This window comes from Myotis myotis, unplaced genomic scaffold (assembly GCF_014108235.1).
Source record: "Myotis myotis isolate mMyoMyo1 unplaced genomic scaffold, mMyoMyo1.p scaffold_m19_p_12, whole genome shotgun sequence".
NCBI classification, from domain to species: Eukaryota; Metazoa; Chordata; class Mammalia; order Chiroptera; family Vespertilionidae; genus Myotis; species Myotis myotis.
Genome location: NW_023416316.1, coordinates 73,631,073 through 73,747,456, shown reverse-complemented (window position 1 = coordinate 73,747,456; position 116,384 = coordinate 73,631,073). Strand labels below are relative to the sequence as shown.

Below are 116,384 nucleotides of genomic sequence, written 5' to 3'. Positions count from 1 at the left end.
TAACAGGGGCCTCTGCTGCTACCATGGGAGAAGTCTACCCCTAACCTCACAAATAGGCTTTCCGTTTAGTTGGGGGAGAGGGGCGGCATGTACATAAATAATGTGCTCATTTAACTAGCAATGCAATCATTTCCAAAATGTGCTCCAAATACTAATGCAATGTTTAACACAGTTGGCTGACTCAGGCTGTATCCCGGCATGTTAGTTTATATCAAGCAGTGTGTGGAGCAATAGACCCCATTTAGCAGGCACTTACCTGTTAGAGACCATCCCTCTGCATATATGTGTCCTATTGGGCCTTATTCTTTTGTTCACATGGCTTTTAAAACATTTTTATATAATATGTGAATATTTCCACTGGGAAAAATGAAATATAGAAATGTACCAAGAAAAAGAATAACCTCTCTTTTCATACCATCACATATTATATTAGCTTTCTCTTAAAACACACAATAAATTAATATCAACAAGGGGGAGATAGCCACTGGGGCAAGAAAAACTTTAAAACCATATGAGACCACTTTGCAGACTTCTATGCAGATAATATCCTAGGGAAGTTTAGATGAGCAACTCGAGCCCATTAGAGTTAGCGTAAAGAAACTAAGTGCCATAGGAGAAACAGAGAAACCTGTGAGTAACCACATCAAGAAAAGCACTGGGCCCGTATGATTTCACCGGGCATCTCACCAAACCATCCACCTAGTGCACTAAAAAGGCAGGAAACTTTCTCGTTTCTTTTAGGAAGCAAATATAACACTGATATCTAAATTAGATATAGTCCAAAGAAAGAAAACTATTGGCCAACCATTCATGAATATTGATTTAAAAATTCTAAACAAAATATTTGCAAAAAGAAGTTAATACCACATTAAGAGTAATACACCATGACCAAGTGGGATTTATTCCAGAAGTGCAGATCTGGTTTAGCATTTGGAAATCAATTAATATCATACACCATATTAATAAATCTAATAAAAAGTTCGTAATCTCCACAGAAGCTGAAAAATGAATAAGTCAACATTTACTCATCATAAAAACACTCAAGAAGATAGTAATTAAAGAAAATTTCTTAACATGGTAGAAAAAATGTATATATACATACATTACTCCTAAAGCTAGTTTCTTATTTAATGGAAAAACACTGCAGGCAATTCTTCTAGGATTGGAAACAAGACAAGGATGTGCCCTGTACACCACTATTCAACATTGTGTGAGAGGTATTAACCCATGCAATTAGACAAGATAAAGCAATTAGAGGTATCAGGATGGGTAAAGAAGTAAAAATATCTCTATTTGCAGATGATATGATAGTATACTGTACTTGGAAACTTCCAGAAAAATCAATGATATAATTAAACAATAAAAGAATTCAGTGAAGTGGCAGGATATAACATTAACATACAAGAATCAATAGCTTCCATATACACAAACAATAAACAGAAGGCATAATGTTAGAGACAACCTCATTTACCATAGAAACTAACAAGATTAAGTATTTAGGATTAAATTTAACAAAAAAAAAATGAAGAAATGCTACAACACTACTGAAACCTATGAAAATAGACTTGAAAAAATAAAAAGGCATCCTCTGTTATAGGGTAGAATCACTGAACACTATAAGGATGTAAGTTCTTTCAAAGTTAATTTGTAAATGTAATGCAATCCCAATAAAAATACTAACAAGCCATTTTATAGAGTCAGAAAAGTTGATGCTAAAGTTTATATAGAAAAACAAACATGCAAGAATAACCAAGAAAACCCTGGAAAAGAAAAACTATGTGGGGACTAATTTACTACCTATTAATACATATAAGTCACTATAATTAAAACATATAAGTCACTATAATTAACACAGGGTAGTACTGGTAAGTTAATAGGCAAGTGGATCAGTGGAATAGAACATAAACTTAAAATTAGACCCAAGGCCCTGGCCTGGTTGGAGTGTCATCCCGTACACCAAAATATTGCAGGTTTGATTCTAGGTCAGGGTGCATACCTAGGTTTCCGGTTTGATCCCCAGTTGGGGTATATACGGGAGGCAACCTATAGATGTTTCTCTCTCACACATCTATGTTTCTTTTTCTCTCTCTCTCCCTTCCTCTCTCTTTAAAAAAATTAATAAAGCCCTAGCTGGTTTAGTTCAGTGTCTAGAGTGTCAGCCTGCGGACTGAAGGGTCCCAGGTTCGATTCCAGTCAAGGGCATGTACCTTAGTTGCGGGCACATCCCCAGTAAGGGGTGTGCAGGAGGCAGCTGATCAATGTTTCTCTCTCATCGATGTTTCTAGCTCTCTATCCCTCTCCCTTCCTCTCTGTAAAAAAATCAATAAAATATATTTAAAAATCAATAAAAACATATCCTCAAATGAGGATTTAAAAATCCTATCTAATAAAAGGATAATATGCAAATTAACCATCACTCCATCACAAAGATGGAGGTGCACATAGCCACAAGATGGCAGCGCCCAGTCCCCTCAGCCCGCTGGAATCCCCCAGTCCTGGGGGGGGGGGGGGATGGCTGCTGAGAGCAGGCAGTGTGAGTGGCCTGGCAGAATGCTTGCTTCATCGCTGTGGCGACAAGGCAAGCCTTCCGCTCTGGCCCCGGAGGGCCTCTGGGCAACACGCGTGTGTGGCCTTCTACATGGAAGCTCGGCAAGCACGTCCCTCCCGGGCGTCCCTTAGGCTTGCTGCTTAGGTTCTCCTTCCTCCTGTGTCTGGAGGGAGGCTGAGGACCCGCCGTTGCTGGGTGTTGCTGTCCCTGGGACCACAGCACCACAGGCTGCAGGGCGCTGGCACCTTCCTGAGCTGGATGCTGCTGTGGGGAGCAGTGCTCTGGGATCCACCTGCACCCGGCATGTTCGGGGGAGGCAGCTGGGAGCAGACAGATCCTGGGCTCGGGGAGTAGGGGGAGGGGGAGGGAGCAAGCGGGAGGAGAGGTCAGGGTGATTCATTCCAATGGATCTCACTCTAAGGCTTCATTCAAATGCAGAAAGCTCTCCGGTGACATCAGGGCCTCCATCTCACCTCGGGCTTCTCTGACTCCCCCACCCTTAGGCCACAGCTCACCAACTTCAGGGAGGGAGGATGTTTGAGAAACTGGCCTGTCTGGGTGGAAAAGAGTGCGGAAGCATCCCTCTGTTTGCTTCTGTTTTCTCTTTGTAAATCCCATTTCTGGCTTTCTACACTCTTTCTAAGGGTGACCTGGCTTTTGACAGAAAAAACAGATTCCTCTACAGTTTCACAGCAGACCTCACAGACTGATTCTGTTTCCTCACCCTCAGAAACCAGCAGGTGTATACGTCGTGTTCATGTAAAAACATTCAAACCTGTAGAGAACTTTTATGAGTTTACTTGAGCCAAAATGTCCACACTTTCCAAGAAGCAGAATCTCAAGGGGTTGGGACAATGATCTGGAGAATGGCTGTTTTTTGCCTTGTTTTATTCATTCTTCTTCTTCTTTTTTTAAATTTAATACCTTTTCATTGATTTCTGAGAGGAAAGGAGCGGGAGAGACACAGAAACATCATCAGTGAGAGAGAATCACCAGTCAGCTGCCTCCTGCACGCCCCCAACTGGGGATTAAGCCCACAACAAGGCAAGCATCCTGCCCCATCCACAGAGAGCCTCTGGGCAGCAGGTGTGGAGTGGCCAGGCCCCGCAGACAGCAGAGAACCATAGGGAGTGGGCCTAAGCCATCAGGGCTCCGGATTGGAGAGGGTGCAGGTCAGGCTGAGAAACCCACCCCCCCGTGCACAAATTTCATGCACCGGGCCTCTAGTTTATATATATAAAAGGGTAAGCGACTGTCTGACTGTCCAACCTGTCATTATGATGTGCAATGACCATCAGGGGGCAGACGCTCTGACTGGTAGCTATGATGTGCACTGACCACCCGGGGGCAGACACTCAACGCAGGAGCTGCAGAGCTGTGGTGACTTGGCAGCTATGCTTCTTGGGTGACACACCCCGGGATTAGAGAGGAGGGACCCTGATTCTGGGGTGTGTCACCCGAGAACCGCCCTCTTGCAATCCAGGACCTCTCAGGGGATGTTGGAGAGCTGGTTTCGGCCCAATCTCTGCAGGCCAGGCTGAGGGACCCCACCTGCTGGAGGGACCCTGCTCACTCCACAGACACCCTTCTGAGCTGTGGGGCCACCCCAGGTGCAGCCAGCCAGGGAGGGACTGCGGGAGGTTGGCTCTAGGGTGTGTCTGGCCCGTCTCGAGCAGTCCTGTCCCACCGGCCACTTTCTAATTAATTTCCTTTCAGTGTGCACAAATCCATGTACCAGGGCACTAGTAAATAAAATAAAATAAAATTAAATTAAACCCAAATACATTTAGAAACAGTATATGACAGAGGTGGCATCTTAAGTCACTAAGGTAAAGATGAAATTTCTAATAAATTTGTGCGACAAAAAAATTTTAAATCAAGTCAGAATACAACTGACAACCTGGAAGAAAGTATTTAGAGCATATACGCTATAGACAAAAGACAATCTATATATATAAAAGGCTAATATGCAAATTGTCTGCTCGGGAGTTCGACCAGGAGAGTAGGAGTTTGATCGCTCGCTATGATGTGCGCTGACCACCAGGGGGCAGTGCGGAACATGGCGGGCGATCAGCGGGGGGATGCTGAGAGAGCGAGGAAGGAGGAGGGGGGGAGGCGGGGAGGCCAGGCCTAGGGACCCTACCCTGCAAGAATTTCGTGCACCAGGCCTCTAGTAAAAAACAAAAAGGCCACTTCACATCTCTCAGGCCCGAGCTCTATTGAGCAGATCTTTTCAGATGCTGTCTCTCCTCCTAACAGAAGGGGGTTGGTAATTCCGTGGAAACGCAGGTGCAGTCTTCCCAGTGTAGCACCAAGTCCTGAAGATGTGGGTGTGACAGGATGGTCACCCCAATGAACACACTTGGGCTTCACACTATCACCTCCCTGTTTCTAGTATTATTTATATACTAGAGGCCCAGTGCACGAAATTCATGCACGGGGGTGGGGGTCCCTTAGCCCAGCCTGCACCCTCTCCAATCCAGGACCCCTCAGGGGATGTCTGACTGCCTCTCGCAATCCGGGACAGCTGGCTCCTAACTTCGCCTGCCTGCCTGCCTGATTGCCCCTAACCCCTCTGCCTGCCTGCCTGATCACCCCTAACCACCTCTGCCTGCCTGCCTGATCACCCCTAACTGCTCCCCTGCTGGCCTGATCACCCCTAACCACCTCTGCCTCACCCCGCACCTGGGACCCAGGCTTCCCTCTCTCTGGCCAGCTGCAGGCACCCAGGACCCAGTCTGGCTTCACCTGGGCTGGCCGCAACTGCAGAGGACCATGGGTGGACAGCTTTGCCCAGGCTGCAGCTGCAGGTGCCCGGGACCACGGGGCCGGTGGCTTGTCCCTTTCCCAGGCCGCAGCCTGGCTGGTCCCCATTCCTCTCTTCCAAGCTCATTTGTTCCTGTCTGGTCCCCATTCCTCTTTTGAGCTCATTTGTGCCTTGCTGGTCCCCATCCTCTCTCCCCAGTGTTGAGTGTCTGAGCTGTTATGGCATGATGGCGTGAGGGTGTGATGACTATTGCATATTAGCTCTTTATTATATAGGATATAAAAGGCTAATATGCAAAGTGCCCCCACAGGAGTTCGATTGGAAGACTGGGAGTTCTATTGCTTACTATGACATGCGCTGACCACCAGGGGGCGGCACGGAATGAAGGAAGGCCCCGGCTGGTTGCTGGCAGCCACTAGGGACCCTACCTGTGCACAAAATTTGTGCACTGGGCTTCTCGTCTATACTAATAATAGCCTAGGTGGTCATCATGCCCTCATGCCATGATGCCCTCATGCAGTCACAAGGAGGCTGCGTTTGCAGTGGGTGCGTGCCGGTGGGCGGGGCTGTGTGTGTGAGGAGGTATGCATGGGTCGGCAGGGACTTGACGTTGTGTGTGCGGTGCAGAGGCGGGGCCTGGCGACCGCTCCGCATGGCGAGGCCTGGGGGTCCCGTGGCTCTGTGTGCCGGGGAGGTGCAGGACCCCCAGCTCCGGCCTACCTTTTTGGGGCAATCCATTGAGAAGCCCCGGGGTCCCAGGTCTCGCGTGATTTCACGCGTAGGGTCACTATATAAAGAACTCTTAAAAATTAAGGGGTTTCACACCCACAAGAATGGCTGCTATAAAAAAGACAGATAACAGCAAGTGCGGGAGAGGATGTGAAATCAGAACCCTCATACACTGCTAGTGGGAATGTAAAGTGGTGTGGTTGCTTTGGAAAACAATTGGACAGTTCTTCAGAAAGGTAAACATACAGTTGCCATATGACCCAGCAATTCCACTCCTGGGTATTACTCAAGAGAAATAAAAATATACATTCACATAAAAGCTTGTATGTTAATGTTCTTACTGCCACTCTTCATCACAGACAAAAAGCGGAAACAACCCATTGTCCATGAACTGATAAATGGATAAACAACATGTGCTCTTTATCCCTGCAGTGAAATATTTTCCAGCCATAAAGAGGAGTTAAGTACTTATGTGTACTTCAACATGGATAAGCCTTTAAAACATGCTAAGCGAAAGAAACCAGTCACAAAAATTCACAGTGAGGGATGTTCAACAATGTAACGGATCAATTCTCTTCGAAGGTGTCAGGATCATGAAAGACAAAGAACCACTGCAAAACTGTTACTGACTGCAGGGACAGAAGGCCAAGCGAAAACCTGTTCTCTTCTCTGTGAGATTCTAGCTAGGTCGTGGAAAGAAAAAGTGGAAAACTGATGAAGTTTGAATAAGGACTGTAGTTTAGTTAATAGTATTGTCCTAATGTTAATTTTCTGGTTTTGAGCATTGGCTATGGTGATAACAGTAGGGAAAAGTGAGGGAGGGATATTTGGGAACTCTCTCTACTATTTTTCAGCTCTTCTGTAAGTCCAAAATCAGGTATGAATAAAAAGTTATATATATATGTATAGTGTGTGTGTGTGTGTGTGTGTGTGTGTGTGTGTGTATCAGTGATAACTACACTGACACCATTCTCCAAAGTTAATCAGTGACACAAAGAAGTGAAGAAGAATAGAACTTAAAATGGATTTGTCCTTATTTACCTTCATTAAATGACAATAATTAAGCTGAAATGCCACAGCAGAAAGTTCCCATAGGTACAAATGTTCTGACTACCTTTGGCGGAAGCTTACAACTAGTGCACCCAAGAGCTCCTTAAATGGATTTTACTCTAGCATGCCAAATTAGTGTTACTTAGTGTATAACCACAAGTCATTTTAAACTTGATTCCAAGTCCAGCTGATAATTCATTACTGTGGGCCTAAAATATAAGCAAACCCTCGATTTAACAGACTTTGGATTTAATGGACAGAATTTCCAGTCTGTATGTCATCTGTGAAAATTAATAGCCTGTTAATTTTAAAAAACATTTGCCTATAATTAAATTAACAGGGTTTTTTGGTTATTAATTCACTGCTATTTTTAACCAAGTTTAGTGAACAGGCCCTTTGTTGGGGAAAAAAAAAAACACAACACTGGTTATTTCGCCAACATCAATAAATATCTACAACTATAGTTTGTATTTAAATCCAAGAGTCAGCGTTCGTAAACAATGTTCAGAGAGTGATTAGCCTGTGATCATATCGCATCCTCAGCGACTATTGGCTATGGTGTCACGTGATGGGACTTTCTGCAGCAGTTTTCACCAGTGGGGCTGCTGCTCCCACACGCGCTCAGCCCCGGCCCAGCCGTGGGCACTCATTTACTCGAGGTGAGTGGTGAATGCACCCATTTCCTAGCCCCATTCAGTATGAATTTAAAATGACTGTAATACATACAGAAAACTTTTCTGTGAAATTAAGCTTTTCTTACATACTTTTTATTACACAAATGTGTCTACATAAGTAACAACAGGTAAACTAATTTGTCAATTTTTTTAACATACGCATTTGAGAAACCTACTTTATATAATGGACTCTTGGCTTTCATGGACACCCCCTTGCCCAAATTAGTCCATTATATGGAGGTGTTACTGTAATGAAGATTATGTCTTTGGTGGAGCATAAGAGAATCAATATTAGTTCCTCTCAGCCACTGGTCGCAGTCAAGGCAGTGTGGAAGGGTAAAACTGCCCCATCTCCTAATGCTGCTGAGGTGGGGTTGTTGAGGAATGCTGAAAGATGGGCTAGCCTCCTAAATCACCACCTGTGTCAACAAAAGCAATTCTGGAGGTAACGATAGTAAAATCCATTTGTATGAATAGTTGAAACTGCCTCAACCTTGTGTAAATTTTACTAAAGTGTTTGCTGTTTTGTATTGACCTGTAACATACACTCTAAGTAAAAACATCATGTTTGCTATGAAAGATAGTGGAAGGCAAGTCCCCTGGCACGGCCTTCCCACCAGAACTGTCACTCCTAAACACTCTCATGTGAGAATTCTGGTCCCTTGTGTCCCTACTTTACTATGAGTTCTGCAGTCACAAGCTGAGGAGGGTTATCGGGTCATCCCCAGTGTTATTCCACTGTTACCAGGGATTTGTATCTGGTTAGCGAAGTTACACAGTCAGCCAAGAAGAAATTTACTATGCTTCCATGAGGGTAGGAAGGGGCAGGATGTATTATCTATGTGGTTTACATGAGCCCCAAATTTACATTTGTATGGTATGAAATTGTAGTCCTCTCGTTACAAAGTGTCTTTTGTAGGTTTGAGTCACATATCATGGCCTATGTAGGTGTAAAGTTGCAACCGTGCAGTTTTCATCAGCGTCTTCTCAACATGTGGTACTGGAGTCGAGAGCCTGGACAACACAGAGGGAAACTTACTCAGCCAGACTTCAATGGTAGTAGAGGCTGATTCTTCACCCTTTTGTGTGTCCACATCCACAGACTCTTCATCCACTGGGGAGGGGTTTGAGCCTATAAAGTTGGGGGCCCAGGGCAGAGACCCTGATTCCCAGGTCTACAGGTGGTACTAAATCCAACAAAATGAAAATTAAATTCCAATTAAAAAAATAGGACATGATAAACAAACAAGGAATAGACAACTATTTCATGGAATAGAATAGACCCACGCTTAATGGGACCCAGCATATAATAATGTAACAACACTGAGAACTTTATTGAGAGCTCACTGCATACCATATTCTCTTTGACCCCACTTTACTTCTGGGGAAACTGAGTCTTAGAGAGGTACGTATAAGGCCCATGTTGTCAAAACAGTGCCATGGCTCTGCTCTTTTTTTCTTTTATTGATTTCAAAGAAGAAGGGAGGGTAGAGAGATGGAAATACCAATGATCAGAGAGAATCATTAATCAGCTGCTTCCTGCACACCCCACACTGGGGATTGAGCCCACAACCGGGCATGTGCCCTGACCAGGAATCCAACCGTGACTTCCTGGTTCATAGGTGGATGCTCAACCACTGAGCCACACCGCCCAGGCTATGGCTCTTCTCTTAACGACTTAAATATTTATGATAAAGGTAAAAGGATCTCAGTTCAGTGGGGAAGGGATGAACCTTTCAATAAATAGTGTTGGGGAAATTGGGGTAATACTACCTGCTATAACTCCAGTGGTTTAACAATCCTATCTAATAAAAGACAAAAAGGGTAATTAACCATACCTCTGCTACGCTTCCCATTGGCTAATCAGCGAGATATGCAAATTAACTGCCAACCAAGATGGCGGCCGGCAGCCACGCAGCTGAAGCAAGCAGGAGGCTTGCTTGCTCCAGTGATGGAGGAAGCCAAGGTTCCCTGCCTGCCGTGGCCCGGCTCTGAGCTCCGAAAGCAGCAATGTTTCAATTATAGAAGCCAAACAAACCCCAGATACCTGCTTTCAGCCAGCCTCAGCCTCAGAGCTGGGAGCGCCAGTGACGGCAACAGAGTTTCAATTCTAGAAGGTAAATAAACAAATCCCAGAATTAAAAAAAAAAAGAAAAGAAAGAAGAGGCTGGGAGCTTCAGTTGCAGGCCAGCCTGAAAACGGCCCTCAGCCCCTCACCCAGACTGGCCAGCACCCCAGTGGGACCCCCATCCTGATCCGGGACATCCTTCAGGGCAAACCAGCCGGCCCCCATCCATGCACCAGGCCTCTATCCTATATAGTAAAAGGGTAATATGCAAACAGCAGAAAGACTGGGAATGACTGGTCACTATGACACACACTGACTACCAGGGGGCAGACGCTCAATGCAGGAGCTGCCCTCTGGTGGTCATTGCGCTCAGCCACAAGCCAGGCTGATGGCTGCCAGTACAGTGGTGGTGGTGGGAGCCTCTCCTGCCTCCTCAGCAGCGCTAAGGATGTCTGACTGCAGCTTAGGCCTGCTCTCTGCTGGCAAGTGGACATCCCCCGAGGGCTGCTGGGCTGCCAGAGGGATGTCTGATTGCCAGCTTAGGCCCAATCCCCCCAGGGAGCAAGCATAAGCCAGCAGGTGGTCATCCCAAGAGGGGTCCCAGACTGTGAGAGGGCACAGGCCGGGCTGAGGAACCCCCCCCACCCCCAGTACACAAATTTTTGTGCACTGGGCCTCTAGCATAAAATATTACTTCTTTCTCACTTACAGTCCAACATGGGTGTTCCTGACTGGTGGGGGCTTCTCCTACAAATAATACTGTAGGGATGAAGATTTCTTCAATATTAGGATATTTCCACTTTCAAAATATGGTTTGCAAGGGTGTGTGCTCAATTGCATCACCCAGAAGGGGAACGAGTGTGGAGGATGGGAATGGGAGTATTTATGGGGCAGGCCTAAATGGGGTCCATAATTTCTACCCACATTACGTCACTAGAGCTTAGTCACATGGTCACACTCCACTGCAAACAAGGCTGAGAAAGGGAGGTTGCCATGTGCCCAGGAAGAGGAAGACCTGTGTGGGTGAGCATCTAGCCATCTCTGCCACAGTCACCCACTGAGGTTTCAAAAATAAGCTAGATTTGGACTTCATATCCTATCCATGATAAATTTAAGGTGGGTTAATAAGCTAACACCAAAGTCAACTATGAAAGAGGCAGAACAAAATATTTTTAATAATCTTGGGGTTGGAAAGGTCCTTAACAAATCACAGAACCCAGAAGCTATCAAGGAAAAGATTGTCAGAGTTAACCGCATGAAAACTAAAAATACCTGAACAACAAAAGATACTGTAAACAACGTAAAGGAAGTAATAATTTCCTTTTCTTTTTTCTTTCTTTATTTTTAAAAAATATATTTCTTTATTGATTTCAGAGAGAAAGGGAGAAGGAGAGAGATAGAAACATCAATGATGAGAGAGAATCATTGATCGGCTGCCTCCTGCACACCCCCCATTGGGGATGGAGCCCGCAACCCAGGCATGTTGCCCCTGGCTGGAATCGAACCCAGGACCCTTCAGTCCGCAGGCTGACGCTCTATCCACTGAGCCAAGCCGGATAGGGCTACTTCCTTTTCTTAATACAGTTCACATACATCACTATATTTATACTCAACAATAGATAAATATATATAATATACAGATATTTAGAAATCTTTGAGAAAAAGACAACTCAATGGAAAAATACATCAATGACATGGACAGGGAATTTTCTGAAGAAAAAATCGAATAGCTGCCCTACCCAATTTGGCTCAGTGGATAGAGGGTCGGCCTGCACACTGAAGGGTCCCAGGTTCGATTCTGGTCAAGGGCATGTACCTTGGTTGCGGGCACATCCCCAGTAGGGGGTGTGCAGGAGGCAGGTGAATTGATGTTTCTCTCTCATCAGTGTTTCTAGCTCTCTATCCCTCTCCCTTCCTCTCTGTAAAAAATAAATAAAATATATTAAAAAAAAAGAAATAACTCTTTAAAAAAATCGAATAACTAGCAATACAACATAATCAAAGAAGTGCAAATTTAAATAATAAATTATTTTTTCCCATCAGTTTTGCAACAATAAAAAATATTTATATACTCAGGATTAAAGTGAATGTGAGAAAATAGGAACTGATTTACACTATTGGCAGAAATATAAATATAAAATAACAGCATTTTAGAAAGGCAATTTGGCTATACCTATCAGTTAAAAAGTTCTATAGCATTCAACCCAGTAATTTTCCAACCCAGCAACATTTTGCACATGCACCTAAGATGGTATACCTAAGAATGTTCATGGCATCAATCTTTCAAATATTAGAAAAATTGAAGCATTTAAATGTCACAAATACCCAAATATCTCTTAATGAGCAATGATGGTATTGCTACTTTTCTTACAAATAGCTCTTTTGGTTTCAAGTAGATCTAACTTGGGTTGCAAGCCTGTCAGACCAGGTTAGAAAACAAAGACAGAATTACTAAAAGGAAACAGGGGTGTCTAATAAATTCAAAGCCAAGATTAGAACCTGGAACTGGTCATTGAACCCTCTAGGGACTCGCTACACATAATGTGCTTCATCCCACCAATTCGAATCAGGTCTGCATTGAAAGACCTACTTAAGCCAAACTTCAAATTCTCAGTAAGTTTTTTTTATTACAGTTTACATACACCACTATATTCATTTCTTCTGTAGCAACCAACTTGTACTTTTTTTGTTTTGTCTTTTTGTCCTTTTGTTCTCCTTTGTTGTTCTTATAAACCCTTGTGTCGAGTGTACTTCTTTTTTTAAAATACATTTTTATTGATTTCAGAAAGGAAGGAAGAGGGAGAGAGAGAAACATCAATGATGAGAATCATTGATTGGCTGCCTCCTGCACGCCCCCTAATGGGGATCCGAGCCCACAACCTGGGCATGTGCCCTTAGCCGGAACTGAATCTGAGATCCTTCAGTCCGCAGGCCAATGCTCTATCCACTGAGTCGAGGCGGCCAGGGCAACCGATATGTACTTCTTAATCCCTTCACCTTTTTTGCTACTCCCCCAACCCCCCCTCCCATCTGGCAACCAACAAAAAGGTCTCTGTGTGTCTATGAGTCTGTTTCTGTTCTGCTTATTTATTTTGTTTTTAGATTAAATTTTTGGTAGATATGCATTTATTGCCATTTTATTGTTCATATTTGCCAAACAGAACATTGAGAAAATTATTTTGGAGAATTTTAATGGTAAAATATCTTCCTGTGAATCTCAAAACAACTGATCAGACATTTTTATCCTATTTCACCTATGTGTATTTGTAAAGTTGTCTTATCTGCACTTGTAGCTGTGGAGACAAATTATTGAAAAGGATTTATGTTATGCTCAGACTCCTACGCTAACTAGGATAAAAGCAACCAGGCAGCTTCAAATGCTCTTATTGACAGTGTATTTCCAAAGTGAAAAAATAATTTTGTTTTGTTTCAAGATTTTATTTTGAAACTTTGAAGTACATTTAAAAAAGAGGGTTTGAGGTATATAGCTTTCCCAGAAGAGGCCTACATTTTAACAATAGGAAAAACTATTGTAACAATGTAGTAAGTGCTCTGAGATGGGTCTTAGTATTCTTCAGAGTCGTATATACTACGGGCTGGTGGCCAGGTCTGGGGCGGAACAGACACCAGGAATATGATGATCCACACACACTTCAGACAGCTTTCTAGTTGCAATAAAATGGAGCCAAGCGAGCTGCATGGCCTCAGCTTCGCTCCTGCGATCACCCTCTGCCCGCTTCACAGGCTCCTGGCGTGCCTTTTATTCTCTGGTGGCAGAGGGCACGTGGAGTTGCCAGGTTACGGTTGGTGAAGAGTCATTTTTAGAAACAGAAAGTCAGTGTTCTGTTCTGAATGATTCATCTTGCACTCGGGGCATGTGAATGTTAACAGTTAACTATCAGTTGGTGCTTAATCTGTTAGATCTTGCTCAACCCATAATTTGAGTGCTCACTTTTTCTTTTTTTACTTTAAGTATGAAAGAGATGGATTATATTTTCCTTCCAGCTGATTCAGAAGTAAACGGCGCAATCATTTGGTATTAAATAGTGAAAACAAAATGAATGTTTACTAAGTTAAGTGGAATGAGAGGTGAACTTTCAGCTTTCCACATCAACTATTAAAGTATCAAATTGGATTTAAGCCCTAAAACCTGAAAGTTTTGGAATATGAGGAATGTGACTAAGAAATGTAGGGACCCCATTTTTTAGCCTCTTCTTTTTGTTCAGCAGATGTGAGGTATAATCCGTCGGCAGTTTTCAGAGGCATCCTTCCAAAGGATTTATCAGGTTACGTGATTTGGGTTAGTCTCAAGTTTTCTCATATGTAAAATGGGAATAATAACATCTGCCTCACAGAACAGTTGATATTAGAATGTAAGTGAAGCATCCATTTTATTATTGTAGGCCTCCAGGAAATGTTAGCTACATACTATTTTATTTATTGAAAGATACTTTTACTTGGTTCAAAGTTCAAAAGATACAGAGTTATATGCTGTATCTTTTGAAATCTTTTCCAGCCACATAATTCTCCTCGGAGTCAACAGATGTATCATTTTCTTGTGTATCTTGCTATTCTGCTTAACTAAAAGCAAAAATGTATATTCTTTCCCTATTTTTTAAAACACACGAATGAAATCTTACTAATTCACATTTTTCCTTTTTATCACTTAAACTGTATCTTAGAGGTTGTTCATATCAGTAACATTTTCTAATAATTGTGACGAAATTAGACATAGCTGTGTATCAGCGTGTGTGTGTGTGTGTGTGTGTGCGTGTGTGTGTGAGAGAGAGAGAGAAAGTGCGCGAGCGAGAGAGCTAACGTGCTCTAATTTAATTGCCAATTCTAACCCTTGACTACTGGATATTCATTCATACATTCATTTTATTAATTCATTCAACAGATGTTTTTTGAAGGCTTATCACGAGTCAGGCTAGGCTCTGGCAATACAGCCAAGAGCAAATGACACAGTCACTTTTCCCCGTTCTAGTGACTATGAGCAGGACATTCCACTCTGTGCGGTGCCTCAGCCTACCCTGGCCCTGGGGGCCGACTGTCAGGCTCGGACCTGCGTGGTTGTCCCGCATCCCTCTGGCTCGGGGTGTGGTCCAGAGGCGAGGGCGGGTGGACAGAGAGTCTGGACAGCGGGAACCCTGTGGGGAGCCCGGAGTCCGCGTGGATCCAGACGCAGGGATGTGCCAGAGGCCTGGAGACTGGGGGGGACCGCCGCGGGGGTCCTCAGGCGACTTTGGGGCCTCGGTCCCAGACGCGAGAGGACACGCCCGAGTTCGTGTCCCTCCGCCCGCAAGCAGCGCACGGGGACCTGGGAGCCCACTTCCTAAAATCCCACCAAGATGGGCCCCAAGGCCCCGCTCACGAGGTCGGGACGGATGCCCAGCTAAGCCTGGGGGGAGTCAGGGGCGAGGACAGGGTCCGTTCGCAGCGAGCTCACCGCTGGGCAGCCGGACACCGGTTAAGAGACGCAGCACCCCTGGGCGTGTGGCGAAAGCTCGTGCAGCGGGAAGGCTTCCGACCCGCAGAGCCAGCGGCGGGAGCCGAGCGCCGGGAGGACGCGCCGGTCATGGGGCCCCAGACCTTTAAACTCCGGGCGCGCGGGAACCACAGCCCAACAGCCACAGGGGGGTCGCCAGCCAACCACCGCCCCCGGCCCGCCTCTCGCCCAACGCTTGTCCAATCAGCAACTCTCTTGCCTCCCGCCCCCGCCCGTCCCTGTCCCCGCGCGCCTCCGCCCCTACGATCCTCCCCGGGCCCGGCGGAGGCGGGGCCCCCGGCGGGGTGCCGGGGCGAGCGCTGACGTCCACGCTCCCCGGGAGTTTCGAACGCAGTTGGCCTCCGGGCCAGAAAAAACACCAGCGGCGGCCAATGGCCGGCCAGGAAGAACCCGCGCGCGGCGCCGGCCCCGCCTCGCTCGGCTGGAAAGAAATGCCGATCCGGCCATTGGTTCGCGGGACCTGTCACTCCTCGCTGCGGCCAGTGGGCAGGCGCCTCGCTGTGATTGGTCCCGCCCAGGCGCGAAATGTAACGCGGGAAAAGTCCGAGTGGGGACCGCAGCAGCAGGTTGTTATTTTGGGGGTTCGGCGGCGTGAGTTTTGCTTTCCTGTCCCCGCCGGCCGGGCCGCCCGCTCTTCCCGCCTCTGCCGCCTGCGTGTGAAGAGAGGAGGGCGGGCTGGCCCCGGGGCTGGGGTCCGCCCTGACCCCGGTGCCCGCCGAGCTGCCCGGCTCCATCGCTGGCCGCCGCACAGGAGGATTCCGGGAAACGTCCGCGGCCATGAGCCCGCGGGACTGAGAGCCAGCGACTCGGAGCAGCGCGGGCAACGGGAGCGAAGGGCCAGCGGCCGGCGGAGCTGCGAATCGGGGAAGGGCGATGATCCGGGGTGTGGAAGTGCCGATGGCGGACCACCCGCCGCCGCCGCCGCCCGTCATCTTCTGCCACGACTCCCCGAAGCGGGTGCTGGTGTCGGTCATCAGGACGACCCCGATCAAGGCCACGTGCGGCGGCGGAGGGGAGCCGGAGCCGCCGCCGCCGCTCATCCCCACCAGCCCCGGCTTCAGCGACTTCATGGTGTACCCGTGGCGCTGGGGCGAGAACGCGCACAACGTGACGCTCAGCCCGGGTGCTGCGGGGGGCGCCGCCTCGGCCGCCCAGCCCGCCGCCGCCGCCCAGCGCCCGGGGCTCCGCGGCCGGGGCGCGCCCCAGCCCGCCGCCTCGGGGGGCGAGGAAGAGGAGGAAGCGAGCAGCCCGGACAGCGGCCACCTCAAGGTGAGCGGGGCGGGCGGGGCGCGGGGCCGCGGGGCGGTTAACGGCGCGGCCGGGAGCTGGCAGCGCCCGCGGACGCGGCGGGTGGGGCGGGGCCGAGTTTAAAACGCGAAGTTGCTGGGGCCGCGGCGGGGGCGGGGGCGGGGGACCGGACACTGACGTCACTGCCGCGCGCCAAAAAACGGGCCCCTGCGGGGGGTGGCGGGGCGGCGGCGCGGACGCGGGGGGAGGCCGGGCGGCCGCCAGCAGGTGCAGGGGCCGGCGCGCAGCCCGGGTCGCGGAAGCCGACCGCAGAGTCCGCTGGCCTGGGAGGGAGGGAAGGAGCTGCCGCCTGGAGCTTCTCGGGGTGCGGGCGGGAAGGGGCTGCGCAGCCTCTGCTCCATCACCGCAGATCCCGGCCCCGGCCCCGACCCCGCCACCGCCACAGAGGCCTGCGGAGGCAGCCGACGAGTGAGAAGGCGCGTCGGGGAATCTTCGGCCGCGGAAGTCGGGCCCTCGCCGCCCTCCGTGCATCCAGCGACCTGCTCTGCTAGGCGCTGAAGCACAGTGGCCTGCGACGCTGTAGTCGCTGACCTCGAATTGATCGACTCCGGGACTGTTTAGCGCTGGGAAGGGTGTGACTGCCTGGTGCAGACCTACAGTTTACGGATTGGGCAGTTGAGGCTGAGCTGGAGCCTGGCGAAGGGACCTCCCCACGGGCGCTCAGCTGGGCAGTGGAGAGCTGGAGCTGCGCCTGGGGCTGGGTCTCTGGCCCCTGGTCCTGAAGCCTGTGTTCGGGCTGCCTCTCTGCATACCTGTACTCAGCTCCGTAGACTGTCAACTCCAGGGCGGCTGCATATTTCTCTCCGGCAGACCGAGTGCCGTACACACTGTAAATGCGGAGTAAAGGTGCTCAGGAAGTAGTTATGGAATGAGTGAGTGGTGCTACTATAAGTCACGATTCAGATTCTGTGTGCTAACTGACTATAGAAGATAAGCATCTTGCCAAAGATAAAACAAGTAAGTCACCTAGTGGATAGCTACATCTGTATTGGCAAATACTGTATAAACTGAAACAAGTTTGATCATTTTACACTCAGTAGCAAAGATGTGAAACTCCGTGTTGTTTGAGCCCCAAGGAAATTGATACACTTTGTGTTTCTAATGTCATTGTTATTAAAGAGCTATAAAGTTACAGAACTAGGAGCTTTGACACACTTCAGCGCTTGAAGCTGCACTTCAGTAAAAGTTTGAACAAGCAGTAAAAATGTGCACAATAGTGCTGAGTGAGTTTGTGAAGGAACCAATCACTCTTGGCTATCTCTAGGTACCCCTTCGTAAGATATATATATATATATATATATATATATATATATATTTTTTTTTTTTTCTTCTGGTGTTTAGACCTTTTTAAAAAACATGTTAGGTTATATAGTTGAGCAACATAAAGGCATACATGCACAAATACTTGTGGAAGGTTTTGGAATTATTTCATTAATTATAATCTAATTTGGGATTACCCAAGAAGATTAATGTTATCCTAGGCAAATGAAATCTGTATATATATGTTTCTTTTGGCCTAAAACAGACTTATTTTCACACAAACCTTTTATAAAAGTTGCTCACACAGGTTTGGGTTTTATTTCCACTTTGTCCACCTCTTTTCAGAGCTAAAATATACTGGAAGTTATGAAGAATGTGTAAAAGTGAAAAGGCTGTTTTATATTTCCTCAATCTTTCATATTGTAACTGTTTGATAAATTATTAGATGAATTGATTCTAACTTGCCCTTTCATCAATGAACAATCCAAATACAACTCCAAAACTTCACTCATTTAAGCTTCCTCACCGTGCAGGGTTGGGGCAGTTGGGGCAGGGTGGGGGAGTCTGGAATATGCCTTTATTTAAGGAAGTCACCTAGTATGATTTGTGATCGTATCCTCTAAAAACAGGGTGGCCGTCCCCCTTGTTTTCCTTCACTGAAAGTACTTACATGGTAGTTCTTCATCTCCACATGCTCACGGTGAAGCATACTGATTGGATCTGCTTACTTTGGGGAAGATGGGACACAAGTTTGCCATAAAGCTGGTGCTAGTAGCACACTCCTGCTACCTCCTTCTCAGTATGCAGGTTAGAGGCAGCAGCAGCTGTGGGTATGAGAACAACATTTGTGCTCATTGGTTGTCTGTTGCTGCTGCTCCCAAGGGAGGTGCCTGAGTCCTGCACTCCTGGTATAGCTTCTACTTGTTCTGTTTGTTCTTCCCCTGCCTGTGGGAAGAAATTCATCGTCTAGCCCAGTGGTTCTCAACCTTCCTAATGCCGAGACCCTTTAATACAATTCCTCATGTTGTGGTGACCCCCAACCATAAAGTTATTTTCGTTGCTACTTCCTAACTGTAATTTTGCTACTGTTATGAATCGTAATGTAAATATCTGATATGCAGGATGTATTTTCATTGTTACAAATTGAACATAATTAAAGCATAGTGATTAATCACAAAAACAATATGTAATTATATATGTGTTTTCCGATGGTCTTAGGCGACCCCTGTGAAAGGGTCGTTGGACTCCCCAAAGGAGTCGCGACCCACAGGTTGAGAACCACTGGTCTAGCCACTTATTTTGGCCCCTAAACACAAGATTGCTTAGCACTTTTGTGGGTGTAATTACATATTAGCATTATCTTCTATAGAATTTTGGGAGGGAAGGGCAGGTCTGATTTCCCTTTGCCATAAAGGTATTCCAAGCCTCCCCACCTTGTGCCCTTGTACCCTCTCCCCAACCGCATTAATGAGGTTACTTCACTGGCTTCTCCGTGCTTAGCCTCAGATACCATTCACCCTTCAGGACCTGTCAGCTGCCTATCCTGCTTCCCCTTTCATCCCCTGAACTCTTCAACCATCTGATAGCTGATTAGTACAGAGCAATTACTTCCATATTAACACAACATGTTAACACATTGCGCACCGCATAGAAATTTCTAAGACATACGCCAGGGACTGCACTTTACTTAAATCATCATAATGCACTTTGGGTGTTGTTTTTCAATAATTATAACATTTTTATTTACAAAAACAATTAAAGTTCCTAGTACTTTTTTTTTTTTTTTTTTTAATATATTTTATTGATTTTTTTACAGAGAGGAAGGGAGAGGAATAGAGAGCCAGAAACATCGATGAGAGAGAAACATCCATCAGCTGCCTCCTGCACATCTCCTACCGGGGATATGCCCGCAACCCAGGCACATGCCCCTGACCGGAATCGAACCCGGGACCCCTCAGTCCGCAGGCCGACGCTCTATCCACTGAGCCAAACCGGTTTCGGCCCTAGTACTTTTTTAACGTATGGTACTGCGTAAAACATTTTCCTCTATGAAGAGGGACCGAACAAAATTTACATAAGTATCTAGATTCGCTCCTTTTTCCATGGGCGTGAAAAACGAGAACACTCATGAGCGGTCCTTAACAGATGGCGCGCGAAACATGAGAAAACTCCTGAGCGGTACGAAATGTGTTAAAAAGTTAAAAATGGAACTCCCATTTGACCCAGTGATCCCACTTCTAGGAATATATCCCAAGAAAACAGAAACACCAATCAGAAAGGATATATGCACCCCTATGTTCATAGCAGCACAATTCACCATAGCTAAGATCTGGAAACAGCCTAAGTGCCCATCAGCAGATGAATGGATTAGAAAACTGTGGTACATCTACACGATGGAATACTATGCTGCTTTAAAAAAGAAGGAACTCTTACCATTTGCAACAGCATTGATGGAACTGGAGAGCATTATGCTAAGTGAAATAAGCCAGGCAATGAAAGAAAAATAACACATGACCTCACTCATTTATGGATAATTAAGACCATTATAAACTGATGAACAAAAATAGATACAGAGGCAGAGCAACATCGAACAGACTCAAACTACAGCGGGAAGGCTGGGGAGGGTTGGGTGGGGGGGGGGGGGTAAGAGATCAACCTAAAGACTTGTATGCATGCATACGAGCATAGCCAATGGACATAAGACATTGGGGGTAGGGGAGGCCAGGGGAAGGTCAAGGGGAGAAAAAAAATGGAGACATATATAATACTCTTTGTAATACTTTAAGCAATAAAACAAAATTAACAGAAAAGAAAAAGAAAAAGCTAATAGACACACACACACACACACACACACACACACACACAGTATGGTGATTACCAGAGGGAAAGGAAGATTAGGGAGGTAGAAGAGGGTACAGGGAGGGTAAATGGTGTTGGAAGGAAACTTGACTTGGGATAGTGAACACACAATACAATATACAGATGATGCTGTTTTATTAACGAGTATCACCCCAATGCATTCAATATTTAAAAACACACAAAACACACAACATGTTAACGTGGTAGCTAGGCTCTGTGTTGAATGTTTTGAATTCCTTTCCCAATTTACCTTGTTTACCTGATGAAGGAGGAATTAGAGAAAAGAGTCCCCAAGGTTAAGATTAAGTTAATAGCATATAGTAAGTGGCAGAACTGATTGGGACCCTCCACAGCCCTTGCACTTAATCCCTACATGATAATGCTCCCATGTATAACATGTATGAATTGACTTTAGGGGTTTATTATATTTCTAATATTAAGCTAATGCAAAGAGACTTTACACATACTATCGATACCTGTCTATATCTTAATGGAGATGCTTTATGAGGGTACAGACAATATAATAGACACATTCAAATTAAGACTTGGAAAGTTTTGCAGATAGGTCAAGGTGGGGGATAGAGTTAGGATGCAGGTATGGGAGCCATAGGAAATTTGTATCTAAATCTGATTTCGAAAGGGGAAATATGATAAATTTTACATTTTCTCTTTCTTGTCAATGTACATACGCCTCTCTCTGAGACTTATTTTCCTTTTCCTTCTATGTTACTTGAGTACTTGATTTGAATTTTATTTTGTATAAAAATGCGTCAAAGACTTTTAGTTCTTTAGTAATTACATGAATACCAAGTTTTAATACAACTTTATCTTTTAAAAATATTTTTATTGATTTCAGAAAGGAAGGGAGAGGGAGAGAGATAAAAACATCAATGATGAAAGAGAATCATTGATCAGCTGCCTCCTGCATGCCCCCCACTGGGGATTGAACCTACAACCCAGGCATGTGCTCTTGACCGGAATTGAACCTCGAACCCTTCAGTCCTCAGGCTGACGCTCTATCCACTGAGCCAAACCAGCTAGGGCTTAATATAACATTTTCAGCCTAAGTAAATGTGTACATTATGTTAAGTGGGTTGAGAAATGACCCAAATTTTATTAAATAATTTTAAAGTTAGTTTTTGACATTGAGAACTCAAAACATTTATCATGAAATAGTTTAGAAAACACTTTGAAAAGTCATTAATCTACCTCTGGAGGTATTGAGATTCTATTTAAAAAATTTACTGAAGTACGAAACATTTTTGGCAATTTAATCATCTTGCTTCTTTCTTGTAGCTTCTTTTGCTGCACTTGCTACATAATAACAATGGGGTGTTTTGGAATTTGTTAACCTTTCCTTGCAAATCAAGCAGTCGCAACAAGATTTCTCTCTTAGGCTACAGGTATGTTTGGTTGCTGATGAGACTATTATTGTCAAAATGTACCTGGAAACGTTTTCTTATTGCTAAGGCCAAAATGAAAGTGGTCCTTTTTAAGTAGCACTGTTTATTTTTTATTTTTATTTTTTTTAGCACTGCTTATTTTTATATGTATTTACAAGATGCTCTTTAGCTATTGATTTTAGGGCATTAGATCATTACTTACTTGCCTGGCCTAATTTTCTTAGTTCAAAGAATGCACTTGGTGGAGTCTTACTTGTATATGGCTAAGATGTTGTATTTTTTTAGCTCTCTATTTCTCATCTGGAAAATATACATGCATGGTTTGTAGGTGAAACAAGATCTTAAAGAGTTGCTGAAAGCAGCCAAATGATTAACTTTTAAAAGTATATCTCCTTACTAAACATGCTTGTTTACTTATTTTTCTTACCAGAAACATTGAAAATAGAAATGGGTAATTTAAAATTTTTATATTGATGAACTGATGAGTTATTTGAAATTGTAATAACCGGCTGCACATCCCAGCCAGCCCTGTGGTCCTGCCGTGCCTTTGGCCAGGGCCTTACCAAAATGCCATTTCAAATAGAACATTCCATGGGAACCATGATGTTTGCCTCTCACAAATTTGCTGGGGATAAAGGCTCTTTAACAAAGAAGGATCAGAGAGTACTCGTGAGAAAGGAGTTCCCTGGGTTTTTGGAAAATCAAAAAGGCCATGAGGCTGTGGACAAAATAATGAAGGACTGGACCAGTGCCGAGTCGGCAGAGTGGGCTTCCAGAGCCCCTCTTCACTTAACTGCTAGGCTGCCATTGTTGCAGGGACAGTTTGTAGAATACAAGAAGCAGAAGAGAAAGAAGCAGGCAGCACTGAGCAGTTCTCCGCCCTGATAAGACTTCTCCCAGTGGGTTGCTTAAGGAATCTCTGCTCCACAGCTTCCCCCTGTGTAAGGCTTTGATGAGCAGATTGGGATCCTTAGGAAATCTACATATATAAAAGGCTAATATGCTAAGTGTCTGACCATTTGACCATCCGACCGGTAGCTATGCTGCACACTGACCACCAGGGGGTAGATACTCAAAGCACAGGCATGGAAACATGTAACAGACTGATGAATCTCAGAGGGAAGGGAGAGGTGGGGGGGTGGGAGGAGATTAACCAAACATTTTATATGCACACTAGAGGCCTGGTGCACAGATTCATGCACCGGTGGAGTCCCTCGGCCTGGCCTGTGGGGATTGGGCCAAAACTGGCAGTCCAACATCCCCCGAGGGGTCCCGGATTGCGAGAGGGTTCAGGCCAGATGGAGGGACCCCACTGCTGCACGAATCCGTGCACCGGGCCTCTAGTGTACAAATAAAATCCCACCCCCATTTGACAGGAGAAGGAAATGCCAATTAAAGCTAGAGAAGCTTTTGATTTTAATATTGCTTGTATCCTCTTGCCTCAATAAACACATTTGTTTTTTAGTTCCTAAAATGAAAAAATAAAATAATTATAATAGTCAACAATATATTTTTTTGGTATTTAAACAATATTAGGAACCCTGCCTGGATAGCTCAATTGATTAGGGCATCTTCCAATTCACCAAGGTTATGAGCTCAATCCCGATTCAGCACAATGTACGAATCAATCAATGAATGCATATATAAGTGGAACAACAAATTGAAGTTTCCCTCCCTCCCTACCCCTGTCTCTCAATAAATACATACATTAGGAAAAGGATTCTTTCAAGCAGAGGAGTTGTATCGCTAAGGGTTTTAATTAACCTGATTTGATGTTCAATTTCTTAACAGAATCACCTTTTTTATGCATCATATATGTTACATTTATTTGTTTAGCATTTTTAAAACAATATTTAAAACAATTATTCATGATTTGACCATAACCAGCAACAATCTTACAATTATTGCTGCTCAATAAATGGTGGCAACAGATTCTCTAATTTTATTCCGATCTCCCTTTGCTGATTCTGGATGAACAATTTTATCAAGAAAGACTAGTGCTGCATGTAGCTATAGTGAGGATTATAGCCAAGGAGTAAAGAAGATGAAGATGAAAATATTTGATAATCAGCAATAATTGTCAAATTGATTTGCTAATTTGGACTTAAACATAAGTAAGTCAAGTTCCATTTAGGACGTTGCCAATTCTGAGTTTCATTATAAATGGAAACCATGTGGTGGCTTTTGGAAGCTTGTGCTCAGAGGTCACACAAGTAATTTGCCCTCTCATGTTATTAGCCAAAGCGAGTTATGTGGCCAGGTTGGCCTTATTGGGGCCCACAGCAAGAGAGGGCAGTGAATCTATAATAATAAAAGGGTAATATGCTAATTAGACCAGACGTCCTTCCTTACAAAGTCGGGCCCAAGGGAAGCCAGCCTGGGTCCCAGGCACCTATGGGTGGCTGGAGGAGGGAAGCAGAGCGGGTCCCAGGTGCCTGTGGGCAGCCGGAGGAAGGAAGCAGCCCGGTCCCGGGTGCCTGTGGGCGGTCAGAGGAGGGATGCCGGTGCTGGCAATCGGGGAAAGGGAGGCCTACTCTTGCACGAATTTGTGTTCATTGGGCCTCTAGTATTTTTATAATATAATCTGCCACTGTGCCTTTGCACATTCCTTTTTTTAAAAATTGTGGCAAAAAATACAACATAAAATGTATCATCTTAACCATTTTTCAGTGTTAACTATACATATTGTTGCGTACTAGATCTCTAAAACTTTTTTTATCTTGTAAAACTGCAACATTACTAGTATACCCACTGAACTCTTTTCTCCCTGCCCACAACCCTTGGCAACCACCATTCCACTTTCTGTTTCTAAATGTTTGACTACTTTAGCTACATCATGTAAGTGGAATCATGTAAAATTTGTCTTTTTGTGACTGGCTTATTTACCTGAGCACAATGTCAAGGTTCATCCATGTGTAACATATGGCGGGAGTGCCTTTTTCAAGGCTGAATCCCATTGTATACACCATATACTTATCCATCCGTCTGTCAGTGCACACTTAGGTTGTTGTGGAAATAGATTTTAATATCTAAAGAAAAATTTAAATGTGATTTATTCTGTAAGGTAACTCATCCATGTTGAGATTGAGCTTTTCAAGTAAATGTTTATAAAGTGTAATTCAGTAACATTTAAAAAATCACAGTGTTATGCAGTCACCACCTGTATCAAGTTCCACAACAGCTTCCTCACTCTAAAGAAAGCCCTGCATCCCTTAAGTAGCCACTCCCTACCCCCCCTACAGTTAGTCTCTGGAAAGCACCCATCTGTTTTTGTGTCTGGACCTACCTAGTCTGGATGCTTCATCACATGGAGTGATACAATGTGTAGCCTTTTGTGTCTGGCTTCTTTCACTTCGCATACTGTTTTTGAGGATCGTCTGCCTTGTAGCATGTATCATTTCTATGGCTTAATAACATTCCGTTGTAATGAAAGAGAAGAAGTAACAACTGACACCAAAGAAATACAAAGGATTATAAGAGGTTATTATGAACAACTATATGCCAACAAATTGGAAGAAATGGGTAAACTTCTAGAAACATAAAATTTTCCAAAACTGAATCAGAGAATCTGAATAGACAGATTACAACTAGCAGTAATAAAAAAAAAAAACCCAAAAAACTCCCAACAAGCCAAAGTCCTGGACTGGATGGCTTCACAGGTGAACTTTATTAAATATTCCAAGAGGAACTGACGCCTAGCCTCAATTCCGAAAAGTTCAAGAAGAGGGAAGGCTCCCAACTTCATTTTACAAGGCCAGCATTAGCCTAATTCCAAAATCAGTTAATGACACTAGAAAGAGAGAAAATTATTGGCCAGTATCTCTGATGAGCATAGATGCTAAAATCCTCAACAAAAGATTAGGCAGTTGGATCCAGCAATACATTAAAAAGATCATGCACCATGATCAAGTGGGATTTATTCTGGGGATACAAGGTTGGTACAGTGTCTACAAATCAATAAAAGTGTCACACCACATAAACAAAATGAAGGATAAAATCCACATGATCATGACAATAGATGCAGAAAAGGCATTGCATTTGATAAAATCCAGCTCCCATGTATGACAAAAACTCTTAACAAAGCAGGCATAGAGGAAACATACGGCAAGGTAATAAAGGCCATATATGACAAACCCCCAGAAAACATTATACTCAATGGGCTAAAACTACCACCATTGTCCTTAAGATCAGCAGCAAGATGGGGACGTCCTCTTTCACCACTGTTGTTTAATATAGTACGGGAAGTCCAAGAGAGCAATCAGACAAGAAATAAGAGGCATCCAAGTGGAAAGGAAGAAGTAAAACTCATTATCTGTAGTTGACATGATACTGTATATAGAGAACCCTAAAGATCCCACCAACAAGCTAAGAACTGATAAATGAATTCAGTAAAGTAGTAGGATACAAAATAAATAGAAAAAAAAAACAGTTGCATTTTATACAGCAATAATGGATGCTCAAAAGGAAAACTAAGAGAACAATCCCAGTCACAACTGCTTCAAAAAGAGTAAAATACCTACGAGTAAAATTAAGGATGTAAAAGACCTGTACTTGGGGAAATTATAAGACAGTGAAGAAAGAAACTGATGAAGATACAAATAATGTGGAAGCATATACCACGTGTTCATGGATAGGAAGAACTAACATCATTATATTGTCCATACCACCCAAAGCAATCTACAGAGTCAACACAATCTGTATCAAGATAACGAGACTAGAAAAAATATTCCAAAAACTTATATGGAACCAAAAAGACCCCGAATAGACAGTGACCTTGAGAAAGAAGAACAAAGTTGGAGGAATTATGCTATCTGATATCTAACTATACTACAAGGCCATAGTAATCAAAACAGCATGCTACTGCTCAGCTGGTGTTGCTCAATGGTTGAGCGTCAGCCCATGAACCAGGAGGTCATTGTTCAATTCCTGGTTGGGGCACATGCCCAGGTTATGGGCTCCATACTCAGTAGAGGGTGTGCAGAAGGCAGCTGATCAGTGATTCTCTCTCATGATTGATGTTTCTATCTCTCCCTCTTCCTTCCTCTCTCTGAAATCAATAAAAACATATAAAGAATATCTTAAGCCAGCATGGTACTGGCATTAAAAAAAAAAAAAAATAAAAGACGTAGATCAATGGAACAGAATAGAGAGCCCTAAAATAAACCCATGCCTTTATGGTCAATATTTGACAAAGGAGGTAAGAACAAAGAATGGGGTAAAGATAGTTTATTCAACAAATGGTGTTAGAAAAATTGTACAGATACATGCAAAAAATTGAAACAAGACATTGTACCAACTGTTAAACTTTTCCACTGTGACTGAACCCTTTACATTCTTACACAATACACAAGAGTAAATTAAAAAAGGATTAGACTTAAATGTTAGACTCAAAATCATAAAATTCCTAGAAAACATAGGCAGTTATATCTCAGATATTTCTCATAGCAATAATTTTTTCTGATATGCCTTCTTGGAAAAAACAAAAAAATGAACAAATGGGAGTACATGAAACTAAAAAGTTTTTGCACAGCAAAGGAAACCATAAAGAAAATGAAGACAGTGCACTGAATGGGAGAACATATTCACCAATACACCTGGTAAGGTGTTAACATTCCAAATTTTTTTAAAAATATATTTTTTATTGATTTTTTTACAAAGAGGAAGGGAGAGGGACAGAGAATCAGAAACATCAATCAGCTGCCTCCTGCACACCCCCCACTGGGGATGTGCCCGCAACCACGGTACATGCCCTTGACCGGAATCGAACCTGGGACCCTTGACCGGAATCGAACCTGGGACCCTTCAGTTCGCAGGCCGATGCTCTGTCCACTGAGCCAACAGCTAGGGCCTCACTGTAGTTTTGATTTGCATTTCCCTAATGACTAATGATGATGGGCTTGCTGGCCATTTGTGTAACTACTATGGAGAAATGTGTATGTCCTTTATTCATATTTTAATTGGGTTGTCTTTTTGTTGTTGAGTTGTAAAAGTTCATTATGTTTGCTCGTTTCTAGACCCTTATTAGATATGTGAATATCAATCCTATTCTTTTTGTCGCTCATGCTTTTGATGCCATATCTGAGAATCCATTGCCAAATACAAGGTCGGGAAGATTTATTTCTGTCTTCTTTTTTTTTAATTTCTTTATTGATTAATGTATTACATATTGTTATTTCTGTCTTTTTAAGAGCTCTTTTAGTTTTTAGCTCTGCCACTTCGATGTATGATACATTTTGAGTTAATTTTTTATATATTGTATGAGCAGGGGTCCAACTTCATTCTTTTACATGTAGAAATGGAGTTATTTTAGAACCATTCGTTGTTCTTGGCCCCCTTGTTGAAAATTAGTTGGTCATAGATAGGGGTTTATTTGTTGACTTTCACTTCTATTTTATTGGTCTGTATGTCTTTCCTTATGCCAGCACCATGCTGTCTTGATTGTTGTTGCTTTATAATAGGGAAGTGTGAGTCCTTCTGTTTTGTTCTTTTTAAATATTGTTTTGGCTGTTGGAGCCTCTTGCATTTCCATATGAGCTGAGGATTGCTTTTCCCATATCTGCAAAAAAGGTCTTTAGAATTTTGATAGGGATTGCATTGACTCTCTAGATGGCGTTGGGCAGCAACTGCTCTCTTATCTTAAGCCTTTGGGTCCAAGAACTGTATCTCACAAGTTTTCTAATTTCCCTGTGATTTCCTCTTTGATCCATTGGCTGTTTCAGTGTGTTGTCCAATTTCCACATGTTTGTGAATTTTCCAGTTTTTCCTTCTGTTACAGATTTATAGTTTTATTCCATATGTGTCAAAGTAGATACTTTGTATGATTTCAGTTTTAAAAAATTTATTGATAGTTGCTTTGTGGCCTGATATGGTGTGTCCTGGGAAATATTCTATGTGCACTAGAGAAAAATGTGTATTTTGCTGTTTTTGTGTGGAATGTTTTGTATATGTCTGTTAAGTGTTAAGTCTTCCATATCTTTGTTGACTTATCTAGTTGTCCTGTCCATTAATTAACAGTGAAAATCTCCAGCTATTTTTGAACTATCGCTTTCTACCTTCAGTTCTGCTACTTTTCCTTCATACAGTTTGGGGACTCTTATTAGGTATGTATGTGTTTATAACTATTATCTCTTTTTCCATTTTTCCCTTTTAACCTATCTGTATTTTTGAATCTAAAGTGAGTCTCTTATAGACAGCATATAGTTGGATTATGGTTTTTTTTAATCCATTCTGCCAATCTCTATCTTTTAATTGGAGAATTTAATCTGTTTACATTCAAAGTGATGGCTGATATGGAAGAATTTACTTCTGCCATTTTGTTATTTTCTATATGTCTAGACCTATTTTGTTTCTCAATTCCTCCATTACTACCTTCTTTTTGTTTAACTTATTTTTTGTAGTGTAACATTTTCATTCATACAACCTTAGCTTCTGTAGTATAAAAAACTCTGTTCCTATACAGCTCTTACCCCCTTTCTGTTATTGTAGTTGCAAATTACATTATATTGTGTTCCCATTAATATAGATTAAAAATTTTTTATACTTTTGGCATTTGTCTTTCAAATTATATAGGCAAGAAAAGAGGAGGTACAAGCCAAAAATACAATAATTCTGACTTGTGTTGTTACATTTACTCATGTTCGAGTGCAGCTTTGAGTTGTTGTCTAGTATCCTTTTATTTCTGCCTGAAGAACCCCCTTTAGATTTATTGTAGGGCAGGTCTCCTAGCAACAAACTCTCTTAGCATTTGTTTATGTAGAAATGCTTGATTTCTTCATTTTTGGAGGATAGATTATTGGTGACTTTTGTTTTTTCTTTCAGCACTTTAAGCATGTCTTCTCACTGCTTTCACTAGTTTCTCCTGGGAAATCAGTTATTAATCTTATTTGTGGACCCCTTGTATGTGATGAACTGCTTCTCTCTTGCTACTTTCAAGATTCTCTCTTTGTAGTTGTCTTTTGATAGTTTGATGTAATGTGTCTCTGTGTATCTGTTTACCTGGTATTCTTCTTAAAGTTCATTGAGCGTCTTGCATCTTTAGACTTGTGTCTTATCAAATTTAGGAACTTTGCAGCCATTATTTCTCCAAATATGCTTTCTGCTCCTTTCCCTTTTGCCCCTGGGTCTTCAATTATGTTGGTATACTTGGTCTCAATGTTTGTGTCCTCCCCTGAAGAATTGTGTGTTCAGATCCTGACCCACAAAGATGGTGGTGTTGGGGAGGGCTTTGGGAGGTGCTTAGGTGGTGGGAGCCCTCATTAATGGGATTAGTGCCTTCATCAAAGAGGTTCTGGGAGAACTCTTTCTCCTTCTACCACGAGTGAGGACACAGTGAGAAGGCGCTGGCTAGGAACCAGGAAGAGGGCCCTTACCTGATCATGCTGGCACCTTGATATTGGACTTCCCAGCTTCCAGAACCGTGAGAAATAAATGTCTGTGTTTGTAGTTACCCAGTCTGGTATTTCATCATAGCGGCCTGAAAGGACTCAAACACTTGATGTCCTACAGGTGTCTTAGGCTCATTATTTTCTGTTTCTATTTCTCTAACTCAGTGGTGGGGAATCTGCCAAGGGCCATTTGAATATTTATAACACTAGAGGCCTGGTGCACGAAATTTGTGCATGGGTAATCTCCTTAGGCCTGGCCAGTGATCAGGGCTGATCCGTGGGGCAACTGGCGGGGCGATCAGGGGCCCTCACTGGCACCCACCTTGGCTGGCCTGGTGCTACCCGCTCGCTGGCCCTGCTGCTGCCAGTCGGGGCCTGCGGGCTGGGGGCAGCTCCTGCGTTGAGCATCTGCCCCTTAGTGGTCAATGCGCATCATCGTGATCGGCCATTCGGTCAATTTACATATTAGACTTTTATTATATAGGACTAGAGGCCCAATGCACAAAATTCGTGCAAGAGGCTTGGTCCTCGCAGCGGTGGCAGCTTGCCTCGGCCCTCACAGCCCCGGTTTCGTCCGGAAGGTTGTTCAGCTGTCCGGTCTAATTAGCATATTATGCTTTTATTATAGAGATTATTCACAGGCCATATAAAAGCATCAACTTAAAAATTAGCCCACTATTTTTGGTCATACATTTAATTAACTCACCCTAATGTCTTGGTAGGGCCAGACCAAATGATCTCGTGGGTGTATACTGCCTGTGGACCAGATGTTCCCATCCCTGCTCTATAACTAGATAATTTAAGTTGACTTATCTTCAAACTTGCTAACTTTTTCTTTTTGCCCTTTTAAATCTGCCATTAGTGATCTCTAGTCAAAATTTTCATTTTAGTTATTGTACTTTTTAGTTCCAGAATTTCTTTAAAAAAATAATTTGTTTCTTTATTGATATTCTCTATTTGTTGAAAGAGTGTTCTCCTGATTTTTTGTTATCCCTTATTCATTTAAAGTTTTTGTCTAGTAACGCCAATGTCTATTTTTATTAATTTTCTCTCTATATGGACCATGCTTTCGTTTCTTTGCATGCTTTATAATATTTTGTTGAAAACTGGATGTTTTAAATATTATAATGTGGTAACTCTGAAAATCAGATTCTTCTCTCTCAGAATTTGTTTTTGTTGTTTGCTGTGGATTCTAGTTGTCTGGCAGGTTTTCTAGACTGTTTTTGTAAACTCTGTTTTGTTATGTTTGTTCTCTAAAGTCTGTTTCTTTAGCTTGTGATCAGCTCATCCTTTGAGAGAGATCTTGAATGCCGGGAGTCAAAAAAAGAAAGGGAAAAAACCTTGTAATTGTTGCAGAATGGCTCTGTGCCTTAGCTCTTTTTCAACTCTGCCTTAGTCTTCATTTCCCGCTGTGTTGAGCCTAACATCAGCCGAAGGTGAAAGCTTCCCGCCTTTTTAGGTCTTTTCTGGGCATGCTTCCCATTCCTGTCCTTAGGCTTCAAGGGCACTTCCCAATGCCCTAATTTCCCAAAGACACTCTCTCCCCAGTGTTTCCTCCCAGGCTTTTGGCATATTTGTTTGCCTCAGTTGAATTCTTTTGCCCCAGGTGGCAGCACATTGTCAGTTGCCTCACAGAGGTTTTGAGTAGCACTGTTATACCCTGGAGAATTCTAAGTTAGATCAAAGACACCCTGCATCAGTCCTTCAGGTCAAGCAGACACAATTCTTTCATAATAATGTCTGCTCTGCTCTGCTCTGCTCTGCTGTGCTCTCTCTGGAGCCAGGGACTAGGTTCCCATACTGAGAGTGAAGGCTGCTGCTTCAAGACCACTGTGTAGTAGTAAGGAGAGGGGCAAGGGCAAGTGCAAAATGCTGTAAAGCTTTCCTACTATTTCAAGGTGCTTTTTTCTTGACTCAGTGTTCACTGAGTTGCTGTGATTTCCTGGAGTTGTGACAGCTGATTGTGACAACTCGATTTTTCAGTGATCTGGGGAGGGATGGGTCCTTGAAACTACTCTACCATTTTTGGTGATGTCACTCAAGAAGGAGTTTAAAAAGTCATTTATTATGATATTTTGCTATAATGAGTGGAGTCCAAGAAATATAATAGTGTTTATACAAATTGTTTACAGGATGGAATCCGGCGTGGTCGACCCAGAGCAGATACTGTCCGGGATTTAATAAATGAAGGAGAGCATTCGTCCAGCAGAATTCGTTGTAACATCTGTAACAGGGTGTTTCCACGGGAGAAATCGCTCCAGGCTCACAAAAGGACTCACACAGGTAAGTTGAGCCAATTTTAGAGAATGTCAAAAATAATACCTAACTGAAAGCTGATTTGATGTTTGGGCTTATAAATTAATTTTTTTAATTGCCTTATATTTTCTCATTGTAGTTTTTTTTTAAACAGGCACTGTGTAAGTTACAGGTCCAAGGTTTGTGGGCCTGATACTTCAAAAGAAAGGCCAATATTCAATGGATCAGAGTTTTGAAGTAAGGAAAGGTTGATTGAGAAAGCCTGGCTTGAGAAGATGAACTAATTATCAAATCCATTTTAAGAAGAATCTGGAATTCAGGCATCTTTTATTGTTAAGGGAAGGGAGGAGGGGCAAGGCAGGGATGGGTGTAGGCAGGTAGGTGTTGAGAGGGATCCAAGGAAGAGTAAAATTTCCCAATCCCTTTGTTCCCAGTTGGTCCTGGTCCATTGACACCCACCCCTCCCCGACCCCACTGATCTGAGATCTGAGTCCAGTTATGAAGGCTCCTGTGAATTGTACATATTTCCTACCTCTTGGGGGTGTGGGGAAGCACCCTCTGTGGCAAGGGGCTGCTCTTGCAGAAACTCTAGCTCAGTTGGTTAGAGCATAGTCCCCGCTATGCCAAGGTTGTGGGTTTGGGTGCCGGTCAGGGCACATCCAAGAATCAAGTGGAGCAACAAATCAATGATTCTCTCTCTCTCAAATCAATAAATAAAAATTAAAAAAAACCAACCCAATACTGCAAGCAGAATACCTCTAGGTAATGATCATACCTATAGCAGGAGCTGTTAGCTGAAGGCCAAAAGAGAGAGGAAGCATTTTACTGTTACAGGTAGTCAGTTTATTTTTTGGTGGAAAGTGATGGCTTTCTGAACCACATGACTTCTGAAGTTATAGGGCAATTAATCTAGAAGTCAGAGGAATGTTATTACTACATTTAATGTTATCCTTCTACCTAGTTGAGTTTTACTTGATAGGCCCTTGTCTGTATAATTGTTTAAACGGACTTGTAGGCCATATACTAAAATAGTAATTGTCAAATTTTTAGTAAAATTTCCAGAGCCCTCAGTGTGCCATGCAAGTGTTTGACCTAGCCATTAAATCCAAGGTGAAGCATAACTTTTCAGAATTAATGTATTGTATGCAGCTATTTCAAGACTATCATACATCGCTATTTGTGTTGTGTAGAGAAATGATACTGGCAATTAAAATACCATATAGAAAGAGAGCAAAAAATATAGCGTCCTTGCTCTTTCCACAGAGAAAGGTGGCCTCAGAAGAAGGAGCCTTATGGTTCTAGTCATGGTATCTAATTGTTCACAGTTGAGGAGACTGAGGTACCAAAAGGCAAATACCACTGCTTACACCCTCTCCTCCCCTGCAGTCTGCTGGCCCCTGGAGTAGCACATGTGCCTCGACTAATCTGAAAATGGGCAGTGTGTGTGAAGTACACTTGAATGATAAAAAGAGAGTAAATGATGTCCTTAATACTTTCTGATACTGAGTACATACTGAAATGATAATATGTTAGATACAATGGGTTAAATAAAATACACTATCAAAATTAATTTAACCTGTTTTTCCTTTTTAATGTGGCTACTAGAAGTAGTTTATACTTTATTTCTGTTGGGCACTACTGGTCTGGCATTTGGGTTTTTAACTCTTAGTCCCCTATTTTTCCCACTATGGTCATCACCTATTTCTTTTTTAGTTTTTGAAAAAACATATTTTAATGTTATCTAGAATACAGCTAAATCCTTAGCTAAATTCCTAAAAAAGGGTAAAATTTGAATTTTGAATCATAGACTATGGTGTCCAAGAAGTTTTGACTATGAACCATTCAGTAAAACAATTATTTAGTGAATATCTGATTTTGAGAGTTTTTAAAAAAATTTTCACCTGAAGATATGTTTTCATTGATTTTTTTTTAGAGGGAAAGAAAGGAGGGGGGGGGCAGAGAGAAGTGTGAGAGAAGAGAGAGAAATATTGATGTGAGAGAGAAACATTAATCTGTTGCCTCCCATAAGCGCCCCACCAGTGACTGAACCTGAAACCTAGGTATGTGCCCTGACTGGGAATCAAACTCCCAACCTTTTGGTGTGTGGGACAACGCTCCAACCAACTGAGCCACCAGGAGGTAGTTGCTATGACAAAATTCTGCCCTGGCCAGAACAGAATTTTTGTATTTTTAAAAAATCTGAAAAATGGTGGCAGAGTAGGAGGATGCAGCACGGACATGCTCCCAGGAACAAGCTGGAATTACAACTGAAATACGGAAAGGCTTCTGGAATAATCAACGGAAAACTCGGACCGAAGGTGGAGACCACATAGAGACTGGTAGGAAGGGTGGAGGCGTGAAAGCGCTGGCCGGGCACCCACAGACGGCAACTGAAGTCCCGGAGAGATATTTCAGTTGTGGGGGGGAGCCACTGAGAACTCGGGAATCTACTCCCGAAGATGGGCTTCCCCAGCAGAGAGCACCAAACTGAGGAGGGTACTCATATAACAACTGACTGTGAAAAGCAGTGGGGTGCTGTCTGCCAGGGAATGGCAGCTGGAAGTTCGGGCACCCTCTTAAAGGGCCAATGCATCTTGTGCTCTGGCAGAGGGAGGGTGAAATGGACTGGAACTGTGAGAGCAGAACCCAGGCCTGGGGACTTGGGGGATAGAGCTCAGAAGGCAGACACCCCAAGTTTCCTGGGCTGAGTCATTCTCTCACAGAGCGGAGGACATCTTTCCCTACATACACGTCTGCCTCGCCTGGGGGGAAGACAGTCGACACACCCTATTGTAAAACACTTTGCCCTGAGGCCACTTAAGAGTTTAAAAGTAACAGGTAGCCTCCAGGCAGAAGCAACTGCCCCACCCTGTTGAAAAAAAACTCTCAGCACACCTGAGGATGATTGCCTGGGGGCAATTCAAGCCAGAATCCTATTAGTCTGTAGACAGAGGCGGTCTCTGGAGGCTTTGAGTCTTTGCCTGATCCAATTAGACAGAAACAGCTTTTAACACTGTCCTGTGCTAGAGATTGAGAGGTGTAGAGGACCTACCTAAGACATAGTCACAAACCCAGACAAACAAAATGAGAAACAAAGAAACAATCCCCAAAGAGCTAGCGAATTCTCCAGAAGAAGAGATAAATGAAATAGAGATAAGAAATTATCTGAAATAGAGTTCAAAGTAATGATGTTAAAAATATTCAACAGGCCCTGACCGGTTTGGCTTAGTGGATGGAGCCTCAGCCTGAGGACTGAAGGGTCCCAGGTTTGATTCCGGTCAAGGGCATGTACCTTGGTTGTGGGCACATCCCCAGTCGGGGGCATGCAGGAGGCAGCTGAATCGATGTTTCTCTCATTGATGTTTCTGACTTTCTGTCCCTCTCCCTTCCTCTCTGCGGAAAATCAAGAAAGTATATTTTTAAAAAAATACTCAACAGTATGAAGAAAGATATAGTAACTATGAAAAAATAACAGTCTGACGTAAAGAATGACATAACACAAATAAAGAAACATTGGAAAGAATACACAGCAGATTAGGGGAAGCTGAGGATCGAATTAGTGAATTAGAAGACAGTTGAAAATATCACTCAGAGAACCAAAAAGAAAAAACAATTTAAAAAAAGGGGGAAAGCTTAAGGGAGCTGTGAGACAATGTGAAACGTAACAATATTAGAATAGTAGGTGTGTCAGAAGAGGGAGAAAGGGAGAAAGGAATAGAGAAGGTGTTTGAAGAAATAATGGTAGAAAACTTCCCTAACTTGGTAAAGGAAAAAGTCACACAAGTTCAGGAGGCACAGAGAACCCCAAACAAGAAGAACCCAAAAAGATGCACATCCAGACACATCATAATTAAAATGCCAAAAATTAAAGACAGAGAGAGAATCTTAAAGGCAACAAGAGAAAAGAAAACTGTTACCTACAAAGGAGTTCCCATAAGGCTAACACCTGATTTCTCACCAGAAACTCTACAGGCCAGAGGGGAATGGCATGAAGTACTCAAGGTGATGGAAAACAAGGATCTGAGACCAAGATTACTGTATCCAGCAAGACTATCATTCAAAATAGACTGTCAAACAAAGAGTTTCCCAGACAAAAAAAAAGGCTAAAGGAGTTCATCACCACCAAGCCAACATTACAAGAAATACTAAAGGGATTGCTGTAAGGAATTGCTGAGAAGAAGAAACAGAGAGAGAAACCTAGTCATACCGAATTCAAATGGCTATAAATAAGTACCTCTCAATAATCCTAAATGTAACTGGATTAAATGCTCCAATCAAAAGGTGTAGGGTAGCTGAATGGATACAAAAACATGACCCAACTATATGCTGTGTACAAGAGACCCACCTCAAAATAAAAGACACACACAGGGTGAAAGTGCAGGGATGAGAAAAAAAATTCCCATGCAAATGGAAAAGAAAAACAAAAGCTGGAGTAGCAATACTCATATCTGACAAAATAGCCTTTAAAAGCATCATGCTAAGCAAAATAAGCCAGTCGGAGAAAGATGAATATCATATGATCTCACTCATTTGTGGAATATAAGGAACAACATGAACTGAACAAAAATAGAGCCAGAGGGAAAAAAATATTCTAGAAGCATAATAGAAGTAATCCTGTTATTTGCAGATTTTTAATATTTCCTACAACTTTTGTGATATCATAATATGTTAGTATAGTTTTGGTAATATTATACTTAAAATCCTTTTATTCTTAAAATATTAATGTTTATTGCATGTGACATTTAAAATTTTTCTTGATGTTTATTACATGTAACATTATTATATTTAAGATCGTTTTTCTTGAAACATTATGGTTTATGTAACATTATTGTATTTTAAATCGCTTTTCTTGAAATTAAAAAAAATCTGGAAGAAAAATTTAATTAATTTGAAATACCCCAAGTAATTGGTTTGCAGGCTGTGGAGTACATGTTGCCAGTGTAGATAAGATTCAAGACCATGTGGCATAATGAAAAGATCTCTGAGTCCCAGTCCTGATCATTAATCCACTGTGTGTCACCTGATACTTCCAGGTATCGGCCTGCTATGCTGTATGTCAGGAAATTGAGCCCAAGATCATGGAATAGTTAAGATCTAATAATATATACTTTATAAAGAGCTTCTCTCTTACTTTTTTAAATAATCCTCCTATCTCCTGTGTTTTATTACCTTGTGTCCAACTATCAACAACCATTTAGTTCATTTCTAGATAATGAGAAATTTAGGGAGAACTGGTTCCTGGTCTTTGAGTTATATTGGAAGAACCAGAATATAATTGTTGATCAAAGAATAATTTTTCAAGAAATAATTATTTAATTATGACTGAACAACATTGTTGAGCACTTCCTCCAGCCTAGCACTGTGTTGAGTATGGGAATTAAAGGGAGTATGAGGTGTTGTGCATCTTTGTATAAGGAGAGTTCCATGACCCAAGAGCAACACAGGATACCAAGTGAAAGGATACAGAGCTTCCTTATTTGGAGGTAGGAGGAGTTTCACTGAGAGCCTACAGGATTGAGAAGGTCTGAATGGGCAGAGAAGATAGGACTTGCATGGAGTAGAGCAAGATGAGGAACTGTCCTAGCTGGAATGAATCTCCGGTGAAGTAAAGATAAGCCCTGCCCCTTAACCCAGTAGCTACATTGCGCATCTTCGGGGACCAATTAGAAGTCAACAGATAATTATTATTATTATTTTTTTTTTTTTTTGGTTAATCCTCACTCAAGGACATTTTTCCATTGATTTTTTTTTTTTTTTTTTTTTTTTTTTTTTTTTTTTTTTTAGAGTGAGGGTAAGGGAGGGGGAGAGACAGAGAGAGAAACATCTCCGTGAGAGAGACACATCAATTGGTTGCCCCCCACAAGTGCCCTGATGAGCCTGCAACCGAGGTACATGCCCTTGACCAGAATTGAACCCAGGACCCCTCAGTACACAGGCCTACCCTTTATCCACTGAGCCAAACTGGCTAGGGCTCAGTAGATAATTTTTATTTGTCCAAGGAGTGTAGTAGGTTTTGGGGTTAGTTAGGAGGTAGTTGCTATGACAAAGGCAGGAGTTCTGTGCCAGCTGTTTTGGAAGTACTGTGCAGGTGGAGTGACTAGAGGACAGCCAGGGCTTGTTCGAGGTGGAGGGGCTGCCAGTCGACCAGGGCAAGTTGCAGGGGGAGTAGGAGTGGGAGACATTGTAAAGAATCTGCAAGAGGTGATTTGGATTATGGGGAGCAGAAAATATGGGCTCAGCTGAAGATGATAACTTCAAGGATTTGAACCTGGGTACCTAAAAGCTCAAGGCCTAAGGAAAATACTGTGCTCCCAGTGGACAGCTGGTTCAGAGCATGGAAGTGCTGCCTAGCATTTTCACTTGCAGTTCTATACAGGCTGATGTGTTTTATTGTTGTTTGGCATCATGACCTTTATCAGGGGTGGGGAATGTCCGGCCCCTGGGCTGTATAAGGCCCGAGAAATTATTTGGTCTGGCCCTGCCAAGGCAACCGCAAGCAGGACTCGAAATTCAATAAAGCTAGGAGCTTTTTTCATAGCAGTATAAATATATATTAAGTGAATAATATTATAAATAACCAAATGGCCCTTGGCAGAAAAAAGGTTCCCCACCCCTGATCTATATAGAGATTGATTCTCTCCCCCTGCCCCTCTTCTAACCTTATTTTCTCAGAAATAATATATCCCATCTGTCTACATAGGTGAGAGACCCTACCTGTGTGACTATCCTGACTGTGGCAAAGCCTTTGTTCAAAGCGGACAGCTCAAAACGCACCAGCGCCTTCACACGGGAGAGAAACCTTTTGTTTGTTCCGAAAATGGTATGATGTTAGGAGTTAAGTTTATGTAATAACTAGTAGTGACTTAGTAGTTAAAAAATAACTTTTGCTTGAATTTTTTGGGAGGAGAGATTTTTTAAATCAAGATTTTAGAAAACACCATGTTCAATTTCTGAGGAAAGATTGATTTTTAAAATATTTTTAGGTGAAAATCTTAAAAGGCAAATAAAAATACTATATTCAGTTGTAGGCAGTAGAAAAATCTATGAAAGTAAATACAGCCTTTAGAGTAGGCTTTTATGTTGATTTTAAACATTTTATCTGTTAAACTCAAGAAAGCATATTGTCTGCGTTTTCAGTAAAAGGGGGAACTTTTCCATTTTATTTATTTTTTTAAAGTATATTTTATTGACTTTTTACAGAGAGCAAGGAAGGGGGATAGAGAGTTAGAAACATCGATGAGAGAGAAACATCAATCAGCTGCCTCCTGCACACCCCCTACTGGGGATGTGCCCGCAACCAAGGTACATGCCCTTGACCGGAATCGAACCTGGGACCCTTTAGTCTGCAGGCTGACGCTCTATCCACTGAGCCAAACCGGTTAGGGCGAAACTTTGTCATTTTAACACGCCACTGTTAGTAATTTCTTGTCACTTTTCTGAAGTGATTTTCTTAACCTCTTATCACAGTTTCTTAAGATGTTTTTCTTGTGCACATTTTTAGGCAGTTATAATTAAAATTTAATGCAGTTCTGTTTTGTAGCTCTGTGGTTTTCTTATTATTGTCAGTCACAGATGTCTTCAGGCTTTTGATCTAGTGAATTTGCTGAAGCATATACTAGTTATATCTGGATTTCTGCCCTAACCCCACACTGTTGAAGAGTCAGCTGTACACTGATTGCCTTATTGATACTGAATATTTAATTTGCTTTAAAAATTGTTTGTTACCAACAAAGCTAAAGGTCACGTTTTCCTACTTAAACTTTGTTCAAGCTTTGTTCATCTTTTGGGATGTTGCCTTATGAGAGAGCCTGAGAATACAATCCCAGGGTCGGAGGGTTTGACCATGTTTATGACTCATGCAAATGAATCACTTCCCAGGGGGGTTGCGTGCATTTATAACGCAGTGACCGAGAGGTGAAAGACCATCGCCCGCCCCCCTCATGAGCATTGATGAATACTGTGCTTAGGGTTTTATTTCCTCCTCCACGTTAGAGAATGCTGTCTCATGGTCTTACTTACTTTTCTGAGCATTTCCCATGTGGGCCGCAGTCCCGATGCTAATGGGTGTTTCCCTCTGTGCTTTGTAGGCTGCCTGAGCAGATTCACCCACGCCAACCGCCACTGCCCCAAGCACCCTTACGCCAGGCTGAAGCGGGAGGAGCCCACCGACGCTCTCAGCAAGCACCAGGCGGTGGACAACCAGGCTGCTGCCGAGTGGTTGGCAAAGTAAGGCTCCCCTGGACCACGGCCACCCCGCGCGTGGGCTGACGGGACTTCCGAAGTTCTCTCATTTTAAATAAGTTGCTTCTAAACACATTCTATGAAATAACTTGAAATGGTGCTTTATTTCTTAAACCACAGGAGTGTTATTAGGACCTGTGTGTGATAGAAAACTATATGATATTAATTACTCTTGAGTAATTAATTGTCTGTACCACAATGTATTTTAAAAGTAAGAGTTTTCCCTCATTTAAAAAGGATATTTAATGCATATTTCATTTGTTAGTGCAATGCCTCTTCATTTTCTTATATTAGAATTAGATCTGTGCTGTTATTGTGGGGATATATGTATATCCATATTTCCCCATATCTGTAGATACAGATATACGTATATGGGTAGAGCTATATAGAGAGAGATGTTCCAAGAATCACCCAGTTTAATTTTTTTTAATGGCAGCGAGGGGGGGGGGCAGTATAAAAAATGTTCCCTAAGGGTATTTTGATGTAAGGAGTCATCTCTTCTATACAAACCGCCAGCTGCTGACGGTGCCACTCCCTCGCTTTCTGGGCTTCCTCTGCCCTTGGGACAAAGTCTAAGCCCCTGAGTGCTGCTGAGCTCTGCCTCCCTCTGCAGTGCCGTCTGGGCCCCTGCTTTCTCAGCACCGCTCTCCCTGCGGTTTCTGCTCTCCCTGCGGTTTCCGGGCCTTCGTGCTCACTGCTGCCTCTGCAGATAGGCTGCTTCCCTCTTCATTTAGCCACGGGGCTTAGTCTTCATTTCTTACTCAGGTTAAACCTCACTTCAGGAAGTTCTTCCCCGACCTGCTCACCAACCCCAAAACACAGGTTAGACTCACTTAATAGATACTTTTATAACACACTGTATTTTCCCTTTCAAGGCCTGCATGGCACGCACTCGGATCCGTCCCCCTGCTGCACTAAGCTCCACAGGGCAGGGCTTGTGTCTGCCTCGCTACTGCATCGCTTCCTGCCTCCGCTCCCTCCTCCTGGCTGGCCTCCACTGCCCCCTTCTCTCTCATTTGGCCCAAGCCAGAAACTTGTTGGTCATCCTGTCTTTATCCTCTCTCCCATCTACTTCCTTAAGAACTCACAGTCAGCTACGTCATCCCTCTCAATCCATTCTCCATGCTGCTTCCACAGGATCTTTGTAAAATGCTATGTGATCCTCAGTACGAAGTCTAAACTCTGTTATGGCATTCAAAGCTCTTCCGTACCTGGTCCCTGCCGACCCAGTTAAACTTATCTTTTGCCACTCTCCTTTTCTAGTTGTCCTTCAAGTCAGACTGAACTGTTTGCATTTCTTTTTTTATACCTCTGAGTATTGCCACAACTTTTCCAGTTTGAGTAGCCTGGATTTCCTGACATCTAGTAGTTTTCCTTTTTTTTGTATCTAATTTTAAAAACAGGTTTGCTGAGGTATAATGGACATACAGTAAATTGTAAATATTTAAAGTGTGCAGTTTCACACATTTAGACACGTTTGCATCTGTGAAATCATCACCCATCAAGATCATGAACATATTCATCACTCCCAGCATTTCCTCAAGCCCTTTCATAATCCCTCCCTCCCACTTCGACCCGAACAACACTGACCTACTCCTGTTACTATGCATTACTTTGCATTTTCTAGTGTTTCATACAAGTGAAGCCATGCAGTATGCACTCCCTGTTTGTCTGGCTTCTTTCACTCAATTATTTTGAGATTCATCCATGTATCAATAGTTCATTCTTTTTTATCACTGAGTAGTAATCCATTGTGTGGATATACTTCAACTTGTTTATTCAGTCATCTGTTGACGGACATTGGGTTATTGCAGGATATAAATAAGGCTGTTATAAACATTAATATACAAGTCTTTGTAGGGGCATTTTTGGATGTAATGATACTGTCATTTATTTCTTTAATTTACCAAGTTTGCATTTTCTCTTGTGAATCACCAGTTGGCCATGTCATAGAATAATGGTGGTGTTCTTAAATTTTTGAATAAGTTCTATGTGTTACAGATATTAATCTGTAAATCATATTTTGTAAGTTTTAAGTTTCTCTTCGTTAACTCAGTCAGAAGTCACCATCCCTCTGTGGATTGTATAAATAGGTGTTTAATGTTTATTCTACTATTTCTATACCTTAGTGCATTTTACATATGATCTTTAAGGCATAGTTTAATGGCAAAAACACATGATTAGAGAGTTGAGTATGAGACCCAGAACTGCCCGTTTTTGAAAATGTGAGAAAGTCCCTCAACTTCTTGAACTTGTATTGTTTCCTCTGTAATGAGAAATGTGAAATCATTCTGTAACTTTGGGAACTAAAACGCATTGAATACCGCGGTAAAGAACACTTTTTTAAACAAGCAAAGTAAACCTTTGAGGATGTCAGCTATACCCTCTAATTCACGCGGTTGCATGTCCCGTAGGTATTGGGAAACAAAAGAGCAGCGCACCCCCACCTTGAAGGGAAAGCTCGCGCAGAAGGCGGACCAGGAGCAGCAGGACCCTCTGGAATACCTGCAGTCGGACGAGGAGGACGACGAGAAGAGCGGGGCCCAGCGGCGGCTGCAGGAGCAGCGCGAGCGCCTGCACGGAGCCCTGGCGCTCATCGAGCTCGCCAACCTGACCGGCGCGCCGCTCCGCCAGTAGCCTGCACACTGACTCCCACTGTACAAAAGTACTGCCCAGCATACTTCAAAAGTAGATCCTTGGGCATAAGCTAAGCACCTTATTTGCTTACCATAGGCTGCTATTCTGTAGAAATTGATGAAGAATGTTATTGCCCCAAAATATGGGGTGAGAGAGAATTGCACTTTTTTTTATATGGTAATGGATTGTTGTAAAGTTTAAAATATTTTGTAAATATGGGACTTCTAGTACAGGGTAGGAAACTACGTATTGTGGGAAGCTAGATTTTGCAAGTTTAATGCATTCATTGGAAGCAGTTTTCACAGGAAGCACTTTCAGAATAAGACACTTTTAGAGAAAAAAAACAAAAGCAGAATGGGACATGTAGCCAAAGAAGGTTAGGAGAGATTATTTATAAGATCATTTTTAACAATTTGTACTAGTACGTTTAACAATACTGTCAACACTGAAGTAAGTGAGAAAGTGGAAGATGTGTGAAAGATATTTTTAAATTGCAAAATAGTGTGACTAATAAGACTAGAGAAATGGAAAACTGCCTATTTCAGAAGATGTCCTAAGTTACGGATTTTGAAAGAAAAGTAGATATTTGAGGATCTTGGTAAGATGCATAATAGTTCAGAATTTTTAAAATTGGAGTAAAATTGGTCTTATTCTATCTTTCTGAGGCTTTACAACTTACTATGATGTTTAGTTTTGAAAAGCACTTGTTATCCCTCTCTTAACTTGGGAACTTTTGCACATTTCTTATTTCTCATTTGCTGACATTGAGTGGTTAATCTTGCAAAGTCTAGGTAACCTGGTAATTTTTTTTTTTTTTAAATATGGGCCCTGTACTGAGATTTGGCACTTGGATTTTTATTAATAAAAGGGACATCTACAGGGTTGTTTTGTAGTGAACTGTTTTAGATCTTTTGTTAGCAAACACTAAATTTCAGTTGTACTGCTTGTTTAGAATTATTAGCAAATGAAAGCCTTCTATTTATATTTTCAGTGCATAAAGCCACCTTCTTGCTTTTCAGAATAACATGCCGAACTATTTTGTGCTCACTAAATTCAACTATCAGTTAAACACTGCAGAAAAGATTAGCTACTCAAATAAGTAGGCTTCTGGGGTAGTTTTAACTGCATGTGTGTTAACTTGTGTGGTGGTTTTAAACCGTTTTTCCAAATAGATGCCATTTTTAAACACCACTTTATGTACTGAAGCATGAACAGAAAAATCGAGAGCTGAGCGGCTCACCTCCTGTATGTAGGCAAAAGCCTCGCTCATTTTAGCCTCTGTTTTAAGTAGAAACTAAATAACATGAACAACAGAAATTTTTAGATTGCTTAATTGGAGTAAACCTCAGAATAGTAGGGGGAAACGGCTCTCCAGCGCCTTTACTTCGTAGCCGACAGATATGGCTAAACATTATCTAAAATATACGCTTCTTTCTCCCCAAATCCCAGTGTGTTGCAGTCACAGTTCCACATGTAGCTGTGGGGAGGGGAGGGATTAAATGCCTTGGAAAGGAACAAAAGTGTGAAAGATGATAACAAATAATGTATATGATGAGGACATACTTTACAAATGTAATCCTCAGTACAGTAAATTACAGATCTTGAAGGATTTTTTAAATAAGAAAATTTATATTTGTAATGGTCTAAGAATTTTGTTTGTAATCTGATATATAGAATTTTAACTTGGAGCACTTATAGGCACAGTAAAAGAGACTATAGCATTGAATTTTCTTGGTTTAGCTGTCAACATTTTTCTCTAGATTTTTCCTTTCAAGTATGATTTAAATGAATTATAAAAAGCAACACTTACCAGTCTTGGGAAATCTAAAATTTGATGAAATTACATAAAGAAGGAAGATGGTAAGAATTTAAAAAATACAAATACTTGCCAATTCAAAAATAATACAATTTAAGGCCTTCAAAAGTAAGGGCTTTTGTTTCTCTGGTCAGCTTTTGTCAACTATAATAATTATATTCACATTCTTTATTTGTATAATTGAAAGTTTCAGAAATTATTACAACTATTTACTATAGAAATATTTAAAATATAATACTTCAAAAGTAGATTCTTGGGCATAAGCTAAGGGTTTTTTTTGATATAAGCTATATACTTGGACAAAATACATTGGCATTTAAAATCTGAGGTGTGTTAGGACTGCTTTTTGTTTTAAAAATGTGGTTTACATTCAAATTTTTGAAGTGTTTTATGCTTCATATGGCTAAGCTGTAGTTTGGCAGCATTAACAGCATAAGAAATAAACATGCTGTAATTTGAAAAGATGCTTTGAATAAAATTTTAATTTACAGTTTAAAGTACATGCTCATTCTTGAACCCTTTATAATTTGTTTTCCTATCAAAAATATAACAACCATGATTTAAAAAATTAAGATTTAGAAAGAAATGTCACCTGTGGCTCTACAGGCTTCTTTTATTATTTTGATACATTTTATATTTCACTAGAGGCCTTCCTTCCCCTGGCTGCCGGCACCGGTTTTCCTCCGGCACCCGGGACCCAGGCCTTCGCTCTGGCCACAGTGGAGAAGGCAAGCCTCTTCCTTCTGCATATGCAAGTTAGCCGCCATCTTTGTTGGGTTAATTTGCATACTCATCCTGATTGGCTGAGTGTAGTGGAGTGATACCAATTTGCATGTTTCTCTTTTATTAGTGTAGATTCTGGTCTCATTCCAGTCATCTTTTTAGAATAGTTGGAACCATAGTATGAGTTGCTTTTTCTTACTTTAAAATGATGGGCTTTTAGGTTATAGATATTCATTTAACTTTCTCATCTGGTTCATTATTAGTGTTAAAAGTACACTGGTTGTAGCCGAAACCGGTTTGGCTCAGTGGATAGAGCGTCAGCCTGCGGACTGAAAGGTCCCAGGTTCGATTCCGGTCAAGGGCATGTACCTGGGTTGCGGGCACATCCCCAGTGGGAGATGTGCAGGAGGCAGCTGATCGATGTTTCTAACTTTCTATCTCTCTCCCTTCCTCTCTGTGAAAAATCAATAAAATATATTAAAAAAAAAAAAAAGTACACTGGTGTACATAGTGTTGCCAGCCCTATGGCAGATCTTACATTAGGGAAATCAGGAATGGGATTTCATTTTACTTCTGTTCAAGATGTGTTGTATCTGGGGGCACCTGAGTCAAGCAGATCTTTGCATTTTTCATGACTTATTTTTGGTTTATCTTTAGTTCTGCACTGGAAATGGCAAGGTGCAGCCTGGGGCTTTGCAAAAGAATTGCAACTCCACTTCTGACGTCAACTGAGTAAGGATGAGATTTTAACAGCGATATGGTCTTGGAAATATGGACATAGAAACAAATTAAATGCAAATATTAAGGCTGTCATTAAAAGTGACCTCATGTTTTGCAGTCAAAACTTATTTGGAGACTCACTGGAAACTTCATTGATTTTTTAGGAAATTAACCAAAATGACTTCAAGTTCAGATGATTTTATTCAACTTGCCTATGAATTCATTTTCTATTTTAAAATGGTCTTGTGTGTTTTTTCTTGTTTTGGGTAATGTGGACTCTTCCTTCCTGCCTTTTTTAGTGCTAGTCATTTGTCAAAAGTTCTGCTTTAGTTCTTATCAGTATTGAAAAGATTCTTGGTTGTTCAGTGCCTACAATGGAAAACCAATTGTATGGCATGGATATAATTAGGCTCAAACATCTAAGTTGAAATATTTAGCTTTTCTGAAAAGCTAAGATTTCAGATTTTTAAAGTTAATTATTTACAGTGAAAATATGGGACACTAAAAATTGCCAAAGCAGGTGGACTCTGGTCAGAGCGGGCGGTTCTGGGAGGCTCCCCTTCAGTTAACGTCACCAGCACACAAGCTTGGTTGCTGTCCCGAGAGAGATGGCGTGGGCGCGGCGGGAGGCAACTGCAGAAAGCGCGCAGAAGCGAGGGAGCCTGAGCCCGCGCTCACGCACCAGCCCTCCCACTCCCGGGCCTCCTGAACGGAAATGAACACACACACACACACACACACACACACACACACGAATGTTTGTGGAAACGTTTTTTAGAATCGCCCTAAACTGGAAATAACCCGCATGCCCACCAGCTGGCGAGTGGACACACTGTAGTGCTACTCGGTGAAAAGAAACGTGGGTGAGTCGCCAAAACGAAAAGAGGGAAAGCCTTAAAAGCGGACACAGGAATTTCTAGAAAAGGCAACTCTAACCCATGGCAATAGAGTAACTTCTGATTGACTTCATCCGGCAAAAAGGGCCCCTGGGGGGTGTGTGTGTGGGGGTGTTCTGTCTGGGTGGTGACATGGTGTATGCATTTGTCAAAAACATCACACTGACTCATAGAATCTGCGTTCCATTTTGTGTAAATTGTACCTTTAAAAAGTATTGCAGAGAAAAAGTAAAACCAACCCTAAAACTGAACTGCAGCGTTTCTCCCCAGAAGAGGTGCGGAGGAAGACAGGGCTCCCCCAAGCCCGCTCTGCCCCCCGCCTCCCCGCCCCCGGACAGGTGCCCCTCGCGGGCTCCCGGACCAGCTCCCGCCGCGCGGCTCCTCCGCGCCCGCAGCTTTGGGGCGCCCGCCGGCCGCGCCGACACTGGGGTTCGCTGGGCCCCTTCCTGTTTGGACTGCGCCCTCTCGGGGCGACGGGGCGGAGACGGAACTGGGGCGGGGCGGCCCGGAGTGGGGCCAGGCGGGCGGCGGGCGGCGGGCGGCGGGCGGCGGGCGCGGCGCGGGCATGACCCGCCAGGCCAATGGCGCGGGCGCGGACCCCGCCCCCGGCCGGCTGCCCCCCGGGATGGCCCAGCTGCTGTCGGCGCTCTTCTACGGGACCTGCTCCTTCCTCATCGTGCTGGTCAACAAGGCGCTGCTGACCACCTACGGGTGAGGCGGGCGCCAGGGGTCCGGCGGGGTCCGGGGGGGCGCTCAGCGGCGACCCGAGCCCGCACTGTCCGCGCCGCCGGCGGGGATGGGCGCGACCCGCGAGGTCCCGCGGGGCCGGGAGTGGCGGGGCCGCGGTTGCCCTCGGGGCGCTCAGGCCGGGCGGGCGGGCGGGGCCGGAAAGCGGAGTCCCAGTGCCCACGGGCGGCTGTGCTCCGCACCTTGACCGGGTTTCACAAGCCCGGACCTTCTGGGAGCCCAGCCACACCTCGCCAAGTCCCCCTCCCTCGTGCGGGACGGCCTGGCCACTGCTTCCTCCCGCGGGGCAGCTCGCGACGCTGTGCTGCGGGAAACTTCGTCCCAGTGCTCCCAGGTGCACCCAGGAGCTGAACAAGTGAACACGTTTAAATATGTATCTAGAAGATGCTCAGTAAGCATGTCAGTCCTGAGCGGATAAGCTCATTTGTATTGTGTGATCTTTCTCAACGGACCGGACAGCTGGGGAAAACAGTGCCAAGTTCCCATGGTTACTGTCTTGGATTGAGTGTGTGCTAAACCAGCAGATTTGCGGTTCCTTGAACCTTCTTGTAAGGACTAGAAAAACCTGTTTAATTCTGCTGTCGCAGGAACAGCGTTGAAAGCTGTGAATTCAGACCCACCTCCACCGTGGAGTGGCTGTCCCTCCTGGGACAGTTAACAGTTAACAGTTTTCTCAGATGCAAAAGCTGGGTAATTACAACCCTGTAAGTTGCCTCCCAGAGCTTCGCAGGACCTGTCATAAGTGAGGCTCTTTGTAAACTATACTTGCTACAGACTGTAAATCAGCATTTTATAAAGAGCACAAGGAGAGGCCAGAGCATCGTCAGCCTTCTTATAGTACTTGAGAAAGAGGACACCCACATGAGCTGGCTGGTTACACCGGCCACATACTTACTGAGCAGCACCTACTATGCGCCAAGCAGTTGCAGGCACCAGGGAAGCAGCTGTGAACAACACAAAGCCTCTGCTGGGAGGTCCCAGTTAGCGGTGGAGACAGAAAATAAACAAGTGGGTTCAGGAATCAGCAAGATGGTTCCAGGTGTGAAATGCGAGTGCCCCGTGGAGAGGTTGGTGCTGCAGCATTCCAGACAGCGGGGAAGGTGTTGAAGGGGCGTGGGCGTGGCCTGCTGCGGGAACAGAGACAGGGCGCTGTGACTGGAGCTGAATGAGCAAGTGGGAGGAGGAGCGATGTCTGGGAGGTGGGCAGGGAAGGCAGGATCAGCTCCTTCATTCAATAATATTAATGAAGCAATTGTTTTGTGCCAAGCACTATTCTAGGCACTTGGGATACAGAAGTGAGTAAAGCAGATCAACATCCCAAGTGTCATAGAGCGTACATCCATCCTCCCAGAGCTTACATGGAGCTTTCTAGTGAATCCTATATAATAAAAGCCTAATATGCTACGTGTCCGGTCGTCTGATCATCCATTCAACCAATCAAAGCGTAATATGCGAATGATATGCTAAGGTTGATCAACTGCTCACTATGATGTCCAGTGACTACCAGGGGGCAGACAGTCCACTGGTCGACCAGTTGCTATGACGCCCAGTGACCACCACAGGGCAGATGCTCCAACCAGTAGGTTAGCTTGCTGCTGGGGTCTGGCCAATAGGGACTGAGCGAGATGGGCCGGACATGCCCTGGAGCCCTCCTGCGGTCCCTCTCCGGCTGGCCAACCTCCCGCGTCCCTTCCTGTCCCTGATTGTGCATTGGTGAGGTCCCTCAGTCTCCCTGCATCCTCTGGCAATCTAGGACCCCTTGAGGGATGTCGGAGAGCCAGTTTCGGCCCGATCCCACAGTTTCGGCCGAGGGACCCCCACTGGTGCACAAATTTGTGCACTGGGCCTCTAATTAAGAAATAAACTGCTAGAATTTATGTCATGGCAGATGTGGCTGTGCAGTCAAGAGGGAAAAAATCGGGCAGGAAACGGAATGAGGTAGGGAGTGTGGGCATGGAAAGCATTCCGTCTTGTCACGGTCAGTGAAGCCTCACCAAGGAAGTGACATGTGGGCCAAGACCTAAGTGAGACGAGTAAGGAGCTTGGGTGGGAACGAATGGCACTAGATGGGTCCCAGGTGATGGGTTGGCAGGTTGTGCAGGGCCTTCGCGGCCACCGTGGGGGCTCTGAGCTGGCTGGGAGCCACTGGGAGGAGCGGAGGAATAGCAGGGTCTAAATCACTCTGCTGTGTTGAGATCAGATATTGGGGGACCAGGGTAGAAGCAGGGAGACCTTCAAACCAAACAAATTATTTTAATTGTAGTCTGAATGCAATTGCAAGTCCCTGGGAAGGTTTTACAAAGGGAATGCTATGACATAACTTGTGTTTTTAAGATTTCTTTGGCTGATGGGTGGGTGGAGAAGTAATGATATTGGGAGCAGGGAGAAGAGCTAGGAAGCAACTGCAGTATTCTAGATAATTCTACGAGATTGCTTCGACTGGGGTAGGGTTAGCATGGGGTATGGGGGAGCAATAGATTTTGGGTATTTTTTGGTGGGCCTATGGCTGTCGATACTGCTACCAGGTCTCTCCCAGAGTTGCAGCGTGCTTGCTGGTGTCCATGGGAAACACAGACCCCGCTTTGAAGAAATCAGAATAGCCCAATGCCTAAACTTGGGTCATCTAACACATGCAGTGGAAGCCAATGAAAAAGAGCACGTGAACACCTAGGGTACAACACGAGAGATCGCTGTTCGTGGGCGTGTTTGGGAGTGGTTGGGCGTTGTGCCAGACGACACGAGCAGCTCAGCCCCACGTTCTGAACCCGAGTGAGCAGGTGTACTTTCTGGCCCGGTAGTCAGTGCCTCCAACACGGGCCTTCTTGTTGGAAGAGGGAGCAGTAAGCGCGGCGGGGCGCTTGGAAGATGAAGGGCAGTGCCCAGCCAGGAAGAGGATTACGGGAGACAGCCCATGCTCCCGCCTTTCCATCTTTAGCATTCCGAGTTCCACGATTAAAGGAGAAACTGGAGTTTTTGTCTCAGGGAGACAAAACCCTTGTAACCCTCCTATGAATCGGTTCACATTTCTGTAATGCAGTGTGTTATGCAATGGGCGAACCCTGTTCAAATAACACTGCCCATTCTCTCTTCTCAGCATGCTTCAGGAGCAGGTTTGAGGGGAGGAGGGTTGGTGTGATTTGGTTACGGCAGTAACCATAGACATCTGATTGAGCATTAGCTGCTCGGGCGATGTCGTGTTGTAGGTTGCACGGAGGGACGACCTTAGTCCTCACCGCCTTCACAGGTCAGGGGGCTGTAGCTCAGGGGACGTTTTTTCTCTGATTTTGAGCAGATTGTGGTTGGGGTACAAGGCGGATGGTGGTCTTATTTTATTTGGTTTTAGTTCAACATCATGCTATCTTTTCGCGGTTGGACAGAGGTCGCTGGCAGCCTGGAACTGTCAGCCGGTGCTGGGATGAGCGGGGAAATCAAGGCTTTCAGATTCATGGTGGCTGTGCAGGTGGTCAGCTGTTTTGTTGCCGTTTTAATGCTATTTTTTAACAGCGGTTCTCAACCTGTGGGTCACGACCCCTTTGGCGGTCGAATGATCCTTTCACAGGGGTCGCCTAAGACCGTCCTGCATATCAGATATTTACATGACGATTCATAACAATAGCAGCATTACAGTTATGAAGTAGCAACGAAAATAATTTTATGGCTGGGTCACAACATGAGGAACTGTATTTAAAGGGCCAGAGGTTGAGAACCACTGGTTTATGACATGGAAACGTAGAAATGATGCTTTAAAAACACAGAGCTAAATGGCATCCAGCTCACGAGCACGGCTGCGTGTCTCCTCTTTCTGCCTCCCGGGCGTGGGGCTCACCAGCAGCGGGCCCCACACCCGCCCGGTGATGTGAGGTTTCTACGCCAGCAAGAGCGGCAGACGGCATCCGTGGGGGAATGGGAAGTCGGCGGTAAGGAGTGAAACCAGTTCTCAATTTTCTCAGAACTCTGATGAAAAGGTGCCTCTCCGGAAGACGCTGCTCCCAGCCAGGGGCCAGGGCGGCGGAGGGCCGGTGGCTCCCGCTCCCGCCCCTGCACAGGCTCCCTAGCGACTCCTCCCCCCAACCGCCCCCCCCCCCCCCCCCGGACTTTCCTGCTCCCAGGGATGGGACCCGAGCCGCGTGACTCAGAGTGGAGAGGCCTGGTCACCCCCTGGCTGCAGCGTGCACGTGCAGCACCCGGAGCCATGGCGGCTGGTCCCATGCCCCTGCCGTGCGGCTCCCAGGGCCACTGCTCCAGCCTCCAGCGGTCCACAGGGCCAGCCCTGGAAGCCACGCGACTGCCATCAGGCCCCCACCTGGGCTGTCGTGTCCAGCACCGCGGCCTCCTTTCATCTGCTTCCTTCCTTCAGAGCTTGAGCAGCTCTGACTGTCCCGAGAGAAAAACCACTGGGCTGGTGGGTTGGACACTGAATTGTTGATCAGGAACCTCAAACAGCCCTCCTTGTCCCAGAAATGGCTCTTTCAGGCTTTGCTCTTGATGTGACACCTCCACACCCCCACCCTCCTCCTGCTCTTTGGATGGATTGAAGACAGATGCATAGATTGAATTACTTTTTATATAAACGGGTCCACACTATAAGTGTCACATAGTTACTCATCCTATCTAATAAAAGAGAAACATGGTAATTGGCATATGACCGCTACCCTTCCCATTGGCTAATCAGGGCAATATGCAAATTAACTGTCAGCCAAGATGGCGGCTGGCAGCCAGGCAGCTTGAAACTAACATGAGGCTTGCTTGCTTCAGTGACGGAGGACTCCAATGTTCCCCACCTGCGCTGCAGGCCTCTGAGCTGCAAGCAACTATGTAACGAACACAGTAGCTAAACAAAACCCCAGAAACCTGCCGGGCTTCAGCCAGCCGGATCGCAACATTGTAAGCAAAGGCCAGAAACCTACTTTCAGCAGCGGAGGCCTAAGAACTGGAGCCAAGCCTCAAAGCTAAAGCTGGCCCAGAATAAAAAAGAAAAAAGAAAAAAAGGAGCGGTTGGGAGCTTCAGTCACCCCAGCCTGAAAACAGCCCTCAGCTCCTCACCCAGACTGGCCAGGCACCCCAGTGGGGATCCCCACCCTGAAGGATGTGTGACCAGTTACAAACAGCCATCATCCCCTCACCCAGGCTGGCCAGGCACCCCAGTGGACCCCCACCCTGAAGGGTGTGTGACCAGCTGCAAACAGCCATCATCCCCTCACCCAAACTGGCCAGGCACCCCAGTGGACCCCCACCCTGAAGGGTGTGTGACCAGCTGCAAACAGCCATCATCCCCTCACCCAGGCTGGCCAGGCACCCCAGTGGGGACCCCCACCCTGATCCAGGACACCCTTCAGGGCAAACCAGCCGGCACCCACCCATGCACCAGGCCTCTACCCTATATAGTAAAAGGGTAATATGCCTCCCAGCACCGGGATCAGCGGAACCGCGAGGCCTCCCAGCACCGGGATCAGCATGACAGGGGGCAGCGCCCAAACTCCCTGATCACCCTGCGGCTCTGTGTGTGACAGGGTGCGGCACTCCAGCCCCCTGATCGGCCCTGCTCTGTGGGTGATAGAGGGCTGCGCCCCAACCCCCTGATTGGCCCTGCTCTGTGAGTTACAGGGGGAAATGCCCCAACCCCCTGATTGGCCCTGCTCTCTGCATGACAGGGGGTGGCACCGCAACCTCCCCATCGACCCTGCCTTGAGTGTGACAGGGGATGGTGCCCCAACCCCCCAATCAGCCCTACCCTGAGCGTGACTGAGGGTGGAATCACAACCTCCCGATCGCCCTGCTCTGTGTATGACAGGGGGCGGTGCCCCAACTCCCCAATCGCCCCTTCTCTGAGCCCGACCAGGGGCTGCACCTAGGGATTGGGCCTGCCCTCTGCCACCCGGGAGCAGGTCTAAGCCAGCAGGTCATTATCTCCGGAGGGGTCCCAGACTGCGAGAGGGCACAGGCCGGGCTGAGGGGCCCCCCTACCCCCCGAGTGCACAAATTTTTGTGCACCAGGCCTCTAGTCTATAATAATAAAAACGTAACATGCTAATTAGACCAGACGTCCTTCTGGACGAAGCCAGGGCTGTGAGGGAAGCCTGGTCCCGGGTGCCAGAGGGAAGCTGGTGCCGGCAGCCGGGGGAAGGAAGGCCTGCTCTTGCACAAATTTCGTGCATGGGGCCTCTAGTTTATTTATAAATAGTTTTCCTGAATCCAAAAAGGAGTTGGGAAGGGGGCTTTCACTTAATTACTTAATTTTTTTGAGGATCACCTACATCCTCCCCATCACTTTTTATGATGAAAAGTTTTAAGCATACAGAAAAATGGAAAGCAAAGTACAATGAACACCCATATGCACACCACTGAGATGCAAGGGTTACCATGTTGCCAATTGCATTTTTTCCTCAGAACCATTGAAAGTAAGTTGCAAACATCATGATATTCACTCTGAAATACCTTAACATGCCTCTCCTGAAATGTGGATATTCTTCTATGTAGTTATCATTTTTTTCTGTTAAATTTAGCAGCAATTTCCAAAAATAATCTAATACCAACTTTATACTTATTCCTATTGTCCCCAAGAAGTTTTTATAGTTGTTTTTATGAAGTTTTTAAGTTGATTGGAATGAAAATCCAATCCAGCTTCATGCACTGCATTGAGCTATATCTTCAGTTTATTTCCATCTGGAAAAGGGCCTCATTCCACCCCTTGGCCAGCTGTGTGTAAAATGCCCCATGGTCTGGATTTCCTGATTTATTTCCTTAAGTCTCACTGAGTTTATTTTCCTCTATTCCCTCCCTGGAAGTTAGATCTAAAGACTTGATTACATGCAGATTAAACATTCTTGGCAACACGACTTCATTGCTGACCCTGTGAACTTCCTGTTACATCTTATCAGGGTTGTCTCCCATTAATCATGCTGCCTGCATTTGAAGTCTTAATTAAGGTGGAGAATGCAAGTTGCATGTAAGTATGAAATTTACTTCTGATTTGAATGGAGAAAAGAGAAAGTTCAACTAAAAGAATAGTTGACTTTCAAGTATATATTTCTTCACTACAAGAGTTAATATTTCTTATAAGATCCCTCTAAGATTTAGAGGTCATGAAAAACATTAAGAAGTTGAAGTGATTATGTTTATTTTATAAACATGTTTCAATTTTTGATAATATGTATAAACTCTCTGCTGTGAAAGATGACTCCTGCACACTTCTCCCTCCACCCCCTCCTCTAAAACTTCTTTGTAAGGTAGCATCCGGTGCTGTAATTATAATCCCACAGTTGTTTGACTCTGTTCTGTTAGATGGATACAGTGATCAGTAACAGCCCTTTACCACAATGTCTCCGTTCCAGGGTTCTTCATGTTGATTTGACTCCTAATGGGTGCATTCCCTTGTCAGGTAGTTTTTTATGGAGAGTTCATGGCTGCTGTGTTAATCATGTTCAGCATTCTTAACAGATTTTTCTGCAACAGGTGTGCCTTTAGATCTGAAGACTCAGTTTATTTATTTTCTTTATGCCATAGAAATGACTTTTTTTTTATCTTTAAACTAGTGGCCCGGTACACAAAATTCAGGCACATTAAAAGGGAATTAATTAGAGGAAATATTTTAATATTGCTATTTGCCTTTTCTCTATAATAGAAGTGTCAGAGACAAAAGAAAATTAATAAAATGTATATGAAAATCTCCCTCCTGTCAGAGTCTGGGGCACGCCTCGGGACCCAGAGTCAAGTTCCTCCCCAGCCGCATGCGCCTCGAAATCATGCAAGACCCAGACCCAGCCAGCCCCACCCCATCAAGCCCCGGCAGGCAGGGGATACAGTCTCAGGTCCCACATCAAGCTCTGCTGGGTGGGGGTGCAGCCTCAGGTTCCCTGGCACAGGTTCCCCGGTGGGGGAGAGTGAACCTGCGACCCAGGTCCGTGCCCTTGACTGGGAATCGAACCCAGACTTTTTAAATAACGCCTATCACTGTGTATTATAGACTGTCCCCAAATTTTTATGAGTTGCTAAAATCACTTGTTATCCTATGTTTTGTTTTGTTTTGTAGTTTCCCATCTCCAATTGTTCTCGGAATTGGACAGGTAAGTGGGAAAAGTCAAGCTCTTAATTAGTCAGTACACGTGGTGCAGTTGTCAGTGCTTTTGTGTATGACTGTGGCTTACAAATGTATTCATCTCATCATGGTACTTTTGGTGAAGCAATATGAAATAACACATATTTTATGTCATTCTAGAATTTAGGAACAGTGTATCTGTAGGAAAAACAAGTACTGATTTTAATTTCCTTAATGGAATTGAATTACTTTAAAACAAGGGGCCAGAAGACTGCAGTCTCCAAGGTCTGTCTGGTGGGTAACAAAGGAATGGCTGGGGCCGGGGGTGGTACCGGGAACATAGCTACCATTGAGATGTGCACCTGCGACTCGGTTGAAGCTGCTGTGCCAGAGAGGAAAAGGGTGCGGAGACGAGTACGGCCCACGGGGCCCTGATTATCAGAACTCCAGAGTTTTTTCAAGAGAAGCAGGTGTTTGAGTTTTTATGTAAGATCTCCCATTGGTAAATGCCAGCATGGGATCCAATTTCACAAGACTCTCGATGGGCCAAACAGAACATGTTTGCTTCCTGTGGTTTGTGATTTTTGTTCTCAGGTATAAAGTTGACCTGGAAAATCTTTCGGACTAACCTGCTTGGCTGTTTCTGAAATTTCCCATTAATATTAATTTGTGGATTGTTTATTCTTTTGGTCATAGGCTGGTGATTTCCATAGACAAGTGGTAACAGGCATCAGAGGTTTTATTTGCCCTGCTTTGCTTTAATTTATAGGGAGAAAAAAATTAAAATTATGGAAATTATATCTTGTTAACTGTGTAATTGTGAATCTGGAAAAGCTGTCATTTATATGATTAAACATTGTTCTGGTTTCATGTTTTGCTAATAAGGCACTCTTTGAAACATCATGTTAGGGGGAAAAACAAACAATATATTTCCTTAAGGCGAAAAAATATGTCATCTTTATATTTCATTGTGAAAATACGTACAGAAAAGCATTTAAAAGATTAAATGCCGATGGAGAAAGGGCTGAGGGCAAAGTGATAAGCTGTCCTTGGTAATCCCTGAGGCAAATAAAATCCCCGCTGTACTCAAGGTAAATAAAGGCTTTTTGATTTTTAATGTTGGGGGAAGAGGCCAGCAGACCTATTTTTAAAGGTCTGAATTACAGAATATTTTAAATAAGTGTTAGTATATTTCTGTAAGAATTATAAAGTAACTCATAAATACAAACCACAGTTATAATTCAGCATGGGTTCCAGTTATATGAATCTATCATAAGTATTAAGTTTGTAAACTTACTGGGATCAAGGTTTAGGATTATGACCATGTTGAAGGAGTCTTTAAATTTTTGCATCCTAGTCCTAGCTGGTTTGGCTCAGTGGATAGAGCACGGGCCTGCATACTGAAGCATTCCAGGTTCGATTCTGGTCAAGGGCACATGTCCGGGTTTCAGGTCCGATCCCCAGTAGGGGCCGTGCAGGAGGCAGCCGATCAATGATTCTCTCTTATCCATTTTTAAAAAAATATTTTTATTGATTTCAGAGATGAAGGGAGAGGAAGAGAAATATAGAAACATCAATGATGAGGGAGAATCACTGCCTCCCCTCCCCTATTGGGAATCAAGCCTGCAACCCAGGCATGTGCCCTTGACTGGAATGGAACCTATGATGCTTCAGTCTGCAGGCTGGTGCTCTATTCACTGAGCAAACCAGCTATGGCAGCTATATTGCTTTTTGATGAATCTGTTTTCTTCTGATGTCTTTGTACCTCAAACAGTCCACATATTTTGCTGAAGTTTCTTTCCCCCCCTTTTTTAGATGGCGGCTACCATAATGATACTGTATGTGTCCAAGCTAAATAAAATAATTCACTTCCCTGATTTTGACAAGAAAATTCCTGTAAAGGTATGTGAATAAAAGGACATATAGCTCTGATGAAAGATGTGAAAATATTACATAACAGCCGTGACCTTTGCAGTGGGGTTCAGGATCTGAAGGAGGGACTGACGCACAAATGAAAATACTATACACGAAATATGAATTTAGAAGTCATTGGAGACACATACCAAGACTCGGTCCTGTCTGCTTTTCATTCAATTTTAGATACACATCTTGCCCTCTAGCAATGCATACAGGCATATCAAAGGTAAAGTTTGGTAAATAGTAAAAGGATTATCAGGCTAGGGAATTGCCTTGTGTCACCACTATCTCAACAGGAACAATCGAACAATTGGTGCTTAGCATCAGCCCTACTAACGCCCAAGGTCCATCGGCCTTCCATGTTCCTTGATGCACTCTCATGACAATATTGGCAAGTGGTGGCTACCTGCATCTCCCCCTTTTTGTTTTCTTAATAAATCTTGAAAGGTGTATGCCATCTGCAGGGCTCAAGTCCTTTTAAGACTCTTCATTCCATGTCTGCAGACTAGAATTAAACACATAAGAACAAGATTGAGACAGACAATAGTGGTTATGCTAAGAGGCAGATGTAAAGAGATCCAGTGAAAGGGATTAAATTCTTTCAAGTCCTTTTTAAATTGCTGCCAGGCATCTAAGGAACTAGTTTGTAGTAGGCTCCTTTCTTGGACATCAGTTCTTTATGGGTCCCCTTCTCAATCACTGTCCCCTGTGACATGACAGCAATGATATTTGAGTTTGGGATGGTGGACAAATGGTGGGCAATGACAATGCAGGTCCATCCTTCTCTGGCTTTGTCCAGGGCAACCTGCACCTTTGCACAACTGATCACTGCTAGCATGGCAAGGAAAACATTCTCAGGTGTTCTCAGGGTTCTTGTTTTCTCACAAACTCGCTGAGCTTTCTGGACTGTCTTCTTTACCGTACCCCAGGTCATCTGCGGACTGTTTGTCATCTGTCTTGTCTGTCTTGTTCTCCTTCCATTCCTTATCTTCAGCATGTTGCTTGGGGCTACTGCTGTCTTTGGCTGGAGTAGTCGATTGTCTGCAGCCACAGGTACAAGACAAGGCTCCAGGTGCAAGGTCCTCATTAGTCTCATCAATTCCTCCCTCAGATCCATGTTGAAGTTTAATGTTCCTTGAAGGAATCCACATGGGCTTGGAGGAGTTTTCTGGAAATACACAAACATATTCTCTACCAAAGGTTAATAAAGTTGGGACCTTTTCATAAACTAGACTCAGGATCCTTCCATTTGATCAAGCCCTTTTTCTTCTGGCTTATTCTGACACCAGTGTAATTCCATAGGTGTCTTGCCATCAGCATTACAAGTGAAAAATTTTAAAGTAATTAAGGCTTGGTGTAGTCTACCTACAGGAGATTTCTCCAGTATCACTATTCCCCCTTTTTGTTTTTCAAGTTGGGATTTTAGTCGCTGATGTTGCCTGTCCTTGGGAATTGTACGGTATTCCCGTAATGTGCCTGTTGTAATTGTATGCATTTCCTTTTGTTAAAGGACCAGGCAGGGTGGTATGAGCCCTAATATGAATGATAAAAAGGGATATTGTCTTTGCTGTACAATTTGCTGTACCTGTTTAAATAGTGTAAATAGACTTTGGTCACTGAGCCATTTTAACTGAGTAGTCTTAATTCTGTTTACCAGGTCAGCACTATAGACATAATCAGAAATAACATTGAGAGGCTCCTGGAAAGTCTACAATGCAGCCCTGACAGCTTCTAATTCAATTCTTTGCACAGAAGTGTGACTGGTCTGGATGACTCGGTCTGAATTCATCATATGATAAACAGCTTTACCATTAGATGAACCATTGGTAAAAACAGTTAATGCTCCAGGAATGGGTTCCTGTATTTTTTGGTATAATAGGGGTGTAATATAAAAATTGTAGTAACTTGTTTTTTAGTAGGTGACAATTAAGTTCTCCTGAATATCTTCTTAGTCTAATCTGCCAATTCAAATCAGTCTGAAATAACATTTCTAATTGCTTCCCAATGAGTGGAAGATAGATGCATTGGGGTTCTTCTCCTCTGAGCTGCCTGCAATGCTTTCTGAGTTGAGATGTTAATTGAGCCATGAGTTCTATACATGTAACTACAGTTTTAGAGGATTGATGCCCTAAGTCAGTGGTCGGCAAACTCATTAGTGAACAGAGCCAATCAACAGTACAATGATTGAAATTTCTTTTGAGAGCCAAATTTTTTAAACTTAAACTATATAGGTAGGTACATTGTTATTAACTTAATTAGGGTACTCCTAAGCTGGCCTTTGCTAAAAACGTCCTCAATCTGATTGAGGTATGTTCGCTGAGGTCGACCCCTTCCAACTCTCCCATCCACACTGGTCTTGTATACTTGTTTTCATCTATCTCCTTTCCGAAAATCGACTTCTGCGCATGGGCCACGAAGTTTCAATCACACTTTACGTGCGTGCCCACACGTGGTATTTTGTGGAAGAGCCACACTCAAGGGGCCAAAGAGCCGCATGTGGCTCTTGAGCCGCGGTTAGCCGACCACTGCCCTAGGTGGACCCACTCAATAATAGTAGGAGAGTTTTTATTTTGGAAGATGACGCCAGTGGGACTATTTGCAGTAGGTTTTATCTGTCCTAATAAAGGCAATTCGGGCTGTACCCATGCTACTTGGGATGAGGAGATTCCCTGCTCAATTCCTAGTAACGCCTTCCTAGCTTCATCTGTTAATGTTTGAGGTGAGGAAAGATTAGCGTCACCCCGAAGTATATTGAATAAATTTGTCATTTCTCCTGTAGAGATTTTTAGATAAGGTCTTAACTAATGAATGTCCTCTAATAATTTCTAAAAGTCACTTAAGGTGTTAAGGCAATTCTTTTGTATTTCTATCTTTTGAGGCCTAATACATTGATTTTCAATTACAGTTCCTAGATATTTGAAGGGCGTTTCTTTCTGTACCTTTTTCAGAGCAATTTTTAAGCCCCATTGAGGGAGTTTATTTTTAATTGGGTAAACATTGCTAAAGTTTGCTTTTCCTGTGGGCTTGACATAAATCGCTATATTAAAGACTTTTACTTTCTTTTAAACAGAACTACCAACTTGGTTCCTTTTCAGAAAAACAGGTAGGAGAAAAACATGTGGGCCTATACTGCAATACATACATTTCAAGTAAAAGTAACTTTCTTTTTACTTATGGTGTCTCATTAATGGTGAGATTTAATGCTTGAATAATAATTTTTAGTTTACTTTGTAAATAGTAGTGGAAGAGATTTTTAATTTTCTCCTTTTTATTAAGCTTAAATTTACTGTTAGGCAGCATTCTTTTTGGCTAGTGCTTATTTGCATATATATGCAAATTTTACTTTGGACTTTGTTAGAACCAATTACTCATAAAATATTGACTTCTCATATAACTGAGTTTATATGAGACCTTGATTATATTGTGAAAAGCTAACTTATTAAGTAATTAAAGTAGGCATCTTTATTGAAAAAGCAAAGTAAGCAAACTTATACATTTGATCCTTGAAGTACAGATGCCTCCTCCCCAGTCAATCTGAAGAGCAGGCTGGGTGGCGGTCTGAGGCATTATGTGTGCTCCTGTCTTAAAATTCCGCTGCTGAATATTCTGGTTTAGCTTAAGAAGTCGCCAGCAACATTGTCCTGCCAGGCTGGGAGACTGAAACCTCACTTTCTTGCTCAGAGTGAAATGGCCCTTTTACAATTCTTGTAAATAGTTAATTTTAGAACTTCTTTCTTTCAACATTTCTCATCACATACGCAACCTGCACAAATTTCACACTTTCAAATTAGCCTTCAAACCTTCTTTCTATGTCCTTCAAAAATGCATAACCATGCCGTAGACCTTCCATTAAGTATTTCCACTCTAATGTTCATTCTCTCTGTCATCAATTTGCATATACCATCCGCAACTTGCACAGTTAAAACCATACAATATTTAAACCTTAATTTTCCAATGATAATTAAAAGTAAACAGCCAGCATTGACTTTTATGAATATTCTCACCTTTAAGAAATATATTTTTAGATTTTCTATAGTAAAAGGTAAATCTAGGTGAACTTAAAACTTGTTGGAATATTTAGATGTTTATCATTTAATCCAGCAATGTTCCAAAGCTTTTGAGTTTTCAAAAACTTTGGAAGATTGTGTATAGACATATATAATTACCACTGAAAAATAATTATCATATACCCTTCATTTTAGTTATATACTAGAGGCCCAGTGCACAACATTCGTGCACTGGGGGGTGTGGGGGTCCCTCAGCCCGACCTGCACCCTCTCCAATCTGGGAGCCCTCAGGGGAGCCCTCTCCAATCCGGGAGTTTCTGTCTGTCTTTGCAACCATATGAGCGAATTGTCTGAGACCCCAACTCAGTTTGGTTTGTTGCTCACAGAATAATAGAGGCTTTTTTTTCTTTGCTTCATTGGTGGAGATTTCCTGGAAGTTTTAGGATATCTTCCCTTTAATTTTTCCTAGACGCTCTGATTTTACTTCTGTCTCTCACCTTTGCTTTCCCTCCATCCCCCACCGCAACAGGAACTCGCTCCAGGCTCACTTTGCTCTAGTGTCTAGGACAGTGGTTGGCAAACTGCGGCTCGCGAGACACATGTGGCTCTTTGGCCCCTTGAGTGTGGCTCTTCCACAAAATACCACGTGCGGGCGCGCATGTACAGTGCGATTGAAACTTCGTGGCCCATGCGCAGAAGTCAGTATTTTGTGGAAGAGCCACACTCAACGGGCTAAAGAGCCGCATGTGGCTCGCGAGCTGCAGTTTACCGACCACTGGTCTAGGAGATCTTTCTGCCACCAGAACTATGATTCCCAGCATTCCTGGTGCTCCCCACATTCTGGGCTTCCACTTCTGGTCCTGGGGCTGCCACCAGAACTACTATTCCCAGAATTCCTGGTGCTCCCCCGCTCTTGGTTTTCCCTTCCTGCTCTGTCTCTGTCCCATGGCCTCTCACTCTGCCAAGTCCTCCAAGCCACCAGCTCTTCCACTCTGCTGTCCATCTGGCAGCTTGGGGAACCCCAAGCCACTCCACTCTCCACCTGCTCTCCCGCTCTGCTCTCCGCCTGGCGGCTTGGGAGGCGTGGCTCCCTCCGTCGCTCTCCCAGCGACCGAGGGAGCCACGTCCCCCCAAGCCTCTGGCTCTCCCACTCCAGTGGCTTGCGGGGAATGACCGAGGGAGCCACATCCCCCCAAGCTGTCGGCTCTCCCGCTCTGCTCTCCGCCCAGTGCCTGTGTATGCAACTTAACCAGCCACCTTTGTTGGGTTAATTTGCATACTCACTCCTGATTGGCTGGTGAGCATAGTGGAGGGATGGTCAATTTACATGTTTCTCTCTTATTATATAGGATGTTTTGCCTTAACAACTTTGAGATTTTGATTTTTTATTTTTATTTTTAAAATATATTTGTATTGACTTTAGAGAGGAAAGGAGAGGGAGAGAGATAGAAACATCAACGATGAGAGAGAATCATGGATTGGCTGCCTCTTGCATGCCCCACACTGGGGATCGAGCCTGAAACCTGGGTATATACCCTTGACTGGAATTGAACCCAGGACCCTTCAGTCCGCAGGCCAAAGCTCTATCCACTGAGCCAAACCAGATAGGGTGAGATTTTAAAGTCAATTATTATTACCCAAGGCATTTTCCTTGGCAAATTCTGTAACAGAGATAACTTACTGACTTTCAGTGGCTTTAATGTTAAAGTATTACTTTATTTTATTTTCCTTTATAAAAACAGGAGTGCCCCCAGGACCCGGGAGGTAACCTTGGAATGCTGTCTATTATTATTCAGGAACTACCCATTATTATGGAAACACTAATCTTGTTGGCCAAACACAGCCTGTATATTTTCCTTGTGTCATTTTCGCCATCTTCCAAAGAAATAGAGTCTGGGGCCTATTTTATACCATCCGTGAAGAGATGGGGCTTAGGCCAAGAGGCCACCCAAAATCGGGTGGGGCACCTGCCCCTTAAGCTAGCCTTTTTCTCTTCAGTGGTGTAGAAGTCCCAGATGGCATCCCTAAACTGTGAGAAATGTCTCATCTATCCAAATTTCAAATGATGGACTGGGAAATAAAAACATGGAGAAAATGAGATTTTTAAGAATGCCCCTAAGAGCGGGAATCCATTTGGCAGGATCACCAAGAGACTTAGTAATTAATGGGCTGGGCCTTTTTTATTTACCTCTCTTTGTCTAGGGAATTTTCCTAGGATCTGTGTTATCAGCCTCTTCTATCGCTTGTATTCTTTCTTTCCCCACCCCCACATCCTGTTTGCTCTGGGGAAATTTAGTAATGGCCTGGTCACCTACAGTTTCGTTTCTATGAAGATAAATTAAAGGCATGCTTAATAGACTAACATTAAACAAATTACAAAATAACAACAGACCCCATGGAAATACAAAGGATTGTTAAAAAATACTATGAACAACTCTACTCCAACAAACCAGAAAACCTGGAGGAAATGGACATATTCCTAGAAAAATACAACCTTCCAAAACTCAATCAGGAAGAATCTAAAAATCTCAATAGGCCAATAACTATGGAAGAAATTGAAGCAGTCATCAAAAAGCTTCCAGCAAACAAAAGCCCGGGGCCAGATGACTTCACAGGGGAGTTTTATCAAACATTCAAGGAAGAACTAAAACCTATCCTCCTCAGACTATTCCAAAAAATTCAAAAAGAAGGAATACTTCCAAGCTCATTCTATGAAGCCAGCATTACCGTAATACCAAAACCAGAAAGACAACACAATGAAAGAGAATTACAGGCCAATATCCCTTATGAACATAGATGCCAAAATCCTCAACAAAATCTTAGCAAATCGGATCCAGCAGTACATCAGAAAGATCATACACCATGACCAAGTAGGATTTATCCCGGGGATGCAAGGATGGTACAATATCCGCAAATCAATAAACGTGATACATCACATAAAAAAATTGAGAGATAAGAATCACATAGTCATATCAATTGATGCAGAAAAAGCATTTGACAAAATCCAACATCCTTTCTTGATAAAAACCCTCAGCAAAATGGGAATAGAGGGATCATACCTCAACATAATAAATGTCTTATATGACAAACCTACAGCCAGCATCATACTCAATGGACAAAACCTAAACTTATTTCCCTTAAGAACAGGAACGAGACAGGGATGCCCACTTTCACCACTTCTGTTCAACATAGTTCTGGAAGTTCTAGCCATAGCAATTAGACAAGAAGAAGAAATAAAAGGTATCCAAATTGGAAAAGAAGATGTAAAACTGTCATTATTCGCAGATGACATGACATTATTTTATTTTATTTTCCTTTATAAAAACAGGAGTGCAGATGACATGACATTATTTTATTTTACATAGAAAACCCTAAAGACTCCATCAAAAAATTATTAGACTTAATAAATAAATTTGGCAATGTAGCAGGATACAAGATTAATGCCAAGAAATCTATTGCATTTCTATACACCAATAGTGAACTTACAGAAAGAGAGACTGAAAAAAATCCCATTTACCATCGCACCAAAAAAATTAAGATACCTAGGAATAAACTTAACTAAGGAGGTAAAAGACCTGTACTCAGAAAACTACAGGACATTGAAAAAAGAGATAGAGGAAGGAATAAACAGATGGAAGAACATACCATGTTCATGGATTGGTAGAATCAACATCATTAAAATGTCCATCCTACCAAAAGCAATCTATAGATTCAGTGCACTCCCCATTAAAATACCAATGGCATATTTCACAGACCTAGAACAAACTCTCTAAAAGTTCATCTGGAATTAAAAAAGACCCCGAATAGCTGCAGCAATCCTGAGAAAGAAGAACAAAGTAGGAGGGATCTCAATCCCAGATATCAAGCTGTATTACAAAGCCACTGTTCTCAAAACTGCCTGGTACTGGCACAAGAACAGGCATATAGATCAATGGAATAAAATAGAGAGCCCAGAAATTGACCCAAACCACTATGCTCAATTAATATTTGACAAAGGAGGCAAGAACATACAATGGAGTCAAGATAGTCTCTTCAATAAATGGTGTTGGGAAAATTGGACAGATACATGAAAAAAAAAATGAAACTAGATTACCAACTTACACCATACATAAAAATAAACTCAAAATGGATAAAGGACTTAAACATAAGATGGGAAACCATAACAATATTAGAGGAATCCACAGGCAGCAAAATCTCAGACATATGCTGAAGCAACTACTTCACTGATACAGCTCCTAGGGCAATGGAAACTAAAGAGAAAACAAATGGGACTACATCAAAATAAAAAGCTTCTGCACAGTGAAAGAAACCATCAACAAAACAACAAGAAAGCCCACTGCATGGGAGAACATATTTGCCAATGTTATCACTGATAAGGGTTTAATCTCCAACATTTACAGGGAACTCATACAACTTAACAAAAGGAAGATAAACAATCCAATCAAAAAAATGGACAAAGGACCTAAATAGACACTTTTCAAAAGAGGACATACGGAAGGCCAAGAGACATACGAAAACATGCTCAAAGTCACTAATCATCTGAGAGATGCAAATCAAAACGACAATGAGGTACCACCTCACATCTGTCTGAATGGCTATCATCAACAAATGACAAGTGCTGGAGAGGATGCAGAGAAAAAGGAACCCTCCTGTGCTGCTGGTGGGAATGCAGACTGGTGCAGCCACTGTAGAGAACATTATGGAGTTTCCTCAAAAAACTAAAAATGGAACTCCCATTTGACCCAGTGATCCCACTTCTAGGAATATATCCCAAGAAACCAGAAACACCAATCAGAAAGGATATATGTACCCCTGTGTTCATAGCAGCACAATTCACCATAGCTAAGATCTGGAAACAGCCTAAGTGCCCAGCAGATGAGTGGATTAGAAAACTGTGATACATCTACACAATGGAATACTATACTGTGGTAAAAAAAAAAAAAAAGGAATTTTTACTATTTGCAACAGCATGGATGGAACTGGAGAGCTTTATGCTAAGTGAAATAAGCCAGTCAGAGAAAGATAAATATCACATGATCTCACTCATTTGTGGAATATAATGAACAACATAAACTGATGAACAAAAACAGATCCAGAGACAGAGAAGCATCGATCAGACTGTCAAACCTCAGAGGTAAGGTAGGGGAGGGTGGGGGTAAGAGGGAGAGATCAACCAAAGGACTTGTATGAATGCATATACTAGTAAGCATAACCAATGGACACAGACACCAGGGGGGTGAGGGTATGAGTGGGGGTTGGGTACAGGGGGTAATGGGAGGATAAGAACACATATGTAATACCTTAATCAATAAAAAAACAAAAAACCACACACCACACGTGGGTGTAGGACCAGTCCATTCCATGCCTCTGCCACTCCTATCAGTCTCAACGTGCCTTCTTCTTGAATTCTCTAGTTGGAGAACTTCCATTCAGCCAGATTTCAGGCAGTTATGAATGATGGTTATTCTGTATTTTAGTTTTAATATTGATGTGCTTGCTGGCGGAGGTGAGTGCCATTGTTTATCTGTGCCACCACCTTGGTTCCTCTGTCACAATATACTAGTATCTCTTGACAATCAGAAAATAATTCAGGAGCTCAGGGCTCAGAAAACCTAAGTCAAGTACAAGGTGTGTTGTTTGATTTAGGTCAGGGGTGGGCAAACTTTTTGACTTGAGGGCCACAATGGGTTCTTAAACTGGACCGGAGGGCCGGAACAAAAGCATGGATGGAGTGTTTGTGTGAACTAATATAAATTCAAAGTAAACATCATTACATAAAAGGGTACGGTCTTTTTTTTTTTAGTTTTATTCATTTCAAACGGGCCGTAGTTTGCCCACGGCTGGTTTAGGTAGATAATTATTTTAGGCTTTTAAAACAAAGTAATGTGGCTGGGATACACATTTTTTGAAGGGGTCACCAATCTTGTGACATTCCAGTGAGAGATATAAACCACCTTTGCCTTTGCCCAGAAGAGTGAATATAAGCACAGATAACAGAAGGTTGCACACCTTTTCACAGCCTTTTGAACTTGATGCATAAGCTGTAAACACCCATCCTTAACTCACCAACCAGGGTCCTCTACTCAGGAGAGTTCTTTGTCCAGCGCCCTCCTTTAGAAGCATAGTCTATTAATATGGACAAGGCCAAGAGTTCTGTTTCTATCCAGCTCCCCCATGAGTATGGGTATCAATGTCCACCTAACCGTTTTGATCACATGGAGAAACTTGTGAATGTATTTTGGGTTCTGGACAGTTCACATGCATTGCAGGGAAGGGAACTCAGAAGTACTTGCTTACCCTGCTGGGGAGTGAATGTCACCGTTTTTATATCTACAGGAAAATATGTAATTGGGGTTCTAACCAAATATTCATTCTTTTTCATCGAAGCTGTTTCCCCTGCCTCTCCTCTACGTTGGGAACCACATCAGTGGATTATCAAGCACCAGCAAGTTAAGGTACAGTGCAGGGCAATGGTTGATGGAAGGTTCTTCACTTGTTTGCCTCTAATGGTGCAAAGACCAAGTTTGATTTTTTAAGATATTGCTTGTGCTACATAATATTATTTAATAATTGCATAAAATAAGGTGGAGTTTTGAGTTTAATTTGTTAATGCTTTTATAAATGTTCAAAAGCTGATTTTTTTTTTTTTTTGGTTTATGTTCAAGTCTGAACATAGAAAGTGAGATCTCTAGAATCAAGATAAGGGGGTGACTTACTCAGGAAAAACCATTTCTGTGTAACTTTTGGTTTCATCACAGTTTTATAAAAGTTGAAACATTCTGTCAGATGTGGTATCAGTCAGGCTTGGTACAGGGAGAATAAAATAACAGGCATTATTTTCAAATATGTGCTATACACTTCTGAAATTTGCATTTATATTTATTTTAGGGTCCATTGATTGACTCTACTATTGTTAAAAGTCACTGTAAAAAATAAGAATGGAACTGTAGAAAGAGCCAGTCATCATATAAATGAGGAAACTGGGTGTGAAATATGTGGCCTAATGAACACATCATAGTCACTAATCTTGTGACAGAGATGTAAATAATTAAGTTTGTGCAAAGGGTGAAAAACATGGAGGAAAGCCGGAACCGGTTTGGCTCAGTGGATAGAGCGTCGGTCTGCGGACTGAAAGGTCCCAGGTTCAATTCCGGTCAAGGGCATGTACCTGGGTTGCAGGCACATCCCCAGTAGGAGATGTGCAGGAAGCAGCTGATCGATGTTTCTCTCTCATCGATGTTTCTAACTCTCTATCCCTCTCCCTTCCTCTCTGTAAAAAATCAATAAAATATATTAAAAAAAAAATGGAGGAAAATGTCCAGCCGGTGTGGCTCAGTGGTTGAGCATCAGCTCATGAACCAAGAGGTCCCCAGTTTGATTCCCTGGCCAGGGCACGTGTCTTGGTTGCAGGCTCGATCTCTAGTTGGGGGCATGCAGGAGGCAGCCAATCGATGACGTTCCTCTCTCATTAACGTTTCTATCTCTCTGTCACTCTCCTTTTCTCTCTCTCTAAAAACTCAATAAAAACATATTTAAAAATGGAGGAAAACCTGCCTGTATAGTAAGAGGAAACGAGGCAGATGGGAGGTAGATCAGAAGGAAAAGGACATAGTAAACGAAGAATTGTGAAATTAGAACTGTTACCTTTCACTCTTGTTTGGAAAGGACAGGTGTGGTCATGAAAAAAAAAAAGTGCCCTGGCAGGCATGGTTCAGTGGTTAGAGCGCGGGCCTCCATCAAAGGGTGGAGGGTTTGTACCTGGTCGAGGGCATGTACCTGGCTTGCAGGTTTGATCCCCAGTCCCTGGGCAGGGCATGTTTGGGAGATAACCAATCGACGTGTCTCTTTCACATGATTTCTCTCTCTCCCCTCTCTCTCCCTCATATCCCCTCCTTTCCACTCTCTCTGAAAATCAATGGAAAAAATATCCTTAGGTGAGGTTTAAAAACAAAAAACACAAAAAATAGAGCATGAAATACTGTTTTCAGATATACATTTTATTATTTTATTTTTTCAAAATATATTTGTATTGATTCCTGAGAGGAAGGGAGAAGGAAAGAGAGTTAGAAACATCACTGATGAGAGAGAATCACTGATGGGCTGCCTCCTGCACGCCCCACACTGGGATCGAGCCCACAACCCAGGCATGTGCCCTGATCGGGAATGGAACCATGACCTCCTGGTTCATAGGTTGACACTCAACCACTGAGCCACGGTGGCAGGGCTTCCGTTATACGTTTTAGTTGGTTTGTTGTTTCCTTCTGGGATCAGGGCAATCATTTTGCCTAAATTGTCTCAAATTTGTTTTAGAGCTCCCTATGGTGGGTGTTTTTGCAGTCTTAACATGTGTCCTCTTGGGCTTCCTCTGAGTTTACCCTCAGCTCTGGGGGAGCCCTCAGCTAGCTGACAGCTGCCACCTCTCACATTCGGGGACTCTGCCTCCCAGATGAGGGCTTCTTTTTTTAGTGATCCTGGTGGAAACCTCTTTTTAAAAAATATATATTTTATTGATTTTTTACAGAGAGGAAGGGAGAGGGATAGAGAGTTAGAAACATCGATGAGAGAGAAACATCGATCAGCTGCCTCCTGCACACTCCCCACTGGGGATGTGCCCGCAACCAAGGCACATGCCCTTGACCAGAATCGAACCCGGGACTCTTGAGTCCGCAGGCTGACGCTCTATACACTGAGCCAAACTGGTTAGGGCAACATCTTTTTTTTTTTTTTAAATTAAATTTGTTGGGGTAACATTGATTAATAGCATGATATAATTTTGGGTGTACAACTTTATAATACAACATCCATATACCGTGTTATGTGCTTACTACCTGACTTCTAGTCTCCTTTTGTTACCATATACAGGGTGGGGCAAAAGTAGGTTTACAGTTGTTCATATGGAAAATAATACAAAGACTAAAAAAATAATAACACAAGAATGAACTCCGTGTTTTGCATACTTGCAGCTGTAAACCCACTTTTGCCCCACCTGTATTTGACCCCTTTACCCTCTGTATCCTCCCCTCAGCTCCTTTCCCCTCTGGTAATCACCATTCTGTTGTCTCTATCTGTGAGCTTTTGTCTTTTTTAATTTGTTTCGTTTCTTCATTTGTTGCTTTTTTGTTTTATATTGAATATATGAGTGAAACCACATGGTTCTTGTCCTTCCCCATCTGACTTATTTTAGTTAAGAGCTTTCCATGTTGTTGTAAATGGCAGTATTGTATCCTTTTTTTTATGGCTGAGTATTATTTCATTGTATATATGTACCACATCTTCTTTTTGGGGGGTAGATACCCAGAAGAGGGATTGTTGGGTCTTATGGTAGCTCTATTTTTAATTTTTTGAGGAACCTTCATACTGTACCAGTTTACATTCCCACCAGCAGAAAAGAGTGTCTTTTCAACAATTAGTGCTCAAACAACTGGACATCTACACACAGGAAACTGGATTTAGACACAGGCCTTACACCTTTCCCAAAATTACCTTCAAAATGATCGTACACCTAAATGTGAAATGTAAGCTATAAAGCTTCTGGAAGAAAACTTAAGAGAAAATCTAGATGGCCTTGGGTTTGGCAATGAGTTTTTAAATACAACACCAAAAGTACAGTCCATTAAAGAAAAAAAATGAAAGCAGAACTTCTTTAAAAGTTAAAGCATTTGCTCTGAAAGACAGTGTTAAGAGAATGACATGCCACAGGCTGAGAGAAAATACTTGCAAACACATATCTGATAAAGGACTTGTATCAAGTAAATGAAAATTTGTGAGTTCATAATGACAGCAAAAACAACTCTCACTGGTTACCAATGAAGGTGACAGAACACTATTATGACTCTGAACCTTTATAAATGATGCTTTTATCCTGTCTTTCCTGTGTGAAATGGTGAAAATTTGTATTTATTGGAGAAGTTTAGATAGAAAATGCAGAAGGTGTGATACGGTTAGAAAGTCACCATTTTGCAATTTGGAGTGGAAATAATGGGTCTAGATCAGTGGTTCTCAACCTTCTGGTCCTTTAAATACAGTTCCTCACGTTGTGACCCAACCATAAAGTTATTTTTGTTGCTACTTCATAACTGTAATGTTGCTACTGTTATGAATCGTAATGTAAATATCTGATATGCAGGATGGTCTTAGGCGACCCCTGTGAAAGGGTTGTTCGACCGCCAAAGGGGTCGCGACCCACAGGTTGAGAACCGCTGGTCTAGATGTTAAATCACCATTAGGTGAAAAATTGATGTTTACTTGTCCCAGCATCATTTGTTCAAAACACTATTCTCTCCCTGTTGTATTGTCTTGGGACCTTTGTTGGAAATAATTGACCATAATTGTACGGATTTATTTCATTTTTTCATAGTTACTATATCTTTCTTCGTGCTGTTGAGCATCTTTACTATCATTACCCTGAACTCTATTTCAGATAAATTTCTTATCTCTTCTTCATTTATCTCTTCTGGAGAATTCTCATGTACTTTCATTTGGGGGTTGTTTCTTTGTCTCCTCATTTTGGCTGTTTGTTTTGGTTTGTGGCTATGTATTAAGTAGGTCCCCTACGCCTGTCGCTCTCTAGTGCAGGACAGTATCAAATGCTGTTTCTGACTATTTGGATCAGGCAAAGACTCAAAGCCTCCAGAGACCACCTCTGCCTACAGACTAATAGGATTCCAACTTGAATTGCCCCCAGGCAATCATCCTCAGGTGTGGTGAGAGTTTTTTTCAACAGGGTGGGGCAGTTGCTTCTGCCTGGAGGCTAATTGTTACTTTTAATCTCTTAAACGGCCTCGGGCAAGGTGTTTTCCAATAGGGTGTGTCGACTGTCTTCCCCCCAGGCGAGGCAGATGTCTATGTGGGAAAGATGTCCTCCTATGCAGGAGGGAATGACTCACCCAGGAAACTGGGGGTGTCTGCCTTCTGAGCTCTAACCCCAAGTCCCCAATTCTGGCTTCTGCTGACACAGCTCCAGTCCACTCTGCCAGAGCACAAGGTGGGTGGCTCCACAGGGAATTTTGTGTGTTGGTCCTTTAAGAGGGTGCCTGTATTTCCAGCTCTCTCTCTGGCAGACGGCCACCCTGCTGCTTTTCATGACCAGATGTTGTGTGGGCACCCTTCTCAGTTGTGGTGCTCTCTGCTGGGGGGCCCAGCTTGGGGATTAGACCCCAGAGTTCTCAGTGGCTCCCCCCACAGCTGAGATATCTCTTCAGAACTTCAGTTGCTGTCTGGGGTGCCCGGCCAGCCCTCTTGCACCTCCACCCCTCCTACCAGTCCCTATGCAGTATCAGGGACCTGTGAATCTTCCATGGATTATTCAGGAAAATTTTCTGTATTTTAGTTGTAATTCCAGTTTGTTCCTGGGAGCATGTCCGTGTAGCACCCACTTACTCTGTCACCATCTTTATTTTTTTTTTTTAATTAAATCTTTATTGTTCAGATTATTACATTTGTTCCTCTTTTTTCCCCCCATAACTCCCCTCCTCCCAGCTCCCGCCCCACCCTCCACCCTCACTCCCCACCCACTGTCCTCTTCCATAGGTGCACGATTTTTGTCCAGTCTCTTCCCGCATCTCCCACACCCCTTTCCCCCCCCCAAGAATAGTCAGTCCATTCCCTTTCTGTGTCCCTGATTCTATTATGATCACCAGATTATTTATTCACTTGATTCTTAGATTCACTTGTTGATAGATGCATATTTGTTGTTCATAATTTGTATCTTTACCTTTTTTTTTTTCTTCTTCCTCTTCTTAAAGGATACCTTTCAGCATTTCATATAATACTGGTTTGGTGGTGATGAACTCCTTTAGCTTTTCCTTATCTGTGAAGCTCTTTATCTGACCTTCCGTTCTGAATGATAGCTTTGCTGGATAAAGTAATCTTGGTTGTAGGTTCTTGGTATTCATCACTTTGAATATTTCTTGCCATTCCCTTCTGGCCTGCAAAGTTTCTGTTGAGAAATCAGCTGACAGTCATATGGGTATTCCCTTGTAGGTAACTGGGTTTCTTTCTCTTGCTGCTTTTAAGATTCTCTCTTTGTCTTTTGCTCTTGGCATTTTAATTATGATGTGTCTTGGTGTGGTCCTCTTTGGATTCCTTTTGTTTGGGGTTCTCTGCGCTTCCTGGACCTGTAGGTCTATTTCTTTCACCAGGTGGGGGAAGTTTTCTGTCATTATTTCTTTAAATAGGTTTTCAATATCTTGCTCTCTCTCATCCTCTGGCACCCCTATAATTCTGATGTTGGTGCGCTTGAAGCTGTCCCAGAGGCTCCTTACAGTATCTTCGCATTTTCGGATTCTTTTTTCATTTTGCTTTTCTGGTTGGGTGTTTTTTGCTTCTTCGCATTTCGAATCTTTGACTTGATTCTTGCGCTCCTCTGGTCTGCTATTGGGTGTCTGTATAATATTCTTTATTTCAGTCAGTGTATGCTTAATTTCTAGTTGGTTCTTTATCACAACATCGAGGGTCTCATTAGATTTCTTGAGGATCTCATTACATTTATCGGCGGTCTCACCAGTCTTTTCGAGGGCCTTACTAAGTTTATCGGCAGCTTCTAGACAGTTCTTAAGAGACCTTAAAAGTGTGGTTCTGAACTCAATATCCTCCATTGACAGTTTTGTCCTGTTTCTTTGTCTCCGCATTTTTTATGCTTTCTTGGTGCACCCCCTAGTGGTCTTTGTCCGCAGTCTTGTTGCCTTTAAGCCTTGATTGATGTCGGCAATACCGGGGTGATTTGACCTCCAGGCTAACTGGCTATGAGAGTCTGCTGTGTCTGTAGTGGGAGGGCTTCTGTGCTGGATCTCTAGGGCGGTGCTAATCTAGCGTTTGCCTGAGGCTATCCGGCAAATGCCTGTGTGCAGGGCTTGGGCGGGGCGGGTCCCCGGGGATCTACAGGGCGGGCGGAACAAGCAGTAATGGCGACTCTCAGTTCCTTCCCCAGGGGCTCTGCCTCTCAGAGCCCCAGCAATGGCTGCAAACCTCGGAGAGAAAGCTGCCTTCGAGTTCCGACCGAAGCCAGACAGTCCCGTTTCTCCCGTTTGAGTCTCGGTCCCCAGAGACTCGCCCGGATCTGGAGCTCAGAGTCTGAAACTCCCTCCCGATTGAAAACAACAACCGCGCCCTCCGCCGCCAGCCCGCTCCGCGCGCACACTCCGCACCTGAGTATTTCACTTCAGCACTGCGCCTCCTCTGAGTCTGGGTATGATATTCTCTTTCCTCCTAGTTGTAGAATTTCCACTCAGCCAGCTTTCCCGTGGTTCTGGGTGATGTCCGTTCTGTCCTTTAGTTATATCTCTGAAGTGGTTGTTTGAGGCAGCGATCTCCGGCGTTAACCTATGCCGCCATCTTGGTTTCTCCTGTCACCATCTTTAATTTCAGTCTGATGCTGAGCTTCTCAAGACTCCATGGCAGCGACCAACAGCTCAACTCACTTCCAAAACAATTCCCAAGGGGGTGCTCTGGCACCCAAGTGCTCTCTTTATTGGACTGTTGCTAGGGACGCTTCTCCAAAATACTTTTTTAAAAAATTGATTTTTAGAGAGAGAGAAAGGGAGAGAAAATATAAATCCATGTGAGAGGTTGCCTCCCACACACACCCTCAAGGATTTATTGATTGATTATTGATCCTATTCCATTGGTTATATGTCTATCCTTAAATGAGTACTGATTATTGTAGGTTTGTAGTAAGTTTTGAAATTCAGTCCACCAATTCTGTTCTTTTTAAAATATTGTTTTGGCTTTCTAGCTTTCTTGCCTTTCCATGTTAATTTTAGAATCAGCTTGTCAATTTCTTGGGGGAAAATGCCAGCTGAGGTTTTGATAGGGAGTGTGTTGCATCCATAGATCCATTTGGGGGAGTATTTCCATTTTAACAACAATAAGCCTTCTGATCCATAAACATGAAGTGTCTTTCTATTTAATCGTCTTTCATCTTTCAGCAATATTTTGTAGTTTTTTTTTTCCTTTTTTCTTTTTTGTAATTCTTACCTGAGGATATGTTTTTAATGATTTTTTAGAGAGAGAAGAAGAGAGAAAAACATCAATCTGTTGCCTCTGGTATGCATCCGGCCAGGGCTCAAACCTGCAAACTTCAATTTCCTGACTGGGAATTGAACCCGCAACCTTTTGATGTATGGGATGGCACTCCAACCAACTGAGCCTCACCAGCCAGGGCTATTTTGTAGTTTTTAGTGTAGAAGTCTTACACTTCTGTTGTTAAATTTATTCCTGCCCTAGCTAGTTTGGCTCAGTGGATAGAGCGTTGGACTGCAGATGGAAGGGTCCCAGGTTCGATTCCAGCCAAGGGCATATGCCCGGGTTGCGGGCTCGATCCCCCGTTGGGGGCGTGCAGGAAGCAGCCTATCAATGATTCTCTCTCATCATTGATATTTCTGTCTCTCTCTCCCTCTCCCTTCCTCTCTGAAATCAATAAAAATATATTTTAAAAAAATTATTCCTAAGAATTTTGTTCTTTTTGATGCTATCCAAGTGGAATGTTTTAATTTTCTTTTGGATTGTTCATTGAGAGTGAATATAAATACAATTGACTGTTGTAGATTCATTTTGTTTCTTGCATACTTGCTTAGTTCATTAGTTGTAATAATTATTAAATGAGTTCCTTAGGCTTTTCTAAATATATCCTCTGCAAATAAAGATATATTTCTTTCTTTTTTTCAAAACTGGATTTTTTTTTCCCCTTCCCTGTCTTTTTTTTTTTTTTTTTTTTTTTTGCCTAATTGCCCTCTTTAGGACTTCAAGTATAATAGTGAATAGACTTAGTGGTGAGAGAGAACCTCCTGGTCTTAATCTTAGGGGGAAAACATTTAACTTTTGATCATTAAGTGTACCTTACCTGCTTTTCTTTCATTAATACTTTTTTACATCCTCACCTGAGGGTATGTTTATTGACTTGAGAGAGAGAGAGATAGAGGGAGAGAAAGAGAGAGAGAGAGAAAGAGAGAGAGAGAGATTGCCTCCCATAGGCGCCCCAACCAGGGATCAAACCCACAACCTAGGTATGTGCCCTGATCAGGAATGGAAGCCACAACTTTAGGTCTACCAGATGCTCCAACCAATTGAGTCACCTGCCAGGGCCCATTTAATGACTCCTGATAGATAGTCCCAGTTTGCTTTGCCAAAGGGTCCATGGGTTCTTCACATTGTATACTAGCTTTAGCACAGTTTTATAGTAGTTGGATGTTATGATGTTTTAAATAGCTAATGAGTGAAAGTGGCATGAAAGTATTTCACCTCCATTTTTAGAATTATTTAATGTGATTTGTTAGTAGTAGTGTATGTGAGAATTAGATTAATTCCTCATATTCATTTGGAAAATCGGTGCCTTAAATAAAAATGTGAAACATGCGAAACCTTTTTTGGTGTCTGATGTGATTCCGCTCCATCTCCCCTGGCAGCCTGCCGATGTTCACGGTGCTCAGGAAGTTTACCATCCCGCTGACTCTACTCCTGGAGGCCATCGTACTCGGGTGATTGCGTTTTCCTCGGCTCCTCCGGCTCCGCTCTCCCTTCCCTGTGGCCTTTCCCCAGCAAATCCTCAACATCCCGTCCTCTTTCCAAACAGTGCATTTGAATTACTGGTAGCTGTAACTTAAGGGCAAATAGTTTAACTTAAAAGCAGTCTCCTGTTTTCATGGTTCCCTACCAACTTAATGAATGATTTGTTTTGTTTTATTAATCTTCACCAGAGGATATTTTTGCCATTGATTTTCCTACAGAGGGTGGAGGTGAGGGGGAGAGACAGAGAGAGAAACATCGATGTGAACGAGGCAAGTCAGTTGGTTGCCTCCCACACGCACCCTGATGGGGACTGGGGACTGAGCCTGAAACCCAGGTACCTGATCTTGACCAGGAATTGAACCTGGGTCTCTTCAGTCCGAGGGCCAACACTCCATACACTGAGCCAAACTGGCTAGGGCGAGTGATTTTGAAAAAATCCTCACCTGAGGATATGTTTTTATTGATTTGAGAGAGAGAGGAAGGGAAAGAGAGAGCGAAACATCGATGGATTGCCTCCCAAATGCATCCCCAACTAGGGATGGAGCCCACAACCTTTGGTGTATGGGATGACGTCCAACTAACTTTGCCACACTAACCAAGTCATGAGTGACTTTTTATTGTAGTTTTACATGAGAAAAATAATGCATGTTTGTGGTAGATTTTTATAAAAAGCCACCACCACCACCAAATAGATGTAAATCTGTTTCCTGATCCAGAGGGAATGTACACTGATTTTGGAATACAGAGGAACAGTTGTCCACACCAAACTGTTAGGGTAGGAGGGAGGTGAGCTGGGATACCCATTCTGATGCAGAGATTATGATGTGACATAATCAGAGTACGTTGATTTTTATAATGTTGGTTTAGAAATTTCTCATAAGGATACTAAGGTTGATATTCAAAAAGGCCATTCCTGATTTGCTGTGAAGATTATTTAGCCATGAAATTTGGGTGGTGGCTCAGTGCTTTAAGTCCTGCTGTTGAATTTTATCTTACCCTTTGGGTGCTTGATAAAGTACATACTGACTAGCCCTACCAGCACGAGCTGTCCTGCATTTTGTCTCAGCATCTCTCCAGTGAGAACAGAGAAAGACACTCATAACCAGATTAAGGCAGTTGCTTAAGAAACACAGTAAATTTGGTTTGACTTACTCATCTCCTTAAAGATACTTTTCTAATGCTTTCTCTAGGTAAAGCAGTATTCCTTAGATTTTAGCTATAAAACGGTTAACAATGTCTATTGTCAGTTTGTTTTAAAAATAGAATCCATATGTTTTCACGCTCCTTCTTTCCTTGGTCTGTCTGTCTGTCTGTCTAGCTAACCATCTATTTATCTGTGACAGGAAACAGTATCCCTTGAACATCATCATCAGCGTCTTTGCCATCATTCTCGGTGCTTTCATAGCAGCTGGGTAAGACTTTGGGCAGTTTCTGCTCAGTAACTTCTTTGTGTCTTTGACAATAGGCCCAGCCCGCTCTCACTTTTATTTCCCATCTGGCTGAGCAGCCAAGAGACAGATCCGTTGATGTCAGGGCGACCCCCGTGTGTTCCTGTGAAAGCCAAGCTGGATTCCATGTGGGCCAGAACATGTCTGAGGATATACAAAGAGAGCGTTATATGACATTAATGCAGCTTTCCTTCATAAAAAGGACTGAACTGTTTACTTTCATTACTATTTGTCTTCAGTATAAAATTTTACTTGAAAACTTGGGCATTTGATCAAGAAGAATAGCCGATTCATAAAGCCCTTGAGTGCTGTGTTGCCTGAGGAGTCAGTATTCCAAGGGCAGAGCCTCTCGTGAAAAGCTTAGGTATGTTTGAGACCGGAGCCAGTGCCAGGCATGCCTCCAATCTTACTCCCTGATATGCAAGACCAGGAGTGAGAACTCCACGTTGGCATTTGAAAGCCCGTCTTAATCATGAAGACTTTTGCTCAAACAAAATCAGACGAGTCAAGTAGCTAAGAAAGGGGTGTGCTCTGTTAGCGTGACCTCCTCCCACAGCACTCCGGGGTCTCCATGCAGCCTCCCCTTCTGGGTCTCAGAGCTCGGTGTGAAACCGCTGACCTAGAGCCAGTGGAAGACTTTTACAGAAACTGGTTTGTAAGAATGTCTGTGAGCCCGTGGTGAGGAATGGCACTTCGGGTGCTGCATGCAGGGAAGCACATTCCAGAACCACTTTGTGGAAATTCAGCTCATCGTTAATCTGCGTGGCACCCTAATGAGCGGGAAGGGTGGCGTGCTTCCCAGATGTCCAACACAACCTGGGAGCCAGCTGGGAACGTGAGTCTCGATTTCCCCCCTTCTCAGCACCCACAGGCTGGATACCATCCTGGTGGGTGACAAGTGCAGTTCTGAGCTGTAGGCCAGCTGAGGCCCCACCTTCTCCCCTCTCACTGAGATTAACTCATCCAAATGCAAGTAATCCTAGAATGGACTCAGTTGGATCAGCCAACTCATGCTGCTGTAACAAACAGCCCCCACATCTCAGATCGGTGGTTTAGCATGCCTCACATAGTCTGCTCCCACCACGCTGCGAACCAGCACCAGTTCATGCTGTGTGTGCTCTGCTCAGTGTAGCTTCAGGGATCCAGGTTGAGGGACCCTGCCTCCCCCGGGCCAGGAGAGGGCCCGTGGGGGACTGTGCACCAACTCTGCACACTTTGGCCCACAGTGATGAGTTAATTCCTCTGACATTTTATTTGCCAAATCGAGGCACATGTCCAGAAGAAGTTGAAATAGAATGTGCGTGAACAGCCCTACATGAGCCACAAGGGTTAACCATGAATCTGCGCATTTATAAACAAGTAAATTCTTCTCAAACCTCTGTGCTTTTACTACTGGCCTAAACAAACGACGTTCGGAACTACACCCCCACCCCCAGCCCCCGAGAGATCTGAGAACTCCGGGGATCCCTCAGCTCCTGAGGAAGTGAGCTCCACCTTCCTCCCTCCCTCGGAGAAGCCTGGCTTTTTGCTCATTCAACTCTGCCAAGTTAGGGAACGGCCACCTTTTAAACACTGAGCCAAATGTGCGTAGGCGGGAGGTTTGAACCCTTATTTTGAGAGAGACTATTTCTGTGACTGAGCCAGAGAATTCTGATTTATGGTGACCTAAAATTAATTTACTTTCTCACAAATATATTTGTAGATGCTAATGCCAGTGGAAGCTTCAAGCAAAATCTAGTTTAATTTGTGTTCGTATGTTGGTGCAGTTTTGGCCCCTCTCTACTCCCTCCTCTTTGGTTAGAAATCATCTTGTTTTGATGTTGAAGGGCATCAGGGTATGCTGCTCCAAAGAGAGCCACTTTGGCATAAGCATTATTTTGAGCAGAAGGCGGTGGAGAGTCAACAGGTGTAGGAATTCTCTGCCCTCCCCTTTCTGCCTACACGTTTCCCGGTGGGGTGCCCGGTCCTCTCCCAGGGACAGGAAGGCAGTTATTGCCCCGGGCGGTGAGGAGTCAGCATGACAGACCTCCCTCAGACAACCCTGCTCCTCCTCAGCTTCCCCAGGGATGGCCCGGTCCCTTTCCTGCAATGTATTTGTTCCTCCAAACCCAAACCCTCTTCTTTGTTAAAATGGCTTATAAGCCCCCGAGTCCACAGCTTCATGGACTTCCACTTCGTCTCTGTGGACTCTGTACACATAAAATATGACTACAATTTGCATACCCAGTTTTGCTGCTCACCTGTCCATTGCCAGTCACATTCGCAGGCCCCAGTCACCGACCGTGAGAGGGCCGAGGGCCTCCTGGGCAGTGTCTGTCTGTGACTTAGGACGTGGGTCTGACGCCGCCTGGAAGGTCCAGGGCAGCGGGACGAATGGCAGCCTGGCTGAGCTGCTGTTCCCTCTTCCCTACGCCACACGCGCCCACACATTTTCATGCTCGTCTCACCTATTTAAAGTGGGAGTGGAGGAGAAGATCTTCAAGCGAGTGGGAGGAGGGGAGCCTTAGAGGAGCCGCAGAGAGAGCATGGGCCCCTGCTTGGCCTTTTGGACGGACAAGGTGCTGGGGGTGCGGTGTGTGACTGGGCACCAGATGGAGGCGTCAGTTTCTCCAGCGACTCCTCTTGCCCCAGTCACTGCCCAGCTGTCCCCACGGCTGGACCCTGGGGATGGGCCTGTTCGCTACCATAAGCAACGGCCGCTGGGTGTGTGGGAGAGTCCGTCCCCTTAGAAAAGCAGAGCTCAGCAGACATGCCAGCTGGTCCGTCAGCAAAAGAAAGGGCTTTGCAGTTACAGGACGTTAATGTCCTCTGGGTTTAAGCCATTCGCGATGGAGGCGAAGCCGCCTGATGGCCTGGGTTTGTTTGTCTGGAGGCCAAGCAGAGCAGTGGGCGTTCACCGCGGGGGGCGGGGGGGGGGTGGGTAATTACTCGCATCACTGCGGATCTGTCAGGGAAAGATGGACCAGGCGGCCGTGGGGGCCAAGCTGTGAGCTTCTGAATCACCCTCTGCTCTCCCTCCCAGTTCCGACCTGGCCTTTAACTTGGAAGGCTACGTGTTTGTGCTCCTGAATGACATCTTCACGGCAGCCAATGGGGTCTACACGAAGCAGAAAATGGACCCGAAGGTACCGTCTCTCCCTCCTGCGTCTCAGGCTGTGTCATCTGGCCCTGAACTTACGTGAAAACAGAAAATGAGTTGTAAAGTTGGCAAGTAATGTAATTTACACAATGTCCCTCATTTCTTTTCAGTGATCTTGTCCATATAGTTTCTTGTGACTCCTCACCTTGCAAAGTTTTGGTTGAAAATTAGATTGGACAGGAAAAGATGCCACTCTTTTGAAGCAAAGTCAGAATATATAAAAGGGATTGTTTTGAAAGGCAAATTGAAGTTAAAAGCAGCTTTTCCCCATCATCCTCTGCGACAGGGACTGAGAGCAACTCCAGGGTGAGAGTCTGGGATGAGGGCCACAGTGAAGTCGCTGCTTCCCGGGGCCATTGTGACCATCAGCCTAACCCTCCATCCTCCACTTCCTCCTCTGTGGGCGAGGCAGTGGCTGAGTCCTGTCCGCAGTCCCGAGGGGCTGGTGGGCAGATGAGCTTTTCTTCTGAGTTGCTGCCTCGTGGAGGCCCCAGCCCTCTCCCCACCCAGCTGTTCTGGAAACTCTGAGGATGAGCCAGACATGCGTTTCTTGGTTCCAAGTTCTTTGTGTCGCGTGAGGGGGTTGCTCTGATGACAGGCTCATTCCCGGTCTGCGTTCACGGCACTGCCTGTCTCTGCACAGCCTTTCTCTGCACAGCCTTTCTCTGCACAGCCTGTCTCTGCACAGCCTTTCTCTGCACAGCCTTTCTCTACACAGCCTGTCTCTGCACAGCCTTTCTCTGCACAGCCTGTCTCTGCACAGCCTTTCTCTGCACAGCCTTTCTCTGCACAGCCTGTCTCTGCACAGCCTTTCTCTACACAGCCTGTCTCTGCACAGCCTGTCTCTGCACAGCCTGTCTCTGCACAGCCTGTCTCTGCACAGCCTTTCTCTACACAGCCTGTCTCTGCACAGCCTGTCTCTGCACAGCCTGTCTCTGCACAGCCCTTCTCTGCACAGCCTGTCTCTGCACAGCCTTTCTCTGCACAGCCTGTCTCTGCACAGCCTTTCTCTGCACAGCCTGTCTCTGCACAGCCTGTCTCTGCACAGCCTGTCTCTGCACAGCCTGTCTCTGCACAGCCTTTCTCTACACAGCCTGTCTCTGCACAGCCTGTCTCTGCACAGCCCTTCTCTGCACTGCCTGTCTCTGCACAGCCTGTCTCTGCACAGCCCTTCTCTGCACTGCCTGTCTCTGCACAGCCTGTCTCTGCACAGCCTTTCTCTGCACTGCCTGTCTCTGCACAGCCTTTCTCTGCACAGCCTGTCTCTGCACAGCCTGTCTCTGCACAGCCTTTCTCTGCACAGCCTGTCTCTGCACAACCTGTCTCTGCACAGCCTTTCTCTGCACAGCCTGTCTCTGCACAGCCTGTCTCTGCACAGCCTGTCTCTGCAGAGCCTTTCTCTGCACAGCCTGTCTCTGCACAGCCTTTCTCTGCACAGCCTTTCTCTACACAGCCTGTCTCTGCACAGCCTTTCTCTACACAGCCTGTCTCTGCACAGCCTGTCTCTGCACAGCCTGTCTCTGCACAGCCTTTCTCTGCACAGCCTGTCTCTGCACAGCCTTTCTCTGCACAGCCTTTCTCTGCACAGCCTGTCTCTGCACAGCCTGTCTCTGCACAGCCTGTCTCTGCACAGCCTTTCTCTACACAGCCTGTCTCTGCACAGCCTGTCTCTGCACAGCCTGTCTCTGCACAGCCCTTCTCTGCACAGCCTGTCTCTGCACAGCCTTTCTCTGCACAGCCTGTCTCTGCACAGCCTTTCTCTGCACAGCCTGTCTCTGCACAGCCTGTCTCTGCACAGCCTGTCTCTGCACAGCCCTTCTCTGCACAGCCTGTCTCTGCACAGCCTTTCTCTGCACAGCCTGTCTCTGCACAGCCTTTCTCTGCACAGCCTGTCTCTGCACAGCCTGTCTCTGCACAGCCTGTCTCTGCACAGCCTGTCTCTGCACAGCCTTTCTCTGCACTGCCTGTCTCTGCACAGCCTTTCTCTGCACAGCCTGTCTCTGCACAGCCTGTCTCTGCACAGCCCTTCTCTGCACTGCCTGTCTCTGCACAGCCTTTCTCTGCACAGCCTTTCTCTCCACTGCCTGTCTCTGCACAGCCTGTCTCTGCACAGCCTTTCTCTGCACAGCCTGTCTCTGCACAGCCTGTCTCTGCACAGCCTTTCTCTGCACAGCCTTTCTCTGCACAGCCTGTCTCTGCACAGCCTTTCTCTGCACAGCCTTTCTCTGCACAGCCTGTCTCTGCACAGCCCTTCTCTGCACTGCCTGTCTCTGCACAGCCTGTCTCTGCACAGCCTTTCTCTGCACTGCCTGTCTCTGCAGAGCCTTTCTCTGCACAGCCTGTCTCTGCACAGCCTGTCTCTGCAGAGCCTTTCTCTGCACAGCCTGTCTCTGCACAGCCTGTCTCTGCACAGCCTTTCTCTGCACAGCCTGTCTCTGCACAGCCTGTCTCTGCACAGCCTGTCTCTGCAGAGCCTTTCTCTGCACTGCCTGTCTCTGCACAGCCTGTCTCTGCACAGCCTGTCTCTGCACAGCCCTTCTCTGCACAGCCTGTCTCTGCACAGCCTTTCTCTGCACTGCCTGTCTCTGCACTGCCTTTCTCTGCACAGCCCTTCTCTGCACTGCCTGTTTCTGCACAGCCATTTGTTCTTTGATGGTGGCAGTTTTACAAAAGCAGGTTTGCTGCCTTTTGAGAATCACAGTATGTCACCCTGTATGGACAGTGGTGGAGAAGTGTGTAGTCACTTTAATGAAGTAAATTTATGGGCGATTGGGACATGAGATACCTGGTGTCTTAACCTGCGGCTCTTCAATGGAAAGAACAGATGTTTCTAAGGAGTTCTGTTTATATTAACTTTTTTTTTTTTTTTTTAAAGAGCTCGCAGGGCCAAAGCTGGAACAATTTTCTTTCTCTCTCTCTCTTTCTTTCTCTCTTTTTCCCTCCCTCCCTTCTTCCCTCCCTCCCTCCCTCCCTCCTTTCCTCCCTCCCTTCCTTCCTTCCTTCCTTCCTTCCTTCCTTCCTTCCTTCCTTCCTTCCTTCCTTCCCTCCTTTCTTATTGATTTCAGAGAGGAAGGGAGGAGAGAGAGATAGAAACATCAATGATGAGAGAGAATCATTGATTGGCTGCCTCCTGCACGCCCCTTACTAGTGATCGAGCCAGCAACCCGGGCATGTGCCCCTGACCGGAATCAAACCCGGGACCCTTCAGTCCGCAGGCTGATGCTTTATTCACTGAGCCAAACTGGCTAGGGTAATATATTAACATTTTTTAATGTTCTTTATTTTGTCCCAGAGTTCCTATTTTTTTAAAAATATATTTTATTGATTTTTTACAGAGAGGAGGGAAGAGGGATAGAGAGTTAGAAACATCGATCAGCTGCTTCTTGCACGCCCCCCACTGGGGATGTGCCTGCAACCAAGGTACATGCCCCTGACGGGAATCGAACCTGGGATCCTTGAGTCCGCAGGCCGACGCTCTATCGGCTGAGCCAAACCGGTTAGGGCCAGAGTTCCTATTTTTAATAGCTTGCTTTAAAAAAAGTTAGAATGTCAGAGAAGGGTGGAACCTTGGAGGTCATCCATCTGCCTCCGTTGTATCTGTCCTTTTCGTGTGAAACGAATGTTTATTCTGAGATGACAGTGCACTTGAAGGGGAGCACTTTTTGTCAGAAATGTGCTGGAAATAGTCCGCTCCAGAGCTGGTCAGGGTGCACCTGCTAACCGCACACGCTCGGTAGCGATGGACCGGCTGCTGAGCGGAGTTTCCGTTGTCGCAGGAGCTGGGCCAGTACGGAGTGCTCTTCTACAACGCCTGCTTCATGATCGTCCCGGCCCTCGTCCTCAGCGCCTCCACCGGGGACCTCCGGCAGGTGAGCCCGCCGCCCTCGCCAGCAGCCGGCGGTGTCCCTACGTAGCCTCCGGTGCCGCTGAAGTAAAGGGGGACAGCTTGCGGGATTCCATGAGAGCGGGGTGGCCGACATCCCCTCATGTCCTTTCCTGGGCCCGGAAGGTGGCTGGAGGCTTTGGGGGAAGCGCCACGAGAGTCCGAGGGTGGGTCTCGCTGCCCCTGCTGGTGTGGGGCGCCTGGGGAAGGGAATTTTGACGTTAAAAGTGAACTTATTTATGTATCACCTTGATCATGGACATTTTAAAACCTGGACAAAGAAGAGAGAATAACTCAGTGAACTCCGGGGCGCCCAGCTTCCACGCTGCTGGTCCCTTTCCATTCACCTGGCGCCCGCCCCTGTGCCTCACCCCCACCCCTGGAATGTTTTCAAGCAAGTTCCAGACATCCAGCCCTTTGTCCCCTTATCCCAGGCTCTGTGTTTAAATGTTGAGAAGGTACTTTTCTTTCGCTGCCGGCCCTGCTCCCTCCCGTAGGCGCTGCACACCAGCGAGGGACAAACGGGGTGGGGGGGGGGGTGTCAGTGGGAATGCAGGGGGCCCAGCTGGAGAGAGTGGGGGCCGGCTCTTGGGGGCCCCGCCCTGCCAGCCCTGCCAGCCCTGCCTCAGAAGTTGCCAGCCACGCCGCCCCCAGGAGCGTTGCCTGCATCTGAGGCAGATGTTCAAGGTCAAGTGGAACACTAGGTGCCAGTTAACCCTCGCGCTGCTGGGCCTGGGCGTCCGAGCGGCCGGCAGCGATCCTGGAGTTGGCGTCAGCGCGGTGGGGGCACTCAGGCTGAGGCAGCCCCATCTGCTGTCCTTCCCGGGTTTGAAGGCTGCGGCTCCGGGGCCTCCTGGGCTGATGCAGGGCTGATCGTTGTTTCTGAAGCTGAACTGTCTCACTTGCACAATTCCTCTCGGAAAACCAGGGGGCAGCAGGTGGGCTTGGCAGCGGCGCCCCTGGAGTCGAGAGCCATGTCCGTGTTTTCTATGGAGAACTGCCCAGAGGGCGTAGCGGGGCTCAGTGTGGGTGCCAGCACGCACCCCCTCGGAGGAGCAGGCAGGACGGCTGAAAGCAGTCCCTCTCAGCGCCATCCGCAGGCTTGGAGCCACGGACAAGGCGAGACTATGAGCCTCGGTGCAGTGCCCTCGCCGCTTGCCCCATGTCATCGCCACGGGATCGAGTTTTCCTTCGAAGTCCCTGAGTCCCCCTGTGCCGACTGGTGGCGTTTCAGGGCTGTTGCAGATAAGGCCTGGGTTTCTCCCTTGAAGTAGAAATCTAGAAATTCCTAGAAACTCCTTCAACAGCTGATTGAAACTAAAAGCATACTTCCCGTGGGAACAATGTCATGAATGGCATGGTGACCAGACACGGAATTTTAGGTGCCCGTGAGCAAACCGGCTAAACAGCGTGTGATGACAGGTGCCACTTCCTCCTGCCCGCCTGCCTCCCTCCGTGTGATCAGGAGCCCCCGGAAGGGCCTTGCGGGTGGAGGGCCTTTTCCCCGCCCACAGTTGAATCAGGACAGCTTCTCCCCAGGGGTCATTTTCAGCGGGGCTGCCTCCGTGTCAGATTGTGCACCAGACACCAGGGAGAAGCACTTTCTGTGCAGAGGTGTTAGTTAGCCAAGTGTGGTTTGTACCAGGAGTCGATTCGTGAATCAGACTAAATGTCAGCTTCTGTTGTTGGTGGCAGGAGCACTTGCGGAGTCGGGTTTCCTGGCTGACTGGAGGGGGGCAGTGGGGGGGGGGGGGGTTGGGGGGGGTGAGCCGCTGCCTGGGGGTCCCTCCTGGGCTGCGACTTCACAGGCAGCTGGTCTGCCAATAGCAGCGATTGCTCACAGATGGGGCCTCTGTGAAAACACTCAGTGGGTGAACTTTCTTTAGTCATTTGAGTCAAAGTACTTATTTATTTTAAAAAATTATTTTAAAAATTTAAAATCATAGTTGACACACAATGTCGTATTAGTTTCAGGCGTACAGTGTATTGATCAGACACTTACGTTTATATGACTTAAGAAGTGATCACCTGGGTAACTCCGGCATCCATGCCCCTGTAGTGATCACAGTATTATTGACTATATGCCCCAGGCTGGACTTCACATTCCTGCGGCTGTTTCTATACCTGGCACTGTGCCAAAGGACATTGAGTGTGGTACAGTTGATGAACTATAAGTATGCCTTTTTATGATTAGAAAGTCCTTAAATGCAAAATGGAAAGGATTCATACACCAACACATTTTTGCAGTAATAATAAGTGTAAAGGAAGACGTGCTCTTTGTTACTCCTGAATTATTTTCTGTGTTTAAATAAACGTCATGCTACCTTACTTTTTTAAATGCTACCCACACGGCCTCAGCATCATGAGAGACAAAGCTAAAGCCTGTCCGACTTTCAGGGGCAAAGCATCCCGCCGTTGTTGTGACTCAGGAACATTCCCCCGTCGCCCCTGGCTAAGTGGCGTCAGGAACAGAGAGCTTCCACTCACTGTTCACACACATGCCTGCCATCTTCGGGGAGGTCAGTGCTTCAGCTGGGGGAGTGTGGCTTCCTCCTGCTCCCCATTTATCTGACTTTCAGACACAGAGCCTCCTGTGGTTTGTTTGGTTTTGACCTTAGTCCTGGTGTCAGCCACGGGGATGCTCCTGCCCCTGTGATTGGCCTGGGGCTTGCCAGTCAGTATGACAGGTTTGTACTCATTGCATACTTTTCTTTCACAAGTAAGCATTTTTTTTTGAAGATAGTTTTATGATGGAGACTTTCCAACCTATGCAGAAGGAGAGAGAATAGTGTAACAATCCCCATGTACCCAGCAACCAGTTTCAGAAATTATCAACATTTAATGTGTGTCTTTTTTTTTTTTTAAATCCTCACCCGAGGATACCTTTTCCATTGATTTCCAGAGACAGTGAAAGAGAGGGGGAGGCGGGGTTGGGATGGGGGGAGGAGAGAGAAAGACATTGACGTGAGAGAGACATTGATCGTGCACTGACTGTGGCTGGGAACCCTGCAACCTGGTACATGCCCTTGACCAGGAATCAAACTCCCGGTCCTTGGTCCTCAGGCTGACGCGCTAACTGCTGAGCCAAACGGGCCAGGGAGTGTGTATCTTTTTGATAAGAGAGGTGGGCAAAGCATCACTAATGAAATGATGACAGTGAAGTGTGACAAGGTTGTAGTAATCAGATGAGAGAATTCTACTTAATTGGTTTAAACAATTTGAATTATAAACTTAAGGATTTAAATAATTTTGAACATAAAATTATTAGAACTTGGCTAACAGTATTGCTTAACAGAAAGTGAATAGAACTTACATTTAATCATGTTATTCAGCAATACTTATGTATAATCTTGAGTCACCTTAAAATTATTTTGGGAGGCGGGCAAGAGACAAATCATGAATAAATACTCCTTTTTATTGTCACCTGTCATTTCAAGAGGTTTGATTTTATTTTCTCAGCTAGGGACTAAGAGCAGAAAGCGCGTCCTAAACTTCTCTGTCTACTGGCTCCTCCACCAAAGTATTTTATTGCTTCATAAATAGCAAATAATTGTTTACTTGTTTATGATACTTCCTAAGTATTTGCAAATTCTTGAAAACTTAAAGTTTTCTTAAGTTCATAATTAATAATTAATGCCAGTATTATTTTTTAAAATATATTTTATTGATTTTTTACAGAGAGGAAGGGATAGGGATGGAGAGTCAGAAACATCAATGAGAGAGAAATGTCCATCAGCTGCCTCCTGCACACTCCCTACTGGGGATGTGCCCGCAACCAAGGTACATGCCCTTGACTGGAATCGAACCTGGGACCTTTCAGTCTGCAGGCCGATGCTCTATCCACTGAGCCAAACCGGTTAGGGCTAATGCCAGTATTATTAATTTTATAATAAACTTTCTTCTAAGGTTATTTTATAGAAAGCAAACCTAACCTGATTTTGTGACTACAATTTTAGTGAAGATTTAATGATAACCATAGCAACATAGCTACCATTTTGTTCTTGTCACCCGCAAGGTTCTAAACAATTTTATTAAATCCTCAGATCGATTTTTTGAGGAAGTTTTAAGAAAATAATCCTTATTTTGTAAAATGAACCTGAGGTTTTAGAGAAGAAAAATAATTTGCCCAATCTCACATAACTGGTACTGCCTAGGATTTAAAAAAATACATATTTTCTGTTTGGGAAATTGGTTCCTGTACTAAATAAAATGAACAATTTGGTAAAACCAGTAGAGCTAAACTGTAATGTTATTAATCTCATCATTCGTTTCCTTCAGGCTACTGAATTCAACCAATGGAAGAATGTCCTATTTATCATACAGTTTCTTCTTTCCTGTTTTTTGGGGTAAGAAATCATAGATAAGTACAAGCTTTGGTCTATGGCATCTCTTGACAGGTAATATAAAAAAATACACATTCTCTCTGTTCTGTCAAAATTCCTTTGTTTGGGCGTCTCCACTTTTCTCCAGAAAGTACCCCTGTAGCCGAGGAGTGGACTGGGACCCATGTGACATGCCACATTCTATTCCAAACATGATGTTGCCTATTGATTTCCGACACTTAGTTTGACATGAAGCCAGCAGTTGGACATCCCCCAAGGGACTGCAAGAGGGCGCAGACCAGGCTGAGGCACCCCCCCCCCCAGTGCACGAATGTCATGCACTGGGCTTCTAGTGTTATTATAAACTTGAAGAGAGACCTTTTTTCACTTGAACTTTACTATGTAATCATTCCATGAAGGGAATCAAGAAGTGAGCCCTCTGGGGGAGCTGTCCTGTAAGTGCTGTGGCCTGTGGAGCTGGGTGGGAGCTGTCACTCTCTGGGGCTTGACCCCATCTGTGTACAGTTCCATATACGCCCCCCCCCCCCTTTAATAATGTGCTTTTTAGAAAACAAATACTCTCCTGTTAAAAGTTTTTAATATACTATTTTATCAGTACTCACTTTGCAAATGAAATGTTCTAAAGCATAGTAATTATAAATAAATTAGTAAAAATGGTGAAATCATTAACATTTTGGATTTCACCCAACTTTAAGGATGAAAACTTGGTAGGTCTCAATTTTTAAGTAGGTCTTTTGAGGACACTAAAATCATCACATCATTCCACCAGCTAAGTGTCTGAACTGTGGAATCAGATGGTCTGTGTTTCAGTTGTGGCTTTGCCACTTATTATCAACTAGAGGCCCGGTGCACAAAATTCATGCACGGGGTGGGGGAAGGGTGTCCCTCGGCCCGGCCTGCACCCTCTCCAATCTGGGACCCCTTGGGGGATGTCCGATTGCTGGTTTAGGCCCGATACCAGGGATCGGGCCTAAACCGGCAGTCGGACATCCCTCTCACAATCCAGGATTTCTGGCTCCTAACCACTCGCCTGCCTGCCTGATTGCCCCCTAACTGCTCCCCTGCCAGCCTGATCATCCCCAACTGCCCTCCCCTGCCAGCCTGATTGCCCCCAACTGCCCTCCCCTGCCAGCCTGATTGCCCCCAACTGCCCTCCCCTGCCAGCCTGGTCACACCCAACTGCTCTCCCCTGCAGGCCTGGTTGCCCCCAACTGCCCTCCCCTGCCGCCATCTTGTGGTGGCCATCTTGTGATGACATTGCACATGACACCACCTAGGCTTTTATTATACAGGATGGTTCTTGGTTAAATTTAACCTTGTTGAGCCTCAGTTTTCTTACCTCCAAACTGGGAACAATGAGCTAAACTTTAGCTGCTAAAGTATCTGATTTATAAGGTGCGCTTCTGTGAACTGAATGAGCAAAGAGCACTTAGAACAGTGCTAGACACATATAGAAATGCTCAGTAAGTATTATATATTGTTAATATTTCTGTTCCTTGAGGCCAGCCTGTTCAATTTGGCTGTCCTCCCTCTCTCTCTCTCTCTAATTCTCACCTAAGAATATGGTTTTATTGATTTTAGAGAGAAGCAGGGAAAGAGAGAGAAACATCGATCGGTTGCCTCCTGTACCCACCCCAACCGGGGATCAAACCCACAACCTAGGTAGGTGTCCTGCCCAGAAATCAGACCTGCAACCTATGGGACGATGCTCCAACCAACTGCACCACGCGGCCAGGGCTTGCTGTCCTTTGTTCATTCCGGATAGATTCGGGTCCACCTTAGCATGGATTTGAGAGTTTTCTTCTGTGGTGTACACTTTATTCCAGGGTCCAGTGTTCATTCTGAAGCTGCTTTAGAGAGAAGCTTCCATTTTGGCCTGGAGGGTTTTCCAGAACTTTCTGCAGTGTCCCATCTAAAGGACACTGGGATGGGCCCATTGCTTCTTCGCTGTAGTAGCAACCAGTGTGAGCTCTGAGAACGTCCTTGGGTTTCAGAACAACTGGCGCTGGGCTCGGGCTGTCCCTTCTCTCAGGTCCCTGCTCAAGGGGCGTCCACCCCAGACCCCAGAGGCCTCCGATGCTCAGCCTCCTACTTATAGTCACTGCTTTCAAGTTTGCATTTCAAACTTTTTCAACCACTGAACCTCTATTCCAAGTTGAAAATAAATTTAAAAAATTATAACACTTTAAAAATGTGATTTAAAAGCCAATGGAATGGTGAAGAAGAGGGGCTTTTCTTTGGAGAAGTGGTGAAGGACTCAGCGTTAAGAAATGCTATTTGTAATCAGGAGTTTGTGAACAAAGCGTGTGACGGAGTGAAAGTGTGTCAGGAAGATAAGCGGGACTGTGGGAGTGAAGATGGTAAAACACAGACTGGAAGTGAGCTGAGCAGCTGCATTTTAAAAGCTGGTTCTGCAGGTCTTCTTAATCTCGCTGAGAAATGACAGGTTCCGATTCACTGATACCAGCCACTGGCACCCGCCCCCAGGCCCGAGGACAATTATCCTAATATGTTTCTGCTCCAGTAACAGGCCCTTTAATCCCACGGAAGCAGTAATGTATTCCTTAATAAAAACACAAAAGCATCAAGTTTACCTACTCGGGGGATAAAAAGTATTCTGTTCTTTGAACTGTCATTGATACTGGCGAGATGCGGCATACGAGAGAAACAGGATGCTGTGGATTGCTGGGCGATGGGACGACAGAGCTCTGAGGTTTGCAGATATTGCCATAATTCCCCAGCAAACAAATCTTAGTGTGTGATCGATGCTCTACAGTGATGGCGAACCTATGACACGCGTACTCATTTTTTTGGTTGATTTTTCTTTGTTGAATGGCATTTAAATATATAAAATAAATATCAAAAATATACATCCTTGTTTTACTATGGTTGCAAATATCAAAAATTTCTATATGTGACACGGCACCAGAGTTAAGTTAGGGTTTTTCAAAATGCTGACACGCCGAGCTCAAAAGGTTCGCCATCACTGCCCTAGGAAGACGGGCCCTATTCATCCCATGACCAGCGTCCTCACACATCACGGAGGCCTGGGGTTGGAGAGTCCTACCAGAGATGGCAAGATGAGAATTCTTGACATTCTTTGAAACCTGGAATTATAGAACAGCAATGTTCTGGGTACCATTGTGGTCGGTGCAGGAGTGTTCAAGTGCCTTTTAGTATCTGAACATCTGTTTTGAATTTCTATATGCGCTTGTGCATGGGATGGTAGCCAGAGCAGGTTGTAAATGAGGCCATTAAGTTCTGTTTGTGACTGCCACCAGCGTGCCAGGCAGGCTTGGGTAAATATTTGTGTATGTGTGTCATTTGCAGAAACAGGAAGAAAACTTTGAGCAGGGGTTCTGGTCCGGGATTGTCCACATGGGCACCTCTATCCCTTGGGCATAGCTGGCATCTGCTATCTAAATAGATGTATATCATATACTAGTGGGCTGGTACATGAAATTCGTGCGGGGAGGGGGGGGGTGGTGTCCCTCAGCCTGGCCTGCACCCTCTCCAATCTGGGCCTAAACCGGCAGTCAGACATCCCCCTTGCAATCAGGGACTGCTGGTTCCTAACCCCTCACCTGCCTGCCTGCCTGATTGCCCCTAACCACTCTGCCTGATAGCCTGCTCACCCCCAACTTCCTCCCCTACTGGCCTTCTCACCTCCAACTGCCCCCTCCCACTGGCCTGCTTTTCCCCAACTGCCCCCCCCACCGACCAGCCTGATCACCTCCAACTGCCCTCCCTTCCTGGCCTAATTGCCCCTAGCTTCCTCTGCCTTGGCCCCGCCACCATGGCTTTGTCGGGAAGGTCTCCGGGAAGGTCTCCCAGTCTAATTAGCATATTACCCTTTTATTAGTATAGATCTGCTATTATTTTTCAAATGGACACAGATGATATGCAATTTAAAAAATGCAGAATGGAAAAAAGCTGCTGAGTATTTGCAGTGCTTTTAAATATCTTTGCATTTTATTCATCCACAGGTGCCCCAATCAAAACTATCATATGCAGGTCGGCTTTTTGGTGTTAAAAGTGGTGTGGTTTCCTTTGGACTGAGTTAATAGAAGTTCTTTTAGTTTAGAACCTGGGTCTTTACCAAAGGATTGCACAGGTACTTATTTGCATATAGAAATACATTATGTTTCTTAGGAAAAAAACCAACACTACTTTGATCTCAGTGGTTTTATATTTATCCTCTTTGGGGACACCTAGTGGTTACACTAAGAAGTGCAGCTTTCTGTGGAGATGCCATCTGTTACCAAGATCTGCTGGCTAATTCAGACCACCCCCACGCCCTCCCCTAGCCCCACCCCCACCCCCCCACCCCCGCCAATGCCCAGGATGTTAGAGAGGGGGCTCCTCCCCAGCTGGCCAGTGAGTATCCTGGTTGCCCACACTCGTGGTAGATGGACATTGGAGTCTTAAATCCAAGGTGTCCGTGATTCTGAACACAGCCCAGATGGTTTCACTAAAATGTGGGATGGAGAAAATGCGTGACCAGAACCCTGGGATAGGAACCAAAGTGACAATAAAACTAAAGGACGTCCATGCTGGCCCTGGTGTGAGGCCGCAGTGCCGGTGAGGAAGCCTGCTGGACGCTTTCCTGTGTCCGAGTTGGGGTGGTCCCCTGCCCTGGGCTGCTGTCTCTGATGTAGGCTCTGAGCTCCTGCAGAGCAGGTGCTGGGGGCACTGTCTCTTACCCCCCGGGCCCAGCAGAGCCACCACTCACAAAGGCTGTGCTTTCTAATCTTTTCATTTTATGCATGAGCAGGATTATTCATAGTTCCTCAGGGCTCTACATTAATGTTGAGTTTATTAAAAATGTAAAAATTAAAACGGAGATTTTGTTAAGCCTTTAATATATAAATACTGCTGCTCTATTTATAAAGCCAGTAATTTTTGCATAAACATAATTTTACTTTCATTATTTGATTAATGGTTTGTTTTCTAACGTTTAACTGATTAAAATCTCCTAAACAATTTACTGTAAATTAGTTCCATTTACAACTTAGTGAATTAAAAGGTATTTAACCTTTTAAAACTGCATTTACAATCTGCTTTACCTGATTTCCCCCCAGTAATTTCAGGCCCTAATGCGGCCCTAGCAAAGCTGATGAACCTGGTGGCTTTGCACAGCAAAGCAGCCCTTTGAAACCTAAGAAACCAAAGTCGAAAATGTCGTAAATCAGCTTCTTTTCAACATGCGAGTAGCGTGTACCAATTTACTCAGATTCCCCGACTCCTTTCAGATGAAACCTGCAAGTCTGTCAGCTGCACATTTCAAATTAAAGCCACACAGGCCAAGATGGCGGCTTCTCTCACTTGTCAAATTATTGCAATTACCTCGATAACAGACATTTTCCAGAGAATTACAAAATTGAAAGATTGTGAGTCTGTTCCTCAGCTTTATGTTAACGCGTGATGTACTTTAATCTTTGTTCTCTACCACCCCTGCTAATCTACACTAATAAAAGACAAACATGCAAATTGACCTTACCTCCGCTATGCCTTAAGCCACGCCCACCAGCCAATCAGAGCAACTATATGCAAATTAACCCAACCAAGATGGCGGCCGGCAGCCATGGAGCTGGAGCAAGCAGGAGGCCTGGTTGCCCCAGTGATGGAGGAAGCCAAGCTTCCCGCCTGCCGCAGCAGGCTCTGGACTCCACTCAAGGCAACAAAGTTTCAATTATAGAAGATAAATAAACCCCAGATACCTGCTTTTAGTCGGCTGTGGCCACAGAGCTGGAGCGAGCAGGAGGCTTGGGTTGCCCCTGGCGATGGAGGAAGCCAAGCTTCCTGCCCACCCTGGCTGGCTCTGAGCTCTACTCAAGGCTACAAAGTTTCAATTATAGAAGGTAAATAAATTCCAGAATAAAAAAAGAAAAGAAAAAAAGGAGAGGCTGGGAATTTCTGTTGCCAGGGGGCTTGGCCAGCCTGAAAACGGCCCTCAGCCCCTCACCCAGACTGGCCAGGCACCCCAGTGGGGACCCCTCACCCTAAAGAATGTGTGGCCAGCCTGCAAACAGCCCTCGGCCCCTCACCCAGGCTGGCCAGGCACCCCAGCGGGACCCCCACCCTGATCCGGGGCACCCTTCAGGGCAAACCAGCCGGCCCCCACCCGTGCACCAGTCCTCTATCCTATATAATAAAAGGGTAATATGCAAATTGACCCTAACAGCAGAACAACTGGGAATGACTGGTCACTATGACACACACTGACCACCAGGGGGCAGATGCTCAATGCAGGAGCTGTCCCCTGGTGGTCAGTGCACTCCCACAGGGGGAGCTTTGCTCAGCCACAAGCCAGGCTGATGGCTACCAGTACAGCGGTGGTGGTGGGCGCCTCTCCCGCCTCCTCGGCAGCACTAAGGATGTCTGACTGCAGCTTAGGCCTGCTCCCCGCTGGCAAGTGGACATCCCCCAAGGGCTGCCGGGCTGCCAGAGGGATGTCTGACTGCCAGCTCAGGCCCAATTCCCCAGGGAGCAGGCCTAAGCCAGCAGATGGACATCCTCTGAGGGGTCCCAGACTGCAATAGGACATAGGCCGGGCTGAGGGACTCCCCTGAGTGCACAAATTTTTGTGAGTGGGCCTCTAGTAAAATAATAAACATCTCCGACCAAACGCCATTACTGTTCTGATTCTCACTAGCAGTGAGAGATCTGGGCCTGGACTGGAGACTGAGCGCTGACTTTCCGCAGGATTTATCCTCCAGGCGCACTGGCTGAGTCCTGTCTTAGGGTTCCCTCTGCTCCTGCCTTCCAACTGGGATTTGGCTTTAAAATCCAGTGATCTCTGTCAGCATTTAATCACCCGATTCAGGTGGGTGGTATGTTGCACCCCACTTGGGTTGAAGCCAGTTTCCTTGACTCCTTGGTTGAAACGAATCTCTTTCTTCCTGTCCCTGTGGCTGGGTTGTAGATTCTGTCCTGGGCGGGTATATTCTCCTGTCTGGTGCCCGGGCACAGTCTGTGGTCATTTCATTGACAAGTGGGTATGAAGTACTGACAGGGTCGACTGCCTGTCACGTTAACTTTGGTAATAGGCGCAGGGGCGTCACTGACATGGACACCCATTCACGTCCATCGCCTTTGTCCAAAGCCAGCAGCTACTCGCCGATTTTCCCTCCTGACACCTGTGCTTCTCAGCGCTGGCTGCTCATGGCCTTCCTCATGGAGCTGAGACCGCCTGCGGGCCCCCGCCCCACTGGAAGGAGGGCTCTGCCAGGCACCACTGTGTGGAAAAGGGCACCAGGTGCCTGGCTGGTGGCCAGGGGTTAGAGTGCGGGCTGTGCACCGGAGGCTCTCAGGTTCAATTCCCAGTCAAGGGGACGTAGCTGGGTTGCAGGTTCTATCCCTGCCCCGGTCGGGGCATGTGCAGGAGGCAGCTAATCAATGTGTCTCTCTCACATCGATGTTTCTATCTCTCTGTCTCTCTCTCTCCCTCTCTCTCCCTTCCTCCCTTCTACTCTCTCTAAAACAACAAATCAATGGAAAAAATATCCTCGGGTGAGGCTTAACAACAACAAAAAAGTGCACCAGGTGATTCTGATGCACAGAGGGGATTAAAACCCAGTGCTGTAGTGTAGCTGTCAAACAAAAGATTTCAGATCGTTTTAAAAAATCTCATTGTTCTTACCCCCTTTCTGAGGAAACATGAGTGGGAAAGAGACAGACAACATGAAAAAGGCACTTAAGGTAGGAAGTCTGGCAAATGCATGACGGACCATTCTCCTGTGAAAGGGCAGAGTTAAAAAGACGTTTTAGTATGTCGGTTCTAACGCCCATTAAAGTGCCCGCGGGGTCACTCGCCGACTGAGGCAGCCCGTGGTTCTCAGTGCTCAGGTGTCGCTCCCTCGCAGGTTCCTGCTGATGTACTCCACCGTGCTGTGCAGCCACTACAACTCGGCGCTGACCACCGCCGTGGTGGGAGCCATCAAGGTAAGGGGTGAAGCCGGGATGTGGAGTGGAATCGGGACTTCCCGGGAGCCCAGTCTTCGCCGTCGAAACCGAGTTTGATTTTATTGTTATTAATGGAGTAAGAAGGGAGGCTGTGACATTTCCACCTGTGCCTGGGCGATCACTTCCTCCGTCTTCTAACCCAGAAAACGGAGGGAGGACTAGCTCATTGGAAAAGGGGAGGCACATTATGATGTTTTAATGGGGGGTCGTGCAGGGGCATGGTCTGAGAAATGGAGTCAAAAGCTGAAACATGGCCAACCTCCCACGCTCACCAAGATGCCCTGCCATCTGCACGTTGTTTTCCTGGGAGGATCTGCTGGCGAAGAAAGGGAACCCTTGTGAAGAGGGCCGCTCAGTGACAAGGTGCCCGGCTCACGTGGGCCCTGGGCGTGTGTGTGTGTGTGTGTGTGTGTGTGTGTGTGTGTGTGTGTGCAGGCAGCTGAGAGCACACATGGATGAAGAGGGCAGGGGTCTGCGTTCGCTTCCACGTTGCTTTGTCTTCCTACTCACATGGACGAGGTGGGGAAGCTGCCTGGGCCCGGGAGGCTGTCCGAAGGCTGCCCAGAGGCCTCCTGGGATTCGAGGGGCAGAGCGCGGCCTGGAATTGATGAGACATCTCTGCTCCGTTCAAGTTTAGGGTCGATATAATGAAATTTCACGACCCAGTGATGGTAGAGAGATGGGGTCTGGAAAGTTGGTTATTACCCAACTCTTACCTCTGCTTCCTGTGTGTGAAGCATGAATAATGCAGTCTTCTGTGATTGCCGTGCCACAGTTCACTTCACTTTATTTATCTGCAATGGATTTTTATTCATTCATCCAACATTCTGTGAGCACCTACTGTGTGCAAAGCAACTAAAAGACTTAGTTTCAGATTTCACCGTGGACATGTATTTTCCCCCTAAATTCTTCACTTTTAAAATGACTGACCGTCTCTTTCCCTGCAGAACGTATCCATTGCCTACATTGGGATGTTAGTCGGTGGAGACTACGTTTTCTCTGTGTTAAACTTCATAGGGTTAAATATTTGGTAAGTGGGGTTTTTAAGTGAACTCATTTTTGCAAAATATGAATTTGTAAAAGTCTGACTAATCTATAATAATAGAAGCATAATATGCAAATTGACCGAATGACTGAACAGCAGAACGACCGTCTGGACGACCACGCTATGACACGCACTGGCTCCAGGCCAGCCAAGGTGGATGTGATGTGATTGGTTGAGGGGCCCCACCATCACCTCAGGATCGCCCAGCAGAGGGAGGCCCAGGCCACCCTCTGCGCAGCCATCAATTGCGGATCCACGGCTGAGTGGGTGCGGCCTCCCTCTGCTGGGCAATCGATCGCAGAGTCCCATGATCTATTGCCCCACAGAGGGAGGCCCAGGCTACCGGCCAGCAACACTGTGGTGGGTGTGCGGGGCCGGCCAGCAATTGCCCCACAGAGGAAGGCCCAGGCCAGCCAAGTGATCGCACACCACCACAGCCTGTTGCCCAGAGAGGGAGGCGACCAATGGTGGGGAGGGGGGTGCAGCACCGCACAGATAGCAGGCAGTGGCAGTGGTGGAGGCAGGGCCAGCTGCGAGCAACCGGGGGAAGGAAAGCCCCGATAGGCCCTGATTGCCAGCCAGGTCTAGGGACCCTACCGGAGGGGTCTCGGATTGCGAGAGGGCGCAGGCCGGGCTGAGGGACACCCCCTCCCCCCGCCCGTGCATGAATTTTGTGCACTGGGCCTCTAGTGTTTTATAAGTGAAGGAGTAGTGTTTTGACATGCCAATTTCTAAGATAATTTCACTTAAACCACTCAGTTCATCTGTTTCCCCTCGTGTGTCAGGAGTAATGAACATTCCAGGGCTGAGGTCAGCTTTAATCCACGCCCCTTCCTCCCGGAAGAGCCCCCGTCTGTCTCCCTCTGGTGCAGTGGCCTCTTTAAACTCGTGCATGTCAAAGCGCCACATGCTGAGGATAGCGGGAGGGGAGACCAAAATACTGTTAAAGGGCATTTTGGGGTCCCAGACCTGGGGTGCTATTTTAGGATAAGAATGTATAGTTTATTCAGTAATAACCAAGTGCTTATTTTCTCAACCAAGTTCTGTGTTAGATTTGATCTACTCTTTTTTTTTTTTCTGCCCTCAAAGATTTCTGAAATAAGAGGGGTAATTCTCACCAAGTAACCTACAAACAGGGATAACACGGGGCTCGTAGCTCCCTTCCGAGGAAGCTGACTGCGTACAGAGGTGGGGCAGCTGCCGGGGTTCTTTATCCTCCCCTTTCTCCCCCTCTCAGCATGGCGGGGGGCCTGCGCTACTCCTTCTTAACCCTGAGCAGCCAGTTGAAGCCGAAACAGCCTGTGGACGAGGAAAACATCCCCCCGGATTTGAAGAGTTAGACTCGGGCAGCCTGGCGACTGAGGGGTTGTTCCAACCTTGGACATGGGCCGGCCTCTGGTCAAAGCAAGAAAAGGAACATCTGCAAAACGCAAAGAGAACCTACCTCGCGCGCTGCCAAGCGAGCCACATGGCCGGAGAACTGCGTCCTGGCAAAGCCTCGCGGCCGAAAGGGAATCTCAGAATAAGCCAGTGGGTAATGGGCTGTCCCAGGGGGTGCGGCTGCTCTGCTGCCCCGGGGCTGCAGGTGCCTGCGAGGTGCAAGGCGCTGGGAGGGCGATGGCTTTCTCACCAGCACCAAGGCCTTCATGGCAAAGGTCCCAGCCCAGGCAGTGACTGAGTGCTGTTCGGTTTAAACAGGCGCATCTTTATTTTCACAAAATTACCCAATTAACTGCCAGTAAGACACCTGTTAGCTTCGATTCCGTCTTACATGTTGGTGTTTTCCCAATTGTCCAAGTGAAATAAACAATAAAATAAACAATGATCCATACGCACGCCTCCTGCTGTGTGTGACATTACGGTGGACAGGCAGGAAAAGGGCCGGTTCTTCACTCTGCCTGGGGGGTGACCTTCCTTTTAAGGCCTGTGCTGGGGAAAGGTACAGAACAACCCGGTGGAACACACCACAAGACCTCGCGTGCCCTGTGATGTCTCACTGGGTCACCTCTCTCCTCGTCTCCCCCCAGGCGTGTTCAGGGGCTGTGACAGTCAGACCATGTGCACTTTAACCAGAGGCCTGTTTCCTTCCCTAAGCCTGTCTGGCTGCCGGCCCGGGGTGTGGGAAGGCCCCCTAGTGGATGGGAGTTATTATTACTCTTCCATCACGAGCTGGGGTAGGGGTGCAGGGCAGGCCTCAGTCTGAGCAACAAGAGCCCAGGGGTCTTGGTGTCTGGCACGGGGGGGGGGGGGGGGGGGGGACGCTGCAGGAGCAGATGGCCCTGGCGCCCCTTTCCGGCAGCCCCCTCTATGGCAATCCACTCCCTGCAGTGTCTGGGCTCCTAGCCGGACCCCAGAGGGTCAGGGTGCGACCCAGGACTGGGCCCTTCAACAGAGGCTGTGGGCACCTCCTGGGGGTTCAGGCGTTCCCCTTGCTCTCTGCAAAAAGGCATTATGTGCCTCTGGACACTTCAGACAACACAGGCAAGATGCAGCAGAAACGACAAAAGTAACAATCTCAGCCTGTTAACTGGGTCAGGACCCTCTGTTGCTCACAGTGCGCCCCAGAGCCCCACTGACCCCCAACAAGGCGTCCGCTAGGCCACCGGCTCTGCTCAGGGCAGCGGGGCTTCTCCTGGCTCTGCTGCAGGGCCTTGGCTTCAGCTATGCCCTCTGCCTGACATTCTCCACCTGGTTCCTGCACTGTCCTCCTCCCAGCCCCTGCTGGAGGGTCATCGGCTCAGTGCCCCCTCTCCAGTCCCAGTTTAACTCTCAACATGCCCCAATGCCGGGGTTCTTGCCCCAGCACCAAGAAGGGTTCAGGAATTTGGAGAAGGGGTTCTGCGTAGATGACATAGGAATCCAGAGACTAATAAAGAGTCCGGAGACGAAATATAATTTTGAAAGGCATTGGGGGTCAGAGGAGCTTAGCTAAAGGAGCTAAGTTCTAAGGTCTTAAGTCTAAGGCCTTAGGTTCTCCCCGTCCCCAGGACCCCATGCTTTTTATTAACACAATTTGTCCTGAGGCGAGGCAGAGATATACACTTCAAAGGGTACAGGGTCCATGGTCAGAATGGGGAAATTAGCCTACGGCTGTTCAGGTGTTTGGCCAGTAGGAGGCAATAACATGTAGATTAAGTTGCTTTTTAGCTGTCTGTCAGCCACAATCAGTTTCCTATTCAAGTTTGGGGAAAGGCCTTAGGCCATTCCCAGATACAGCCATGCTGAACATGCTGGAATTGGTCCCCGGCACCCCAAACCAGCTACACCCCCACGCCCCCCACCTACACACAGCCCCCCAGCATCCTCCCAAATCCAGCCAAGCTTCTAACTTCCCTGCTGTTCCCAGGACAGCGAGGCCTTCAATCCTCCTCCATCTCTTGTGGTTTAGGGTTAGAACCTTCTTTCCCCACTTGTTCTTTTTCTTGACGGCGACTCTCCAAGGCGGCCAGGCGCTGTCCAGAGGCCGGCCACCGTTTTCACTCCTGGTGAAGCTGCACTGGCATCATGGGTCTCGTGTGTCTATTAAGTGGGAGTGAGCTCTAGACTGCACTGCGGGATCCAGCAGCCGCCGGCACGTGGGGCTTTTACAGCGTACGTTATATTAATAACAATAAACTGAGTTTAACATTCTCCTTCTTGGCCAGACTGGCTAAATGTCCCTGCTCAGGAGCCCATGCGCATTGGGCCTTGCTGGACATATCAGAGACCCCCAGCGCCTGCCCCAGGGCAAGGGGATAAAGTGGGCCTGGCCTCTCCATTGGAAAAATTTATTTTCCCCTTTTCAACTAACAAGTGATCTGGGGGTCGTGGGGAGGGGGGAGGTGATCCATAATAATTCGAAGAGAGTGCATTTTTGAGCACCTACTGAATGCAGGCACCACGCAGAGCACAGGAAGAGAAGGACTGTAGCCTCCTGGTTGTGGGAGCGCAGGTGTGGGTCTGTGTGCCCACTCAGGCTGTGGGGCTCCCAGGATTATGACACCCGACAGGTAGGTGTGGAAGGCTTTCCTCAACCTGTGGGCGCCAGCTGAAGTCTCCTCCCTGCCTTAGCACACGATTCATTGAGAACAGCTGCCCCACAAGCTGCCATGCCCTGGCCTTTGTCAGAGGCCCCATGTGCCTCCCTGAGGCTGGGCGCTCAACACGAGGAAGCAGAGCAGACGCCCCCTTGCGTGTTTGCCCATGTCCATGCTGGTCACCAAGTTCTGTGAGGGCAGGGACCCTGTCTGTGTGACCAGCACTGGCACTGTGTGCTCATTTCCAGCAGACGGAGGTGTCCATTGTCCTTCAGGGCGGCTGCTGAGGGTCCTGGCCCCATGGCCCCTGTCTCGGCTCCTGCCTGGTGCGCTCCATGCAGCCAGGCCCTGCCTAGAATGTTGGAGCGTGTGGGGGCAGTGGAAGCGCGTGGCATAGAATGAATGTTGGGGTGTAGGCATGCGAAGTACATAGCACACTTTATAGAGGAAGGAGACAGCCGGGGGGATGGCAAAAACCTAAAGAGAAAATCGCGGCTCAGCAAACCACTCCTCCCTCGCGCCGGGGTTCAGAGTGACCGTCCCCAGCCGGCGAGTTGCTGGTTCCGAGCCTGGCACCCCTGGCACCGGGCATAGCCGCCCTAACGCCAAATCAAGCTTTGAGGGGAGAGGCGGGGCGCCACGACACCCTATGACACCAGATGGGGCCCATGCGCGCACCAATGGGCCTGGCCAAGCTGGCCACGGTCATGAGGCGTCAGGGAGCGCCGGGCAGAACCCGCAAAGATTTGCAAAGAGCACTGACTCCGGTTTGCCCTGGGCTACGAATTTAAAAGCAAAGAGAGAAGTTCTCTTTGCAGTTACAGCGATATAGCTTACGCTTCCATTTGACCTGGCTTCTTACGGCGCCATATCATACAACATCTCCTATTGCTGCGCTTACTTCAGGCATCTTTCATCACGTAAATCCCTCATCTATTGAGTAGTTTTATCGTCCAAGCACGTCCTAGAGCCGCGGGGTATTGTGGGTGCAGTATGCAAAACTCCGGGCAGACGCAGCCCCGCCCCCGCCGCATCCCCAAGCTCCTGGCGGTCGGAGAAGGGCCGCTCTCGCGGCGCTGCGACTCGCTGGCGTCAGCCGGTGGCGGAGGTGGAGGCGGATGGCGGTGGAGAGGCTTTTGTTGGGTTTATTCTGAAGGTCAGAGAACAGGCCACCCCAACATATGCCATGTTTTTATATTGATGATCTTGACCTGCAGATGCTTGAAAAACAGCAAATGCAAGGAGAGGTTTTCACTGAAGTCTGCTTCTCTGCCTAAAATCGGACCCCCCAAAAGGTTCCCTTGATGGGAAAAGTGCCATCAGCCAGTGAAGACTGACTCCTGTCACAGGACAAGAGACTAGAAGTTGACATCACATCCAAACTTTGTTACAAACTATCTCCCCCACCCCCATTCATCTTTCCTAAAAATCATGTACTCTCCTCTAAGAGGCCTACATATCCCGTCCCCTTTCCCTAGAAAGAAGGTATTTAATTCTGGATTCTAAGCCACTTTGGGAAGTTATTCATTTTTCTCTGGGATCTCCCACATATACACGAGGTACACATGATAATGAACTTTGGTTTTTCTCTTGGTAATCTGTCTTTCATTACAAGGGCCTCCACTAAGAACTCAGAAGGGTAGAGGAAAACTATCTTTCCTCCTCCATAATTCTATCTCGGTAAATCAAGTCCTGGGCTGAACAGTGAGGTTGGCTCAAGTGCCAAGCAGTCCCGGCTGAGGGGAGGGAAGCTTCTGGGGGAAATCAATGATACTGGCATCAGAGTAGGACAGAGGGCACACGCATGGTTGCTGGTGGAGTTTAAAGTGGTTCAGTATTTTTGGAGGATGATTTGGCAAAATCGATAGAAATGTTCCAGGTACATCCAAGAGTCTTCCAGGAATCTCATCTGCTGAGATAAAGCACGAGTGCGTACGCCCTGGTCAGAACCCAGGATGCTACTGTGGGCTCTCCTTCCACTATAGGAAAACCTGCTAACAACCTGCATTTTTAGGCAAGGTGGCATCCATACTAATAAAAAGGTAATATGCTAATTAGACTGAACATCTTCCAGACGACCTTCCGGACGTCCTTCCAGACAAAGCCATGGTGGCAGGGCTGAGGCAGAGGCGGTTAGAGGTGATCAGGCAGGCAGGGGAGAGCAGTTAGGAGGATCAGGCAGGCAGGGGAGAGCAGTTAGGGGGATCAGACCATCAGGGGAGAGCAGTTAGGGGGATCAGACCATCAGGGGAGAGCAGTTAGAAAAATCAGGCCAACAGGGGAGAGCAGTTAGGGGGATCAGGCCAGCAGGCAGGTGAGCGGTTAGGTGCCAGCAGCCCCAAGGGGTCCCAGATTGGAGAGGGTGCAGGCCAGGCTGAGGGACCCCCCCCTCCATTGCATAAATTTCATGCACTGGGCCTCTAGTTGATATATATAAAAGCCTAATATGCTAAGTGTCCAACCATTTGGTAGACTGTTCAATCCTTTGCTCGACCAGTCGCTGTGAAGCACACTGACCACCAGGGGGCAGACCCTCCAACCTGTAGGTTAGGTTCTACTGGGGTCCCGCTGATTAGGACTGGGTGAGACAGGCTGAACATGCCCTGGAGCCAACCTCCCATGGGCCCTCCCTGGCATCTAAAATATTTCTTCTAATTAATTTCCTTTTGATGTGTACGAATTTGTGCACTGGGCCTCTAGTCTTTTTATAAAGTGAAAGCTGACTGTGCATATTCCCGGTCAGGGACTTGTAACAATACTTTATTGCTGAAGGTCATTCGTTAGAGTGAATGTAATTTACTGTGAAAAACGTCAGCATAGATATTGTTACCAGAGAAATGCATGGATTGCCTTTCTCTTTTGTTTGGGGTACCTCTGGGAAAAAATTTCTGGAGGCTCCCACAGGAGAAAGCTTTAGTTGCATGAAATTACCAGTTGTATTGGTTAGTAATGTGGATTTTGTAATCAAAACATGATAATTTCAAGAAAAACATCAACAGTACTTTATTCAAAGTAATGTCCATCGCTAGCTACACATTTCCCCCATCTTTCAGGTAATTTGTGGATAGCGTCCCAATAGAACTTTTCTTGTTTTGAGGCAAACCATTCAGAGACCCAGTTTTCCACTTCGTACTTTTTTTTTTTTTTTTTTTTTTTGCAGGATTCTATTTTATTTTTCTTTTTCTTTTTTTTTTTTTTTATTGCTTAAAGTATTACAAAGGGTATTACATATGTGTCCATTTTATCCCCCCGCCCTAGACAGTCCCCTAGCCTCCCCTATCCCCCAATGTCTTATGTCCACTGGTTATGCTTCTATGCATGCATACAAGTCCTTTAGTTGATCTCTTACCCCCCTACCTCCTGCCCCGCAACCCTCCCCGGCCTTCCTGCTGCAGTTTGACAATCTGTTTGAGGCAGCTCTGCCTCTGTATCTATTATTGTTCAAAAGTTTATAATGGTCTCTATTATCCATGAATGAGTGAGATCATGTGGTATTTTTCCTTCATTGACTGGCTTATTTCACTTAGCATAATGCTCTCCAGTTCCATCCATGACGTTGCAAATGGTAAGAGTTCCTTCCTTTTTAGAGCAGCATAGTATTCCATCGTGTAGATGTACCACAGTTTTCTAATCCATTCATCTACTGATGGGCACTTAGGCTGTTTCCAGATCTTAGCTATGGTGAATTGTGCTGCTATGAACATAGGGGTGCATATATCCTTTCTGATTGGTGTTTCTGGTTTCTTGGGATATATTCCTAGAAGTGGGATCACAGGGTCAAATGGGAGTTCCATTTTCAGTTTTTTAAGGAAACTCCATACTGTCTTCCATAGTGGCTGCACCAGTCTGCATTCCCACCAGCAGTGCACAAGTGTTCCTTTTTCTCCACATCCTCTCCAGCACTTGTCGTTTGTTGATTTGTTGATGATAGCCAGTCTGACAGGTGTGAGATGGTACCTCATTGTTGTTTTGATTTGCATCTCTCGGATGATTAGTGACTTTGAGCATGTTTTCATATGTCTCTTGGCTTTCTGAATGTCCTCTTTTGAAAGGTGTCTATTTAGGTCCTTTGCCCATTTTTTGATTGGATTGTTTATCTTCCTTTTGTTATGTTGTATGAGTTCCCTATAAATTTTGGAGATTAGGCCCTTATCAGATATGACATTGGCAAATATGTTTTCCCACACAGTGGGTTTTCTCGTTGTTTTGTTGATGGTTTCTTTTGCTGTGCAGAAGCTTTTTATTTTGATGTAGTCCCATTTGTTCATTTTCTCTTTAGTTTCAAGTGCCCTAGGAGCTGTATCAGTGAAGAAATTGCTTCGGCATATGTCTGAGATTTTGTTGCCTTTGGATTCTTCTAGAATTTTTATAGTTTCCTGTCGTACATTTAAGTCCTTTATCCATTTTGAGTTTATTTTTGTGTATGGTGTAAGTTGGTGGTCTAGTTTCATTTTCTTGCATATATCTGTCCAATTTTCCCAGCACCATTTATTGAAGAGACTATCTTGGCTCCATTGTATGTTCTTGCCTCCTTTGTCAAATATTAATTGAGCATATTGGTTCGGGCCGATTTCTGGGCTCTCTATTCTATTCCATTGATCTATATGCCTATTCTTGTGCCAGTACCAGGCAGTTTTGAGAACAGTGGCTTTGTAATACATCTTGATATCTGGTATTGAGATCCCACCTACTTTGGTCTTTTTCAGGATTGCTGCAGCTATTCGAGGTCTTTTTTTATTCCAGATGAATTTTTGGAGAGTTCGTTCTAGATCTCTGAAGTATGCCGTTGGTATTTTAATGGGAAGTGCGTTGAATTTATAGATTGCTTTGGGTAGTATGGACATTTTAATGATGTTGATTCTACCAATCCATGAACACGGTATGTTCTTCCATCTGTTTATGTCTTCCTCTATATCTTTTTTCAACGTCCTGTAGTTTTCTGAGTAGAGGTCTTTTACCTCTTTAGTTAAGTTTATTCCTAGGTAGCTTAATTTTTTTGGTGCGATGGTAAACGGGATTGTTTTTATAATCTCTCTTTCTGAAAGTTCACTATTGGTGTATAGAAATGCCTCGGATTTCTTGGGGTTAATTTTGTATCCTGCTACATTGCCAAATTCATGTATTAAGTCCAGTAGCTTTTTGATGGAGTCTCTAGGGTTTTGTATGTATAATATCATGTCGTCTGCAAATAAGGACAGTTTTACTTCCTCTTTTCCAATTTGGATGCCTTTTATTTCTTCTTCTTGCCGAATTGCAATGGCTAACACTTCCAGTACTATGTTGAACAGGAGTGGTGAGAGGGGGCAATTATAGTTTACATTCAATATTATTATTATTTTATTATTATTATTTTTTAATTGCTTAAAGTATTACAAAAAGTATTACATATGTCTCCTTCCCTGCCCCCCGACATTCCCCCAGCCTCCCCTACCCCCCATTTTCCATAGTGGCTGCACCAGTCTGCATTCCAACCAGCAGTGCACGAGTGTTCCCTTTTCTCCGCATCCTCTCCAGCACTTTTCCTTTGATGATTTGTTGATGATAACCATTCTGACAGGCGTAAGGTGATACCTCATTGTTTTGATTTGCATCTCTCAGATGATTAGTGACTTTGAGCATGTTTTCATATGTCTCTTGGCTTTCTGAATGTCCTCTTTTGAAAAGTGTCTATTTAGGTCCTTTGCCCATTTTTTGATTGGATTGTTTATCTTCCTTTTGTTGAGTTGTATGAGTTCCCTATAAATGTTGGAGATTAAGCCCTTATCGGTGATAACATTGGCAAATATGTTCTCCCATGCAGTGGGCTTTCTTGTTGTTTTGTTGATGGTTTCTTTTGCTGTGCAGAAGCTTTTTATTTTGATGTAGTCCCATTTGTTTATTTTCTCTTTAGTTTCCAATGCCCTAGGAGTGGTATCAGTGAAGAAATTGCTTCGGCATATGTCTGAGATTTTGTTGCCTTTGAATTCCTCTAGTATTTTTATGGTTTCCCATCTTACATTTAAGTCCTTTATCCATTTTGAGTTTATTTTTGTGTATGGTGTGAGTTGGTGGTCTAATTTCATTTTTTTGCATGTATCTGTCCAATTTTCCCAACACCGTTTATTGAAGAGACTATCTTGACTCCATTGTATGTTCTTGCCTCCTTTGTCAAATATTAATTGAGCGTATTGGTTCAGGTCGATTTCTGGGCTCTCTATTCTGTTCTATTGATCTATATGTCTGTCCTTGTGCCAGTACCAGGCAGTTTTGAGAACAGTGGCTTTGTAATACAGCATGATATCAGGTGTTGAGATCCCACCTACTTTGTTCTTCTTTCTCGGGATTGCTGCAACTATTCGGGGCCTTTTTTTATTCCAGATGAATTTTTGGAGAGTTCGTTCTAGGTCTGTGAAATATGCTGTTCGTATTTTAATTGGAAGTGTGTTGAATTTATAGATTGCTTTGGGTAATATGGACATTTTAATGACGTTGATTCTAACAATCCATGAACACGGTATGTTCTTCCATCTGTTTATGTCTTTCTCATCTCTTTTTCAACGTCCTGTAGTTTTCTGAGTAGAGGTCTTTTACCTCTTTAGTTAAGTTTATTCCTAAGTATCTTAATTTTTTGGTGTGATGGTAAATGGGATTGTTTTTTTTAGCCTCTCTTTCTGTAAGTTCACTATTGGTGTATAGAAATGCCATATATTTCTTGGCGTTAATTTTGTATCCTGCTACATTGCCGAATTCATTTATCAAGTCTAATAGGTTTTTGGTGGAGTCTTTAGGGTTTTTTATGTACAATATCATGTCATCTGCGAATAAGGACAGTTTTACTTCTTCTTTTCCAATTTGGATGCCTTTTATTTCTTCTTCTTGTCTAATTGCAATGGCTAATACTTCCAGTACTATGTCGAACAGGAGTGGTGAGAGTGGGCATCCCTGTCTTGTTCCTGTTCTTAAGGGAAATGGTTTTAGTTTTTCCCCATTGAGTATAATGTTGGCTGTGGGTTTGTCATATATGGCTTTTATTATGTTGAGGTATGATCCCTCTATTCCCACCTTGCTGAGAGTTTTTATCAGAAATGGGTGTTGGATTTTGTCAAATGCTTTTTCTGCATCAATTGATATGACCATGTGGTTTTTTTTCTTTCAATTTTTTTATGTGATGTATCACGTTTATTGATTTGTGGATATTGTACCCTCCTTGCATCCCAGGGATAAATCCTACTTGGTCATGGTGTATGATCTTTCTGATGTACTGCTGGATCCGATTTGCTACGATTTTGTTGAGGATTTTGGCATCTATGTTCATGAGGGATATTGGCCTGTAATTCTCCTTCATTGTGTTGTCTTTATCTGGTTTTGGTATGAGGGTTATGCTGGCTTCATAGAATGAGCTTGGAAGTGTTCCTTCCTCTTGAATTTTTTGGAATAGTCTGAGGAAGATAGGTTTTAGTTCTTCCTTGAATGTTTGATAAAACTCCCCTGTGAAGCCATCTGGCCCTGAGCTTTTGTTTGCTGGAAGCTTTTTGATGACTGCTTCAATTTCTCCCATAGTTATCAGCCTATTGAGATTTTTAGATTCTTCCTGATTGAGTTTTGGAAGGTTGTATTTTTCTAGGAATATGTCCATTTCCTCCAGGTTTTCTGGTTTGTTGGAATAGAGTTGTTCATAGTATTTTTTAACAATCATTTGCATTTCTGTGGGGTCTGTTGTTATTTCACCTCTGTCATTTCTGATTTTGTTTATTTGGGTCCTCTCTCTTTGCTTCTTGGTGAGCCTGGCTAGAGGTTCATCAATCTTGTTTATCCTCTCAAAGAACCAGCTCTGTTTCATTGATCTTATGTATTGTTTTTTTTGGTCTCTATGTCATTTATTTCTGCTGTGATCTTTATTATCTCCTTCCTTCTGCTCACTCTGGGCTTTTCATGTTGCTCTCTTTCTAATTCTTTGAGTTGTAGAGTTAGATGATTTACTACCATTTTTTGTTTTTTGAGGTAGGCCTGTAGAGCTATAAACTTCCCTCTCAGGACTGCTTTCATTGTGTCCCATAGGTTTTGGATTGTTGTGTTTTCATTGTCATTAGTTTCCAGGATGTTTTTAATTTCTTCTTTGACCTCGTTGGTAACCCAATCAATATTTAATAACATGCTATTCAGCTTCCAAGTGTTTGAGTGTTTTGAATTGTTTTTATTGTAGTTTATTTCTAATACTATGCCATTGTGGTCTGAGAAGATGCTTGGTATGATTTCAATCTTCTTGAGTTTGGGGAGACTTTGCTTGTGACCCAATATGTGGTCTATTTTTGAAAATGTCCCATGTGCACTTGAGAAGAACGTATATTCTGTGGCTTTGGGGTGAAATGTTCTGAAGATGTCGAATACGTCCATCTGATCTAGTGAGTCATGTAGGATTGCTGTTTCTTTGCTGACTTTTTGTCTAGAGGATTTATCCAGTGATGTCCGTGCTCTATTAAAATCCCCTTCTATGATTGCATTGTTATCAATCTCTCCCTTGCTATCTTCCAGGAGTTTTTGTATTTGGGTGCTCCTACATTGGGTGCATATATGTTTATCAGGGTTATATCCTCTTGTTGTATTGATCCCTTTAGTATTATGAAGTGGCCTTCTTTATCTCTTGTGATGGCCTTCACTTTGAGGTCTATTTTGTCTGATATAAGTATTGCTACCCCAGCTTTTTTTTTCATTTCCATTTGCCTGAAAGATATTTTTCCATCCCTTCACTTTCAGTCTGTGTTAGTCCTTTGTTCTGAGAGGGTCTCTTGTAGACAGCAAATAATATGGATCATGTTTTTTTATCCATTCAGCCACTCGATGTCTTTTGATTGGAGCATTTAGTCCATTTACATTTAAAATTATTATTGAAAGGTACTTGTTTGTAGCCATTTTCTATTTTTTGTGGCTGTTTTCTTTCTTAGCTTTTTATTTCTTCTTTTTACACCAGTCCCTTTAGCATTTCTCGCATTGCTGGCTTGGTGGTGATAAACTCCCTTCGCCTTTTTTTGTCTGTGAAGCTTCTTATTTCCCTTCAATTTGAATGATAGCCTTGCTGGATAGAGTATTCTTGGATTCAGTCCCTTGCTTTGCATTGCTTTGTAAATTTCCGTCCATTCTTTCCTGGCCTGATGTGTTTCTGTTGAGAAAGTATTTGATTATCTAATGGGAGACCCCTTGTATGTACCTTTCTGTCTGTCTCTTGCAGCCTTTAAGATTCTCTCTTTGTCCTGAACATTTGCCATAATAATTATGACGTGTCTTGGTGTGGTTCTTTTCGGGTTCACCATTTTTGGACTCTCTGTGCTTGTGTGACTTTTTTCTTCCCCACGTCAGGGAAGTTTTCTGACATTATTTCTTCAAATAGGTTTTCTAACCCTTGCTCCTCTTACTGTTGTTCTGGAACCCCTATTATTCATATGTTGCTTCGTTGCATGTTGTCCCATAGCTTCCTTAGGCTCTCCCCCGTCTTTTAAATTTTTTTCTCCAATTTCAGTTCAGTTTGGGTGTGTTTTACTTCCCTGTCTTCCAATTCGATAATTCAGTCCTCTGCTTCTTCTAGCCTACTTTTGAAACTTTCCATGGTGTTTTTATTGCAGCTATATCACTCTTTATTTCTTCTTGATTCTTACATACGTTGTTGATTCTTTCCTCCAACCAGTTTATGCACTCTAGGACCCTTATATTCTGAATTCTTTTTCTGCATATTGCATGCCTCTGTTTCACTTAGCTGTTTTTTCTGACAATTTCTCATTTTCTTTCCTTTGGGGGGTTTTCTTTGTCTGCCCATTTTTGGTCTCACCCACTGATCTAGATGTCAAGTCATGCAGGGGCTGCTCCTTGGGTGGCAGTGGTTCCTCGGGCTGCAGTTGCCCCTCTAGTTGTTGCAGTAGTGGCTGCTCCTCAGTTGGCAGCGGCTCCTCTGGTGGGTGCTGATCGCAGCAGTGGTGTCTCCTTTGGTTGGTAGGTGAGGCTGCTCGCACAGCTGCTGTTCCTTGGACAGGGGTGGGCTGATCACGAGGCTGCTGCTCTTCAGGTCAGTTGGGATGAGCATGGCTGCTGCTCCTTGGACAGGAGCGGGCTGTTCACGTGGCTTCTGCTCCTCGGATGGGCGCAGATTGCTCACGTGGCTGCTGCTCCTTGGATTGGGGCTGGCTGCACGCTGCTACTGTTCCTCAGATGGGACGGGCTGCTCATGAGGCTGCCGCTCTTTGGACAGGGGCAGGTTGCTTACAGGGCTGCTGCTCCTCATACGGGCGCAGCTGTTGCTCCTCAGATGGGGGGCAGGCTGTTTGCATGGCTGTTGCTCCTCAGATGGGGGACGGGCTGCTTGTGTGGCTGCTGCTCCTTGGTTGGGGGTGAGCTGCACGTGTGGCTGCTGCTCCTCAGATGGGGGAGGGATGCTCACCCAGCTGCTGCTCGTCGGACAGGTGCAGATTGCATGTGGCTGCTGCTCCTTGGACCAGTGTAGGCTGCACAGGGCTGCGCTCCTCAGATGTGGTCGGTCTGTCTGTTCGTGTGGCTGCTACTCCTCGGACGGGGGCAAGCTGCTCAGGTAGCTGTTTTTCCTTGGGCAAGATTGAGCTGCACGTGCAGCTGCTGCACCTTGTACGGGGGCTGTCTTCTTGCATGGCTGCTTCTCTTCAGGCGGGAGCAAGCTGCACATGTGTCTGCTGCTCCTCGGATGGGGGCAGGCAGCTTACCCAGCTGCTGCTTGTCGGACAGGTGCAGGCTGCGTGTGCTGCTGCTCCTCCGACAGTGTGGACTGTGCAGGGCTGCCGCTTCTCAGATATGGGTAGTCTGCTCGTGTAGCTGCTGCTCCTCAGACTGGGGGAGCTGCTTGGGCGGCTACTGCTCCTTGAATGGGAGCGGGCTGCTCGCGGTGATGCTGTTCCTCATATGGGTATGGGTTGCTCACAGACCGCTGCTGCTCCTCGTATGGGGGCAGGCTGCTCGTGCAGCTGCTGCTCCTCGGATGGGAGTGGGCTGTGTGGGGCTGCCGCTCCTCAATTGTGGGCAGGCTGCTCGTGTGGCTGCCGCTCCTCAGATGGGGCAGGCTGCTCACGTGGTTGCTGCTGCTTGGATGACGGAGCGGGCTGCTCACACAGCTGACAGCTGCTGCTCCTTGGACTGGGGTAGCCCACATGAGGCTTCTGCTCTTAGGCCCGGGACAGGCTGCTCATGGGGTTGCTGCTCCTTGTAATGGAGTGGGCTGGTCACGTGTCTGCTGCTTGTGTGGTTGCAGTGCCCTGGGCTAAGGCGTTGGGTCAGTCAGGGGGAGCACGCTTCAGAACTCACTGGAGCCTGTGCCCATGGTGGCTGGAGATTCGTTGATCGTGGGACCCCAGCCGAGGTAGCAAGTCCCTGGCGGGGGTGTATGTAGAGTCCCAGGTGTTATCTGAGGGCACCCTGGGTGAGGGTGAAGCCTGGCTCCCAGTTACAGCAGCTCTCCCCTTAAAAACACTAGGCTTCTGAAGATGAGCCAGCCTCCTGGAACTGCTAACATGGTAGCAGAGGCTGCCTAGTTAGACGAGCCCGTTTAGCCTGACCCCGAAGGCCTTGCAGGATCTATCCGTGCCTCACTCACGTACACACACACACATTCCACATGATCACACACTCCTCTTTTGGTTCCTTACTGACTCCCGCTCACTTCCTCACTGCCGCCTTCTTCCTGCCTCTGTAGTTGGGTCTGAGGTGTTACTGACCCGTTTTTGGATGGAGTTTCCTCTCCAGGTTACTGGTTATGAGGCTGACTCTCTATCACCTGGCCAGACGGGATAAAATTCACCTCGTCAAGACACAACACAAAGGGACCAAAGCATGAATGTACTCATGACAATAGTAACCCTATTATCAGTGAGCACCTGAGAAAAGAGGATTAGGGGCGAGAAAAGAGAACATAAGTGATATCGAAGAGAGTGAAAAAGATAGAAGAGAAAAGAAGAAGGAAGAAAAGGAGATTATATAATCTCTTTTCTTCCTTCTTCTTTATTCCTTCTTCTTCTTTCCATATATATATATATATATATGGGGAAAACACCACAGAACCACTACATAAACAAACAAACAAATAATAAAATAATAATGAAAAAATAAAAGTAAAAATAAAAAAATACAAACACCAAACCCCCAGGAAAGAGGATGGGGACAGAATCTGTAGATGCTGAGCTTATATATATAGAAGAAGGGGAGGATCTCAGTTTCAGCATAGAGAAAGTAGAAAGGGGATGGAGGGATAATAGGAAAGAGATGAGAAAAAATAATAATAAATTTATAAAAAATTTGATTTCAAAAATGGTATAAAAATAGCAAAGAAAATAAAATAAAATAGAGTGATGAAAGATAATGTGAAAAGAAATAGAAAATAAAGCAACAAACAAAAACAGGAACAAACAAAACAAACAAAAAGAGATAACAAAGTAATAAAAAATAAAATAAAATAAAAATGAAAAAGTGAAGTTGTTCCTTTGGCTGGCTTAAGATCCCA

General features: G+C 45.0%; 3 protein-coding genes and 1 long non-coding RNA gene across 5 annotated transcripts; 3 read left to right on the top strand and 1 right to left on the bottom strand.

Annotated features, from left to right (window-relative positions):
• The first annotated feature begins 15,668 nt into the window (after positions 1-15,668).
• Positions 15,669-45,999, top strand: ZNF367 (zinc finger protein 367). The gene is made up of 5 exons (XM_036331422.1): positions 15,669-16,614; positions 32,692-32,842; positions 39,516-39,635; positions 40,903-41,041; positions 43,471-45,999. The coding sequence occupies exons 1-5, from the start codon at positions 16,219-16,221 to the stop codon at positions 43,691-43,693; spliced, it is 1,029 nt and encodes a 342-aa protein (XP_036187315.1). The 5' UTR covers positions 15,669-16,218; the 3' UTR covers positions 43,694-45,999.
• On the top strand, positions 16,819-18,407 carry LOC118667647. The gene is made up of 2 exons (XR_004971352.1): positions 16,819-17,610; positions 18,259-18,407. It is a non-coding gene; the product is annotated as an uncharacterized LOC118667647 (long non-coding RNA).
• Positions 46,000-48,373: 2,374 nt separating the features above from the next.
• SLC35D2 (solute carrier family 35 member D2) lies at positions 48,374-101,706 on the top strand. Of its 2 annotated transcripts, XM_036331420.1 has the most exons (12): positions 48,374-48,559; positions 56,625-56,658; positions 58,446-58,532; positions 68,942-69,009; positions 77,956-78,027; positions 79,402-79,470; positions 82,529-82,631; positions 86,422-86,514; positions 90,807-90,874; positions 98,737-98,815; positions 99,784-99,866; positions 101,119-101,359. In XM_036331420.1, the coding sequence occupies exons 1-12, from the start codon at positions 48,414-48,416 to the stop codon at positions 101,219-101,221; spliced, it is 1,005 nt and encodes a 334-aa protein (XP_036187313.1). In that variant the 5' UTR covers positions 48,374-48,413; the 3' UTR covers positions 101,222-101,359. The 2 variants fall into 2 exon arrangements, with proteins under 2 accessions (XP_036187313.1, XP_036187312.1); XM_036331419.1 differs by lacking the exon at positions 90,807-90,874 and having other exon boundaries at positions 101,119-101,706.
• Positions 59,179-59,733, bottom strand: LOC118667645 (phosphatidylcholine translocator ABCB4-like). Its single transcript, XM_036331421.1, has one exon. The coding sequence runs from the start codon at positions 59,731-59,733 to the stop codon at positions 59,179-59,181; it is 555 nt and encodes a 184-aa protein (XP_036187314.1).
• Positions 101,707-116,384: the final 14,678 nt, after the last annotated feature.

Excerpts from the sequence above, each read along its gene's own strand:
- ZNF367 (XM_036331422.1), top strand. The coding sequence starts at position 16,219 with ATGATCCGGGGTGTGGAAGTGCCGATGGCGGACCACCCGCCGCCGCCG. Across the intron at positions 39,636-40,902 it reads TTTTGTTTGTTCCGAAAATG|GCTGCCTGAGCAGATTCACC; the intron begins GTATGATGTTAG and ends TGTGCTTTGTAG. Across the intron at positions 41,042-43,470 it reads GCTGCCGAGTGGTTGGCAAA|GTATTGGGAAACAAAAGAGC; the intron begins GTAAGGCTCCCC and ends CATGTCCCGTAG.
- SLC35D2 (XM_036331419.1), top strand. The coding sequence starts at position 48,414 with ATGACCCGCCAGGCCAATGGCGCGGGCGCGGACCCCGCCCCCGGCCGG. Across the intron at positions 58,533-68,941 it reads ACAAGAAAATTCCTGTAAAG|CTGTTTCCCCTGCCTCTCCT; the intron begins GTATGTGAATAA and ends TTTTCATCGAAG. Across the intron at positions 82,632-86,421 it reads AGCAGAAAATGGACCCGAAG|GAGCTGGGCCAGTACGGAGT; the intron begins GTACCGTCTCTC and ends CCGTTGTCGCAG.
- LOC118667645 (XM_036331421.1), bottom strand. The coding sequence starts at position 59,733 with ATGTTTGTGTATTTCCAGAAAACTCCTCCAAGCCCATGTGGATTCCTT.